Source organism: Anolis carolinensis, unplaced genomic scaffold (genome assembly GCF_035594765.1).
Source record: "Anolis carolinensis isolate JA03-04 unplaced genomic scaffold, rAnoCar3.1.pri scaffold_7, whole genome shotgun sequence".
NCBI lineage: Eukaryota > Metazoa > Chordata > Lepidosauria > Squamata > Dactyloidae > Anolis > Anolis carolinensis.
The window spans coordinates 37,920,893-38,065,071 of NW_026943818.1; the positions used below are offsets into that span (position 1 = coordinate 37,920,893).

General features: G+C 43.0%; 4 protein-coding genes across 5 annotated transcripts in view; 3 read left to right on the top strand and 1 right to left on the bottom strand.

Moving 5' to 3' along the window:
• Positions 1-40,836: 40,836 nt before the first annotated feature.
• LOC134293155 (uncharacterized) lies at positions 40,837-48,485 on the top strand. The gene is made up of 2 exons (XM_062959839.1): positions 40,837-42,804; positions 47,947-48,485. Exon 1 carries the CDS (start codon positions 41,448-41,450, stop codon positions 42,579-42,581), a length of 1,134 nt encoding a protein of 377 aa, XP_062815909.1. The 5' UTR covers positions 40,837-41,447; the 3' UTR covers positions 42,582-42,804; positions 47,947-48,485.
• A 15,609-nt stretch (positions 48,486-64,094) lies between these two features.
• On the top strand, positions 64,095-83,572 carry dus3l (dihydrouridine synthase 3 like). The gene is made up of 13 exons (XM_062959086.1): positions 64,095-64,251; positions 66,170-66,461; positions 70,269-70,793; positions 72,676-72,717; positions 72,823-72,975; positions 74,863-74,979; positions 75,067-75,132; positions 78,793-78,903; positions 79,553-79,649; positions 79,735-79,810; positions 81,321-81,509; positions 81,701-81,829; positions 83,435-83,572. Exons 1-13 carry the CDS (start codon positions 64,211-64,213, stop codon positions 83,505-83,507), a joined length of 1,911 nt encoding a protein of 636 aa, XP_062815156.1. The 5' UTR covers positions 64,095-64,210; the 3' UTR covers positions 83,508-83,572.
• Positions 83,573-93,140: 9,568 nt separating this feature from the next.
• Positions 93,141-105,285, top strand: LOC100560557 (alpha/beta hydrolase domain-containing protein 17A). 2 transcript variants are annotated; one of them, XM_016999146.2, is made up of 5 exons: positions 93,141-93,231; positions 97,958-98,450; positions 100,147-100,341; positions 101,115-101,294; positions 102,027-105,285. In XM_016999146.2, the coding sequence occupies exons 2-5, from the start codon at positions 98,125-98,127 to the stop codon at positions 102,250-102,252; spliced, it is 927 nt and encodes a 308-aa protein (XP_016854635.1). In that variant the 5' UTR covers positions 93,141-93,231; positions 97,958-98,124; the 3' UTR covers positions 102,253-105,285. The 2 variants fall into 2 exon arrangements, with proteins under 2 accessions (XP_016854635.1, XP_003230303.1); XM_003230255.4 differs by lacking the exon at positions 93,141-93,231 and adding an exon at positions 93,330-93,468.
• Positions 105,286-139,108: 33,823 nt separating this feature from the next.
• Positions 139,109-144,179, bottom strand: part of borcs8 (BLOC-1 related complex subunit 8) — an 11,445-nt gene continuing 6,374 nt past the window's right edge. Inside the window, exons 3-4 of the mRNA XM_062959298.1 lie at positions 142,774-142,838; positions 139,109-140,252 (exon numbers count right to left, since the gene is read on the bottom strand). Coding sequence (XP_062815368.1) covers positions 140,147-140,252; positions 142,774-142,838 — 171 coding nt within the window. The 3' untranslated portion in view covers positions 139,109-140,146. The remainder of the gene's footprint in view (positions 140,253-142,773; positions 142,839-144,179) is intronic.

Sequence of the window (144,179 nt, forward strand, 5' to 3'; positions counted from 1 at the left end):
TCAATGCGACTGTCACCTGGGATGGCGACATCAATGATCCAAACCTTTTTCTTTTCCACAACTGTGATGTCTGGTGTGTTGTGTTCCAAAACTTTGTCAGTCTGGATTCGGAAGTCCCACAGTATCTTTGCGTGCTCATTTCCTAATACTTTTGCAGGTTTGTGATCCCACCAGTTCTTTGCTGCTGGGAGGTGGTACTTGAGGCATAAGTTCCAGTGAATCATTTGGGCCACATAGTTGTGCCTCTGTTTGTAGTCTGTCTGTGCGATTTTCTTACAGCACCTGAGAATATGATCCATGGTTTCGTCAGGTTCCTTGCACAGTCTGCATTTGGGTCATCAGCTGATTTTTCGATCTTGGCCTGAATGGCCTTTGTCCTGATGTCTTGCTCCTGGGCTGCAAGGATCAGGCCTTCTGTCTCCTTCTTCAGGGTCCCATTTGTGAGCCAGAGCCAGGTCTTCTCCTTATCAGCTTTTCCTTCAATTTTGTCAAGGAACTTTCCATGCAATGTTTTGTTGTGCCAGCTCTAGTTTGTAGTGCGGTTTTCTTGTACTGACTCTGCTCTAGTTTGTAGTGTGGTTTTCTTGTACTGACTCTGCTCTAGTTTGTAGTGCGGTTTTCTTGTACTGACTCTGCTCTAGTTTGTAGTGTGGTTTTCTTGTACTGACTCTGCTCTAGTTTGTAGTGCGGTTTTCTTGTACTGACTCTGCTCTAGTTTGTAGTGCGGTTTTCTTGTACTGGTTTTTTGTCTGCTGTGCTTTGAGGAGTTTCTGATTTTTGACTTCAATCAAAGCAGGTTCTTCACTTTGCTTTCCATCTTCTGCCAGGGCATGTTCTTCTTCTTTGACTGCTTGTTTTACTTGTAAGAGTCCTCTGCCCCCTCATCATCTTCTAGGCAGATTATTATTATTATTATTATTATTATTATTATTATTATTATTATTTATACCCCACCTGAATGGGCTCTCTTCTCTACCCACGGCCCTAAACCCGGCTCCCGAATTGCATGCGGCTTCCAACCCATCGCAGCCATTCTGTGCACTTACTTAGCTCAGTGAAGTAAGTAATGACATTAGCTGCAGTGAGCTCATTTGACTCGTGCGGGCGGGCGCACTGGCGCATCTCCTCTCTTCTTACGGCTGCCATTAATTACCACCCGGGGGACGGCCGTGAACTTTGATGCCCTTTTTAATGCTGCCCGGGATGCTTTCCCTGTCTGGAACGCTCAGGCGTCCTCACTGGTTGGACTGTCCCATCGATGTGCCAGCTGCGCATGAAGAAGACGGGCAGCGCAATGGCAGGGAGGAGGCAGGGGAGGGGGGGTCTGATGGGTGAAACCCACACCTTCCCCCCATTTAATGACTTTAGAATTGTATTCATGGAACCGTAGAATTATAGAGACCCCAAAGGCCGGTCTAAGGCTATTTTTAGGGAGGCATAATGCGATCCCTCCCGACAGATGGCCATCCTGCATCATAGACTTTAGCAGCGTCGTATAGAATTAGGGCTATAGTCTCATGAAATCCTAGAGTGGGAAGGGATTCCCAAAGGCCATCCAGTCCAACCCTTTTCTGCCATGAAGACACCATCTGATTTCTCCCAACAGATGGCCATCAAGCCATAGATTAGATAGATAGATCAATAGATAGATAGATAGATCAATAGATAGATAGATAGATCAATAGATAGATAGATAGATAGATCAATAGATAGATAGATCAATAGATAGATAGATAGATAGATCAATAGATAGATAGATAGATCAATAGATAGATAGATAGATCGATATATCAATAGATAGATAGATAGATAGATCAATAGATAGATAGATAGATCGATATATCAATAGATAGATAGATAGATCAATAGATCAATAGATAGATAGATAGATCAATAGATAGATAGATAGATAGATCAATAGATAGATAGACAGATAGATAGATCAATAGATAGATAGATAGATCAATAGATAGATAGATAGATCAATAGATAGATAGATAGATAGATAGATCAATAGATAGATAGATAGATAGATAGATAGATAGATAGGTCAATAGATAGATAGATAGATAGATAGATCAATAGATAGATAGATCGAGATATATATATATATATATATATATATATATATATATATATATATGCATGCTAAATAGATATATCATGGAATCACCATCTTGGAAGAGACCCCAAAGGGCCATTCAGTCCAACCCCCATTAACGAAGACACCATCCGATCCCTCCCGACAGATGGCCATCCAGCCATAGATAAGTTAGATAGATAGATATGTAATAAATAGATATATCATAGAATTACCAACTTGGAAGAGACCCTAAGGGCCATCCAGTCCAATCCCCTTCTGCTATTGCGGAAGACACCATCCGATCTCTCCCGACAGATGGCCATCCAGCCTCATAGGCTTTAGCAGGGTCGTACAGAAGTAGGGCTATAGTCTCATGTAATACTAGAGTTGGAAGGGATTCTCAAAGGCCATCCAGTCCAACCCTTTTCTGCCATGAAGACACCATCCGATCTCTCCCGACAGATGGCCATCCAGCCATAGATTAGATAGATAGATCAATAGATCAATAGATGATAGATAGAGATGTGATAAATAGATATATCATGGAATCACCATCTTGGAAGAGACTCCCATGGGCCATCCAGTCCAACTCGCTTTCTGCCATGAAAGAAGACACCATTCGATCCCTCCTGACAGATGGCCATCCAGCCATAGATAAGATGGATAGATCGATCAATAGATATGTACTAAATAGAAATATTACAGATTTACCAATTTGGAAGAGCCATCCAGTCCAACCCGCTTCTGACATTCAGGGAGACAACATCTGATCCCTCCCGACAGATGGCCAGCCATAAATAAGATGGATAGATCGATCAATAGATATGTTCTAAATAGAAATATTATAGAATTACCAATTTGGAAGGGCCATCCAGTCCAACCCGCTTCTGACATTCAGGAAGACACCATCCGATCCCTCCCGACAGATGGCCATCCAGCCATAGATAAGATAGAAAGATAGATATGTGCTAAATAGATATATCATAGAATCACAAGTTTGGAAGAGACCCCAAAGGGCCATTCAGTCCGAACCCTTATGCCATTAAGGAAGACATTAAGGAAGACATTCTGATATTCAGGAAGACACCATCCGATCCCTCCCGACAGATGGCCATCTCGCCATAGTTAAGATAGAGATGTAATAAATAGATATATCATAGAATTACCAATTTGGAAGAGACCCTAAGAGAAAGAATCCACTCCTCTCTTTAGGAGCTCTCCAAGGTGCTGAACCAAGGGAGGAGCTCTCCGGGGTGCTGAAAAGCATTTCGAGGAGACGGTTCTCAACCTTGGATGGAAAGCCGGAAGCGACTCAAGACCTTAGTGACACGGGCGATACACAAAAGCCGCCCATCGTTGTAACTCCACCTAGGTTCCTTCACTCACTTCATTAGGAAGGTTCATTAGGGTGCCGAAAAAAGCTTCCGGCGCTCCGAGAGTTCATTAAAGGAAATGGGCCGTTAATGGAGGAGGAAGCAATTTTGGGAGAGGGAGAGAAAGCTCCGTAATGGAGGGGAGGGAGAGATGCGAAAAGAAGTATTGTCAAGCAGAAGGACTAGAAGAAGGGTATGGAATAGTTCAGGGAGTAGACGGAACCACGTGAAGATGGAAGCAAAGCATGACCATCTATCGATCTATTCATCTAACCATGTATCCATGTAATCACACATCCATCTAACCATGTAGATTATCCATCTGGACATCTAAACATATATCCATCTAACCATGTATCCATGGATCTATTTAATCACGCATCCATATAACCACCCAGATTCCCCATCTAGACATCCAACCAGACGTCTAAACATATATCCATCTAATCATATATCCATGTACCTATCTAAACACACATCCATCTAACCACCTAGATTATCCACCTAGACATCCAACTAGCCATCTAAACACACATCCATCTAACCACCTCGATTCCCCATCTAGACATCCAACCAGACGTCTAAACATATATCCATCTAACCATGTATCCATGTATCTATCTAAACACGCATCCATCTAACCTCCCAGATTCCACATCCAGACATCCAACCTGCCATCTAAACATATACCCATCTAACCATGTATCCATGGATCTATTTAATCACACATCCATCTAACCACCTCGATTCCCCATCTAGACATCCAACCAGACGTCTAAACATATATCCATCTTACCATGTATCCATGTATCTATCTAAACACACATCCATCTAACCTCCCAGATTCCCCATCCAGACATCCAACCTGCCATCTAAACATATATCCATTTGACCATGTATCCATGGATCTATTGAATCACACATCCATATAACCACCTAGATTCCCCATCTAGACATCCAACCAGACGTCTAAACATATATCCATCTAATCATATATCCATGTACCTATCTAAACACACATCCATCTAACCACCTAGATTATCCATCTGGACATCCAAACAGGCATCTAAACATGTATCCATCTATGTATCCACAGATCTATCAAATGACGCATCCATCTAACCACCTAGATTTTCCATCTGGACATTATCCATCTAACCATGTATCCATGTATCCATCTAACACATCTATCTAACCGCCTAGATGCGGCCCTCCAAGGTCATTCACCTGGCCCCTGCCCTCAGTTTTATAATATAATATTTTTATATCAGTTTTAATAATATAATATATTGTATATACATATAATATTGATAATAATCTTATGTTATACAATATAATACTAATAGTAATACAATATAATAATATTAATTATATGTTATATATTACATATTATATAATAGTATAGTGGTATAGTTCAATATAGTAATATATAATGCTAATATTGTGTTATGCTAATAATATAATATATTGTATGTACATACAGCTGCTCTGAGTCCCCTTCGGGGTGAGAAGGGTGGGATATAAATGTAGTAAATAAATGCAGTAAATAAATAATTAATTTTAGACTTAGGCTCGGCCAAATTCTGACATGACTTGAAGGCACACAACAACAACAACAACAACAACAACAAGCCTAATTAACTTGACTATCTCATTGGCCGGTAGCAGGCCCACACTTTCCATTGAAATCCTAATAGGTTTATGTTGGTTAAAATTGTTTTCATTTTTAAATATTGTATTGTTATTTCATTGTTGTTGTTGTTGCACTACAAATAAGACCTGTGCAGTGTGCATAGGAATTTGTTTGTATTTTTTTTTCAAATGATAATTTGGCCCCTCAACAGTCTGAAGGACTGTGGACCGGCCCTTGGCTTTAAAAGTTTGGGGACCCCTGGCCTAGATTATCCATCTAGACATCCAACCAGATGTCTACATATATATCCATCTAACCATGTATCCATGGATCTATTTAATCACGCATCCATATAACCACCTAGATTCCCCATCTAGACATCCGCAGGGAGCTGGACAGGGGGAGTGTGTCCCTACTGGTTCTCTTCGACATCTCAGCGGCTTTCGATACCATCGACCATGGTATCCTTCTGGGGAGGCTCTCTGGGATGGGCCTTGGGGGTACTGCACTCCAGTGGCTCCAGTCCTTCCTGGAGGGTCGTTCCCAGTTGGTGAAGCTGGGGGACACCTGCTCGGACCCCTGGCCATTGACCTGTGGGGTCCCGCAAGGTTCTATTTTATCCCCCATGCTTTTTAACATCTACATGAAACCGCTGGGAGAGGTCATCCGGAGTTTTGGAGTACGGTGCCATCTCTACGCGGATGACACCCAACTCTACTACTCTTTTCCACCAAAATCCAAGGAAGCCCCTCGGATTCTGGACCAGTGCCTGGCCGCTGTGTTGGCCTGGATGAGGGTGAACAAACTGAGACTTGGGGGACGATGCCTGGCTTGACAGCAGTGTGTGTGAAAAAGACCTTGGAGTCCTTGTGGACAACAAGTTAAACATGAGCCAACAATGTGATGCGGCAGCTAAAAAAGCCAATGGGATTCTGTCCTGCATCAAGAGGGGAATAGCGTCTAGATCCAGGGAACTCCTGCTCCCCCTCTTTCTATTCTGCCTTGGTCAGACCACTTTACCTGGAATCACACTGTGTCCAATTCTGGGCACCACAGTTGAAGGGAGATGTTGACAAGCTGGAAAGCGTCCAGAGGAGGGCGACTAAAATGATTAAGGGTCTGAAGAACAAGCCCTATGAGGAGCGGCTTAAAGAGCTGGGCATGTTTAGCCTGCAGAAGAGAAGGCTGAGAGGAGACATGATGAGAGCCATGTACAAATACGTGAAGGGAAGTCAAAGGGAGGAGGGAGGGAGCTTGTTTTCTGCTGCCCTGCAGACTAGGACACAAGGGAACAAGGGCTTCAAACGACAGGAAAGGAAGGAGATTCCACCTGAACATCAGGAAGAACTTCCTCACTGTGAGAAGGGCTGTTCACCAGTGGAACTCTCTCCCCGGGGCCGTGGTGGAGGCTCCTTCCTTGGAGGCTTTTAAGCAGAGGCTGGATGGCCATCTGTCGGGGGTGCTTTGAATGCGATTTCCTGCTTCTTGGCAGAATGGGGTTGGACTGGATGGCCCATGTGGTCTCTTCCAACTCTACTATTCTATGATTCTATGATTCTATGATTCTATGACTTAATCCCGACAAGGCAGAGGTCCTCCAGGTCAGTCGAAAGTCCGATTGGGGTATTGGGTGGCCACCTGTGCTTGACGGGGTCGCACTCCCCCTGAAGGCGCAGGTCCGCAGCTTGGGGGTCCTCCTGGATTCGGGGCTGACACTTGAGGCTCAGGTGTCGGCCGTGGCCGGGAGGGCCTTTGCACAACTAAAACTTGTGCGCCAGCTGCGACCATACCTCGAGAAGTCTGATCTGACCAGGGTGGTCCATGCCTTAGTTACCTCTAGACTGGACTATTGCAATGCGCTCTACGTGGGGCTGCCTTTGAAGACGGCCCGGAAATTACAACTAGTACAGCGTTCGGCAGCCAGGCTTCTAACAGGAGCGAATTACAGGGCGCGTTCAACGCCTCTGTTTAAGGAGCTCCATTGGCTGCCATTTACTTTCCGGGCCCAATTCAAGGTGCAGGTTATCACCTACAAAGCCCTAAACGGTTTGGGACCCGCCTACCTTAGAGACCGCATCTCCCTCTATGAACCTGCACGATCTCTTTGCTCGTCGGGGGAGGCCCTCCTCTCGCTCCCACCACCCTCACAGTCGCGGTTGGTGGGGACGAGAGAGAGAGAGGGCCTTCTCCGTCGTGGCCCCCATCCCGGCTTTGGAGCTCACTCCCTAGAGAGATCAGGCAGGCCCCCACCCTCCTCTCCTTCCAGAAGAGCTTAAAAACCTGGCTCTTCCAAAAGGCCTTCGATGTTTAGTTGTTGCTGGATTGATCTATCTGTCCATTCCATAATAGTCCCATTGTTGTTGTCTTGCCATTTTATACCGCACTTTATTGTCCAACTGTGAAATTTCCTTTTCCCATTTCGTATCACTCTGCACTTTGCCTGGGATCTACAAATTAGTCTCCTGTTTTTAACACTGTATCCTGCTTGTTGATTTTAATGATTGTTTTTATTGATGTTGATGTTTTTTACTGGGATAATTGTTTTATTGCTTTGCTACTGCTTTGTTTGTTTTATCGGGCCTGGCCCCATGTAAGCTGCCCCGAGTCCCTTCGGGGAGATGGGGCGGGGTATAAAAATAAAGTTATTATTATTATTATTATTATTATTATTATTATTATTATTATTATTATTATTATTATCCAAACAGACGTCTAAACATATATCCATCTAATATATCCATCTAACCATGTATCCATATATCTATCTAAACACACATCCATCTAACCACCCCAATTCTCCATCTAGACATCCAACCAGACGTCTAAACATATATCCATCTAACCATGTATCCATGTATCTATCTAAACACACATCCATCTAACCTCCCAGATTCTCCATCCAGACATCCAACCTGCCATCTAAACATATACCCATCTAACCATGTATCCATGGATCTATTTAATCACGCATCAATCTAACCACCCAGATTCCCCATCTAGACATCCAACCAGATGTCTAAACATATATCCATCTAACCATGTATCCATGTACCTATCTAAACACACTTCCATCTAACCACCTAGATTATCCATCTGGACATCCAACCAGGCATCTAAACATATATCCATCCATAGATCTATCAAATCACGCATCCATCTAACCACCTAGATATCCATCTGGACATATATCCATCTAACCATGTATCCATGTATCCATCTCATCACACATCCATCTAACCACCTAGATTCTCCATCCAGACATCCAACCAGGCATCTAAACATATATCCATCTAACCATGTATCTATCTACACATCCATCCAACCGCCTAGATTATCCATCTAGACATCCAACCAGATGTCTAAACATATATCCATCTAACCATGTATCCATGGATCTATTTAATCACGCATCCATATAACCACCTAATTCCCCATCTAGACATCCAACCAGACGTCTAAACATATATGAATCTAATATATCCATCTAACCATGTATCCATGTATCTATCTACACATCCATATAACCACCATATAACTCCCCATTTCCAGAAAAAATATTACTCAGCAATCCCTGGGCGGAGTTACGAGCTCTGAGGCAGGGCTGAGCTTCTATCCCTGTCCTGCGGTGCCTGCCAGCCAGGATACAGGGGGCGGGGCTAGAGGAGGGGGCGGGGCCTCTTCCCAAGTGCCTGACAGGGATACCCCACCCCCATGTTCTAACAAGCACCCCAGGGGAGATAAACAGAGGCTCAGCCCTGTCTTGCGCTCTTGGAAGGAGGCCCCGCCCCCTTACCTAGCCCCACCCTCTAGTCCTAAAAGGCCTCTCAGGAGAGGTATAGAGGCTCAGCCCTGTCTCGGGCTCTTGGAAGGACGAGGGAAGCCGATGGCTATGGAACAGCACATGGCGCAGAAATATGTTCCTGATACACAAAGCCCTGCTTCTTCCTTTTTTCTCTCCCTTGTAGGCTTGCCGCAAAGTTGTTGGCGACGGTGAAATTCGTCTTTCCTTTCTCTCTCCCCTCCCCAAACACAGCAGCTGTTGGAAAATTTACAACGCACACTTCATAAAACCTAAGTGTTTCGCAGACAGCTGTTGGTAAACATTGCAAATTATTCTGTCTCATCCTTGGAACAAGAGCGCACACTTGTGCTGTCCGAGCACCACGAGACTCCCTCTCCTAGAGGAAGCAATAATCTCTCTGCAGGACTTCAACAATATGATGCAAGCATGGGAGTTGTGGTTTTCCAAGGTCTACCCATCTAACCATCCATCTAACCATCTAGCTATCCATCTATCTATCATCTAACTCAGTGGTTCTCAACCCCGGGGTCTTCCTAGATTTCTGGAAGTTGTAGTCCAAAAACATCTGGGTTGAGAACTACTGTATGGACATTCATTTCTCTATCTATCTATCTATCTATCTATCTATCTATCCAAACATCTAACCATCTACCCATCTAACCATCTACTTACCTACCTACAATCTATCCATCTAACCTCCCATCACTCACCATATCTATACATCCATCTAGCCATCTAGAATTCTATCCATCTAATCATGTAAGTATCTAAGCATCTATCTAACCATCCATCCCAGCATCTAACCATGGATCCTATATACCCACCTAGCCATATATCAATTATCTATCATCTAACCACACATTCATCTCTCCATCTATCTATCCATCCAACCATCCATCCATCTATCCGATCATCTAACCATGTATCTATCTATCTATCATCTAACTATCTATCATCTAACCATCTAACCACACATTCATCTCTCCATCTATCTATCCATCCATCCATCCATCCATCCATCCTCCAACCATCTAACCATGTATCTATCTATCTATCCATCTAACTATCTATCATCTAATTGTCTAACCACACATTCATCTCTCCATCTATCTATCCATCCATCCAACCATCCATCCATCCATCTATCCAACCATCTAACCATGTATCTATCTATCCATCTACCTATCTATCATCTAACCATCTAACCACACATTCATCTCTCCATCTATCTATCCATCCATCCATCTATCCAACCATCTAACAATGTATCTATCTAGCCATCTACTTATCTAACTATCTAACCACACATTCATCTCTCCATCTATCTATCCATCCATCCATCTATCCAACCATCTAACAATGTATCTATCTAGCCATCTACTTATCTAACTATCTAACCACACATTCATCTCTCCATCTATCTATCCATCCATCCATCCATCTATCCAACCATCTAACCATGTATCTATCCGTCTACCGATCTATCATCTAATCATACATTCATCTCTCCATCTATATGTCAATCTATCAATCTAGCATTCTCTCTCTCTCCATCCATCCATCCATCCATCCATCCATCCATGCAAGCATCAAACCATTCATCCATCTATCCATCCAACCAACCAACCGTCTATCAATTATCTACCCATCTAACCATACATTCATCTCTCCATTGATATATCCATTATCCATCTAGCATTGTATCCATCCATTCATCCATCCATCCATCTAATCAACCATCCATCCATCCTTCCATCTAACCATCTATCTACCTACCTACCTACCTATAATCTATTCATCTAACCATCTATATATCCACCCATCCATCCACCCATCCATCTAACCATATAAGCATCGAAGCATCTATCTAACCATTCATCCAAGCATCTAAGCATTCATCTAGCTATATAACCATCTAACTATCATCTATCCATCCATCTATCCATTCATGTAAGCATGTAAGCACCTAAACATCTATATAACCACCCATCCAAGCATCTAACCATTCATCCATCTATCTATCCAACCATCTAACTATCTATCCATCTATCTATTTATCATCTATCCATCTAACCATTCATCTCTCGTCATATTCCCATCCCTCCTCCCATTCCTCTAACCATGTAAGCACCTAAGCATCTATCTAACCACTCATCCAACCATCTAACCATGCATCCATCTATCCATCCTACTATCTATCCATCCATCCATCCATTCATCCATCCATCCATCCATCCATCCATCCTTCTCATTATTTATATATCCATCTAGCCATCTGGAATTCTCTCTGTCTATCCATCCATCCATGTAAGCATCTAAGCATCTATCTAACCATTCATCTATCTATCCATCCAATCATCTAACCATGTATCCATCCAACCATCTATCTATCTATCTATCTATCCATCACTTTCCTTCTATAACCATCTGGAATTCTATCTATCTGTCTGTCCATCCATCCAACTATCCAACCAAGCAGTTAACAATTCAGCTCTCTATCACCCAACCATCTAACCATGCATCCATCTATCCTTCCTACTATCCATTCATCCATCTTCTTATTTATATATCCATCTATCCATCTGAAGTTCTCTGTCTATCCATCCAACCATCTATCCATCCATCCATCCATCCATCCATCCAAGCAAGCATGTAAGCATCTAAGCATCTATCTAACCACTCATCCAAGTATCTAACCATCCATCTATCCATCCAACCATCTAACCATGTATCCACCCAACCATCTATCTATCCATCCATCACTCACCATCTATACATTCATCTAGCGATCTGGAATTCTTTCTGTCTGTCCATCCAACTATCTAAGCATCTATCTAATCACCCATCCAAGCATCTAACCATCCATCTATCTATCCAAGTATCCATCCAACCATCTATCTATCTATCCATCCCTCATCTAGCCATCTGGAATTCTATCAATCTGTCTGACTATCCATCCAACCAACTATCTAAACATCTAAGCATCTATCTATCCACCCATCCATCTATCCATCCATCCATCTGTCTATCCATCCATCCATCCATCAATCTATCTATCCATCCAACCAATCATCTAATCATGTATCCATCCAACCATCTATCTATCCATCCATCATTCAACATCTATACATTCATCTAACCATCTGGAATTCTATCTGTCTGTGCATCCATCCATCCATCCAACTAAGCATCTACGCATCTATCTATCCACCCATCCATCTATCCATCCATCCATCCATCCATCCATGAAAGCATCTAAGCATCTATCTAACCACCCATCCAAGCATCTAACCACCCATCTATCTATCCATCCAACCAACCATCTAACCATCTATCTATCCACCCATCCATCTATCCATCCATCCATCCATCCATCCATCCATCCATCCATCCATCCATGAAAGCATCTAAGCATCTATCTAACCACCCATCCAAGCATCTAACCACCCATCTATCTATCCATCCAACCAACCATCTAACCATGTATCCATCCAACCATCTATCTATCCATCAATCAATCAATCACTCACTCACCTTCTATACATTCATCTAGCCATCTGGAATTCTATCTGTCTGTCCATCCTTCCAACTAAGCATCTAAGCATCTGTCTAACCACCCATCCAACCATCCATCTATCTATCCATCCAACCAATCATCTAATCATGTATCCATCCAACCATCTATCTATCCATCCATCATTCAACATCTATACATTCATCTAACTATCTGGAATTCTATCTATCTGTCCATCCATCCATCCAACCAACTATCTAAACATCTAAGCATCTATCTACCCATACATCTATCCAACCATCCATCCAAGCATCTAACCACCCATCCATCTATCCATCCATCCATCCATCCATCCATCCATCAATCCATCCATCCATCCATGTAAGCACCTAAGCATCTATCTAACCACCCATCCAAGCATCTAACCACCCATCTATCTATCCATCCAACCATCTTACCATGTATCCATCCAACCATCCATCTATCTATCTATCTATCTATCTATCTATCTATCTATCTATCTATCCATCAATCACTCACCTTCTATACATTCATCTAGCCATCTGGAATTCTATCTGTCTGTCCATCCATCCAACCAACTATCTAAACATCTAAGCATCTAACCACCCATCCATCTATCCAACCACCCATCCAAGCATCTAACCACCCATCTATCTATCCATCCAACCATCTATCTATCTATCCATCAATCACTCACCTTCTATACATTCATCTAGCCATCTGGAATTCTATCTATCTGTCTGTCCCTCCAACCATCTATCCAAGCATCTAACCATTCATCTCTCTATCTTTCTTCCGCAGTCCACCTTCCATGTTTTCTGGTTCCACTTTTGTAGAGGCCTAGAAAACTCAACATTACATAACCTATTGGAGATGAAACAACATGAACGTGGGGCGGGTGAGGGGGGGAGAGAACGGAGATCTCCTTTTGCTGTGCTTGAAAACCTGTGAAGAACAATCAGCGCAACCAAAATATATCTGGAGGTGCTTGGCTCCATCTGCTCTGGCAACTGGTGCGGTCACGTTGACCTGAAGCACCAAAGACTCAAGATGGAGTGTGAAGATTTCGCGGTCGAAAACACACTTCCCGAGATGAAAACACTTGCAGGAATCTCAAATCAAGAAAAAGAAACAACCCAACAAATCATAGGATCCTAGAGTTGGGAGAGACTCCAAAGGCCATCCAGTCCAGCCCCCCCCTTTGCCAGGAAGGAAAACACAGTCAAAACCCTCCCGACAGATGGCCACACAACCTCATAGACATTAGCAGGGGAGAAATAGAGCTTTAGGATCATAGAATGATAAAGTTGGAAGGGATCCCCAAAGGCCATATAGATAATATAACATAAAAAATATAATATAATATAATAATATATAATAACATATCCATAATATAATACATTATTGTATTATTAATATATTATTATATATTATTGTAATATATAGTATGTTATACAACACATTATTGTATTATTATTATATATTATATTATTATACAATATTTATTCTATTATTAATATGTTATTATATATATATATATAATATAATATAATATAATATAATATAATATAATATAATATAATATGATATAATTATTTTATTATGACACAGTAAACAAGATAGCTATGCCGGATTTCGTTTCACAAAATCACAAGTCGAACACTTCGGAAGATGCGTGGAGATCCCAGTAGGGTGGCCTTTTGCAGTTGACAGATCGTGATTTTGCCAATGTGTATTGTTTCCAAATGCTGGCTGAGATCTTTTGGCACGGCAACCAGTGTGCCCATCACCACCGGGACCACCTGCACTGGTTTCTGCCAGAGTCTTTGAAGTTCAATCATTTTCCAATACTTTTGCAGGTTTGTGATCCCACCAGTTCTTTGCTGCTGGGAGGTGGTACTTGAGGCATAAGTTCCGATGAATCATTTGGGCCACGTAGTTGTGCCTCTGTTTGTAGTCTGTCTGTGAGATTTTCTTACAGCAACTGAGGAGATGATCCATGGTTTCGTCAGTTTCCTTGCACAGTCTGCATTTTGGGTCATCAGCTGATTTTTCGATCTTGGCCTGAATTGCCTTTGTCCTGATGTCTTGCTCCTGGGCTGCAAGGATCAGGCCTTCTGTCTCCTTCTTCAGGGTCCCATTCGTGAGCCAGAGCCAGGTCTTCTCCTTATCAGCTTTTCCTTCAATTTTGTCAAGGAACTTTCCATGCAATATTTTGTTGTGCCAGCGGTCAGCTCTAGTTTGTAGTGCGGTTTTCTTGTACTGATTCTGCTCTAGTTTGTAGTGCGGTTTTCTTGTACTGGTTTTGTATCTGCTGTGCTTTGAGGAGTTTCTGATGTTTGACTTCAATCAAAGCAGGTTCTTCACTTTGCTTGACATCTTCTGCCAGGGCATGTTCTTCTTCTTTGACTGCTTGTTTGACTTGTAAGAGTCCTCTGCCCCCTGATCTTCTAGGCAGATATAGCCGGTCAACATCACTGCGAGGGTGCAGTTAGTGATGAATGGTCATGAGTTTTCTTGTTTTTCTGTCCAAATTGTCCAGTTCCGCCTGTGTCCAGTTTATGATGCCAGCAGTATATCTTATGACAGGTATGGCCCAGGTGTTTATGGCCTTGATAGTGTTGCCTCCATTGAGCTTGCTTTTGAAAATTTTCTGACCCTTTGTGTGTATTCTTTGTTGACCACAGTCTTCACATGTTCATGCTTGATGTTGTCCAGCTGTAATATGCCCAGATATTTATAGGCCTCTGGCTGGTGACACTTTATTGTTTGGTCATTGGGCATATTTATGCCCTCACTTTCAATGATTTTTCCCTTCTTCAATGCCACTGTCAAGCATTTGTCCAAGCCAAACTCCATGCTGATATCAGTGCTAAAAATTGGGACAGTGTTAGTCAGAGACTGGATTTCAGTTTCTGTTTTCCCATACAGCTTCAGGTCATCCATCTACATCAGATGCGAAATTTTGTAAGATTTCTTAGATGTTTGATAGCCGAGATTTGTTTTTTGTAAGATTGTTGACAGAGGGATCATGGCAATAATGAAAAGCAGAGGGGACAATGAGCCTCCCTGGAAAATTCCTCTTCTGATGTAGACAAGTCCATAGCTTTCATTTCCAACAAACAGTTCAGTTTTCCAGTGCTCCATCATGTTTTCAATGAAGGTGCCAACGTTTTAACTAATCCCGATGGCGTCCAGGCACTTGATGATCCAGCTGTGTGGGAGTGAGTCAAAGGCCATTTTGTAGTCAATCCACGTCATGTGAAGATTAGCTTTTCGGCTCTTACAGTTCTCCAGAATCTTTTTGTCAATCAATAACTGGTCTTTTGTGCCCCTGCTTTTCCATTTGTTGCCTTTCTGTTCATCTGGCAAGATGTTTTTTTCTTCAAGATAGTCTTGAATTCTGTCAGCTATGATGCCAGTCAGTAGTTTAAACATAGTGGGCAGACACGTTATTGGCCTGTAGTTTCCTGCTGCTGCTTCTTTTGCTGGATCGTTTTGTATCAGGTATGTTTTTCCATTTGTTAGCCATTCACTGATCCTTTCTGCATCATCATCATCATTATTATTATTACTAGCTGTGCCCTGCCACGCGTTGCTGTGGCCAATTGGGATTGCACTGAATAGCCTAGCTGTTTCATCCAAGAGTACTGAAGGAACTAGCGGAAGTTATTTCAGAACCACTGGCAATCATATTTGAGAGTTCTTGGAGAACGGGAGAAGTCCCGGAAGATTGGAGGAGGGCGAATGTGGTCCCTATTTATCTTCAAGAAGGGGAAGAAGAACGACCCAAACAATTACCGTCCGGTCAGCCTCACATCAATACCAGGCAAGATTCTGGAAAAGATCATTAAGGAAGTGGTCTGCGAACACTTAGAAACAAATGCAGTCATTGCTAATAGTCAACACGGATTTACCAAAAACAAGTCATGCCAGACTCATCTGATCTCTTTTTTCGATAGAGTTACGAGTTGGGTCGATACAGGGAATGCTGTGGATGTCGCGTACCTGGATTTCAGTAAGGCCTTCGACAAAGTCCCCCACGACCTTCTGGCAAGGAAACTAGTCAAATGTGGGCTAGACAAAACTACGGTGAGGTGGATCTGGAATTGGCTAAGCGAACGAACCCAAAGGGTGCTCACCGATGCGTTGTCTTCATCATGGAAAGAAGTGACAAGTGGAGTGCCACAAGCAGGGCTCCGTCCTGGGCCCGGTTCTGTTCAACATCTTTATGAACGACTTAGACGAAGGGTTAGAAGGCACGATCATCAAGTTTGCAGACGACACAAAACTGGGAGGGAGAGCCAACACTCCAGAAGACAGGAGCAGAATTCAAAAGGATCTTGACAGACTAGAGAGATGATTGGCCGAAACTCACAAAATGAAGTTCAACAGGGACAAATGCAAGAGACTTCACTTCGGCAGAAAAAATGGAAATCAAAGAGACAGAATGGGGGACGAGGCCTGGCTTGACAGCAGTGTGTGCGAAAAAGACCTTGGAGTCCTCGTGGGGAGGAAGATGAACATGAGCCAGGAATGTGATGCGGCAGCTAAAAAAGCCAACGGGATTCTGTCCTGCATCAAGAGGGGAATAGCGTCTAGATCCAGGGAAGTCCTGCTCCCCCTCTTTCTATTCTGCCTTGGTCAGACCACGTTACCTGGAATCACACTGTGTCCAATTCTGGGCACCACAGTTGAAGGGAGATGTTGACAAGCTGGAAAGCGTCCAGAGGAGGGCGACTAAAATGATTAAGGGTCTGGAGAACAAGCCCTATGAGGAGCGGCTTAAAGAGCTGGGCATGTTTAGCCTGCAGAAGAGAAGGCTGAGAGGAGACATGATGGGAGCCATGTACAAATACGTGAAGGGAAGTCCTAGGGAGGAGGGAGGGAGCTTGTTTTCTGCTGCCCTGCAGACTAGGACACAAGGGAACAAGGGCTTCAAAGGACAGGAAAGGAAGGAGATTCCGCCTGAACATCAGGAAGAACTTCCTCACTGTGAGAAGGGCTGTTCACCAGTGGAACTCTCTCCCCAGGGCCGTGGTAGAGGCTCCTTCTTTGGAGGCTTTTAAACAGAGGCTGGATAGCGATCTGTCGGGGGTGCTTTGAATGCGATTTCCTGCTTCTTGGAGGGGGTTGGAATGGATGGCCCATGAGGTCTCTTCCAACTCTACTAGTCTATGATTCTATGATTCTAAAGTCTGGCCGCTTTGTATATAGGGGCCTCCTTCCTTGGGCTGGTTGAATGGGACGGAATGGCCTGTTGGCTTCAAAATATGAGGGTTTTCCATGTAGGGGGAATCTTGGTTGGCCAGGTTGAACAGGACTGAATAGCCTTGCTGGTTTCAAGTGTGGACACTTTCTACCTTGTGGAATTCTTGGTTGGCCAGGTCGAATAGCAATGAATAGTCTCAGTGCAGCAAGTATGAATGTTGCAATTAGTTACCTTGATTAGCATTGAATGGCCTTGCAGCTTCTTTGGGTTTTTTTTAGGCCCCATGGAGGTTGGGGATGTCTAGTTTGTTTGTTAGAGGGGTTGTGTTGTCAATTTTCTCGGTTGGGGGGCCTTTAGTTTTGTTGTTTTGCCCGGTGGAGTGATGCCATTCTCCTTTTATATATATAGACTAGCTTTGCCCGGCCACGTGTTGCTGTGGCTTATTGGGAATTATTTGTTGGCCAGGTGGAATAGGAGTAAATAGCCTTGCAGCATGAAAGTTTGGCCGTTTTGTGGAATGGTTGGAGTCGTAGCATTAATCAAAGAGGCGCTTTGAAGTGTGGGTATTTCCTTAGTAGGGGAATTCTTGTTTGGCCAGATTGAATGGTATTGAATAGGTTTGTAGGTGAAAAGCCTGGTCGGTTTGCACATAAGGTATTGTTGCTAGGCGAGGTTGAATGGGACAGAGTAGTGTTGTGGTTTCAAAGTTTGGGGCTTTTGTATGTAGGGGAAATGTTGGTTGGCCTGGTTGAAAAGTATTGAATAGCCTTGATGGTTGTAAGCCTGGTCGGTTTTTACCTTGCGGAATCCTTGGTTGGTCAGTGAATAGGAATTGATAGCGTCGGTGTGGGAGGTTTGAATGGTGGAATTAACCACCTTGATTAGTTTTTAATGGCCTTGCAGGTTGAAAGGGTTTTTGTTTACTGTCTGGAGGAATGTTTTGTTGGGAAGTGTTAGCTGGCCCTGATTGTTTCGTTTGTAGAATTCCCAATTTCCCCGCTTTCCGAGTGTTGGTCTTTATTTCGTCTCCTGGTTTTAGAGATCATATTGTTTTCTATTATTATACCATAGTAAGTCTTATATATTATATTTATAATGTTCTATTAGGTGGTTAGAATTGGATTATATGAGGTCAGTTGTACATAGTTGTATAAAATGTAGACTGAACTGGATTAGATGGCAGTGTAGAGTGAAGGCGATGTCCTAGAGGAATATTATTTAGAATGCCAAGGCAGATAATCCAGTTTAAAGGAGATATTGGCAGATGTGCCTTGGTATTCTGGGTAATATTGTTGTGTGGCAGGGGTTGGAGTGTAGACTGCCACATCATGGAGTTGAAATCAGACAATCTGTATTTTCTAGGGACAGTAGTCTGGATGAGGTCTAAATGCAGTTTGTCTGTGCCCTGGGATGCAGGCGTGGGCCAACTTGGGCCTTTGCTGCAGGTGGTTTGGACTTCAACTCCCAGCATTCGTAACAGCCTGAGTCCCTTTTGTTTTTTCTCTCAGAAGCTTAAGGTGTTGGGAATGGTGAGAGTTGAAGTCGAAAACAGCTGGGTGAAAAGTACCTGGTCACCTGTTGTGGTTGTTGCTGTTGTGATTGTGTTTTTAGTGCAATTGTGTTGTATCTTACTTGAGGTGGGGATGATTGATTGTGTTGGCAATTTTTGAGTTTGGGGGGTTTGGGGTTTTGTTGTTTTGTGAGTCGCCGTGATGCCAAAAGCCTTTCATATATATAGATTATTATTAGGATGATGGGCCTAAACCATCTTCCCAATGAATGCTCAATGGGATTGAAGAGCCCGAAGACTACAAAGCCCACGATCCAGCGCAACCATGGAAAGCACGTGGAAATGTACATATTAGTTGTGTGCATAATGTACCTTTCTATAGAGTTTGGAATAAAACGAGAGTTTTATTCCCATAGCCTGGGCCCTAATTGGAACGACAGGCCGGGAAATCAGTCTGAACGAATGAGGTCACCTGCGGTATAAATAATTCATCCAAGGCACGCCTGGACACCCACCCACCCACCACCCTTGAGTCAAAGGAAGAGAGGAAAGAAAAAGAGAGAGAGAGAGAGAGAGAGAGAGAGAGAAAGGAATAAGGAAGGAAGATAGGAATGGAGGGAAGGAGGGAAGAAAAAGGATGGGAGGTATGGACCATATGCATTTCTTTATCATATCAAAAGCGAAATACAGTTATAAATATATTAAACACTGCTGTGCTCGGCCACGCATTGCTGTGGCTTATGGGAATCCTGAATAGCACTGAATAGCCTTGCTGCTTGCAAGCCTGGGCGCTTTCTCCCTTGCGGAATCCTTGGTCGACCAGGTTGAATAGCAATTCATAGTCTCAGTGCGGCAGGTATGCATGTTGCAATTAGCCACCTTGAATAGCATCGAATGGCCTTGCAGCTTCAAAGCCTGGCTACTTCCTGCCTGGGGGAATCCTTTGTTGGGAGGTGTTAGCTGGCCCTGATAGTTTCCTGTCTGGAATTCCCAATTTCCCTGCTTTCAGAGTGTGGCTCTTTATTTACTGTCCTGGTTTGAGAGATTATCTTGTTCTGTATTATTATACCACAGTAACTGCAGTAGAGTCTCACTTATCCAACATAAACGGGCCGACAGAACGTCGGATAAGCGAATATGTTGGATACTAAGGAGGGATTAAGGAAAAGACTATCACACATTAAATTAGGTTATGGTTTTACAAATTAAGCACCAAAACATCATGTTACACAACAAATTTGACAGAAAAAGTAGTTCAATACTCAGTAATGCTATGTAGTAATTACTGTATTTATGCATTTAGCACCAAAATATCACGATTAATTGAAAACATTACTACAAAAATGTGTTGAATAATCCAGAACGTTGGATAAGCGAGTGTTGGATAAGTGAGACTACTGTATTTCATATTACAGTAGAGTCTCACTTATCCAACATTCGCTTATCCAACGTTCTGGATGATTCAACGCAGTCAGCCTTTTAGTAGTCAATGTTTTTGTAGTCAATGTTTTCAATACATTGTGATGTTTTGGTGTTAAATACGTAAATAAAGTAATTGCTACATAGCATTACTGCGCATTAAACTACTTTGTCAAATTTGTTGTATAACAATGTTTTGGTGCTTAATTTGTAAAATCATAACCTAATTTGACGTTTAATAGACTTTTCCTTAGTTCCTTCCACACAGCTATATAACCCATTTAGGATCTTATATTAACTGCTTTGAACTGGATTCTCTTGAGTCCACACTGCCATATAATCCATTTCAGTGTGGATTTTATACAGCTGTGTAGAAGGAGCCTCATATATTTCTAAGCAGAAAATATAAGATTATAAATATAATATGCAATAATTACTGTGGTATAATAATAAAGAACAATATACTGTAGAGTCTCACTTATCCAACATAAACGGGCCGGCAGAACATTGGATAAGCAAATATGTTGGATAATAAGGAGGGATTAAGGAAAAACCTATTAAACATTAAATTAGGTTGTGATTTTACAAATTAAGCACCAAAACATCATGTTATACAACAAACTTGACAGAAAAAGTAGTTCAATACGCAGTAATGTTATGTAGTAATTACTGTATTTACTAATTTAGCACCAAAATACCACGATTATTTATTTATTAGCGACATTTATATCCCGCCCTTCTCACCCCGAAGGGAACTCAGGGTGGTTTACAAGAATATATATACATACAAAATATTATACGACTTTATTGCAATATTATTAGTAATAATATTGTATTGAAAATATTGACTACAAAGATGTGTTGGATAATCCAGAACGTTGGATAAGTGAGTCTTGGATAAGTGAGACTCTACTGTAGTCTCTAAAACCAGGACAGTCAATAAAGAGCAACACTTGGAAAGCAGGGAAATTGGGAATTCCAGAAAGGAAACAACCAGGGCCAGCTAACACCTCCCAACAAAGGATTCCCCCAGGCAGGAAGCAGACAGGCTTTGAAGCTGCAAGGTCATCCAATGCTAACCAAGATGGCTAATTGCAGCATTGGTACCTGCTGCACTGAGACTATTCAAACTGGCCAACCAAGGATTCCGCAAGGTAGGAAGCGGCCAGGCTTGCAAGCAGCAAGGCTATTCAGTGCTATTCAACCTGGCCAACCAAGATTTCCCCGAGATAGAAAACCCTCAGGTTTGTAAGCCATGAGGCTACTCCGTCCCATTCAACCTGGCCTAGCAAGGATGCCCTGTGTAGAAAGCGGCCAGGCTTTGAAGCTGCAAATCTATTCAGTGCCATTCAACAATGATTCCCCGACAAAGGAAGGAGCCAGACTTTACAGCAGCTCTTGGATTGAGGGTGCGACTCCAGCAACTCCAGTCTTTGAAGCTGCAAGGCTATTCACTGCTATTCCACCTGGCCAACAAAGGATTCCCATAAGCCACAGCAACGCGTGTTGTTGTTATATCCCAGCCACCTTTGGGTTCTGAACCTGATTCAGAAATGAACTTGAAATGACCAGGATGAAGCTTATTCTGACTTTTCACCCAGTTCTCCTCTGAGTTTCTTCCAATTACGGACCCCAGCTGTGGACAGCTCCGAGGCTTCCTTAATTGGGAGAGATACTGATAACATGACTCCCGTGGAAGAACCAGATGTCCCGAGTTCCCCAGGGAATGTATCCTTTAACAGAAGGGAGTTTTTGCAGCAACAGAGATCTCAGACACAGCAGTTTCGAAGGAGTCAACGTTTGGCATCTAGAGGGGATACTGGATAGCAGATTGCCTTGGGAACCTTTGGGGAGTTGGTTTCCCTTCGCTGTTATTAGATCTAACTTCTATAAAAGTGTCTTGCATTGTGAACAAGTTGTGGTGTCAACGTTTCCGGTTCCCTGATTTCACCAAGCCGAGTCTCTTGTTCCAGGCGGCCAAGCCGAGCCGCGACTCCCGTTGTTAATCCGGAGTGAATTCACGTTCTTGCCTTGTTCCTGAATCCAGATTGCTTTCAGCTTTGTCTTCTGCCTGCCTTGAAAACCAAGACTTCCTAGTGACTTTGGACCTTGTTATTCACTCCTGCTTTCTTGTTGTTTCCCCGCTCAAGAACTTCTCAACAGTTTTGAGTGTGTTTCGGTTTCTGGACTTTGGACAATAATATTGGACATATCTCTTATTTATTTATTTATTTATTTACAGTATTTATATTCTGCCCTTCTCACCCCGAAAGGGACTCAGGGTGGATTACAATGAACACATATATGGCAAACATTCAATGCCACCAGACAAACAACATTCAGTTTTAGACAGACACAGAGGCATTTTTTTAACATCTTTCCAGCTTCACGATTCCGGCCACAGGGGGAGCTGTTGCTTCACCGTCCATTGGTGGCTGTTCTTCATTCTTTTCCTCGTGAGCAGTTTTATGGTGTTGTAGATTAGTTAAATTAGCCTCCTGCATAAAGCGTACCTAAATTTTCCCTACTTGACAGATGTAACTGTCTTTCGAGGCTGCTAGGTCAACAGTAAGCCAGGGCTATTTTTTTTTAAATGGTCAGAGGCTTAACCCGACCCGGGCTTTGAACTCATGACCTCTCGGTCAGTAGTGATTTATAGCAGCTGGTTACTAGCCAGCTGCGCCACAGCTCTTCAACTCTTTGGACTAATTCATCCCATTCCTTAAAGGACTATTGCTCACTCATCCTTTCCACTTATTATTTCCTGAATTTATTATTGTTTTAATAAAGATATTATATGATTATTGGACTCTGTTTGGTTTCCAGTAGGCATGTCCGATCGATGAAAAAAATGTTTCCATTCTCGTTTCTAAAGTAGGGGGCACTGGCGCTTCGATATAGAAAGTATTTACGATTTTTTCACCCAAAAATTTCGGATATTTCCGAAAATTCGTAATGATTCTAAATGTTTCTAATGGCACACGTGCATGCGCAATCTCCAAAAAAAAGGAACCCGGGGGGGGGGGGACTTTTACAGGGCTCTCCCGCCCTCATTTCTTGAGCTATCCTCATCAAATTTGCAATGTCCTTGCAAGTTGTGCAAAGATACTTTGAAAACTAGAAATTCCCTTGCTATATTTGTAAGCAAGAAGGACACTGGAAATCAAATTTTGGGGGGGGGGGGGGGGGGAATTAACGAAACCTTAAGAGACAATTAGAGAATGGTCCAACAATGGTTCGAATCACATTGCTGGTTGCGCTGTGAGACAATGTCTCGGAATGCGTATCAAAAAGCGAGAACAATCCAATATAAATCCGATATACGATTCAAAACGGGTTTTTGGACATGTCTAGTTTCCAGTGCTCAAGCTGCCTTGGGGTGCAACAGTTGTGTTATATTGTGCCACTGACTACGTGGAAAGCATAGCAAACCATGGGTATCTTTGCAAAGACCTTTTGCCGGCCAGGGAACTGTCATTGCAGCAATGCGGATGTTGCATTTATGTGCGCATTCCGATGCTGGACTTCATGCGCTGCAAAAATGAGCAGAATTTGGGAAGCAACCGGGTCAGAAAGGTCAGGTTTTCTGCAAGTCGGCAGGCGGCAGATGCCGATCCGGTTCTGCCACCGAGACATCTGGATTGGCCAGACTACGGTCCCGGCGGGTGTTGTTAAGAGCTTCATTACCACGCCGAGCAGCTGGATGCCGAAGCGGCCGCCTCGTGCCTCCGTCCCGCTTCCCAGAAATAACAGGTTGCTCCTTGATCCCCTTCCGATTGCTTCCAAAACACGTACACTTGGGTCTGGTACACAGTTATAGTAGTTTAACTGTCGTGGAACCCTGGGATTTATAGTTCACTAACAAACGAGGCCTGCATTGGCACTAAAACTAAACATACGCCGGTGTGCTGTGGATTCAGACTCATTGGAAAAGATGGTAAAATGAATTGAGAAGTTGAAATTGGACCCAAAGATCATCCAGTCCAACTTCTTTTGCTATCCAGGAAGGCACAATCTAACCCTTCCCGACAGATGGCCATCCAGACTCTTGGAAAAAATTGCCACCCCAAGTCCTTCAGGAGATGGAACGGAGTATAAATAAAGTATTATCATTATTATTATTATCATTATTATAATATTATTATTATTATTATTCTTGGAATCAATTGCCACCCCGAGTCCTTCGGAAGATGGAGCCAGGTATAAATAACTTATTATTATTATTATTATTATTATTATTATTATCATTATTATTATTATTACTCTTAGAGTTGGTAGGGACCCCAAAGACAATCCAGTCCAACCACCTGTGCCTTCCAGGAAAGTACAATCTAACCCTTCCCAACAGATGGCCATCCAGACTCTTGGAAACAATTGCCACCCCGAGTCCTTCGGGAGATGGAGCCAGGTATAAATAACGTATTATTATTATTATTATTATTATTATTATTATTATTATTATTATTATTATTAGAGTTGGTAGGGACCGCAAAGACCATCCAGTCCAACCACCTGTGCCTTCCAGGAAAGTACAATCTAACCCTTCCCGACAGATGGCCATACAGATTCTTGGAATCAACTGCCACCCTGAGTCCTTCGGGAAATGGAGCGGGGTATAAATAGTGTACTATTATTATTATTATTATTATTATTATTATTATTACTCTTAGAGTTGGTAGGGACCCCAAAGGCATCCAGTCCAACCTCGTTTGCCATCCAGGAAGGCACAGTCTAACCCTTCCCGACAGATGGCCACCCAGACTCTTGAAACCAACTGCCCTTAGTATCATAGAGTTGGTAGAGAACCCAAAGGCCATCCAATCCAAAACCCTCCAAATAGATAGATAGATAGATAGATAGTTGGATGGATACATGGTTAGATGGTTGGGTGGAGAGATGATGAATGGTTAGATGCTTGGATGGTGGTTAGGATGGATGGACAGAGAGACAGGCAGATAGAATTCCAGATGGCTAGATGGATATATAGATGGTGAGACTGATGGATGGATGGATGGATGGTTATCTAGATGGATGGATTGATGGATGGATGGATGGATAGGTATCTAGATAGATGGATGGATGGATGGATGGATGGATGGATGGATGGATGGACAGAGAGACAGGCAGATAGAATTCCAGATGGCTAGATGGATATATAGATGGTGAGACTGATGGATGGATGGATGGTTATCTAGATAGATGGATGGATTGATGGATGGATGGATGGATGGATGGATGGATGGATGGATGGATAGCTATCTAGATGGATGGATGGATGGTTATCTAGATAGATGGATGGATTGATGGATGGATGGATGGATGGATGGATGGATGGATGGATAGCTATCTACATGGATGGATGGATGGATGGATGGATAGGTATCTAGATAGATGGATGGATGGATGGATGGGTAGCTATCTGGATGGATGGATGGATGGATGGATGGATGGATGGATGGATGGATGGATAGCTATCTAGATAGATGGATGGATGGATGGATGGATAGCTATCTTGATGGATGGATGGATGGATGGATGGATAGGTATCTAGATAGATGGATGGATGGATGGATGGATGGATGGATAGCTATCTTGATGGATGGATGGATGGATGGATGGATGGATGGATGGATACCTATCTAGATGGATGGATGGATGGATGGATGGATAGCTATCTAGATAGATGGATGGATGGATGGATAGCTATCTAGATGGATGGATGGATGGATGGATGGATGGATGGATGGATGGATGGATGGATGGATGGCTATCTAGATAGATGGATGGATGGATGGATGGATGGATGGATGGATAGCTATCTAGATAGATGGATGGTTGGATGGATGGATGGATGGATGGATGGATGCGTGGTTAGATGCTTGGATGGGTGGTTAGGTAGTTGCTTAGATGCGTATATGCTTGCATGGTTAGATGGATGGATGGATGGATGGATGGATGGATGGATGGATGGATAGGCAGACAGACAGACATAGATGGTTAGATGGATAGATGAGTATAGATAGATGAATGGTTAGATGCTTGGATGGATGGTTAGACAGATGCTTAGGTGCTTACATGGTTAGATGGATGGGTGGGATGGATGAATATATAGATAGTGAGTGATGGATAGCTAGATGGATAGATTATAGATGATAGATTGATTGAGGGGTACATGGATAGATGGTTGCATGGATGGATGGATGGATGGATGGATGGATGGATGGATATATAGATGAATGTATGGCTAGATGGTTAGATGATAGATAGATAGATAGATAGATAGATAGATAGATAGATAGATAGATAGTAAGATGGTTGGATGGGTGGTCAGATAGATGCTTATATGCTTACATTGTTAGATGGATGGATAGATAGATAGATAGATAGATAGATAGATAGATAGATAGATAGATAGATAGATAGATAGATAGATGGTTGGATGGGTGGTCAGATAGATGCTTATATGCTTACATGGTTAGATGGATGGATAGATGGATAGATAGATAGATAAATAGATAGATAGATAGATAGATAGATAGATAGATAGATAGATAGATAGATAGATAGATCGATGGATGGATGGATGGATGGATGGATGGATGGATGGATGGATGGATGGATGTTTGGATGGATGGATGGATAGATGGATGGATGGATGGATGGTTAGGTAGATGGATAGATGGACAGATGGTTAGATGGGTAGATAGATAGAGGATAGATAGATAGATGGATAGATGCTTGGATGGATGGATGGTTAGATAGGTGCTTAGGTGCTTACATGGATAGATAGATAGATAGATAGATAGATAGATAGATAGATAGATAGATAGATAGATGGATGGATGGATGGATGGATGGATGGATGGATGGATGGATGGATGGATAGATAGATAGATGGATGGATGGTTAGGTAGAGATGGATAGATGGGTAGATGGGTAGATATAGATAGATAGATAGATAGATAGATAGATAGATAGATAGATAGATAGATAGATAGATAGATAGATGCTTAGGTGCTTACATGGTTAGATGGATGGATGGTTGGATGGATATAGAGATGGAGAGATGAATGTATGGATCCAACCATCCATCCATCTAACCATGTAAACACCTAAGCATCTATCTAACCATCTATCTATCTATCTATCTATCTATCTATCTACCCATCTAACCATCTATCCATCTACCTAACCATTCATCCATCTATCCATCCATCCATCCAAACATCAATCCATCTATCTATCTATCTATCTATCTATCTATCTATCTATCTATCTATCCATCTATCTATTAGGGTTGTCCATATTGTCGTAAAAATTCCCCTACCGTAATTATTTCGTATTGTTCCCGTTTTTTGACACGAGTATTGAAACGTTTTCCCTGGGTGCTACTGGCAATGTAATACGATCCATCGTTGGCCCGTTCTGTAATTGTGAAGCAGAGAGGGCAAAGTGACTGGGGGTAGAGGGTTGCTGCAGTGCTTAGATATTGTGTTGGGGGGAAATTGGCTTGGGGCAGAGTCCTTGCTGTGGATGTTGGGAATTTTTTTTTCCAAAGGAGTCTGCGTCCCTCCCTGCTAGTGCTGAGCTTTGGGTTGGTTCCTTCTCCTGAGGTAGACCTTTTGCCTTTCTATTTTTCCTTTTTTGGAATAAAGCAATCACCCCATAAGCTTTTCTTTCTAAGCCTTAAAAGGAGGGAGCTTGAAAATTATATATTATTATATATTAGCATTGCTTCCCTCACGCTCCATTTCTATTCCCAAGCCTTGGGCTGAGTTTTATTTCTGCAATCACAAAGTCAGACATTGATTTGACTCAATGGAGGGTCCACAGCAATTTATAGTTTCCAAAGGACGTTGCCAATCCTGTCAAGGCATTGCTTGGCGTGTGCTGCATTTCTAATCCAAAGTCTACACAAGTAGAAGAGGGACTTTTACAGTGATAAGAACCCAATTGAACAGGAAATAAGACTTTCAAACCAGGAACAGATTTCTTCAAATATTGAAAAATAGTGTATTATAAAAAGTTATGAAAATTCGCCAAAAACCATAGGAGACAGGAAACATTCTGCAATTTGTTGAGCAAAGAGTGTGGAATGTGTTCTCCCACTGTACCAAATTTGATGAGAATAGCTCAAGAAATGAGGGCGGGAGATCCCCAGAAAAGTCCCCCCCCCCCGGTTTCCTGTTTTTTGGCGATTGCGCAAATTTAGAAACATTTTAGAAACATTACGAATTTTCGGAAATATCCAAAAATTTTGGGTGAAACATTTAGAAATAATTTCTACATCGAAGAGCCGGCACCCCCTACTTTAGAAACGAGAATTGAAACATTTTTTCCATCGATCGGACAAGCCTACTATCTATCTATCTATCTATCTATCTATCTATCTATCTATCTATCTATCTATCTATTTATCCATGTAAGCACCTAAGCATCTATCTAACCATCCATCCATCCATCCATCCATCCATCCATCCATCTATTTAGATAGATAGATAGATAGATAGATAGATAGATAGATAGATAGATAGATAGATAGAGATAGATCCTGACCTTCTAATTGGTTTGGACGCTTAATGTTCAGACTAAAATCCAGAGCAGGTTGGCCATCCCATTAAACATATTCCAACCCTCTGCCCTGAACAGGTGGAAAGCTGCCTCAGTTTCGACTCATTTCTTCCTCCCGTTTTCCTGCTTCTCCCCGTTTGTTTTTGACATCGACCGCAGGAGCCCCGAGGCACAGCATAATCTTGACAGCCGTCCGTCTCGGCCTCCTCCGATAATGGCCACCTCCCGAGATAAACCCCAGTAATAAGGCTGCGAAGGGGGGAAAATAAAGATAAATAGATAACACGCCAGAGGGAACGTGGGGAGGAACATCGCCAAAGAGACACCTCGCCATCCGCTCCAGTTTAGACAAAATTTATTATTATTATATTTATTTATTTACAGTATTTATATATTCCGCCCTCCTTTCTCACTCCAGGCTGATCACAATGCACATAGACATGGCAAACATTCAATGCCGTTATTAGACATACGACACATATAGACAGACACAGAGGCAATTTAACATTTTCATGAAGGAATGCTCGATTCCGGCCATACCGTTTCACTGACCACTTGTGACACCGAGTCCTTAATGGAGTACTTCCTCATTTTTCTGATGTTTTTATGGTGTTGTAAATTAGTTAAATTAGCCTCCCCGCATAAAGCGGTACCTAAATTTCCTGCAATTGTGCCAAATAGGGTTGGACCGGATGGCCTTTTGGGGTCTCAAGGCCTCGGTTATGTGCTGGTGATCATAAAAATGGTAATCGGGCTCCTCATTAGCTGGAGCCTGGACGAATCGAACGGTGCGCATCTCTGCTTGGTTGCTAGGCTAGAACCGCGCCACGGGAGCATGTCCTGCCTCCTGATCTGCCCTCCGGGTGGGAAATAAAAGGGAACTCATCTCCATGGCCTCCCCGGCCGGCGCGTGCCAGCAGACACAAATTAACTCTCCGCTGCCACCGGCTGCCTGTCATGCGCCGCCCGCCTCTGTGCAAACATTGATCCGCTGCTACACAAATGCTACACAAATGCGAGAAGGAGGTGGACCCAAACTATACTCCCATCATCCCACCCCAGTGAGACACTACAGTTGGAACGGCGTCAAACGGCATCCATTCGACGGTCGTATAGATCAGAGCTTCCCAAACATTTCATGTTCGGGACATGCTCTCTGTGTATGTGTGAAATGTAATGTGATGTTTTACTACGGAGTAAACAACAAAACCACTGAACCCAATCACACCAAATTTGGTCACAAAAGACACAGTCATCCAAAATATGTCTTTCAATTAAAAAAACCCTAGAAAAATTGTCCAAATTACAGAGGACAAGGAAGAGCCGTTCTCCCCTGGCTGCCAGTCAGAAGGGTTCACTTTAATGTAATGTGATTACGAAAGACATAGTCATCCAAAATATATTTTCAATTAAAAAAAACCTAGAAAAATTGTCCAAATTACAGAGGACAAGGAAGAGCCGATCTCCCCCTGGCTGCCAGTCAGAAGGATTCACTTTAATGTAATGTGATGTTTTACTATGGAGAAAACAACAAAACCACTGAACCCAATCACACCAAATTTGGTCACAAAAGACACAGTCATCCAAAATATGTCTTTCAATTTAAAAAAAAAACTAGAAAAATTGTCCAAATTACAGAGAAGAGCCGTTCTCCCCCTGGATGCCAGTCAGGAGGGTTCGCTTTAGGCCCCGCCCTCTTCATGTCATAGCAACCAACTCAGCCGGAGGAACGGGCAGGGTTCACTTAGGCCTCTTCCAAACTGCTTATAAAATACAGATTATCTGATTTGAACTGGATTATATGGCAGTGTAGACTCAACGCCTGAGATTCCTCTTTAGTGCTGAAAAAGGAGGTGCTCTCACCCTGAGATTCTTCCTTGATATTGGGTTCCATAATTCGCACTTTAACAACACAACCGTTCATTGCTAAGGCTTCCCCATCTGCGCAGGGTTCCGTACTTCGCACTTTAACAACACAACCGTTCAATGCTAAGGCTTCCCCGTCTGCGCAGGGTTCCATACTTCGCCCTTTAATAACACAACCGTTCAATGCCAAGGCTTCCCCGTCTGCGCAGGGTTCCATACTTCGCCCTTTAATAACACAACCGTTCAATGCTAAGGCTTCCCCGTCTGCGCAGGGTTCCGTACTTCGCACTTTAACAACACAACCGTTCAATGCTAAGGCTTCCCCGTCTGCGCAGGTTTCCTTACTTGGCACTTTAACAACACAACCGTTCAATGCTAAGGCTTCCCCGTCTGCGCAGGGTTCCATACTTGGCACTTTAACAACACAACCGTTCAATGCTAAGGCTTCCCCATCTGCGCAGGGTTCCATACTTGGCACTTTAACAACACAACCGTTCAATGCTAAGGCTTCCCCGTCTACGCAGGGTTCCATACTTCGCCCTTTAATAACACAACCGTTCAATGCCAAGGCTTCCCCGTCTGCGCAGGGTTCCATACTTCGCCCTTTAATAACACAACCGTTCAATGCCAAGGCTTCCCCGTCTACGCAGGGTTCCGTACTTCGCACTTTAACAACACAACCGTTCAATGCTAAGGCTTCCCCGTCTGCGCAGGTTTCCATACTTGGCACTTTAACAACACAACCGTTCAATGCTAAGGCTTCCCCGTCTGCGCAGGGTTCCATACTTGGCACTTTAACAACACAACCGTTCAATGCTAAGGCTTCCCCATCTGCGCAGGGTTCCATACTTGGCACTTTAACAACACAACCGTTCAATGCTAAGGCTTCCCCGTCTACGCAGGGTTCCATACTTCGCCCTTTAATAACACAACCGTTCAATGCTAAGGCTTCCCCATCTGCGCAGGTTCCATACTTCGCACTTTAACAACACAACCGTTCAATGCTAAGGCTTCCCCGTCTGCGCAGGGTTCCATACTTGGCACTTTAACAACACAACCGTTCAATGCTAAGGCTTCCCCGTCTGCGCAGGGTTCCATACTTCGCACTTTAACAACACAACCGTTCAATGCTAAGGCTTCACCGTCTGCGCAGGGTTCCATACTTCGCACTTTAACAACACAACCGTTCAATGCTAAGGCTTCACCGTCTGCGCAGGGTTCCATACTTGGCACTTTAACAACACAACCGTCCAATGCTAAGGCTTCCCCATCTGCGCAGGTTCCATACTTCGCACTTTAACAACACAACCGTTCAATGCTAAGGCTTCTCCGTCTGCGCAGGGTTCCATACTTCGCACTTTAACAACACAACCGTTCAATGCTAAGGCTTCACCGTCTGCGCAGGGTTGCATACTTCGCCCTTTAACAACACAACCGTCCAATGCTAAGGCTTCTCCGTCTGCGCAGGGTTCCATACTTCGCCCTTTAACAACACAACCGTCCAATGCTAAGGCTTCTCCGTCTGCACAGGGTTCCATACTTCGCCCTTTAACAACACAACCGTCCAATGCTAAGGCTTCTCCGTCTGCACAGGGTTCCATACTTCGCCCTTTAACAACACAACCGTCCAATGCTAAGGCTTCACCGTCTGCGCAGGGTTCCATACTTCGCACTTTAACAACACAACCGTCCAATGCTAAGGCTTCCCCATCTGCGCAGGGTTGCATACTTCGCACTTTAACAACACAACCGTCCAATGCTAAGGCTTCCCCATCTGCGCAGGTTCCATACTTCGCACTTTAACAACACAACCGTCCAATGCTAAGGCTTCACCGTCTGCGCAGGGTTGCATACTTCGCACTTTAACAACACAACCGTCCAATGCTAAGGCTTCCCCATCTGCGCAGGTTCCATACTTCGCACTTTAACAACACAACCGTTCAATGCTAAGGCTTCACCGTTTGCGCAGGGTTCCATACTTCGCACTTTAACAACACAACCGTTCAATGCTAAGGCTTCCCCATCTGCGCAGGTTCCATACTTCGCACTTTAACAACACAACCGTTCAATGCTAAGGCTTCCCCGTCTGCGCAGGGTTCCATACTTCGCACTTTAACAACACAACCGTTCAATGCTAAGGCTTCACCGTCTGCGCAGGGTTGCATACTTCGCCCTTTAACAACACAACCGTCCAATGCTAAGGCTTCTCCGTCTGCACAGGGTTCCATACTTCGCCCTTTAACAACACAACCGTCCAATGCTAAGGCTTCTCCGTCTGCGCAGGTTCCATACTTCGCCCTTTAACAACACAACCGTCCAATGCTAAGGCTTCCCCATCTGCGCAGGTTCCATACTTCGCACTTTAACAACACAACCGTTCAATGCTAAGGCTTCACCGTCTGCGCAGGGTTGCATACTTCGCCCTTTAACAACACAACCGTCCAATGCTAAGGCTTCTCCGTCTGCGCAGGGTTCCATACTTCGCTCTTTATCAACACAACCGTTCAATGCTAAGGCTTCACCGTCTGCGCAGGGTTGCATACTTCGCCCTTTAACAACACAACCGTCCAATGCTAAGGCTTCTCCGTCTGCGCAGGGTTCCATACTTCGCTCTTTATCAACACAACCGTTCAATGCTAAGGCTTCACCGTCTGCGCAGGGTTGCATACTTCGCCCTTTAACAACACAACCGTCCAATGCTAAGGCTTCTCCGTCTGCACAGGGTTCCATACTTCGCCCTTTAACAACACAACCGTCCAATGCTAAGGCTTCTCCGTCTGCGCAGGTTCCATACTTCGCCCTTTAACAACACAACCGTCCAATGCTAAGGCTTCCCCATCTGCGCAGGTTCCATACTTCGCACTTTAACAACACAACCGTTCAATGCTAAGGCTTCACCGTCTGCGCAGGGTTGCATACTTCGCCCTTTAACAACACAACCGTCCAATGCTAAGGCTTCTCCGTCTGCGCAGGGTTCCATACTTCGCTCTTTATCAACACAACCGTTCAATGCTAAGGCTTCACCGTCTGCGCAGGGTTGCATACTTCGCCCTTTAACAACACAACCGTCCAATGCTAAGGCTTCACCGTCTGCGCAGGGTTCCATACTTCGCCCTTTAACAACACAACCGTTCAATGCTAAGGCTTCTCCGTCTGCGCAGGGTTCCATACTTCGCCCTTTAACAACACAACCGTCCAATGCTAAGGCTTCACCGTCTGCGCAGGGTTCCATACTTCGCCCTTTAACAACACAACCGTCCAATGCTAAGTCTTCACCGTCTGCGCAGGGTTGCATACTTCGCACTTTAACAACACAACCGTTCAATGCTAAGGCTTCACCGTCTGCGCAGGGTTCCATACTTTGCACTTTAACAACACAACCCTGAGATTCCTCTTTGGTCCTGAAGCCTCTGTAAGAGGATCCAGGCTCTGAAATACGAAATTCCGTATGTGGCACAATTCTCCGGAGACCGTGGTGCAGGTTTGGCAGGTGGCTGTTCCTCCCGCCGGCACATCGGCTGCCATTCCCAGTCTTGTCACCTGTCTCATCCTTGTTGCCGTTGTTGTTAACTCGAACCATGACAAGGTTTGATTCCCTTGATCTTGACGGGCGCGCGGGGAGTCGGAGGGAACGTCTCCGGGGAGAAGCGACGGCAGCGGGGGCTTTAATGAGGCGCGCGCGATTCCTTCTGACAAGGGTGACACGAACCCAGGTCGACGCCGGAAAAAATTGCGGCGGGGAACGAGATGGATGGAATTGCTCTCTTCGGGAGCGATGGAAAGGAAGGGAAAAGGCTGGGATGATGGGGAGCGACAGGAGATTCAAGACAAAACTCCTCCATCAAGGATCTCTCCAAGGTCCCCAAACTATTTGGAGATGGGTTTCATTCCATCCTTTCAACGATCTCTCCAACATTCCCAAATTATTTGGAGACAGATTTTATTCCATCCTTTCAATTATCTCTCCAATGTCCCCAAACTATTTGGAAATAGACTTTATTCCATCCTTTTGGCAATCTCTCCTATGTCCCAAAACTATTTGGAAATAAGACTTTATTCCATCCTTTTGGCAATCTCTCCTATGTCCCAAACTATTTGGAAATAGACTTTATTCAGTCCTGTCAACGATCTCTCCAATGTCCCAAAACTATTTGGAAATAAGACTTTATTCCATCCTTTCAACGATCTCTCCAATGTCCCAAAACTATTTGGAAATCTTTCCAATGATCTCTCCAACATCCCCAAACTATTTGGAAATAGACTTTAGTCAGTCCTGTCAACGATCTCTCCAACATCCCCAAACTATTTGGAAATAGACTTTATTCAGTCCTGTCAACAATCGTTCCCAAATTATTTGGAGACAGAATTTATTCCATCCTTTCAACGATCTCTCCAACATTCCCAAATTATTTGGGGATAGATTTTATTCTATCCTTTCAACGATCTCTCCAACATCCCAAAACAATTTGGGGATATGTTTTATTCCAGTGATTCAAGGAGCTCTCTAATGTCCCACAGCTATTTGGGGATCTTTCCAATGATCTGTCCAACGTCCCAAATTATTTGGAGATACTTTATTCAATCCTGTCAACGATCTCTCCAGTGTTCCAAAACTATTTAGAGATCTTTCCAATGATCTCTCCAACATCTCCAAACTATTTGGAGATAGGTTTTATTCCGTCCTTTCAATGATCTCTCCAACATTCCCAAATTATTTGGAGACAGATTTTATTCCATCCTTTCGATGATCTCGCCAATGTCCCCAAACTTTTTGGAGATAAGTTTTATTCCATCCTTTCGGTGATCTCTCTAATGTCCCAAAATCTTTCCAATGATCTCTCCAATATCTCCAAACTATTTGGGGATAGGTTTTATTCCATCCTTTCAATGATCTTGCCATTCCCAAATTATCTGGAAGCAGATTTTATTCCATCCTTTCAATGATCTCTCCAATGTCCCAAACTATTTGGGGATCTTTCCAATGATCTCTCTAACATCCCCAAACTATTTTTGGATAGATTTTATTCCATCCTTCCAATGATCTCTCCAAAATTCCCAAATTATTTGTGGATAGATTTTATTCTATCCTTCGAATGATCTCTCCAAAGTTCCCAAATTATTGGCCTTTAGGTTTTATTCCATCCTTTCAATGATCTCTCCAACATTCCCATATTATTTGTGGATAGATTTTATTCTATCCTTCGAATGATCTCTCCAAAGTTCCCAAATTATTGGCCTTTAGGTTTTATTCCATCCTTTCAATGATCTCTCCAACATTCCCATATTATTTGTGGATAGATTTTATTCTATCCTTCCAATGATCTCTCCAACGTTCCCAAATTATTTGGGGACAGATTTTATTCCATCCTTTCAACAACCCCTCCAACATTCCCAAACTATTTGCATTTAGGTTTTATTCCATCCTTTCAATTATCTCTCCAATGTCCCCAAACTATTTGGAAATAGACTTTATTCCATCTTTTTGGCAATCTCTCCTATGTCCCAAACTATTTGGGGATAGGTTTCATTCCATCATTTCAATGATCTCTCCAACGTTCCCAGATTATTTGGAGACAGAATTTATTCCATCCTTTCAATGATCTCTCCAATGTCCCCAAACTATTTGGGAATCTTTCCAACGATCTCTCCAACATCCTCAAACTATTTGGGGATAGGTTTTATTCCAATGATCTCTCCAACTTCTCCAAACTATTTGGAGACAGATTTTATTCCAATCATTCAAGGAGCTCTCCAATGTCCCCAAACTATTTGGGGATAGGTTTCAGTCCATCTTTTCAATGATCTTCCCAACAACACAAACTATTTTAAGATAAGACTTTATTCCATCCTTTCAACGATATCTCCAACATCCCAAAACTATTTGGGGATCTTTCCAATGATCTGTCCAACATCCCAAACTATTTGGAGATAGACCTTATTCCATCCTTTCAACAATATTTCCAACGTCCCAAACTATTTGGAGATAGGTTTTATTCCAGCCATTCAACAATCTCTCCAGCATCCCAAAACTATTTAGGAATAGATTTTATTCTGTCCTGTCAATGATTTCTCCAACATCCCAAAATGATTTGGAAATCTTTCCAATGATCTCTCCAATGCCCCAAAACTATTTGGAGATAGGTTTCATTCCATCTTTTCAAAGATCTCTCCAAAGTTACCAAATTATTTGGAGATAGGTTTCATTCCATTATTTTGACGATTTTTCCAACATCCCAAAACTATTTGGAGATTTTATTCTATCCCAAAACATGGTTCACCATGGTTTTTCTTTCCTATCGTCCAAACCGTGAGAAAGAGAACTTTCTTTCATTTGGAGATCCGTGGAAGAGTTCCTCCTTGAAAGAAGAGGGTGAAAAATTTAGAAATTGAGCCTTTTTTTTCGGGAACGATTTAAGGAGCCGGTTATGTTTAGCTTGGAGGAGATGGACAGGTGACAGGACGGCGATCTTTAAATATCCAAAGGGATATTTAAAGTGGGAACGGTGAGCCGGCTTGTTCCCTGCTGCTCCAGAAAGTAGGGCACGGATTCGAGAAAATAAAGTTTAGGAGGAACTTTGTGATTGTGAGAGCGACTGCGCCAAGAAAAGATTTTGCTGGGATTTATAGTTCACTTACAATCAAAGAGCATTCTGAACTCCACCAACAATGGAATTGAACTAATCTTGGCAGAACTCCCACGACTAACAAAAAATACTAGACGGGTCTGGTGAGCATTGATCTTGAGTTTGGGATTTATAGTTCACCTACATCCAGATTCCAAACAATGATGGCTCTGGACCAAACTCGGCACGGATACTCAATATTCCCAAACGTGAACACTGGTGGAGTTTGGGGAAATTAGACCTTGACATTTGGGAGTTGTAGTTGCTGGGATTTATAGTTCACCTACAATTAGAGCATTCTGAACTCCACCAACAATGCAATTGAACTAATCTTGGCACACAGAATTCCCATAACCAAGAGAAAATACTAGAAGAGTCTGATGGGCATTGAGCTTGGATTTTGGGAGTTGTAGTTCACCTACATCCAGACTCCAAACAATGATGGATCTGGACCAAACTCAGCACGGATACTCAATATGCCCAAATTTGAACATTTATTATATTTATTATAATTATTATAATCTTTATTATTGTTCTATTTATTATTATTATTATTATTATTATTATTATTATTGACACAACAACATTGTATGACACAGCAAACAAGATAGATATGCTGGATTTTGTATCACAAAATCACAAGTCGAACAATTCCCAAGTTATTACGATTATCATCATCACCAGTGTGTGATTATTATTATTATTATTATTATTATTGACACAAAGACACAGTATAACACAGCAAAAGAGATCTATATGCTGGATTTTGTATCACAAAATCACAAGTTGAACACTTCCCAAGTGATTACTATTATTATTATTATTATTATTGACACAAAGACACAGTATAACACAGCAAAAGAGATCTATATGCTGGATTTCATATCACAAAATCACAAGTCGAACAATTCCCAAGTGATTTATTATTATTATTATTATTATTATTATTATTATTATTATTATTATTATTATTATTGACCCAAAGACACAGTATAACACAGCAAAAGAGATCTATATGCTGGATTTCGTATCACAAAATCACAAGTCGAACAATTCCCAAGTGATTACTATTATTATTATTATTATCATCATCATCATCATCATTAGTGTGTGATTATTATTATTATTATTATTATTGACCCAAAGACACAGTATAACACAGCAAACGAGATCTATATGCTGGATTTCGTATCACAAAATCACAAGTCGAACAATTCCCAAGTGATTACTATTATTATTATTATTATCATCATCATCATCATCATCATTAGTGTGTGATTATTATTATTATTATTATTATTATTATTATTATTATTATTATTGACCCAAAGACACAGTATAACACAGCAAACGAGATCTATATGCTGGATTTCGTATCACAAAATCACAAGTCGAACACTTCCCAAGTGTTTAGGACTGTGATTATTATTATTATTATTAATATTACAGTAGAGTCTCACTTATCCAACATAAACGGGCCGGCAGAATGTTGGATAAGCGAATATGTTGGATAATAAGGAGGCATTAAGGAAAAGCCTATTAAACATCAAATTAGGTTATGATTTTACAAATTCAGCACCAAAACATCATGTTAGACAACAAATTTGGCAGAAAAAGTAGTTCAATATGCAGTAATGCTATGTAGTAATTACTGTATTTATGAATTTAGCACCAAAATATCACAATATATTGAAAACATTGACTACAAAAATGCGTTGGATAATCCAGAACGTTGGATAAGCGAGTGTTGGATAAGTGAGACTCTACTGTATTATTATTCAAGACTCTCTTGAAGGCCCTGAACTCAGTGTTTACTCACATTACACGCATATATAACTTGTCACACTGATGGATCCATCTGTCAATAACCCCCTTTTCTCCCCCAAATCTAGTTATACAGTAGAGTCTCACTTATTCAACATTCTGGATTATCCAACGTATTTTTGGAGTCAATGTTTTCAATACATCGTGATATTTTGGTGCTAAATTCATAAATACAGTAATTACTACATAGCATTACTGGGTATTGAACTACTTTTCCTGCAAAATTTGTTGTCTAACATGATGTTTTGGTGCTTCATTTGTAAAATCATAACCTAATTTGATGTTTAGTAGGCTTTTCCTTAATCCCTCCTTATTATCCAACATATTCGCTTATCCAACATTCTGCCGGCCTGTTTATGTTGGATAAGCGAGACTCTACTGTATATATAAAATGTTCGTTTTTACTATGGAGTGAACAACAAAACCACTGAACCCAATCACACCAAATTTGGCCACAAAAGACATTGTCGTCCAAAATATGTCTTTCAATTTAAAAAAAACTAGAAAAATAGTCCAAATTTCAGAGGACAAGGAAGAGCCTTTCTACCCCAACTGCCAGTTAGAAAGGTAGGCCAAACAAGCCAGACTCCAAAGTGGCTCTTTGATTGAGAAGAAAATGGCCAGGCTTTGAGGCTGCAAGGCTATTCACTGCTATTCCACGTGGCCAACCAAGGCTTCCCATAAGCCACAGCAACGCGTGGCCGGGCACAGCTAGTGGCCCTATAGATTCCATAGATCCTGCATCCAGGAACCCCCGATCCTATCGTTTCAATCCGCTGGACGAGGCCGACGTTGACGTCTGGTTGAATTGGACTTGACATCTGTCATTGCGGAGTTTTTTCCCCCGGACAGCGATCATGACAGGAAGGAGATAGAAGGCCTCTGCCAAGTGCAGCCGGGGATGAGCGGGATTAAATGGAGCTGGCGCTTTCCCTCCGCTAATTAACAGAGCGGTTTAATTAAGGGTTTTCGGGTCGCACACAGCAGCGGCCACCTCCTGCACCAAATAGGGGGCTGCTCCTATTATTATTATTATTATTATTATTATTATTATTATTATTATTATTATTATTAGCCTTGAGCCTTGGCTGTTAAAGTGAGGGCATGCCATTATTATTATTATTATTATTATTATTATTATTATTATTATTAGCCTTGAGCCTTGGCTGTTAAAGTGGGGGCATGCCATTATTATTATTATTATTATTATTATTATATTATTATTATTATTATTATTAATATTATTATTATTATTCTTGAGCTTTGGCTGTTAAAGTGGGGGCATGCCATTATTATTATTATTATTATTATTATTATTATTATTATTATTATTATTATTATTATTAGCCTTGAGCCTTGGCTGTTAAAGTGAGGGCATGCCATTATTATTATTATTATTATTATTATTATTATTATTATTATTATTATTATTATTATTATTCTTGAGCCTTGGCTGTTAAAGTGGGGGCATGCCATTATTATTATTATTATTATTATTATTATTATTATTATTATTATTATTATTATTATTATTATTTCCCATGCAAATCACTTCCTTTTTGTGCTCTTTGTGCCCTTCCCATATGCATTGCGCCCTTCTCATGCGCCTTGCGCCCTTCTTAAGTGCCTTGCACACTTCTCATGCATATTGCGCCCTTCGTGTGCCGTCCACCCTTCTCATGCGCTTTGCACCCTTCTTGTGTGCCTTGCACGCTTCTCATGCACATTGCGCCCTTCTCATGCTTCTTGCGCCCATCTCATGCGCCTTGAGCCCTTCCAGTGTGCCATCCACCCTTCCCATATGCACTGCACCCTTCTCATGCGCCTTATTCCTTTCCCATGCACATTGGGCCCTTCTTAAATGCCTTCTTAAATTCCATGTGCATTGCACACTTCCCATGCTCCTTGCCCCCTTTTGGTGTGCCTTGCACCCTTCCCATACATTGGGCCCTTCTTAAGTGCCTTGCGCCCTTTCCATGTACATTGCACCCTTCTCATGCTCCTTGTGCCCTTCTCATGCACACTGTACCCTTCTCATGCTCCTTGCACCTTTCTTAAGTGCCTTGCACCCTTCCCATATGCATTGCACCCTTCTCATGCACATTGCACCCTTCTCATGTACATTGTACCCTTCTCATGTGTCTTGCACCTTTCTCATGCATATTGTTCCCTTCTCATGCACATTGTACCCCTCTCATGCTCCTTGTGCCCTTCTCATATGCACTGCACCCTTCTCATGCACATTGCACTCTTCTCATGTGCTTTGCACCCTTCTTGTGTGCCTTTCACCCTTCCCATATGCATTGCACCCTTCCCATACACATTGCGCCCTTCTCATGCACATTGCACACTTCTCATGCTCCTTGTTCCCTTTTCATATGCACTGGACCCTTCTCATGCACATTGCACTCTTCTCATGCACATTGCACTCTTCTCATGCGCTTTGCACACTTCTTGGGTGCCTTGCACACTTCTCATGCGCCTTGTGCCCTTGTCATATGCACTGGACCCTTCTCATGCACGTTGCACCCTTCCCATATGCCTTGCACCCTTTTCATGCACACTGCACTCTTCTCATGCACATTGCACTCTTCTCATGCACATTGCACTCTTCTCATGCTCCTTGCGCCCTTGTCATATGCACTGGACCCTTCTCATGCACGTTGCACTCTTCTCATGTGCCTTGCACCCTTCCCATATGCCTTGCACCCTTTTCATGCACACTGCACTCTTCTCATGCACATTGCACTCTTCTCATGCACATTGCACTCTTCTCATGCACATTGCACTCTTCTCATGCTCCTTGTTCCCTTGTCATATGCACTGGACCCTTCTCATGCACGTTGCACTCTTCTCATGCGCTTTGCACACTTCTCATGCACATTGCACTCTTCTCATGCTCCTTGCGCCCTTGTCATATGCACTAGTCCCTTCTCATGTGCCTTGCGCTCTTCTCATGCGCTTTGCACTCTTCCCATGCGCTTTGCACTCTTCTCATGCTCCTTGCGCCCTTGTCATATGCACTGGACCCTTCCCATGCGCCTTGCACTCTTCTCATGTGTTTTGCACCCTTCTCATGCACATTGCGCCCTTCTCATGCGCCTATTTCTCTGTTTCCTTCCTTCCTTAAGCGAAGGCCACCCAGGGCGCCTTCTCTCCTCCGCAAAGCAACCGTCCTCTCATCTCTGGAAGGAAAGTGATGGGAAAGAGAGAGAGAGAGAGAAAAGCCGATCGCAGTCGCCATGGAAACAGAACGAGGACCGGCAGCCGGCTTGTTTGCAAAACAGTGGCCCTTCCTCCCTCCCTTCCAGGAGTGCTTTCCTCTCTGCATCCAAAAAGGAACCCCCTTCGGAGTAATATTATTATTATTATTATTAATTATTATTAGTGTTAAAAAACCAAAGTATGGATCATCGATGTTGCAATCGAGGAGAAGCAAGTGGAAAAGCCGACATGATACGAGGATGTAAAGATCGGACTGCAAAGACTCTGGCACGAGCCAGGGAAGGTGATGCCGGTGGTGATCGGCATGTGCATTGAGTATTATTATTTTATTATGACACTCGGCTATCAAACATCTAAGAAATCTCACAAAATTTCACGTCTGATGTACATGGATGACTTGAAGCTGTATGGGAAAACTGAAACTGAAATCCAGTCTCTGACGAACACTGTCCGAATTATTATTAATATCATTATTACTATTACTACTACTACTACTATCGTGAGCCTTCTAGCCTTTCCCATGCAAATCAATGTGAATGTATTATTATTATTTTATTATGACACAGCAAACAAGACAGACATGCTGGATTTCGTATCACAAAATCACGAGTCGGACACTTCCCAAGTGTCTAGGACTGTGTTGTTGTTGTTGTTATTATTATTATTATTATTATTATTATTATTATTGTTGTTATTGTTATTATTATTATTATTTTATTGTATAACACAGCAAACAAGATAGACATGCTGGATTTCGTATCACAAAATCCCAAGTGTCTCGGACTGTGTGATGTATTTTCGGATGCTGCTGCAGATCCCAGTAGGGTGGCCTTTTGCAGTTGGCAGATCGTGATTTTGTCCATGTCTATTGTTTCCAAATGCCGGCTGAGATCTTTTGGCACGGCACCCAATGTGCCCATCACCACCGGGACCACCTGCACTGGTTTCTGCCAGAGTCTTTGAAGTTCAATCTTGAGGTCCTGAGAGCGGCTGAGTTTTTCCTGTTGTTTTTCTTCAATGCGACTGTCACCTGGGATGGCAACATCAATTATCCAAACCTTTTTCTTTTCCACCACTGCGATGTCTGGTGTGTTGTGTTCCAGAACTTTGTCAGTCTGGATTCGGAAGTCCCACAGTATCTTTGCGTGCTCATTTTCCAAGACTTTTGCAGGTTTGTGATCCCACCAGTTCTTTGCTGCTGGGAGGTGGTACTTGAGGCATAAGTTTCAATGAATCATTTGGGCCACATAGTTGTGCCTCTGTTTGTAGTCTGTCTGTGCAATTTTCTTACAGCAGCTGAGGATATGATCAGTGGTTTCATCAGTTTCCTTGCACAGTCTGCATTTTGGGTCATCAGCTGATTTTTCGATCTTGGCCTGAATGGCCTTTGTCCTGATGTCTTGCTCCTGGGCTGCAAGGATCAGGCCTTCTGTCTCCTTCTTCAGGGTCCCATTCGTGAGCCAGAGCCAGGTCTTCTCCTTATCAGCTTTTCCTTCAATTTTGTCAAGGAACTTTCCATGCAGTGTTTTGTTGTGCCAGCTGTCAGCTCTAGTTTGTAGTGCGGTTTTCTTGTACTGATTCTGCTCTAGTTTGTAGTTCGGTTTTCTTGTACTGATTTTTTGTCTGCTGTGCTTTGAGGACTTTCTGATTTTTGACTTCAATCAAAGCAGGTTCTTCACTTTGCTTTCCATCTTCTGCCAGGGCATGTTCTTCTTCTTTGACGGCTTGTTTTACTTGCAAGAGTCCTCTGCCCCCTGATCTTCTAGGCAGATATAGCCGGTCAACATCACTGCGAGGGTGCAGTGAGTGATGAATGGTCATGAGTTTTCTTGTTTTTCTGTCCAAATTGTCCAGTTCCGCCTGTGTCCAGTTTATGATGCCAGCAGTATCTCTTATGACAAGTATGGCCCAGGTGTTTATGGCCTTGATGGTGTTGCCTCCATTGAGCTTGCTTTTGAGAATTTTTCTGACCCTTTGTGTGTATTCTTTGCTGACCACAGTTTTCACATGTTCAGCTGTAATATGCCCAGATATTTATAGGCCTTTGGCTGGTGACACTATTATTATTATTATTATTATTATTATTATTATTATTATTATTACCTACTCACACGGCTTCCCCGGCACCACCATAAACCTCCAGACAAAGGGGCTTTCGTGCCAGGCGGAGAAAAGCGGCATTCGGAAACTGGCAGGGCTGGCAGCTGCCGGCTCCATTTGTCTCATTCCGAAGGTGGACGCGTCTTCTTCTTTTTTCCCCCCACCTCCTCCGGCTCCAGATTCTTGAACTCCGTCCAAAACGGAGAGAAGAGAGAGAAAGGCTGCGGAAGAGAGGGCCCCGGGGGCGGCACAGAACAATTAATGAGCTCCAATTCCCATTTCATTAGCGATATCTATGCCGCCCCAGGGACGCCGGCCGGAAAAGTCTCGCGGTGGATCCGCGCCGGGTTCTCTTCCAGGCTTTGAAGGGCGCAGAACCGAACGGGAGACCTGCTTTTGTGGTGTTTTGAGGTGTTCAAGGTGCTGAAAAGATCCCCAAAACCAGTTGGAGAGGTCCTTCAAAACTTGGAATGAAGCCCAGAGATGACTCAACGCAACCTTGACTTGGAAGCAACTCTCTACAGATGGAAGCACCTTGGAGATGGACCTACCAGCTTCCACTTGAAGACCTCCAAAGGAGACTCAACATCCAATGCAGTCTATTTCATAGTCGAAGATCTCTTATCATCTGGAGGCTGTTCTTCCAAGAGATGGGCTTCCAGCTTCTGTTGAAGGTCTCCAAAGGGAACTCCATCCCAATCCAAGGAAGGATATGGTGGTTTCAAGCATCTTATCATCTGAAGGTTGTTCTTCCAAGAGTTGGACCTCCAGCTTCTCTTTAAAGGTCTCCAATGAAGACCCTGTCAGAATCCACAGCAGGATATTCCAGAGTTGAACATCTCTTATCATCTGGAGGTTGTTCTTCTAACAGATAGACCTTTAAAGGTCTCCAAAGGAGACTCCGTCCCAATCCATGGCAGGATATTCCAAGGTTGAGCATCTAGAGGTCCATCTCTTAGAAGAATATTCTTCAGAGGATAATTCTGAAGGATGTTCTTCTAAGAGATCGACCTCCAGCTTCTGTTGAAGGTCTCCAAAGGAGACTCCGTTCCAATCCATGGCAGGATATTCCAAGGTTGAGCATCTAGAGGTCCATCTCTTAGAAGAATATTCTTCAGAGGATAATTCTGAAGGATGTTCTTCTAAGAGATGGACCTCCAGCATCTGTTGAAGGTCTCCAAAGGGAACTCCATTCCAATCCAAGGCTGGATATTCCAGAGTCAAGTATCTCTTACCATCTGAAGTTTGTTCTTCCAAGAGATGGACTTCTGGTTCCTGTTGAATGTCTCCAAAGGAGACTCCATCCCAATCCAAGGCAGAATATTCCAGGGTCCAGCATCTCTCATCTTCTGAAGTATGTTCTTCTAAGAGATGGACCTCCAGCTTCTGTTGAAGGTCTCCAAAGGAGACTCTGTTCCAATCCATGGCAGGATATTCCGAAGTTGAGCATCTGGAGGTCCATCTCTTAGAAGAATATTCTTCAGAGGATAATTCTGAAGGATGTTCTTCTAAGAGATGGACCTCCAGCTTCTGTTGAAGGTCTCCAAAGGAGACTCAGTCACAATCCAAGGCAGAATATTCCAGGGTCCAGCATCTCTCACCTTCTGAAGGATGTTCGTCTAAGAGATGGACCTCCAGCTTGTCTTTAAAGGTCTCCAAAGGAGACTCCGTCCCAATCCATGGCAGGATATTCCAAGGTTGAGCACCTCTTATCCTCTGGAGATTGTTCTTCCAAGAGGTGGACCTCCAGTTTCTCTTTAAAGGCCTCCAATGACGGAGAGCCAACATCTCCCATCCTAACCATCATCTTCCATCCTGTTGATGTCCTTCTCAGACTGTGAACATAGTTTGATGTCGATTGGTTTCCCACGGTTGGTGGACAACGGGTCATATCATGGTGTCAGTAGGCACCCATGTCCCCATTTTGTTGGATGATGGGACATATCCTCATGTCCCAAAGCTGCCGGATCATGGAACACGCTGAAGGGGCTTGGAAGGGACCCCAAAGGCCATCCAGTTGTAATACAAGCAAAACTCCCAATAATAATGATAATATTTCAGTATAAAAATACAAATAAAAATCTAAATAATATTTAAATAATAAATAACACAAGTAGTACACACACACATATATAAATGTAACTAGCTGGGTTGGTGCTCATCTCCATTTCTAAGCCGAAGAGCCGGCGTTGTCCGTAGACTCCTCCAAGGTCATGTGGGATGACTGCATGGAGCGGCGTTACCTTCCCGCCGGAGCAGTACCTATTGATGCACTCACATTTGCATGTTTTCAAACTTCTGGGTTGGCAGAAGCTGGGGCTAACAGTGGGGGCTCTCTCCGCTCCCCCAATTCAAACCTGCGGCCTTTCGGTCCAGAAGTTCAGCAGCTCAGCGCTTTAACACGCTGCGCCATCAGGGGATATTATTTCCTAAAGGTGGTGAATATACAATATTTCTGATTGGTTTTTTTTTTGTCTGTTGGAGGCAAGTATGAATGCTGCAATTATGGAAAATGATTAGCATGTAATGGCCTTGCGACTTTAAAGCCTGGCTGTTTCCTCCCTGAGTGAATTTTTTGTTGGGAGGTGTTAGCTGGCCCTGATTGTTTCCTGTCTGGAATTCCCTTGTTTTCAGGGTGGTGTTGTTTGCGATATTTTATGTGCTTCTACCGTCTGTGGCCCTGAGAAAACAGGATTTGCCAGACTTTGATGATGGGAATACTTTGTTGGGAGGTGTTAGCTGGCCATGATTGTTTCCTGTGTGGAATTCCCCTGTTTTCAGAGTGTTGTTCTTTATTTAGATTATAAATGGGTAATATAGCTGTGTGGAAGGGCCTTGAGTCTACACTGCCATATAATCCAGTGCAAATTAGATAATCTGTGGAAGAGGCCTAAATCTGCCTGTCCCCTAACTGAACCCTGGCTGTCCCTTGGCTGAGTTGGTTGCTAGGAGACCAAGTGGGCAGAGATTAGCCCTCTAAACTGGCAGCAATTGGATAAAAACAATTATTCCTTTTCCTCTAATTAGGACTTTATTTTTCTTTTCTTTTTGTTGTATCAACCTAGAGGCGTGGATGATGGCTTGCATTGTCAAATTTCGAGGTTGGGGGGGGCCTGTAGTTTTGTTGTTTTGTCCACTGCCCTGATTCCATCACTCTTTTATATATATAGATGTACATAATTGGGACCGAGTTAACAACAAAACCACTGGGCCAGATCACACCAGATTTGGCCACAATACTCATCACTTTCCAAGGAGTGACCTTGCAGCTTCAAAGCCTGGCTGCTTCCTACCTAGGGGACTCCATTGTTGGCCAGCTTGAATACCATTGAATAGCCTTGCAGCTTCAAAGCCTGGGGAATCCTTGGCGGATGAGGAATCCTTGGATTTTCAAGAAGCGAATCATCGCAAGGATGGACTCGTCTTAGCCAACGCACGTAGAATCGCGCCCGCCTTTGCCATTCTGCTATAAACAAAAATAAATACGAACAGCAGGCCCGGTCTGTTTATTTAAGGATATTTGCTCTATATTTTGACTTGCCGGAGCTGACAGTTTACGTCTCCGGCACTTACCAAACCCGCGACGCCCGTGCCTTCTCTCTGTCATTAAATAATTGTTGTCTCTTTTTTCGTTCGGGGGAAAAATGTAAATATTTCTCTCTTTTTTGTTGTAAGAAGAAAAAACAAGAACTGATTAAAGACTGTAATTTCCCCCAAAATGTTAATGTTTAAATGGATGAGAAGAGGAAAGAGAGGGAGGGAGGGGAAGAGAGAACAAAGGAGGGAAATGAACGAAAAGAAGGACTTAAAATTGCCCACGGATCTCGTCGAGCAAGCGAACCGTTTTCTCCTTGGAGAGAAAGAGAAGGGAAAGGAAATCGGGTCCCACAGAGAGGTGGGAATGGCCATCTGTCGGGAGGGGTTGGATTGTGTCTTCCCACATGGCAGAATAGCCTTGGTTTGGATGACCTTTGAGGGTCCCTTCCAACTCTAGAATTTGATGAAGTTCGGCATAGAATCCAAGCCATTGAATCCATCAACAGAGGCTGCATGGCCATCTGTTGGGAGGGTTCAAATTGTGTCTTCCTGCATGGCAGAATAGCATTGGTTTGGATGACCTTTGAGGGTCATTAATAATAATAATAATAATGTTAATATTCCAACACCAATGGATGCAATGGTACTAGTTGATATAAACAATGGGTGCTACAAGTGTTGGCCGTCTCAATGGGTGTCACAAGGTCGGGCTGATTTGGGGTTTGTACAAATAATAATAATAATAATAATAATAATAATAATAATAATAATAATAATAATAATAATAATGTCTTAATATTCCAACACCAATGGATGCAATGGTGCTAGTTGATATAATCAATGGGTGCCTTTAGTGATGGCCGTCTCAATGGGTGTCACAAGGCTGGGTCTGATTTGGGGTTTGTACAATTAATAATAATAATAATAATAATAATAATAATAATAATAATAATGTATTAATATTCCAACACCAGTGGATGCAATGGTACTAGTTGATATAAACAATGGGTGCTTTTAGTGATGGCCGTCTCAATGGGTGTCACAAGGCTGGGTCTGATTTGGGGTTTGTACAATTAATAATAATAATAATAATAATAATAATAATAATAATAATAATGTCTTAATATTCCAACACCAGTGGATGCAATGGTACTAGTTGATATAAACAATGGGTGCTACAAGTGTTGGCTGTCCCAAAGGGTGTCACAAGGTCAGGCTGATTTGGGGTTTGTACAATTAATAATAATAATAATAATAATAATAAGTCTTAATATTCCAACACCAATGGATGTAATGGTGCTAGTTAATATAAACAATGGGTGCTACAAGTGTTGGCTGTCCCAACGGGTGTCACAAGGATAGAGCTGATTTGAGGTTTGTACAATTAATAATAATAATAATAGGACTTGGGTGGCTAAAGGACTCGGGAAGGTTTTAATAGGCTTGGTTTGGATGACCTTTGGGGGTCCCTTCCAACTCTAGCATTTAGTGAAGTTCGGCATAGAATCCAAGCCATTGATTCCATCAACAGAAGCTGGATGTCCATCTGTCAGGAGGGTTCAAATTGTGTCTCTGAACTCTGAACCAGATACCCAAACTAATATTAATAATAATAATAATAATAATAATAATAAGTCTTAATATTCCAACACCAATGGATGCAATGGTGCTAGCTGATATAAACAATGGGTGTTTCAAGTGATGGCCGTCTCAATGGGTGTCACAAGGTCGGGCTGATTTGAGGTTTGTACAATTAATAATAATAATAATAATAAGTCTTAATATTCCAACACCAATGGATGCAATGGTGCTAGTTTATATAAACAATGGGTGCTACAAGTGTTGGCTGTCCCAATGGGTGTCACAAAGCTGGGTCTGATTTGGGGTTTGTACAATTAATAATAATAATAATAATGTCTTAATAGTCCAGCACCAATGCATGCAATGGTACTAGTGGATATAAACAATGGGTGTTTCAAGTGTTGCTCATCTCAATGGGTGTCACAAGGTCGGGCTGATTTGAGGTTTGTACAATTATTATTAATAATAATAATAATAATAATAATAATAATAATAATAATAATAATAATGTCTTAATATTCCAACACCAATGGATGCAATGGTGCTAGTTTCCAGATGTTTAGCTATAGCTCTCATGTCCTTCAAGTTCAACCTCTTGGCGGTCCTGCAGACCCTCCTGAGATGTTTGGGGTCATCGTAGGATTGAAGGTGATTCGCCTGGAGAGAAGAACGAAGGCTTGGACAGATTTAGCCGGAGATCATATCCGGAGGTTGACCCAGATACATGGAGATGAGGCCGAGGAGGAGAGAAGGGAAGTGGGGAAAGAGTGAGAGGGAAGAAGGAAGGAGGGAGGGAAGAAAAAAGGAAGGAGGGAGGAAGGAAGAAGGGAGTGGGAAGAAAGGAAGGAAGGAAGGAAGGAAGAAGGGAGTGGGGAGGAAGGAAGGAAGGAAGGAAGGAAGGAAGAAGGGAGTGGGAAGGAAGGAAGAAGGGAGTGGGGAGGAAGGAAGGAAGGAAGGAAGGAAGGAAGAAGGGAGTGGGAAGAAAGGAAGGAAGGAAGGAAGGAAGAAGGGAGTGGGAAGGAAGGAAGGAAGGAAGGAAGGAAGGAAGGAAGGAAGGAAGGAAGGAAGGAAGGAAGGAAGAAGGGAGTGGGAAGAAAGGAAGGAAGGAAGGAAGGAAGGAAGGAAGAAGGGAGTGGGAAGAAAGGAAGGAAGGAAGGAAGGAAGGAAGGAAGGAAGGAAGGAAGGAAGGAAGAAGGGAGTGGGAAGGAAGGAAAGAAGGAAGGAAGGAGGGAGTGGGAAGGAAGGAAGGAAGGAAGAAGGGAGTGGGAAGAAAGGAAGGAAGGAAGGAAGGAAGGAAGGAAGGAAGGAAGGAAGGAAGGAAGAAGGGAGTGGGAAGAAAGGAAGGAAGGAAGGAAGGAAGGAAGGAAGGAAGGAGGGAGTGGGAAGGAAGGAAGGAAGGAAGGAAGGAAGGAAGGAAGGAAGGAAGGAAGGAAGGAGTGGGAAGGAAGGAAGGAAGGAAGGAAGGAAGGAAGGAAGGAAGGAAGGAAGGAAGGAAGGAAGAAGGGAGTGGGAAGAAAGGAAGGAAGGAAGGAAGGAAGGAAGGAAGGAAGAAGGGAGTGGGAAGAAAGGAAGGAAGGAAGGAAGGAAGGAAGGAAGGAAGGAAGGAAGAAGGGAGTGGGGAGGGAGGGAGGGAGGGAGGGAGGGAGGGAGGAAGGAAGAAGGGAGAAGGAAGGAAGGAAGGAAGGAAGGAAGAAGGGAGTGGGGAGGAAGGAAGGAAGGAAGGAAGAAGGGAGTGGGGAGGGAGGGAGGGAGGAAGGAAGAAGGGAGAAGGAAGGAAGGAAGGAAGGAAGGAAGGAAGGAAGGAAGGAAGGAAGGAAGGAAGGAAGAAGGAAGTGGGAGGGAAGGAAGGAGGAAGGAAGCAAGGAAGAAAGGGAAGAAGGAAGGGAGGGAGGAAGGAAGAAGGAAGGAAGGAAGGAAGGAAGGAAGAAGGGAGTGGGAAGGAAGGAAGGAAGGAAGGAAGGAAGGAAGGAAGGAAGGAAGGAAGGAAGAAGGCAGTGGGGAGGAAGGAAGGAAGGAAGGAAGGAAGGAAGGAAGGAAGGAAGGAAGGAAGGAAGGAAGGAAGAAGGGAGTGGGAAGGAAGGAAGGAAGGAAGGAAGGAAGGAAGGAAGGAAGGAAGGAAGGAAGAAGGGAGTTGGAAGAAAGGAAGGAAGGAAGGAAGGAAGAAGGGTGTGGGAAGGAAGGAAGGAAGGAAGGAAGCAAGGAAGGAAGAAGGGTGTGGGAAGGAAGGAAGGAAGGAAGGAAGGAAGGAAGAAGGGTGTGGGAAGGAAGGAAGGAAGGAAGGAAGGAAGGAAGGAAGGAGGGAGTGGGAAGGAAGGAAGGAAGGAAGGAAGGAAGGAAGGAAGGAGGGAGTGGGAAGGAAGGAAGGAAGGAAGGAAGGAAGGAAGGAAGGAAGGAAGGAGGGAGTGGGAAGGAAGGAAGGAAGGAAGGAAGGAAGGAGAAGGGTGGAAGGAAGGTGGAAGGAAGGAAGGAAGGAAGGAAGGAGAAGGGTGTGGGAAGGAAGGAAGGAAGGAAGGAAGGAAGGAAGGAAGGAAGGAAGGAAGGAGTGGGACGGAACGAAGGAAGGAAGGAGGGAGTGGGAAGGAAGGAAGGAAGGAAGGAAGGAAGGAAGGAAGGAAGGAAGGAAGAAGGGTGTGGGAAGGAAGGAAGGAAGGAAGGAAGGAAGGAAGGAAGGAAGGAAGGAAGGAAGGAGTGGGAAGGAAGGAAGGAAGGAAGGAAGGAAGGAAGGAAGGAAGGAAGGAAGGAAGAAGGGCGTGGGAAGGAAGGAAGGAAGGAAGGAAGAAGGGAGTGGGGAGGGAGGGAGGGAGGGAGGGAGGAAGGAAGAAGGGAGAAGGAAGGAAGGAAGGAAGGAAGAAGGAAGTGGGAGGGAAGGAAGGAGGAAGGAAGCAAGGAAGAAAGGGAAGAAGGAAGGGAGGGAGGAAGGAAGAAGGAAGGATGGAGGGAAGGAGGGAGGGAGGGAGAAAGGAGAGACAAGGAAGGAAGAAGGCAGTGGAAAGGAAGGAAGGAAAGAAGGAAAAAGAGAGGGAGTAAGGTGACAGAAGAAAATAAGGTTGTGACAAGGAAGGAGGGAAGGGAGCAACAAAGAAAGGGAAGAAGGGTGGAAGGAAGGAAGGAAGGAAGGAAGGAAGGAAGGAAGGAAGGAAGGAAGGAAGGAAGAAGAAAAGGTAGAAAGAAGGAAGGAGGAAGTGGGAAGGAAGGAAGGAGTAAGGGAGCAAGGAAGAAATGAAAGAAGGGAAGGGAGGGAGGGAGGGAGGACGGAAGGAAGGAGAGAAGTTAGAAGGAAGGAGGGAAGGAAGGTGGAAGGAAGAGAGTGGGAAGGAAGGAAAGAAGATAGGAACAAGGAAGAAAGGAGTGAGAAGTGGGAAGGAAGGAAGGAAGGAAGGAAGGAAGGAAGGAAGGAAGGAAGGAAGGAAGGAAGGAAGGAAGGGTAGAGGAAAGGTAGATGGGAGTGGGAAGGAAGGAAGGAAGGAGCATCAGATTGGGAAAGAAGGAAGAAAGGAAGGAAGGAAGGAGAAAGGGAACAAGGAAGAATGGAAAGAAGGAAGGAAAAGGGGAGTAGGAAGGAGAGATCATGGAATCATAGAACCCTAGAGTTGGAAGAGACCCCCAGGAGCCACCCAGTTCATCCCTCTTCTGCCGTAAAGGAAGACACCATGCAAGCCCTCCGGACAGATGGCCATCCAGAGGGGTTCAGAGGGGTCGCCAAAGACCATCAGAAAACATATATTTCTGATGGCTTTCGGAACCCAAATCCCTCCAGTATTTTCTGTTGGTGATGGGGGTTCTGTGTGGGAAGTTTGGGTGGAGTTCAGAGTCTTCTTTGATTGTAGGTGGACTATACATCCCAGCAGCTACAACTCCCCAATGTCAAGGTCTGTTCTCCCCAAACTCCACCAGTGTTTGGGAATATTGAGTATCCGTGCCCGGTTTGGTCCAGAGCCATCATTGTTTGGAGTCTGGATGTAGGTGAACTATAAATCCCAAACTCAAGATCAATGCTCACCAGACCCGTCTAGTATTTTATGTTGGTCGTGGGAGTTCTGTGTGCCAAGATTAGTTCAGTTCCATTGTTGGTGGAGTTCAGAATGCTCTTTGATTGTAAGTGAACTATAAATCTCACCATTGCAAAGTTCCTCCTAAACTTTATTTTATCGAATCCGCGCCCTACTTTCTGGAGCACCAGAGGAAGAATCCCCGCTAGGCTCCGGGTCTCCCCTCGCCTTGGCGGTGGGTTTATTTTTAGTCTGCGCATTGGGTCCCATGTGGCGCCTGCGCACCTGCCAGAACAGGTGGGCCTCTCTCTCTCTCTCTCTCTCTCTGTCTTTCTCTCTCCGTCCTTCCTGGCTCTCCTGAACGATACGGACACATTTCCCAATGTAAAGTGATCTCCAAAGAGACAAGGCGGCAGGTGGGAGGCCGGGTGGACGTGGTAAGGATGTGGGAGGAAGATGTACCGGTGCTCCCGCCCACACTCACAGCCTTGGCAATGCAACCCAAGCAAGAGCAGCCTGCCCTCTAGTGCGCACTTCTTCTTCTTCTTCTTCTTCTTCTTCTTCTTCTTCTTCTTCTTATTATTATTATTATTATTATTATTTTATTGTATGACACAGCAAACAAGATAGACATGCCGGATTTCGTATCACAAAATCACAAGTCGAACACTTCCCAAGTGTCTAGGACTGAACTATTATTATTATTATTATTATTATTATTATTATTATTATTATTATTATTATTATTATGACACAGCAAACAAAATAGACATGCCGGATTTCGTATCACAAAATCACAAGTCGAACACTTCCCAAGTGTCGAGGACTGTGTGATGTATTTTCGGATGATGCGCACAGATCCCACTCGGGTGGCCTTTTGCAGTTGGCAGATCGTGATTTTGTCAATCTCTGTTGTTTCCAAATGCCGGCTGAGATCTTTTGATGTGCCCATCACCACCGGGACCACCTGCACTGGTTTCTGCCAGAGTCTTTGCAGTTCAATCTTGAGGTCCTGAGAGCGGCTGAATTTTTCCTCGTTGTTTTTCACCTGGGATGGTGACATCAATGATCCAAACCTTTTTCTTTTCCACAACTGTGATGTCTGGTGTGTTGTGTTCCAGAACTTTGTCAGTCTGGATTCGGAAGTCCCACAGTATCTTTGCGTGCTCATTTTCCAAGACTTTTGCAGGTTTGTGATCCCACCAGTTCTTTGCTGTTGGGAGGTGGGACTTGAGGCATAAGTTCCAATGAATCATTTGGACCACATAGTTGTGCCTCTGTTTGTAGTCTGTCTGTACAATTTTCTTACAGCAGCTGAGGATATGATCAATGGTTTCGTCGGTTTCCTTGCACAGTCTGCATTTTGGGTCATCAGCTGATTTTTCGATCTTGGCCTGAATGGCCTTTGTCCTGATGTCTTGCTCCTGGGCTGCAAGGATCAGGCCTTCTGTCTCCTTCTTCAGGGTCCCATTCGTGAGCCAGAGCCAGGTCTTCTCCTTATCAGCTTTTCCTTCCATTTTGTCAAGGAACTTTCCATGCAATGTTTTGTTGTGCCAGCTGTCAGCTCTAGTTTGTAGTGCGGTTTTCTTGTATTGGTTTTTTTGTCTGCTGTGCTTTGAGGGGTTTCTGGTTTTTTACTTCAATCAAAGCAGGTTCTTCACTTTCCTTTATTGTTATTATTATTATTATTATTAGTAGTAGTAGTAGTAGTATTAGTATTATTTTTATTAGCTGTTCCCGGCCACGCGTTGCTGTGGCGTCGTCCTAAGTGGGTTTTTATTTGTGGAGACAAGTATGAATATTGTTATTATTCACTGTGATTAGCACTGAATGGCCTTGGTTGTTTCCTCCCTGGGGGAATCATTTGTTGGGAGGTGTTAGCTGACCCTGGTTGTTTCCTATCTGGAATACCCTATTTCCAGAGTGTTGTTCTTTATTTCCTGTCCAGATTGTAGAATTTTTTTGATGCTGGCTCCCAGGTTAGGTTCATTTTGATGGTTCCCAGGATCCTAATAATAATGATGATGATGATGATGACTCCTTTGTTGTGAGGTGTTAGCTGGCTCTGGTTTTTTTCGTATCTGAAATATGTCTAGCTGTACTCAGCCACACATTGGTGTGACGTAGTCTGTTGTTATGGAAAATAATGTAATGGGAAGCAGCCTGTGTTTGAAGCTGCAAAGCTGTTCAGTGCTATTCGAGGTGGGCAACCGAAGATTCCCGTAGGTAGGAAGAAAGGGACTCTGCGCATGTGTGGTTAGTAACTTTTGGTTTTGGGGGTTTTCTGTAATTTGCACCTAATATTATAGGGGTTTTTTGATGGAAAGACTTAGATTGGGTGACTATGTCTTTTGTGGCCAAATTTGGTGTGATTTGGTCCAATGGTTTTGTTGTTTACTCAATCCTACAAACGTACATTACATTTTTATATATAGAGATTATTATTAATATTACGCTTCCCGGTCTTCGTTTTACCTGCTATTTCATATTTAATGTGTTGTCGAAGGCTTTCATGGCCGGAATCACTGGGTGGCTGTGAGTTTTCAGGGCTGAATGACCACATTCCGGAAGCATTCTCTCCTGACATTTCGCCCACATCTAGGGCAGGCCTCCTCAAAGGTTGTGAGGTGTGTTGGAAACTGGGCAAGGACCGCAACAGCCCAAAAAAGCTATAGACCAATCTCCTTGTTGCGCCAGATTTACAACGTCCTGTTGGGACTTATTTTGCATACGCTGATGATCGTGCCATCACCGCCCAAGCAGAGAGCTTTGAAAGGGTCGAACAGAATCTTTCTGAAGCTTTAGGTGCTCTTACTGCCTATTACAGAGAAAACCCTTCATACCATTCATACATTGACTGGAAAACCATTCAAGCCCCATTCATACAATTCCATCATATTTCATGACACCACCCATGTTTCCTGCAGGTTTCTAATATCGCTTCGGATGCACGAATTTAACAAATTTGATACGAGATACGTTGAGAAGAGTCACGTTGTCCGTAGACACCTCTAAGGTCATGTATGTGGCCATGGCCATGACTTACCTTCCCGCCGGAGTGGTGCCTATTTATCTACTCACATTGGCATGTTTTCGAACTGCGAGGATGGCAGGTGCTGGGGCTAATGGTGGGAGCTCACCCTGCTCCCCGGACTCGAAACTGGCATCCTTCCAGTCAGCAAGTTTGGCAGCCTAGCCTCGTCTCTTGTCTCCACCAATCGTGCCTGCGAAAAAGGTGGAATCGAGATGATCTTCGACTCTGATGTGGTTTTTATTATGTATATAGATAGACTAGCTGTGCCTGGCCACGTGTTGCTGTGGCGAAGTCTGGTGGTCTGGGAAATAAAGTATTGAGGAATTGGTGGTAGTTAAGGTAAAGGGTAAAGGTTTTCTCCTGACATTAAGTCCAGTTGTGTCCGACTGCACACTGAAGTGGATTATATGGCAGTGTGGAGTCAAGATAATCCAGTTCAAACAGATAATATCTATATATATAAAAGAGTGATGGCATCAGGGCAGCGGACAAAGCAACAAAACTACAGCCCCCCCAACCTTGAAATTTGACAACACAACCCATCACACATGCCTCAGGGTTGATACAACAAAAAGAAAAGAAAAATAAAGTCCTAATTAGAGGGAGAGCAATAATTGTTTTTATCCAATTGCTGCCAGTTTAGAGGGCTAATCTCTGCCCACTTCGTTGCCTAGCAACCAAGGGACAGCCAGGTTTCAGTTAGGGGACAGGAAAATTTAGGCCTCACTGAGGCTTCTTCCACAGATTATCTAATTTGCACTGGATTATATGGCAGTGTAGACTCAAGGCCCTTCCACACAGCTATATAACCCACTTATAATCTTATATTATCTGCTTTGCACTGGATTATCTTAACTCCACACTACCATATAATTCACGTCAGTGTGCATTTTATACAGCTGTGAAGAAGGAGCCTCATATAATCCAATTCTAAGCAGATAATATAAGATTATCAATATACAGTAGAGTCTCACTTATCCAACATAAACAGGCCAGCAGGATAAGTAAATATATTGGATAATAAGGGATTCAGGAAAAGCTGATTAAACATCAAATTAGGTAATCATTATACAAATTAAGCACCAAAACATCATATTATACAACAAATTTGACAGAAAAGGTAGTTCCACGCGCAGTAATGCTATGTAGTAATTACAGTAGAGTCTCACTTATCCAACACTCACTTATCCAACATTCTGGATTATCCAACGCATTTTTGTAGTCAATGTTTTCAATATATCGTGATATTTTGGTGCTAAATTAATAAATACAGTAATTACTACATAGCATTACTGCGTATTGAACTACTTTTTCTGCCAAATTTGTTGTCTAACATGATGTTTTGGTGTTTCATTTGTAAAATCATAACCTAATTTGATATTTAATAGGCTTTTCCTTAACATCTCCTTATTTTCCAACATATTTGCTTATCCAACATTTTGCCAGCCCACTTATGTTGGATAAGTAAGACTTTACTGTACTGTATTTACAAATTTACCAGTAAAATATCACAATGAATTTAAAACACTGACTACAAAAACATTGATTATGAAAAGGCAGACTGCGCTGGATAATCCAGAACATTGTATAAGCGAATGTTGGATAAGTGAGATTTTACTTTGATATGAAATAATTTCTTGGATAGAATAATGCAGAACAATATAATCTCTAAACCAGGACAGTAATAAAGAAATAAAGAAAGTAAATAAAGCAAGGAAATTGGAAAATCCACAAAGGAAACAATCAGGGCCAGCTAACACCTCCCAAGAAAGGATTCTTCCAGAAAGGAAGCTGAGAAGGCAGTGAAGCACTATGTATTACCAAAGTCATTATTATTACTATCATTACTATCATTACTACTACTATTATTATTATTATTATTATTATTATTATTATTATTATTATTGTGTTGCGGTCAACCGTGAAAATGAATACAATCTGGCTCCAAGTATTCAAAAACACTAAAATCAGAATATATAAAAATTAATGTGGTATAATAAAACAGAACAATACAATCTCTAAAATCAGAACACTAAATAAAGAACAACACTCTGAAAATAGGGGAATTCCACACAGAAAACAATCAGGGCCAGCTAACACCTCCCAACAAAGTATTCCCATCATCAAAGTCTGGCCAATCCTCTGTTTTCTCAGGGCCACAGACAGTAGAAGCACATAAAATATCGCAAACAACACCACTCTGAAAACAAGGCAATTCCAGACAGGAAAGAATCAGGGCCAGCTAACACCTCCCAACCAAAAAATCACTCAGGGAGGAAACAGCTAGGCTTTAAATCTGCAAGGCCATTACATCCTAATCATTTTTCCTAATTGCAGCATTCATACTTGCTTCCAACAGACAAAAAACAAAACAAAAAACAATCAGAAATATTGTATATTCACAACCTTTAGGAAATAATATCCCCTGATGGCACAGCATGTTAAAGCGCTGAGCTGCTGAACTTCTGGACCGAAAGGCCGCAGGTTTGAATTGGGGGAGCGGAGAGAGCCCCCACTGTTAGCCCCAGCTTCTGCCAACCCAGAAGTTCAAAAACATGTAAATGTGAGTGCATCAATAGGTACTGCTCCGGCGGGAAGGTAACGCCGCTCCATGCAGTCATCCCACATGACCTTGGAGGAGTCTACAGACAACGCCGGCTCTTCGGCTTAGAAATGGAGATGAGCACCAACCCTCAGAATCAGACATGACTGGACTTAACGTCAGGGGAAAACGTTTACCCTTTACCTTAACTACCACCAATTCCTCAATACTTTATTTCCCATACCACCATTCTCCGCCACAGCAACGTGTGGCCGGGCACAGCTAGTAAGATTATAAATGGGTTATATAGCTGTGTGGAAGGGCCTTGAGTCTACACTGCCAAATAATCCAGTGCAAATTAAGATAATCTGTGGAAGAGGCCTAAGTGAGGCCTAACTCTGCCTGTCCCCTAGGCTGAGTGGGTTGCTAGGAGACCAAGTGGGCAGAGCTTAGCCTTCTAACTGGCAGCGATTGGATAAAAACAATTATTCCTCTCCCTCTAATTAGGACTTTATTTTTCTTTTCTTTTTGTTGTATGAACGTAGAGGCATGGATGAGGGGTTGTACTGTCAAGTTTAGTGTTTCTGGGATGTGTAGTTTTGTTGTTTTGTCCTAGGCCGAAATTTCATTACCCTTTTATATATATACTGTATAAGATAGAGAGATAAATAGATAGATAGATAGATAGATAGATACTGCCCCCTTGTGGCTGCATCTGAGCACTGAAATCATACAGATCTAAAAGCTATTCATTTCTATCCATAGACTGCCCCCTTGTGGCTGTACCTGAGCACTGCATACATACATAGCTATATAGCTCATCCTTTCTATTTATATACTGCGTGCTTGTATCTGCGTCTGTGTGTACACATACATACACACACACACATATACATATGCCCATGGTGTGTATGTATGTATATATACATAGATACATACACACACATATACACACCCTGTATATATACATAGATACATATACATATACACACTGTGTGTATGTTTGTGTGTGTGTGTATATATATATATACATACATACATATAGATATATATACAGATACACACCATATATGCATATATACATACATAGATACATACAGACACACATATGCATATACACATAGTGTGTATATGTTTGTATATTGTACATAGATACACACATGCATACACACCGTGTATATATGCATATAAATACATACATATACACATACACACCATGTATGTATATATACATACATATACATATACATACTGTGTGCATATGTGTTTATATACATAGATACATACATATACATATATACACACACACCATATACATAACATGTGTGTATGTATGCATATATACATACCATGTGAATGTACGCATATATACATACATAGATACATACAGACACACATATGCATGTATGTATACAGTGTGTGTATATGTTTGTATACTGTATATAGATAGATACACACATGCATACACACTGTGTGTGTATATATGCATATAAATACATACATACACACACATATATACATATACACACCATGTGTGTATGTATGTATATATACAAAGATACATATACATATACACACTGTGTGTGTATATGTGTGTGTGTATATATATATATAAACACATAGATACAAACACATATACATATACATACACAGACATAACATGTGTATATATAAGCGTATATATACATAGATACATATGCATATACGCATATATATACACACATATATATTGTGTGTGTATGTATATATACATAGATAAACACATACAGATACAGAAACACACCATGTATGTATGTATATACAGATACATACCCATACATACATATATATACTGTGTGTATATATATCTATATATATAAAAGAGTGATGGCATCACGGCAATTCACAAAACAACAAAAGTACAGGCCCCCCAACCTCAAAATTTGACAACACAACCCATCATCCACGCCTCAAGGTTGATACAACAAAAAGAAAAGAAAAATAAAGTCCTAATTAGAGGGAGAGCAATACTTTTTTTTATCCAATTGCTGCCAGTTTAGAGGGCTAATCTCTGCCCACTTGGTTGCCTAGCAACCAAGGGACAGCCAGGTTTCAGGGGACAGGCAGATTTAGGCCTCATTTAGGCCTCTTCCACAGATTATCTAATTTGCACTGGATTATATGGCAGTGTAGACTCAAGGCCCTTCCACACAGCTATATAACCCATTTATAATCTTATATTATCTGCTTTGCACTGGATTATCTTGACTCCACACTGCCATATAATCCACTTCAGTGTGCATTTTATACAGCTGTGAAGAAGGGGCCTCATATAATCCAGTTCTGAGCAGATAATATAAGATTAGAAATATACAGTAGAGTCTCACTTATCCAACGTAAACAGGCCGGCAGGATAAGTGAATATGTTGGATAATAAGAAGGGATTCAGGAAAAGCCAATTAAACATCAAATTAGGTAATCGTTATACAAATTAAGCACCAAAACATCATATTATACAACAAATTTGACAGAAAAAGTAGTTCCATGCGCAGTAATGCTATGTAGTATTTACAGTCCTACTTATCCAAGCCTCGCTTATCCAACGTTCTGGATTATCCAACGCATTTTTGTAGTCAATGCTTTCAATATATTGTGATATTTTGGTGCTAAATTCATAAATACAGTAATTACTATATAGCATTACTGTGTACTGAACTACTTTTCTGACAAATTTGTTGTCTAACATGATGTTTTGGTGCTTAATTTGTAAAATCATAACTTAATTTGATGTTTAATAGGGTTATCCTTAATTCCTCATTATCCAACATATTCGCTTATCCAACGTTCTGCCGGCCCGTTTATGTTGGATAAGTGAGACTCTACTGTACTGTATTTACAAATTTACCACTAAAATATCAGAATGAATTTAAAACACTGACTACAAAAACATTGATTATGAAAAGGCAGACTGCGTTGGATAATCCAGAACATTGTATAAGCGAATGTTGGATAAGTGAGATTCTTCTTTAATATGAAATAATTACTGGGATAGAATAATGCAGAACAATATAATCTCTAAAACCAGGACAGTAAATAAACAGGGGAATTCCACACAGGAAACAATAAACAGGGGAATTCCACACAGGAAACAATCAGGGCCAGCTAACATGTCCCAACAAAGTATTCCCATCATCAAAGTCTGGCAAATCCTGTTTTCTCAGGGCCACAGACAGTAGAAACACATAAAATATCGCAAACAACACCACTCTGAAAACAAGGGAATTCCAGACAGGAGACAATCAGGGCCAGCTAACACCTCCCAACAAAAAATTCACTCAGGGAGGAAACAGCCAGGCTTTAAAGCTGCAAGGCCATTACATCCTAATCATTTTTCCTAATTGCAGCATTCATACTTGCCTCCAACAAACAAAAAAAACCAATCAGAAATATTGTATATTCACAACCTTTAGGAAATAATATCCCCTGATGGCGCAGCGTGTTAAAGCGCTGAGCTGCTGAACTTCTGGACCGAAAGGCCACAGGTTTGAATTGGGGGAGCGGAGAGAGCCCCCACTGTTAGCCCCAGCTTCTGCCAACCCAGAAGTTCGAAAACATGCAAATGTGAGTGCATCAATAGGTACTGCTCCGGCGGGAAGGTAACGCCGCTCCATGTAGTCATCCCACATGACCTTGGAGGAGTCTACGGACAACGCCGGCTCTTCGGCTTAGAAATGGAGATGAGCACCAACCCCCAGAGTCAGACACGACTGGACTTAATGTCTGGGGAAAACCTTTACCCTTGACCTTAACTACCACCAATTCCTCAAGACTTTATTTCCCAGAACAACAGACTTCGCCACAGCAACGCGTGGCCAGGCACAGCTAGTAGATATATATATATATACACATACATACATACATACACACATATTCAAATACATATAAACACCATGTGTGTATGTATGCATGTATATATACATAGATACATACCGTATGTATATGTATATATATATATATATATACACATATATACATTTTTAAACACATCATGTGTGTATGTATGCATATATACATACATACCCACACACATATTCATATACACACCATAGATACATACCGTGTGTGTATGTGTGTGTATATATATATATAGATATAGATATAGATACATACACACACATGTTCATATACACACCATGTGTGTATGTATGCATATATATATAGATAGCGTGTATGTATATATATATGTATACATAGATACATACATATACATACACAAAAATACACCATGTGTGTTTTATGCATATTTACATACGTACATACACACACATATTCATATACACACCATGTATGTATGCATATATACATAGATAAATAAACAATAATAAATAATAAAAATAATAAAATAATAATAAAAAATAATAAGAAATAATAATAAATATTAATAACATAGATACATACATACACACACACACACACGTGTGTGTAATACACACATACATATACACACCTTACCCATGTATCTGCCCTATATGTGACTATTGATATATATTAATTGTGTGTTTATATCAGCTTACTTAGAACAGGGAGCTTTCCAAGCCACGCCCCTTCCTGTAGCCACGCCCATTGCTTGTGGCCACGCCCCCTCCGGAAGCTTCGCCTCTATGGTCAGAGGCGCTCTAGGCTCCGCTGGAGGAACACGGAAGTAAACCGGAAGTGGAGGGGAAAAGAAGGCCTTGGCCTCCCACGTGGTTTCTGTAGGGTGTCCGGAAGCCATGGAAGCCGGTGGGGGTGGAGTGGCCCCGCTCAAAGCTCAGTGAGTAGGATCAGACTGGAAGATTAATATTCACATGATGTTATTTGTATGGCTTGCTTTGTGGTGATTTAGATACAATTGATATATGTATTATTTGTATGGCTTGCTCTGTGGTGATTTAAATACTGTCATTTAGATTTTTATTTCCCTCAATATATAGAAATATTATTTAGATTTTTATTTCCCTCAACATAGAGAAATATTACTTAGATTTTAAATTGTGTCAATACATAGAAATATTATTTTGATTTTTAATTGTGCCAATACATAGAAATACTATTTAGATTTTTATTTCCCTCAACATAGACAAATATTACTTAGAATTTTAATTGTGTCAATACATAGAAATACTATTTAGATTTTTATTTCCCTCAACATAGACAAATATTACTTAGAATTTTAATTGTGTCAATACATAGAAATATTATTTAGATTTTTATTTCCCTCAACATAGAGAAATATTACTTAGATTTTTAATTGTGTCAATACATAGAAATATTATTTAGATTTTTATTTCCCTCAACATAGAGAAATATTACTTATATTTTTAATTGTGTTGATGCATAGAAATATTAGATTTTTATTTGTGTCAATACATAGAAATATTATTTAGATTTTTAATTGTGTCAATACATAGAAATACTATTTAGATTTTTATTTCCCTCAACATAGAGAAATATTACTTAGATTTTTAATTGTGTCAATACATAGAAATATTATTTTGATTTTTAATTGTGTCAATGCATAGAAAATTATTTAGATTTTTAATTGTGTCAATGCATAGAAAAATTATTTAGATTTTTATTTCCCTCAATATATAGAAATATTATTTAGATTTTTATTTCCCTCAATATATAGAAATATTATTTAGATTTTTATTTCCCTCAATATATAGAAATATTATTTAGATTTTTATTTCCCTCAATATATAGAAATATTGTTTAGATTTTTATTTCCCTCAATATATAGAAATATTATTTAGATTTTTATTTCCCTCAATACATAGAAATATTGTTTAGGTTTTTATTTCCCTCAATATATAGAAATATTATTTAGGTTTTTATTTCCCTCAATATATAGAAATATTATTTAGGTTTTTATTTCCCTCAATATATAGAAATATTATTTAGGTTTGTATTTCCCTTAATGTATAGAAATATTATTTAGATTTTTATTTCCCACAATATATATAGAAATATTGTTTAGGTTTTTATTTCCCTCAATATATAGAAATATTATTTAGATTTTTATTTCCCTCAATATATATAGAAATATTGTTTAGATTTTTATTTCCCTCAAAGTATAGAAATATTTAGATTTTTATTTCCCTCAAAGTATAGAAATATTTAGATGTTTATTTCCCTCAAAGTATAGAAATATAATTTAGATCTTTATTTGTGTCGATACACAGAAATATTTAGATTTTTATTTGATGCTGCAAGGCGGTTCAGTGGTATTCAAGTTGCCCAACAATGGAGTCCCCTAGGAATGAAGCAGCCAGGCATTGAAGCTGCAAGGCTATTCAGTGGTATTCAAGTTTGGTAGCAATGGAGCCCCCTAGGTATGAAGCATCCAGGCTTTGAATCTGCAAGGTCACTCCTTGGAAAGTGATGAGTATTGTGGCCAAATCTGATGTGATCTGGCCCAGTGGTTTTGTTGTTAACTTGGTCCTAATTATGCACATTACATTTATATATAGAGAGATATTATTATTTAGATTTTCATACATACTATTGGTATCTTTTATGTGTATTACTTGTGTTATTATTATTTAAATATTATTTAGATTTTTATTTGTATTATTATACCGAGATATTATCATTATTATTGGGAGTTTTATTTGTATTATAACTGGATGGCCTTTGAGGTCCCTTCCAGGATTGTATGAATCTTCTTTTCTCCATTGTCCCCCGGCTAGATATCTATCGACAAAAGAAGCGGTCCGCTCTCTCCTCGACCGGGAAGGAGAGTCCGAAAGGAACAAAGAGGCGGAGGAGGAGGAGGAGGACGTTCCGGAGAAGAACGCGGACCGAAACGATGAAGAGCCTCGTCCCAAAATTCAAAAAGTGGACGACGATGGGAACCAAAAGGCAGGGGATGAGGATCAAAGCAAGCCGAGGCGAAAGCGGGCGAGAGGGCAGAACAAGAGCCGGCCCTGCATGAAGCCCAACCACTTCGAGAAGGTCCGCCTGTGTCCCTCAGTGGTCCAGGTAAGGCACGAGGGGGTCTTTGTGAGGGTCCGATGTTAGTGTGCTATGGGGCTGTGCAAAGCTTCGGAGGTCCGTGGGTTGCTGTGAGCTTTGTCGGTGTGAGGGTTAAATTGAGACACATTTAGCTCTTCGTCTCAATATCCCCTCCGTCAGCAATCTAGCAATCTTCTAGACATATCTGTCTGCCGAACCCGGATGAACATGTGTATGAGTTTCTCTGGAGCACATGTACAGCAGTAACATCTCAGGCAGCATCTCTGGTCTCTATAGTCCAGGGTCATCTCACCCGCTGAAGCACTCGCACTCCTTGCTGCAGCTAATCATCACCAAATTAGCTTTATCTTCACTGTACAGCAGAAGCGTGCTGGGCCCATAACCCTTGTCAATGTGAGGGTTAAATTGAGACACATTCAGCTCTCAGTCTCAATCTCTCCTCCATCGGCAATCTAGCAATCTGCTTAGATGCACGAACACACATACACACATAGCTGTCTGCCGAGCCTGGACGAACATGTGTATGAGCTTCTCTGGAGCACATGTACGGCAGTCACATCTCATGCATCATCTCTGGTCTCTGTAGTCCAGGGTCATCTCACCATCTGTGCTGGGCCCATAACCCTTGTCGGCGTGAGGGTTAAATTGAGACACATTCAGCTCTCCGTCTCAATCTCCCCTCCGTTGGCAATCTAGCAATCTGCTTAGACACGAAGACACATGCACACATAGCTGTCTGCCTAATCCAGACAAACATGTGTATGTGCTTCTCTGGAGCACATGTACGGCAGTCACATCTCAGGCAGCATCTCTCGTCTCTATAGTCCAGAGTCATCTCACCCGCTGAAGCACTCGCACTCCTTGCCCCAAATTAGCTTTATCTTCACTCCGCAGCGGAAGCGTGTTGGGCCCATAACCCTTGTCAGTGTGAGGGTTAAATTGAGACACATTCAGCTCTCAGTCTCAAGTTTTTCAGGCTGTGTGGCCATGTTCCAGTATCATTCTTGACGATTCGCCTGCATCTGTGGCAGGCTTTCTCAGAAGTTTGTTCAGAAGTCTGTTGGAAATGAAGCAAGTGAAGTGCATATAAATATATATCCCTTCAACCTCAGTGTTGTCGAAGGCTTTCATGACCAGAATCCCTGTGTTGCTGTGAGTTTTTCAGGCTGTATGTCCATGTTCCAGTATCATTCTCTCTTGACGTTTCACCTGCATCTGTGGCAGGCTTTCTCAGAAGTGTGTGTGTGTGTGTGTATATATATCCCTCCTGACAGATGTTGTCAGTCTTGTCGAAGGCTTTCATGACCAGAATCTCTGTGTTGCTGTGAGTTTTTCGGGCTGTATGGCTATGTTCCAGTAGCTTTCTCTTCTGATGTTTCACCTGCATCTGTGGCTGGCATCTTCAGAGATTTGTTGGAAGCGAGGCAAGTGGAGTGTATATATATCTGTGGAATAGTGTCCAGGGTGGGAGAAAGACCCCTTGCCTGTCAGTAAAATGTATTGGCGTAGTGTGAAATTGTGCTTGGAGTTTAAAGCTGTGTATAATCTAGAAGTGAAGAGGTTAAATGCATAGAGTGGGAATGAAATGCTAGAGGGTAATTTTGGGAAGTTTCCAGTTAAGGATGGAATGTTCACTCCTAACTGTGTGTTCGAAGAAGTCGGACTGAGTCTGGTAATTGTCCGATCTGTCTTGTACATAGTTGTAAATACTAAATACAGTTTGTTTTTGAGATAAGAATGGAATGTTCACTCCTAACTGCGTGTTCGAAGAAGTCGGACGGAGTCTGATAATTGTCCAAACTGTCTTGTACATAGTTGTAAATAGTAAATAAAGTTGGAGCTGCTTTGATAAGCTGAGAAGGAGTCGTGAAGGAAATTAATTCCGTTCGTTTTGAGCAGACAGCCCGTATCATTGGAGGAAGAATTGAGACAGGGAAGGTGATTTGTCTCAAATCATCCAACTGCCAATGTATTGATGTAGTGTGAAATTGTGCTTGGAGTTTAAAGCTGTGTGTAATCTAGAAGTGAAGAGGTTAAATGCATAGGGTGGGAATGAAATGCTGGAGGGTAATTTTGGGAAGTTTCCGGTTAAGGATGGAATGTTCACTCCTAACTGCGTGTTTGAAGAAGTCGGATGGAGTCTGATAATTGTCCAAACTGTCTAGTTGTAAATACTAAATAAAGTTGGAGCCGCTTTGATAATCTGAGGAGTCGTGAAGCAAATTAATTCTGTGCGTTTTGAGCAGACAGCCAGTATTGTTGGAGGAAGAATTGAGACAGGGAAGGTGATTTGTCTCAATCATCCAACTGTCAATTTCTACCCCGCTCACCCCACGGGGGATTCAGAGCAACTTGCAAATTTTGGCAAAAATTCAATGCCAGTGTTGGGCAATAAACACAAAACTCAATAACATGTAAATTACAATTTAAAAATTATTCCAGCCATAGGTTTTAGCAAAGCTGTAAACGACCAGCAGTAATAAGATCTACCAACCGAAAGGTGGCCAGTTCGAAGCCCGGGTCGGAGTGAGCACTTGACCGTCAAGCCCAGCTCACTTTTTATTTTATTTTTATTCCTAATAAAAATGGAGTGGGGTTTTTTGGGAGAGGAAAGGAAGTTTTAAAAAGCCTTTTCTGGCTACTTTTAGAGTTTGAAAAAGGGAGAAAGAAAAGAGGTGGGAAAGGGGAGGAGAAAAGAGGCCAAAGTTGTTTTTAGGAGGGCTCTGCTTGCATTTCTTCCTTGGGCAAATGCATGCCCCAAAGCTTGTAAATAATATATAGATTTTCCCCTACAAATACATTAATTTAATATATGAATTTCCTCCTCATAGGTTTGCAAGTCTCTGCAAGTCCTATAAAGATATAATTATATATAGAGCAATGTCTAGGTAGATAGATATTAATATAGATATAGGCCTTTTAAATATGCACACACACACAGAGATGTCTAGATAGATGTAAACATAGATAAATGGGACTCGCAAATATTGCAGGAGGGAAATGCACAGAGGATTTGCAAACTTTTCAGGGGGGAAATGCAAATGTGAAATTAGTGTCTATAATTATAGATCTATATCTAGCTCTGCATTGTTTATATAAGAATTGAATGTTTGCCTGTATCTATGTTGGAAGCCGGCCTGAGTCCCCATGAGGAGATAGATAGAGCAAGGATACAAAGGAAGTTGTTGTTGTTATTGTCGTTGATGATGATGATGATTATCATCATATTTATATTTATATGGTGCACCTTACCCAGTCTACTTTTACAACCTCTCCATTTTAATCCATGTTTTTATTAGCTTTTGACATTTGTTTTTACTGGCTAATGTTTAAATTTGTATAATTGTGCATGTTTTTTGTCTATTGTTGTGTTTTATATTGCTATTGTTTTTATTCAGGCTTGGCCCCATGTAAGCCGCCCTGAGTCCCCTTTAGGGAAATAGAGGCGGGGTATAAAAATAAAGTTGTTATTATTATTATTATTATAGTTATTGTTGATACCATATTGTTTTTGTTGACCCTACTTATGCACTTACAGAGTTAGCTTACTGTTTTTCTTTGAAATACGGTAAATATTCAAAAAACATTTACCCCACTTATGCCTCAGTTAATGTAATTTTATTGGTATCTACAACATACAACAACCCTATTTTTATTTTGAAATTTACCAGTAGCTGCTGCATTTCCCACCCTCAGCTTATACTTGAGTCAATACGTTTCCCCAGTTTTTGGTGGTAAAATTAGGTGCCTCGGCTTATATTCGGGTCGGCTTATACTCGAGTATATACAGTATAATGCCTTTTCTCTTCGAAGGAGCGCACTGAGAAGTGTTTCTTCGGCCCGCGGTGCCGCTTCCTCCACGACGTAGAGGAATACCTGGCGACGAAGCCCCCGGACCTGGGCGACCGCTGCGTGATCTTCCAAACGTTCGGCAAATGCACCTACGGGGCCACGTGCCGCTTCGCTGGCGCCCATTTTGGGCCGGACCGGAAGAACGCCGTGGACGCCGAGCGGGTGAAAGAGTGGGAAGGGAAAGTGGCCGTCCGGAACGGCCTGAGCAAGGAGCTCCAGCAGAAGCTGCGCAAGAGGAAGTTCCCCTTCGAGAAGGCGCAGGAATACCTCCGCCGCCTTGGCAAGGGCAACGCCGGGGCTAAAGACGCGTTGGACTGCAAAACGATCGACAGCAAAGCGCCAGATGCAGAACAGATGCCGAATGAAGACACCGTCTCGCCAATCGGACCGGATTCGGAGCCTCCAGTAGATGCAACACTCCCCAAAACCTTGGGCACCGTGACAGATGAAGACGTCGTGAAGTTGAGACCCTGCGAGAAGCGAAAGGTACTACTGATGAGCATATTCCCACCTGTTATGTTTACTATTTCTAATACCAGTAGAGGGTGCTGTTTCCTAGCCATGGAATGCATCAGGAACATAATACATGGATGTAATACCTGGGAGTGACCACTAGGGGGTCCTATTTTCTAATCAGGAATATAATACATGGATGTAATACCTGGGAGTGACCACTAGGGGGTCCTATTTTCTAATCAGGAATATAATGCATAGTTGTAATACCTGGGAGTGACCACTAGGGGGTCCTATTTTCTAATCAGGAATATAATACATAAATGTAATACCTGGGAGTGACCACTAGGGGGTCCTATTTTCTAATCAGGAATATAATGCATAGTTGTAATACCTGGGAGTGACCACTAGGGGGTCCTATTTTCTAATCAGGAATATAATACATAAATGTAATAACTGGGAGTGACCACTAGGGGGTCCTATTTTCTAATCAGGAATATAATACATAAATGTAATACCTGAGAGTGACCACTAGGGGGTCCTATTTTCTAATCAGGAATATAATACATAAATGTAATACCTGAGAGTGACCACTAGGGGGTCCTATTTTCTAATCAGGAATATAATATGTAAAAATCAGATGTAATACCTGGGAGTGGCCACTAGAGGTGCTGTTTCCTAACCATGGAATGCATCAGGAATATAATATACAGATTTTATTATATTAATATATAGATGTAATACCTGGGATATATTATATAGGAATATAATATATACATGTAATACCTGAGGCTGACCACTAGAGGGTATTATATTTTAACCATGGAATGCATCAGGAATATAATATATTGATGTAATACCTGGGAGTGGCCACTAGAGGTGCTGTTTTGTAACCATGGAATGCATCAGGAATATAATATACAGATTTTATTATATTAATATATACATGTAATACCTGGGATATATTATATAGGAATATAATATATACATGTAATACATGGGAGTGGCCACCAGAGGCGCTGTTTCCTAACCATGGAATGCATCAGGAATATAATATACAGATTTTATTATATTAATATATACATGTAATACCTGGGATATATTATATAGGAATATAATATATACATGTAATACATGGGAGTGGCCACCAGAGGCGCTGTTTCCTAACCATGGAATGCATCAGGAATATAATATACAGATTTTATTATATTAATATATAGATGTAATACCTTGGATATATTATATAGGAATATAATATATACTTGTAATACCAGGGATTGACCACTAGAGGTGCTGTTTCCTAACCATGGAATGCATTAGGAATATAATATATTTTCTTTTTATCTTTTTATAATATATAGCTGTAATACCTGGGAGTGACCACTAGGGAGTACTGTTTTCTAATCAGGAATATAATACATAGATGTAATACCTGGGAGTGACCACTAGAGGTGCTGTTTCTCAACCATGGAATGCATTAGGAATATAATATACACATTTAGTATTTTATCTTAATATATATAGATGTAATACCTGGGATATATTATATAGGACTATAATATATGCATTAGTCATGTCATGCATCAGGAATATAATATATTGATGTAATACCTGGGAGTGACCACTAGAAGTGCTGTTTCCTAACCATGGAATGCATCAGGAATATAATATATAGATTTTATTATATTTATAAATAGATGTAATACATGGGATATATTATATAGGAATATAATATATACATGTCATACCTGTGACCACTAGAGGTGCTGTTTCCTAGTCATATAACGCATCAGGAATATAATATATAGATGTCATTCCTGGGAGCGACCACTCGAGGTGCTGTTTTCTAATAACGTAATGTATATAAATTAATATCTTCTTATTTCATCCTTACCCGTCTCTTTTTCTCCTCCAGCTGGATCTCAATGGCAAGCTGTATTTGGCTCCTTTAACCACGGTAAGGAGATGACGAGTGAACCCTAACCACCGAGAAAGTATGAGTCACACTTTCTCAGCCTCAGGAAGGCAGAGATAGCACACACAGCCCTTGTTTTCCTCGCAGTGCGGCAACCTGCCTTTCCGGAGGATCTGCAAGCGCTACGGAGCGGACGTCACCTGCGGGGAGATGGCCGTGTGCACCAACCTGCTGCAAGGGCAGTCGTCCGAATGGGCCTTGCTCAAGAGGCACCACACCGAGGACCTCTTTGGCGTCCAGGTGACAGCTATGAGCTGGGTGGCCATCTGTCGGGAGGGATCAGATTGTGTCTCCCTGCCTTTGGGGTCCCTTCCAACTCAATGTCTATGAGGCTGGGTGGCCATCTGTCGGGAGGGATCGGATTGTGTCTCCCTGCCTTTGGGATCCCTTCCGACTCAGTGTCTATGAGGCTGGGTGGCCATCTGTCGGGAGGGATCGGATTGTGTCTCCCTGCCTTTGGGGTCCCTTCCGACTCGGTGTCTACGAGGCTGGGTGGCCATCTGTCGGGAGGGCAAACTACGGTTAGGTGGATCTGTAATTGGCTAAGCGAACGAACCCAAAGGGTGATTCTCACCAATGCGTCGTCTTCATCATGGAAAGAAGTGACAAGTGGAGTGCCACAAGCAGGGCTCCGTCCTGGGCCCGGTTCTGTTCAGGATCTTTATTAACGACTTAGACGAAGGGTTAGAAGGCACGATCATCAAGTTTGCAGACGACACAAAACTGGGAGGGAGAGCCAACACTCCAGAAGACAGGAGCAGAATTCAAAACGATCTTGACAGACGAGAGAGATGATTGGCCGAAACTCACAAAATGAAGTTCAACAGGGACAAATGCAAGATACTTCACTTCGGCAGAAAAAATGGAAATCAAAGATACAGAATGGGGGACGATGCCTGGGTTGACAGCAGTGTGTGCGAAAAAGACCTTGGAGTCCTCGTGGACAACAAGTTAAACATGAGCCAACAATGTGATGCGGCTGCTAAAAAAGCCAATGGGATTCTGGCCTGCATCAATAGGGGAAGAGCGTCTAGATCCAGGGAAGTTATGCTCCCCCTTATTCTATTCTGCCTTGGTCAGACCACACCTGGAATCACACTGTGTCCAATTTTGGGCACCACAGTTGAAGGGAGATGTTGACAAGCTGGAAAGCGTCCAGAGGAGGGCGACTAAAATGATTAAGGGTCTGGAGAACAAGCCCTATGAGGAGCGGCTTAAAGAGCTGGGCATGTTTAGCCTGCAGAAGAGAAGGCTGAGAGGAGACATGATAGCCATGTACAAATATGTGAAGGGAAGTCATAGGGAAGAGGGAGCAGGCTTGTTTTCTGCTGCCCTGCAGACTAGGACACAAGGGAACAAGGGCTTCAAACTACAGGAAAGGAGATTCCACCTGAACATCAGGAAGAACTTCCTCACTGTGAGAAGGGCTGTTCGACAGTGGAACTCTCTCCCCCGGGCTGTGGTGGAGGCTCCTTCCTTGGAGGCTTTTAAGCAGAGGCTGGATGGCCATCTGTCGGGGGTGCTTTGAATGCGATTTCCTGCTTCTTAGCAGGGGGTTGGACTAGATGGCCCATGTGGTCTCTTCCAACTCTACTATTCTATGATTCTATGATTCTATGAGGGATCGGATTGTGTCTCCCTGTCTTTGGGGTCCCTTCCAACTCAATGTCTATGAGGCTGGGTGGCCATCTGTCGGGAGGGATCGGATTGTGTCTCCCTGTCTTTGGGGTCCCTTCCAACTCAATGTCTATGAGGCTGGGTGGCCATCTGTCGGGAGGGATCGGATTGTGTCTCCCTGCCTTTGGGATCCCTTCCGACTCGGTGTCTATGCGGCTGGGTGGCCATCTGTCGGGAGGGATCAGATTGTGTCTCCCTGCCTTTGGGGTCCCTGCCAACTCAATGTCTATGAGGCTGGGTGGCCATCTGTCGGGAGGGATCGGATTATGTCTCCCTGCCTTTGGGGTCCCTTCAAACACGTCCGTCAATGCGTCTTGATGTCCCCATGTTGAACGTTCCCCACAAGGCCCACCTTGGTCCATTGTGCAGGAAAAGCACAATCAAAACCCTCCCAGCAGATGTCCATCTGGATCACACTATAGAAAATGTAAATAACTTCTTTCTTTACAGCTGGAAGGCGCCTTTCCAGACACAATGACCAAGTGCGCCGAACTCCTCAGCCGCACCATCGAGGCTGACTTCGTCGACATCAACGTGGGCTGCCCCATTGACCTCATCTACAACAAGGTCGCTGTCCTTTCCGCCCCATTGATCCCTATCTAATATATTATAGTTTTCTCCTAATGTAATCGAGAGCAATTTTCCTCTTCCCAGGGCGGAGGATGCGCCTTGATGGCCCGCACCAACAAGTTCGAGCAGATCGTTCGCGGCATGGACTACGTAAGTGTTGGGAGTCTATTGAGTGGTTGGACTCAAATAATAATAATAATAATAATAATAATAATAATAATAATAATAATACTTTTCATTATTGCCATGATCCCTCTGTCAACAATCTTACAAAAAACAAATCTCGGCATCAAACATCTAAGAAATCTCACAAAATTTCACATCTGATGTACATGGATGACCTGAAGCTGTATGGGAAAACAGAAACTGAAATCCAGTCTCTGACCAACACTGTCCGAATTTTTAGCACTGATATCAACATGGAGTTTGGTTTGGACAAATTTTCGACAGTGGCATTGAAGAAGGGAAAAATCAGTGAAAGTGAGGGCATAAATATGCCTAATGGCCAAACAATAAAGTGTCACCAGCCAGAGGCCTATAAATACCTGGGCATATTACAGCTGGACAACATCAAGCATGAACATGTGAAGACTGTGGTCAGCAAAAAATACACACAAAGGGTCAGAAAAATTCTCAAAAGCAAGCTCAATGGAGGCAACACCATCAAGGCCATAAACACCTGGGCCATACCTGTCATAAGATATACTGCTGGCATTATAAACTGGACACTGGTGGAACTGGACAATTTGGACAGAAAAACAAGAAAACTCATGACCCTTCATCATTCACTGCACCCTCGCAGTGATGTTGACCGGCTGTATCTGCCTAGAAGATCAGGGGGCAGAGGACTCTTGCAAGTCAAACAAGCAGTCAAAGAAGAAGAACATGCCCTGGCAGAAGATGTAAAGCAAAGTGAAGAACTTGCTTTGACTGAAGTCAAAAATCATAAACTCCTCAAAGCACAGCAGACAAAGAATCAGTACAAGAAAACTGCACTACAAACTAGAGCTGACAGCTGGCACAACAAAACATTGGGAAGTGTTCGACTTGTTATTTTGTGAAACGAAATCCAGCATGTCTATCTTGTTTGCTGTGTCATAATAAAATAATAATAATAATAACAACCCTATCTTCGGATGATTCCACCAAAAATATAGAGAAAAAAATATGGGTGCAGCTACGTCTTGCCTGGAGAACGGTAAGATGTAGCTGCAGGAGGAAACGAAAGGTGGAGAAGAAAGAAAAATGGGAGAGGAGATAGGAGGAGAGACAGAAAGGCCCTTCTAGGAAGGCATGCATACGAATAGGTTGTATATACTAGCTGTGCCCGGCCACGCGTTGCTGTGGCTAGGACTTAATTTTTCTTTTCTTTTTGTTGTATGAACGTAAAGGCGTGGATGAGAGGTTGTGCTGTCAATTTTCGAGGTTGTGGGGCATTTAGTTTAGTTGTTTTGTCCAGTGCCGTGATTCCATTACCCTTTTATATATATAGACTAGCTGTGCCCGGCCACGCGTTGCTGTGGCGAAGTCTGGTGGTCTGGGAAATAAAGTATTGAGGAATTGGTGGTAGTTAAGGTCAAGGGTAAAGGTTTTCCCCAGACATTAAGTCCAGTCGTGTCTTACTCTGGAGGTTGGTGCTCATCTCCATTTCTAAGCCGAAGAGCCGGTGTTGTCCGTAGACTCCTCCAAGGTCATGTGGGATGACTACATGGAGCAGCGTTACCTTCCCACCGGAGCAGTACCTATTGATGCACTCACATTTGCATGTTTTCGAACTTCTGGGTTGGCAGAAGCTGGGGCTAACAGTGGGGGCTCTCTCCGCTCCCCCAATTCAAACCTGTGGCCTTTCGGTCCAGAAGTTCAGCAGCTCAGCGCTTTAACACGCTGCGCCATCAGGGGATATTATTTCCTAAAGGTTGTGAATATACAATATTTCTGATTGGTTTTTTGTTTGTTTGTTGGAGGCAAGTATGAATGCTCCAATTAGGAAAAATGATTAGGATGTAATGGCCTTGCAGCTTTAAAGCATGGCTGTTTCCTCCGTGAGTGAATTTTTTGTTGGGAGGTGTTAGCTGGCCCTGATTGTTTCCTGTCTGGAATTCCCTTGTTTTCAGGGTGGTGTTGTTTGCGATATTTTATGTGCTTCTACTGTCTGTGGCCCTGAGAAAACAGGATTTGCCAGACTTTGATGATGGGAATACTTTGTTGGGAGGTGTTAGCTGGCCCTGATTGTTTCCTGTCTGGAATTCCCTTGTTTTCAGAGTGGTGTTGTTTGCGATATTTTATGTGCTTCTACTGTCTGTGGCCCTGAGAAAACAGGATTTGCCAGACTTTGATGATGGGAATACTTTGTTGGGAGGTGTTAGCTGGCCCTGATTGTTTCCTGTCTGGAATTCCCTTGTTTTCAGAGTGGTGTTGTTTGCGATATTTTATGTGCTTCTACTGTCTGTGGCCCTGAGAAAACAGGATTTGCCAGACTTTGATGATGGGAATACTTTGTTGGGAGGTGTTAGCTGGCCCTGATTGTTTCCTGTGTGGAATTCCCCTGTTTATTTACTGTCCTGGTTTTAGAGATTATATTGTTCTGCATTATTCTATCCCAGTAATTATTTCATATTAAAGAAGAATCTCACTTATCCAACATTCGCTTATACAATGTTCTGGATTATCCAACGCAGTCTGCCTTTTCATAATCAATGTTTTTGTAGTCAGTGTTTTAAATTCATTGTGATATTTTAGTGGTAAATTTGTAAATACAGTAGAGTCTCACTTATCCAACATAAACGGGCCGGCAGAACGTTGGATAAGCAAATATGTTGGATAATGAGGAATTAAGGATAACCCTATTAAACATCAAATTAAGTTATGATTTTACAAATTAAGCACCAAAACATCATGTTAGACAACAAATTTGTCAGAAAAAGTAGTTCAGTACACAGTAATGCTATATAGTAATTACTGTATTTATGAATTTAGCACCAAAATATCACAATATATTGAAAGCATTGACTACAAAAATGCGTTGGATAATCCAGAACGTTGGATAAGCGAGTGTTGGAAAAGTGAGACTCTACTGTAATTACTACATAGCATTACTGCGCATGGAACTACTTTTTCTGTCAAATTTGTTGTATAATATGATGTTTTGGTGCTTAATTTGTATAACGATTACCTAATTTGATGTTTAATTGGCTTTTCCTTAATCCCTTCTTATTGTCCAACATATTCACTTATCCTGCCGGCCTGTTTATGTTGGATAAGTGAGACTCTACTGTATATTGATAATCTTAAATTCTCTGCTCAGAACTGGATTATATGAGGCCCCTTCTTCACAGCTGTATAAAATGCACACTGAAGTGGATTATATGGCAGTGTGGAGTCAAGATAATCCAGTGCAAAGCAGATAATATCAGATTATAAATGGGTTCTATAGCTGTGTGGAAGGGCCTTGAGTCTACACTGCCATATAATCCAGTGCAAATTAGATAATCTGTGGAAGAAGCCTAAGTGAGGCCTAAATCTGCCTGTCCCCTAACTGAATCCTGGCTGTCCCTTGGTTGCTAGGCAACCAAGTGGGCAGAGATTAGCCCTCTAAACTGGCAGCAATGGGATTAAAAAAATTATTGCTCTCCCTCTAATTAGGACTTTATTTTTCTTTTCTTTTTGTTGTATCAACCTTGAGGCGTGGATGATGGGTTGTGTTGTCAAATTTTGAGGTTGGGGGGCCTGTAGTTTTGTTGTTTTGTGAATTGCCGTGATGCCATCACTCTTTTATATATATAGATAAAGTCTCGTCTTGTATTTTGGCAGGTGCTGGACGTGCCGCTGACGGTCAAGATCCGGACCGGGGTCCAAGAGAAGGTCCACTTGGCCCACAAGGTTATCCCCAGGCTCCGGGAATGGGGCGCCGCCATGGTCACGGTGAGTGGCTTCCTTTGGGCCACGCTTCTTACATCTATATATATAAAAGAGTGATGGCATCAGGGCAGCGGACAAAACAACAAAACTACAGGCCCCCCAACCTCGAAATTTGACAACACAACCCATCATTCACGGCTCTAGGTTGATACAACAAAAAGAAAAGAAAAATAAAGTCCTAATTAGAGGGAGAGGAATAATTGCTTTTATCCAATTGCTGCCAGTTTGAAGGCTAAGCTCCGCCCACTTGGTCTCCTAGCAACCCATGCAGCCCAGGGACAGGCAGAGTTAGACCTCACTTAGGCCTATAAAATACAGATTATCTGATTTGAACTGGATTATATGGCAGTGTAGACTCAAGGCCCTTCCACACAGCTATATAACCCATTTATAATCTTATATTATCTGCTTTACACTGGATTATCTTGACTCCACACTACCATATAATCCACTTCAGTGTGCAGTCGGACACAACTGGACTTAATGTCAGGAGAAAACCTTTACCCTTTACCTTAACTACCACCAATTCCTCAATACTTTATTTCCCATCCCACCATACTTCGCCACAGCAACGCGTGGCCGGGCACAGCTAGTCAATAATAATAATAATAATAATTAAAAAATATAATAAATATTTTTCTGACCCCGGTAGCTTCACGGCCGCTCAAGGGAGCAGAGGTACACCAAAGTGGCCGACTGGGAATACATTGCGGAGTGTGCCAAAATCGCCAGCCCAATGCCTCTCTTCGGTACGTCCGCTTCTTTTCCTCTCCTGCTTTCCTCTTCTTTGGCTTCCTTTCTGAATCACTCTTTTTCCTTTCTCCTTCGTCCCAGGAAACGGGGATATCTTCTCCTTCGAAGATGCCGACCGAGGGATGGAGACGGGCGTTTCAGGGCTCATGATCGGCAGGCAAGCGATTATATCTATTATTATTATTATTATTATTATGACACAGCAAACAAGACAGACATGCTGGATTTCGTATCACAAAATCACAAGTCGAACACTTCCCAAGTGTCTAGGACTGTGTGATGTATTTTTGGATGATGCTGCAGATCCCAATAGGGCGGCCCTTTGCAGTTGGCAGATCGTAATTTTGTCAATGTCTATTGTTTCCAAATGCCGGCTGAGATCTTTTGATGTGCCGATCACCACCGGGACCACCTGCACTGGTTTCTGCCAGAGTCTTTGCAGTTCAATCTTGAGGTCCTGAGTTTTTCCTGTTGTTTTTCGTCAATGCGACTGTCACCTGGGATGGTGACATCCATGATCCAAACCTTTTTCTTTTCCACAACTGTGAGGTCCGGTGTGTTGTGTTCCAGAACTTTGTCAGTCTGGATTCGGAAGTCCCACAGTATCTTTGCGTGCTCGTTTTCCAAGACTTTTGCAGGTTTGTGATCCCACCAGTTCTTTCCTGCTGGGAGGTGGGACTTGAGGCATAAGTTCCAATGGATCATTTGGGCCACATAGTTGTGCCTCTGTTTGTAGTCTGTCTATGCAATTTTCTTACAGCAGCTGAGGATATGATCCATGGTTTTGTGGGTTTCCTTGCAGAGTCTGCATTTTGGGTCATCAGCTGATTTTTCCATCTTGGCCTGAATTGCCTTTGTCCTGATGTCTTGCTCCTGGGCTGCAAGGATCAGGCCTTCTGTCTCCTTCTTCAGGGTCCTATTTTTTGAGCCAGAGCCAGGTCTTCTCCTTGTCAGCTCTTCCTTCAATTTTGTCAAGGAACTTTCCATGCAATGTTTTGTTGTGCCAGCTGTCAGCTCTAGTTTGTAGTGCAGTTTTCTTGTACTGATTCTGCTCTAGTTTGTAGTGCGGTTTTTTTCTACTGATTCTGCTCTAGTTTGTAGTGCGGTTTTCTTGTACTGATTCTGCTCTAGTATGTAGTGCGGTTTTCTTGTACTGATTCTGCTCTAGTTTGTAGTGCGGTTTTCTTGTACTGATTCTGCTCTAGTTTGTAGTGCGGTTTTCTTGTACTGATTCTGCTCTAGTATGTAGTGCGGTTTTCTTGTATTGATTCTGCTCTAGTTTGTAGTGCGGTTTTCTTGTACTGATTCTGCTCTAGTTTGTAGTGCGGTTTTCTTGTACTGATTCTGCTCTAGTATGTAGTGCGGTTTTCTTGTACTGATTCTGCTCTAGTTTGTAGTGCGGTTTTCTTGTACTGATTCTGCTCCAGTTTTTAGTGCGGTTTTCTTGTACTGATTCTGCTCTAGTTTGTAGTGTGGTTTTCTTGTACTGATTCTGCTCTGGTTTGTAGTGTGGTTTTCTTGTACTGGTTTTTTGTCTGCTGTGCTTTGAGGAGTTTCTGATTTTTTACTTCAATCAAAGCAGGTTCTTCACTTTGCTTTACATATTCTGCCAGGTCTATTATTATTATTTTTATTATTATTACTACTATTACTATTATTATTCTTAGGGGCGCCCTAATCAAGCCCTGGGTCTTCACGGAGATCAAGGAGCGGCGCCACTGGGACATCTCCTCCTCTGAGCGGCTGGAGATCCTCAAGGACTACACGCAACACGGCTTGGAGCACTGGGGCTCCGACACGCAAGGCGTGGAGAAGACACGCAAGTTCCTCCTGGAGTGGCTCTCCTTCCTCTGCCGGTAGGGGAGCCCTTTCCCATCAATGGCACCATGCAATCCCTCCCAACAGATGGCCATCCAGCCTCTGCTTAAAAACCTCCAAAGAAGGAGGCTCTGTATCTCACTGTCAGAGAGCTCTGAGGGTCAAGGAGTTGTCCAGAATGTTTAGGTTGAATCCATGGCTCCATTTGGTTTGTTTTTTTTCCTCCCAGGTACATCCCGGCCGGTTTACTGGAGCGTTTGCCGCAGCGGATCAATGAGAGGCCCCCGTATTACATGGGCCGGGACTACATGGAGACCCTCATGGCCAGCCAGAACGTGGGCGACTGGGTCAAGATCAGGTATTTTTATTGTATTACTACTATAGATAATATAGTAATATATTGTTTTTATATTATTATTGACACAACGACGTTGTATGACACAGCAAACAAGATAGACATGCTGGATTTCGTTTCACAAAACCACAATTATTATTATTATGTTTATCATTATATCACATATTATGTAGTATTTTTATATTATTATATAATATAGTATTATTATATTGTTATTGTATTATATTATTATTATTATTATTATTATTGTGTTTATCATTATATCATATATTATCATTATATAATATTTTATTATAGTGTTATTTTATTATATAATATTTTTATTTTGTTATATTATTATATTATATTATATTTTTATATTGTTATTGTATTATTATGATGTTTATCATATCACATATTATCATTATGTAATATTTTTATATTATTATATAATATAGTATTATTATATTGTTATTGTATTATATTATTATTATTATTGTGTTTATCATTATATCATATATTATCATTATATAATACTTTATTATAGTGTTATTTTATTATAATATTTTTATTTTGTTATATTATTATACAATATTATATTATTATATTGTTATTGTATTATATTATTATTATGATGTTTATCATTATATCATATATTATCATTATATAATTTATTATAGTGTTATTTTATTATATATTTTTATTTTGTTATATTATTATATATGTTATAATATTATATTATTATTGTATTATATTATTATTATTATTATTATTGTGTTTATCATTATATCATATATTGTCATCTAATATTATCATTATCTAATTTATCTTATATAGTATTATATTGTTCTTGTATTATATTATTATTGTGTTTATCATTATATCATATATTATTATATATAATATTTTATATTGTTAAATTATTATATGATATAGTATTATTATATTGTTATTGCATTATATTATTATTATTATGTTTATCATTATATCATATGTCATTATATAATATTTTATTATTGTTATTGTATTATATCCTTGTGTTTATCATTATATCATATATTATCATTATATATTTTATTATATTATTATATAATGTATTATATTGTTATTATATTATATTATTATATAATATAGTATTACTATATTGTTATTGTATTATATAATATAGTATTATTATATTGTATTGTATTATGTTATTGTGTTTGTCATATCAGATATTATTCTATAATATTTTTATTATAGTGTTATATTATTTTATAATATTTTTATTATATTGTTATATTATTATATAATATAGTATTACTATATTGTTATTGTATTATATTATTATTATGTTTATCATTATATCATATATTGTCATTATATAATAATTTTATATTATTATTATTATTTATTGCCCACCTCTCCTTATGGCTCGAGACAGGGTGCAACATACCTCGAATACATCATCATAAGAAAATAGAGAAAACATATTTCTATAACAAAAACGCAACCAACGCTTAGGACAATCCACTCCTTAGGATAAAAGTGCAAAGACTGACCCTCCCACTATTGTCAATGCTGGGATTTGTAGTTCAGTGATGTTTGGAAATCTAATTCTTCTTGTTCTCTCCCTTTTTCTCATCGCAGCGAGATGCTTCTGGGTCCCGTCCCGTCCGGCTTCGTTTTCCTTCCGAAGCACAAGGCCAATTCGTACAAATAGCGTCGCCACTGCCGGCGTTCGAAGTGTCTTAATGGAAACGATAAATAAAAGATTGTGTTTTTTAACCTTTGTGTTGCCGCAAAGCCTTGACGCTCCTCCGCATGCTTCTCACTTGCTGTCCGTCATATTGTGTTTTTTTTTTATCACTTGTTAGAACTGGGTCTATTCATTAACATGCGGTGTCCAGTTAACTTCCAGGGACTACATTTCCCAGAATCCCCTGGTTGGGAGGACCTGATGTCCAAGTGAGGCCGTAACTTAGAAAGAGAGAAAAAAGAACCGAAGGAAATCTTTTCATTCTGAGTTCTTTAAGATTCCCAGGGCCAGGTCAACTCCATCCAAGAACACTGAAGGAGTGAGGAGAAGTCATTTTGGAATAATAATAATAATAATAAGAGGCCTATAAATATCTGGGCATATTACAGCTGGACAACATCAAGCATGAACATGTGAAGACTGTGGTCAGCAAAGAATACACACAAACGGTCAGAAAAATTCTCAAAAGCAAGCTCAATGGAGGCAACACCATCAAGGCCATAAACACCTGGGCCATACCTGTCATAAGATATACTGCTGGCATCATAAACTGGACACAGATGGAACTGGACAATTTGGACAGAAAAACAAGAAAACTCATGATCCTTCATCATTCCCTGCACCCTCGCAGTGATGTTGACCGGCTATATCTGCCTAGAAGATCAGGGGGCAGAGGACTCTTGCAAATAAAACAAGCAGTCAAAAAAGAAGAACATGCCCTGGCAGAATATGTAAAGCAAAGTGAAGAACCTGCTTTGATTGAAGTCAAAAATCAGAAACTCCTCAAAGCACAGCAGACAAAAAACCAGTACAAGAAAACCGCACTACAAACTAGAGCAGAATCAGTACAAGAAAACCGCACTACAAACTAGAGCAGAATCAGTACAAGAAAACCGCACTACAAACTAGAGCAGAATCAGTACAAGAAAACCGCACTACAAACTAGAGCAGAATCAGTACAAGAAAACCGCACTACAAACTAGAGCAGAATCAGTACAAGAAAACCGCACTACAAACTAGAGCAGAATCAGTACAAGAAAACCGCACTACAAACTAGAGCTGACAGCTGACACAACAAAACACTGCATTAAAAGTTCCTTGACAAAATTGAAGGAAAAGCTGATAAGGAGAAGACCTGACTATGGCTCACGAATGGGACCCTGAAGAAGGAGACAGAAGGCCTGATCCTTGCAGCCCAGGAGCAAGACATCAGGACAAAGGCAATTCAGGCCAAGATCGAAAAATCAGCTGAAGACCCAAAATGCAGACTGTGCAAGGAAGTTGACGAAACCATGATTCATATCCTCAGCTGCTGTAAGAAAATTGCACAGACAGACTACAAACAGAGGCACAACTCTGTGGTCCAAATGATTCATTGGAACTTATGCCTCAAGTACCACCTTCCAGCAGCAAAGAACTGGTGGGATCACAAACCTGCAAAAGTATTGGGAAATGAGCACGCAAAGATACTGTGGGACTTCCGAATCCAGACTGACAAAGTTCTGGAACACAACACACCAGACATCACAGTTGTGGAAAAGAAAAAGGTTTGGATCATTGATGTCGCCATCCCAGGTGACAGTCGCATTGACGAAAAACAACAGGAAAAACTCAGTCGCTATCAGGACCTCAAGAGTGAACTGCAAAGACTCTGGCAGAAACCAGTGCAGGTGGTCCCGGTGGTGATGGGCACACTGGGTGCCGTGCCAAAAGATCTCAGCTGGCATTTGGAAACCATAGACATTGACAAAATTACGATCTGCCAACTGCAAAAGGCCACCCGACTGGGATCTGCAGCATCATCCGAAAATACATCACACACTTGGGAAGTGTTTGACTTGTGATTTTGTGATATGAATTCCAGCATATCTATCTTGTTGGCTGTGTCATACAATGTCGTTGTATCAATAATAATAAGAAGAAATTGTAATACTAATAATGGACACATAGGGACTTTCTACAGATATATAAACCTTTCTTTGCTTAATTTCTCCATACCTCACAACCTCTGAGGATGCCTGCCATAGCTGTGGGCGAAACGTCAGGAAAGAATGCTGCTTCTGGAACATGGCCAGACAGCCCGGAAAACATACAACAACCCCATAGCCTTTCGGTCAGCAGCTCAGCGGTTTAACCCGCTTTGCCGCCAGAGGCTTGCAATATTAAAGTTAAAAAGGGAACATCAAAACAAACAAGACTTTGGGAAATTTATTGAATATACAGTAGAGTCTCACTTAACCAAGCCTCGCTTATCCAAGCCATTTTTGTAGTCCATGTTTTCAATACATTGTGATATTTTGGTGCTAAATTCGTAAATACAGTAATTACTACTTAGCATTACTGCGTATTGAACTACTTTTTCTGTCAAATTTGTTGTAAAACATGATGTTTTGGTATTTAATTTGTAAAATCATAACCTAATTTGATGTTTAATAGACTTTTCCTTGATCCCTCCTTGTTATCCAAGATATTTGCTTATCCAAGCTTCTGCCGGCCTGTTTAGCTTGGATAAGTGAGACTCTACTGTACTCTATGAGTGGTTTCCATTTTGTTGTGTTAGCTGGTGTTCTGTCCTGAGCCATTTTTTGTGTAAGTAAGTCCATGTTCATTACAGTAGAGTCTCGTTTATCCAACGTAAATGGGCCGGCAGAACATTGGATAAGCGAATATGTTGGATAATAAGGAGATTAAGGAAAAGCCTATTAAACATCAAATTAGGTTATGATTTTACAAATTAAGCACCAAAACATCATGTTAGACAACAAATTTGACAGAAAACGTAGTTCAATACGCAGTAATGTTATGTTGTAATTACTGTATTTACGAATTTAGCACCAAAATATCATGATGTATTGAAAACATTGACTACAAAAATGCGTTGGATAATCCAGAACGTTGGATAAGCGAGTGTTGGATAAGTGAGACTCTACTGTATATCCAACACTTTACTGAGCCATTTTTCCATTTCTGCGCCAGTACTATTCTTGCTGCAGTAGTCAGGTAAAATAATATCTTATCAGTGTTTGTGTCAAGGTGGGGGTCAGTAAGTCCTCATTAAAAACACATTCTGGCTTAAATTCAAACTGTTTTTGCAAGATCTTTGTTATTTTTTATGCACCTCATGCCAAATTTTTTTTAATCCTTTTACACTCCCAACACATATGGATGATTTGCCACTATTCTTCCCACACTTCCAACACTTATTAGTTATTTTTCCTTTGTTGTATTTTTGCCAATTTATTCAAAGTCAGATACCACGTATAGAACATTTTATACCAATTTTCCTTTATTCCCGTTGCGTATAGTAAAGGTCAAGGTTTTCCCCTGACGATAAGTCCAGTCGTGTCCGACTCTGGGGGTTGGTGCTGATCTCCATTTCTAAGCCCAAGAGCCGGCGTTGTCAGTAGACACCTCCAAGGTCATGTGGCCAGAGGCATGACTGCATGGAGTGCCGTTACTTTCCTGCCGGAGCGGTATCTATTCATCTACTCACATTTTTTTAAATGAATTTTTATTGCAAGCATTTATAATAATGTGGTTTACAATGACAAGACAAAGGTTCAACAAAAGAGAAAAAAACAAAACAAAGTGAATACATTCCCCCAGAAAACCGCATTGGCCAATCTCACAAGAAAGGTAGAAGAAGAAAAAAACAAGAGAAAAATAGACAAAAATACAATAATTTACATAACCAAAACACACATCTGTTAAAATCGACTTCCATCTATTATATGGTGTTCTTTATATTGTTTCTTTGGTGCTACTAATACCATTCTATCTCCTATCCTGATTCTGCGTCTTTTCTTCATCCTTTATTCTGAGACAGTATTGTTGCCCCTCATACTCATCTAAAAATTCTTTGTATTATTAAAGATTACGACACATTTATTAAATTATAACTTTACATTTTTCATTTCTTAAATAATTTTTTATCGGTTCCCAATCTGTCTGGTTTTTTTTTTGTTTACCCTGGGTGTTTGATAATAGATACGTTAATTTATCCATGTTCATAATTTCCAGGATTTTATTAAACCAACAATTTATATCTGGTCTGTTTTTTGTCCTCCATTCTTTTGCGTAGGTTATTCTCGCGGCTGTTGTTAAATAATTAAATAAAATTTCTTTGTTCCTTTCTTTTATGGACAGCTTCCCTAATAAGAAGAACTTCGGGTCTAGGCTGATCTTAATTGATAAAATCTTTTGTTTTCTTTGATGTATGAGTGAGTAGCTTGGCCCCATGTAAGCCGCCCTGAGTCCCCTTTGGGGAGCTAGAGGCAGGGTATAAAAATAAAAGTATTATTATTATTATTGACACAACGATGTTGTATGACACAGCAAACAAGACAGACATGCTGGATTTCGTTTCACAAAACCACAAGTCGAACACTTCCCAAGTGTCTAGGACTGTGTGATGTATTTTCGGATGATGCGCGCAGATCCCAGTCGGGTGGCCTTTTGCAGTTGGCAGATCGTAATTTTGTCAATGTCTATTGTTTCCAAATGCCGGCTGAGATCTTTTGGCACGGCACCCAGTGTGCCCATCACCACCGGGACCACCTGTACTGGTTTCTGCCAGAGTCTTTGAAGTTCAGTCTTGAGGTCCTGAGAGCGGCTGAGTTTTTCCTGTTGTTTTTCGTCAATGCGACTGTCACCTGGGATGGCAACATCAATGATCCAAACCTTTTTCTTTTCCACCACTGTGATGTCTGGTGTGTTGTGTTCCAGAACTTTGTCAGTCTGGATTCGGAAGTCCCACAGTATCTTTGCGTGTTCATTTTCCACGACCTTTGCTGGTTTGTGATCCCACCAGTTCTTTGCTGCTGGCAGGTGGGACTTGATGCATAAGTTCCAATGGATCATTTGGGCCACACAGTTGTGCCTCTGTTTGTAGTCTGTCTGTGCAATTTTCTTACAGCAGCTGAGGATATGATCAATGGTTTCGTCAGCTTCCTTGCACAGTCTGCATTTGGGGTCATCAGCTGATTTTTCGATCTTGGCCTTAATTGCCTTTGTCCTGATGTCTTGCTCCTGGGCTGCAAGGATCAGGCCTTCTGTCTCCTTCAGGGTCCCATTCGTGAGCCAGAGCCAGGTCTTCTCCTTGTCAGCTTTTCCTTCAATTTTGTCAAGGAACTTTCCATGCAATGTTTTGTTGTGCCAGCTGTCAGCTCTAGTTTGTAGTGTGGCTTTCTTGTTATTGTTATTATTATTATTATTATTATATATTTGCATGTTTTCAAACTTCAGGATTGGCAGGAGCTGGGGCTAACAGTGGGCGCTCACTCGCTCCTGGGATTTGAACCTGGGACCTTTCGGTCTGCAAGTTCAGCAACTCAGCGCTTTAACACACTTCGCCACCAGTGTATTAATACCTGTGCCATGCGTATCTTAATTTCTTTAGAAGAACTCTTGTCAGTTGGAGGCCAGTGTGAATGTTGTCGTTAATCACCTAAATAGGATTCTCTGTTCAGCGGTGGGACTTGGAGTCTGGCGAAAGCTCCATCCTTGGAAACTTGGAGGCTGGATGGCCATCTGTCGGGGACACTTGGATTGTGCCTTTTCCTGCATGGCAGGGGGTTGGTTGGCCATCTAGTCCATCTAGTAGGCATGTCCGATCGATGAAAAAAATGTTTCCATTCTCGTTTCTAAAGTAGGGGGCGCTGGCGCTTCGATATAGAAAGTATTTACGATTTTTTCACCCAAAAATTTCGGAAATTTCCAAAAATTCGTAATGATTCTAAATGTTTCTAAAATGGAAGACGCGCATGCGCAATAGCCCCCCAAAAAAGGAACGGGGGGGGCTTTTACAGGGCTCTCCCGCCCTCATTTCTTGAGCTATCCTCATCAAATTTGCAATGCCCTTGCAACTTGTGCAAAGATACAGTAGAGTCTCACTTATCCAAGCTAAACGGGCCGGCAGAAGCTTGGATAAGCGAATATCTTGGATAATAAGGAGGGATTAAGGAAAAGCCTATTAAACATCAAATTAGGTTATGATTTTACAAATTAAGCACCAAAACTTCATGTTATACAACAAATTTGACAGAAAAGGTAGTTCAATACACAGAATTATTATGTTGTAATTACTGTATTTACGAATTTAGCACCAAAATATCATGATATATTGAAAACATTGACTACAAAAATCGCTTGGATTATCCAGAGGCTTGGATAAGCGAGGCTTGGATAAGTGAGACTCTACTGTACTTTGAAAACTAGAAATTCCCTTGCTATATTTGTAAGCAAGAAGGACACTGGAAATCAAATTTGGGGGGGGGGGGGGGGATTAACAAAACATTAAGAGTCAATTAGAGAATGGGCCAACAATGGTTCGAATTACATTGCTGGTTGCGCTGTGAGACAATGTCTCGGAATGCGTATCAAAAAGCGAGAACAATCCGAAATAAATCCGATATACGATTCAAAACGATTTTTGGACATGCCTAATAGATAGATAGATAAGATAAGATAGTAAACACATGAATCAACCGGTAAGATAGCTAGAAATACATCTGATAGATCAAGATGAAAGAGGGAAGCTGATAGATAGATAGATAGATAGATAGATAGATAGATAGATAGATAGATAGATAGATAGATAGAGATAGATAGATAGAGAAGAGAGGGAAGGAGATGGTAGATTGATTGATTGATTGATTGATTGAAAGAGATGAGAAAGGGAAGAGATGATATAGATAGATATGATAGATAGGAATGATAGATACACAGATTGCTAGCTAGCCTAGCAATCTAGATGGATAGATTGATAGGTAGATTGGTAGATTGATTGATAGATATGATAGATCGATAGATATGATGGATAGATGTGATAGATAAATATCATAGATAAATAATCATAGTTAGATATGACTAATAGATAGATAGCTACATATGATTGATATATAGATAGATAATTATTGATAGATATAGATAGATAACTATTGATTGATAGAGATGACTGATAAATAGATTGATAGGATAGATATAGATAAATAATTATTGATCGATAGATAGATATTATTGATTGATAGATAGATATGACTGATAGATAGGATTGATAGATATAGATAGATAATTACTGATTGATAGATATGACTGATAGATAGATATGATAGATAGATATAGATACATAGATAGATAGATAGATAGATAGATAGATAGATAGATAGATAGATATGACTGATAGATAGATAGATATGATAGATAGATATGGCTGATAGATAGATATGATAGATAGATATAGATACATAGATAGATAGATAGATAGATAGATAGATAGATAGATATGACTGATAGATAGATAGATATGATAGATAGATATGGCTGATAGATAGATATGATAGATAGATATAGATACATAGATAGATAGATAGATAGATGATAGATAGATAGATAGATAGATAGATAGATATGACTGATAGATAGATAGATATGATAGATAGATATGACTGATAGATAGATATGATAGATAGATATAGATACATAGATAGATAGATAGATAGATAGATAGATAGATATGACTGATAGATAGATAGATATGATAGATAGATATGGCTGATAGATAGATATTACAGTAGAGTCTCACTTATCCAAGCCTCGCTTATCCAAGTCTCTGGATAATCCAAGCCATTTTTGTAGTCAATGTTTTCAATATATCGTGATATTTTGGTGCTAAATTCGGAAAAACAGTAATTACAACATAACATTACTGTGTATTGAACTACTTTTTCTGTCAAATTTGTTTTATAACATGAAGTTTTGGTGCTTAATTTGTAAAATCATAACTTAATTTGATGTTTAATAGGCTTTTCCTTAATCCCTCCTTATTATCCAAGTTATTCGCTTATCCAAGCTTCTGCTGGCCCATTTAGCTTGGATAAGTGAGACTCTACTGTACTGATAGATATATATGATACATAGATATGATATAGATAGATATGTAGATATCATAGATTGATAGATGATAGATATGATATGATACATATATGATAGATTGATAGTTATGATAGATATAATATGATACATAGATATGTTATATAGATACCCTGTTTCCCCTAAAATAAGACATCCCCAAAAAATAAGACCTAGTAGAGGTTTTGCTGAATTGCTAAATATAAGGCCTCCCCTGAAAGTAAGACCTAGCAAAGTTTTCGTTTGGAAGCATGCCCGGCGCCCACCAAACAAAACACCATAGCATGTAGGATTGGTAAATGTACATACCAGTTGTATATGGAAATAATTGTAGTAACAAGAAATTCTTGACAGAAGTCACAGTTTGTCTGGTTTGGTTATGTTGGTTTGTGATGACAACTACTGTACAGTATAGAATAAATGTTCATTTTTTTGTTCAACAATAAATGTGAATTCTTCTTCATGGAAAAATAAGACATCCCCTGAAAATAAGACCTAGTGCATCTTTGGGAGTAAAAAATAATATAAGACACTGTCTTATTTTCGGGGAAACACGGTAGAACCAACAATGACATGGTTAAACTACTGGCAAATAAAAGAAAGTTTTAAAGAGGGTCAAAAGATAGGATTTGAAAACAAAGACACATGCTGGGACAGAATATTAAAATCAGATAAGAAAGTGATAAAAAAATACTATACCAGCAACTATTGGTCTGGGATATGGAAGAAGTGCAAGTCAAAGAGGTGATGGCAAAATGGGCCATAACGATAAACATGTCAGAGTGGGAAAAGATTTGGAGGATGGATCTTAAATTTACGTATGCGGTAGAACTAAAGGAGAATTGGTATAAGATCTTTTACTGGTGGTACCTCAAACCGGATAAACTCGCTAAATTCAGTAAAGGAAAAGGTGATGGGAAATGCTGGAAATGTGGGAAGCATATACCCTGTTTCCCTGAAAATAAGACATCCCCAGAAAATAAGACCTAGTAGATGTTTTGCTGAATTGCTAAATATAAGGCCTCCCCCGAAAGTAAGACCTAGCAAAGTTTTTGTTTGGAAGCATGCAGGATCGGTAAATGTACATACCATAGATCGTTGTACAGGGAAATAAAGGTAGTAACAAGAAATAATAATAATATAATAATAACTTTATTCTTGTATTCCATCTCCATCTCCCAGAAGGGACTCAGGGCAGCTTACACTGGGATAAGCCCAACAACATAAATGTACATACGAACAGAAATTTAAAACAGTAATTTAAAAACAGTATAGTAATAAAATATAATATAGAAATTCTTGAAAGGATTCACAGTTTGGTAATGTTGGTTTGTCTGTACAGTAGATAATAAATTTTCGTTTTTTTTAAAAAAAATCCAACCATAAATGTGAATTTTTCTTTGTGGAAAAATAAAACATCCCCTGAAAATAAGACCTAGTGCATCTTTGGGAGCAAAAATTAATATAAGACACAGTCTTATTTTCGGGGAAACAGGGTAGTTATCCTATTCCAGGAGGGAGCCAGAACCAGAATCCATGCGCCCACCCGGGAGGAGTTGCTTTGCCAAAGGTTTCCCGAAGCAGCTTTTGCGCAGACGCGTGTCCGCCCGCAGCTGTCTCGTGGGAACGCGTGTCGGGGGGAGGAGAGCGGGGAGGGGGTTCTAAGGCTCCTCCCGCGTCCGTCGTCACTTCCAGTGCGGATGTCGCTGCGGTCACATCCGCCTCCTCGAGAGGAGGAGACACAGACCGAGACCCGAAGCTGCTTCTCTTGCCCAAGCTGGTGCGTAATGGAGGGCGCACGGAGAGGCGGCGGCGGGGGCTGTTTTGGGGGGGCTCTGGGGCGGAAGGTCGGGCTCGGAGAGGCCCAAGGGGGCTGAAGGCCTCTTGGGGGGACCCTTGCCTTCCGACTGAGCCCTTTTGGGGGGAGAAAGACGGAGCCGGAGGGGCGCCACAGCCACGGGAAAGAAGACCACACCGAGCGTGCGCGCCTTCCTTTTCGCCATCCCTGTGCGCCCAGGTGAGCCTTTTGGAGAGGTTTGGGGGGACCCACTTCCCGCCTCGCTGGGGGGGCCCAGGAACGGGGTATCGCCCCCCAATTGGGGGGAAAGGGAAGGGGACAGAAGCCCCTTTGGGGGGCCTGGCTTTTAGGCTGCGCCCTTAAGGAGTTTCGTGTCTAGACTCAAAGGAAATCATACTCTGTTTTCTGCTTTGGTCACTTTGGAACGCTTCTTACTGTGTGTCCAGTTCTGAACATGAGCCAAAAGTGTGATGCTGCAGCTCAAGAAGCCAATACGATTCTGAGCTGCCTCTATAGGAATCTACATGGAGTCTGGCTCTAGTCCAGTTCTGAACACGAGCCAACAGTGTGGTGCAGCAGCTCAAGAAGCCAATGCGATTCAGGGCTGTCTGTATATGGAGTCTGGCTCTAGTCTACTTGGGTCAGATCTCCCCTGAAATAATCCAGTTATCATTCCTTATAGTTTAGGAAACTGCTTTTTGCTTTGGTCACCTGGAACGCTACTGTGTCAAGTTCTGAACATGAGCCAACAGTGTGATGCTGCAGCTCAAGAAGCCAATACGATTCAGGGCTGCCTCATTATCATTCCTGTCTACTTATCATTCCTTATACTGTAGTTTAGGAAACTGCTTTCTGGTTTGGTCACCTGGAACGCTACTGTGCCCAGTTCTGAACATGAGCCAACAGTGTGATGCTGCAGCTCAAGAAGCCAATACGATTCTGGGCTGCCTCTATAGGACTCTACATGGAGTCACGAGCCAACAGTGTGGTGCAGCAGCTCAAGAAGCCAATGCGATTCAGGGCTGTCTGTATATGGAGTCTGACTACTCTGCTTGGGTCAGATCTCCCCTGAAATAATCCAGTTTTCATTCCTTATAGTTTAGGAAACTGCTTTCTGGTTTGGTCACCTGGAACGCTACTGTGCCCAGTTCTGAACATGAGCCAACAGTGTGATGCTGCAGCTCAAGAAGCCAATACGATTCTGGGCTGCCTCTATAGGACTCTACATGGAGTCACGAGCCAACAGTGTGGTGCAGCAGCTCAAGAAGCCAATGCGATTCAGGGCTGTCTGTATATGGAGTCTGACTACTCTGCTTGGGTCAGATCTCCCCTGAAATAATCCAGTTTTCATTCCTTATAGTTTAGGAAACTGCTTTTTGCTTTGGTCACCTGGAACGCTACTGTGCCCAGTTCTGAACATGAGCCAACAGTGTGATGCTGCAGCTCAAGAAGCCAATACGATTCTGGGCTGCCTCTATAGGAATCTCCATGGAGTCACGAGCCAACAGTGTGATGCTGCAGCTCAAGAAGCCAATACGATTCTGGGCTGCCTCTATAGGAATCTACATGGAGTCACGAGCCAACAGTGTGATGCTGCAGCTCAAGAAGCCAATACGATTCTGGGCTGCATCTATAGGAATCTACATGGAGTCTGGCTTTGAAGTCTCCTAATAGAAATAATATATTATGTTATGATCATTATTATACATATTAATAATATATAATACTCATATTAAGGTAAATCTAAAGGTTTCCCCTGACATTAAGTCCAGTCATGTCTGACTCTGGGGGTTGGTGCCCATCTCCATTTCTAAGACAAAGAGCCGGCGTTGTCCGTAGACACCTCCAAGGTCATGTGGCCGGCATGACTGCAGCTTCCCGCCAGACTGCACCTATTGATCTACTCACATTTGGCATGTTTTCGAACTGCTAGGTTAGCAGGGGCTTAGTATTATTATTTGATACACAACAAGATTATTACACAGCAAACAAAATCACGATGCCGGCAATGCGCCCAGTGTACCCACCACCACTGAGACCACCTTTGACTGTATTGTGCCATAGTCTTTGCAATTCGATCTTTAAATACTCATGTTGTGTATTATTATTATTATTATTGCAATTTTTTAATATCGCAAAGGCTGTCACAGTGGTTCGCTGCGAGTTTTCTGGGCTGTCTGGCCATGTTCCAGAAGCATTCTCTCCTGATGTTTTGCCTACATCTTTGGCAGGCATGAGGTCTGTTGGAAACTAGGCAAGTGGGGTTGGTATATATATATATATATATATATATATATATATATATATATATACAGTAGAGTCTCACTTATCCAACATAAACAGGCCAGCAGAATGTTGGATAAGCGAATATGTTGGATAATAAGGAGAGATTAAGGAGAAGCCTGTTAAACATCAAATTAGGTTATGATTTTACAAATCAAGCACCAAAACATCATGTTTAACAACAAATTTGACAGAAAAAGTAGTTCAATACGCAGTAATGCTACGTAATAATTACTGTATTTACGAATTTAGCACCAAAATATCACAATGTATTGAAAACATTGACTACAAAAATGCGTTGGATAATCCAGAACGTTGGATAAGCGAGTGTTGGATAAGTGAGACTCTACTGTATTATTATTATTATTATTGCAATTTTTTAATATTGCAAAGGCTGTCACATTGGTTTGCTGCGAGTTTTCCAGGCTGTCTGGCCATATTCCAGAAGCATTCTCTCCTGACGTTTCGCCCGCATCTTTGGCAGGCATGAGGTCTGTTGGAAACTAGGCAAGTGGGGTTGGTGTGTGTGTGTGTGTGTGTGTGTGTGTGTATATATATATATATATACACACACATATACATATACATATACATACGTGTAATGATGTCCTGGGGTGAGAGAAAGAAAGAACTCTTGCCTGTGAATGTTGCCATTGGCCACCTTGATTAGCATTGAGTGGCCTTGCAGCTTCAAAGCCTGGCTGCTCCCTGCCTGGGGGGAATCCTTTGTTGGTAGGTGTTAGCTAGCCTTGGTTGTTTCGTCTAGGGATGAATACGAGTGGTCCAAAACATATCTGTTGCTTAAGGAAATCCTATCAAATCAACTCCGCCAGCGGATAGGTTGTCGGGTGTTGTCCGGCTCTCCGCTCTCTGTTTACTCCGAATTGTAATTCCCAGGGAATTAATTCCCTCGTTCTTTCCGAGCTGCATCTGGCGGAGCATCGGGTGCCATAGATTGACCCGTGTTTCTCTTGAGTGACAAAACGCCTTTTCCTTTTCCCTCTGGCCAGGAAATCACCCTCTTCCTCCGTTTTATGTTTTCCATTTCCCTTCCAACACATCCAGTACGTTGAGTAAGTCATGGGGGTTCGGTGTGCCAAGTTTGGTCCAGGTCCCTCATTGGTTGTGTTCTGAGTGTTCTTAGATTGCAGGTGAACTATGCATCCCAGGACCTACATGGTGAATTCTCCCCAAACCTCTCCAGTGTGTTGAGTTGCTGATCCATTCCTCTGTTTGCTGTGTATATAGTGTGTGCCTTTTCAGAAGGGAAAGGCTAAAGACTATATGGTAATGTTTACGTCCTGGGAGAATTGGATTTAAAGGTAAATTTTGGTCTCGGAGAAGGGAAGTGTGTCTCAAAAGGAAGCCTCTTTGAGGGAATATAGTTAGAACCTTTGAGAAGGGAAAGGCTAAAGACTATATGGTAATGTTTAAGTTCTGGGAGAATTGGATTTAAAGGTAAATTTTGGTCTTGGGGAAGGGAAGTGTGTCTTAAAAGGAAGCCTCTGAGGAATATAGTTAGAGCCTTTGAGAAGGGAAAGGTTAAAGACTATATGGTAATGTTTACGTCCTGGGAGAATTGGATTTAAAGGTAAATTTTGGTCTTGGAGAATTAATAATAATAATAATAATACTTTATTTTTGTATCCCACCACCATCTCCCCGAAGGGACTCGGGGTGGCTAACATGGGGCCAAGCCCAAAAAGAAGGGAAGTGTGTCTTAAAAGGAAGCCTCTTTGAGGAATATAGTTGGAGCCTTTGAGAAGGGAAAATTTTGGTCTCGGAGAAGGGAAGTGTGTAAATTAAATTTTGGTTAATTTACCTTTAATTCCAATTCTCCCAGGACGTAAACATTACCATATAGTCTTTAGCCTTTCCCTTCTCAAAGGTTCTAACTATATTCCCTCAAAGAGGCTTCCTTTTAAGACACACTTCCCTTCTTTTTGGGCTTGGCCCCATGTTAGCCACTCCAAGCCCCTTCGGGGAGATGGTGGTGGGATACAAAAATAAAGTATTATTATTATTATTATTATTATTATTATTATTATTATTAATTCTCCAAGACCAAAATTTACCTTTAAATCCAATTCTCCCAGGACGTAAACATTACCATATAGTCTTTACCCTTTCCCTTCTCAAAGGCTCTAACTATATTCCCTCAAAGAGGCTTCCTTTTAAGACACACTTCCCTTCTCCGAGACCAAAATTTACCTTTAAATCCAATTCTCCCAGGATTTAAACGTTACCATATAGTCTTTACCCTTTCCCTTCTCAAAGGCTCCAACTATATTCCTCAAAGAGGCTTCCTTTTAAGACACACTTCCCTTCTTTTTGGGCTTGGCCCTGTGTCAGCAGCTCAGTGCTTTAACACACTTTGCCACCGGGGCTCACTTTCTGGATAACCCTCGTATTATTCCTTTCGTAGGGCCTTCCTTGGAACATTTCCGGGATTCTCAGCCCTGGCGCCGGAATGTGGGAGCCGCACGTTCCGGCCGGAGATGTCATAAAGACGCTGTTCTTCTTCTCACCGGCGGGCTCCTCTGCTTTGTTTTTGGTTCTCCGATAACGGGAGAGAAAGACTATTTTCCGGCCATGAACGGCCTCTCCGTGAGCGAACTCTGCTGCCTCTTCTGCTGCCCGCCGTGCCCCGGGCGCATCGCCGCCAAGCTGGCCTTCTTGCCGCCGGAGCCGACGTATGCCATCGTCCCCGAACCGGAGCCGGCGGGGTCGTCGTCGTCCGGCGGTGGCGGTTCGTCCCCTCGGAGCGGGGCCCTGTCCCGCTGGAAGCTCCACCTGGCCGACCGGGCCGACTTCCAGTACTCCCAGCGCGAGCTCGACACCATGGAGGTCTTCCTGACCAAGAGCAGCCGCGGGAACCGGGTGGGATGCATGTACGTCCGCTGCGCACCGGGCGCCAGGTGAGCGCAAGGGAATCCCCCACTAAACTTAATTCAAGAGTGTGGCACTGCAGCGAAAAAGGCCAATGCGATTGTCGGCTGCATCCATAGATCAAGGGAAGTCAAAGTCCATATGAAAGGGATCTAGATGTCTTGGTGCACTCACACTGAACCTAAGTCGAGAGTGTGACGCTGCAGCGAAAAAGGCCAATGCGATTCTTGGCAGCATCCACAGATCAAGGGAAGTCAAAGTCCATATTAGGTTCAGATCAAGGGAAGTCACGGTCCATATGAAAGGGATCTAGATGTCTTGGCGCACTCACACTGAACTTAAGTCGAGAGTGTGACGCTGCAGCAAAAAAGGCCAATGTGATTCTCGACTTGCATCCACAGATCAAGGGAAGTCATGGTTCATATGAAAGGGATCTAGATGTCTTGGCGCACTCACACTGAATTTAAGTTGAGAGTGTGGCGCTGCAGCAAAAAAGGCCAATGCGATTCTCAACTTACATCCACAGATCAAGGGAAATCAAAGTCCATATGAAAGGGATCTAGGGGTCTTGGTGCACTCACGCTGAACTTAAGTCGAGAGTGTGGTGCTGCAACGAAAAAGGCCAATGCGTTCCTAGGTATTTAGAAGCATGGCAGTCATAGTTGATGTTTAAGGGATCTAAGGGTCTTAGTACGTCACGAGCTAAACTTAAGTCAAGAGTGTGATGCTGCAGCAAAAAAAGGCCAATGCGATTCTCGACTTGCATCCACAGATCAAAGCAAGTCAAAGTCCATATTAAGTTCAGATCAAGGGAAGTCACGGTCCATATGAAAGGGATCTAGGGGTCTTGGTGCACTCACGCTGAACATAAGTCGAGAGTGTGGCGTTGCAGCGAAAAAGGCCAATGCGATTGTCGACTTGCATCCACAGATCAAAGCAAGTCAAAGTCCATATTAAGTTCAGATCAAGGGAAGTCACGGTCCATATGAAAGGGATCTAGGGGTCTTGGTGCACTCACGCTGAACATAAGTCGAGAGTGTGGCGCTGCAGCGAAAAAGGCCAATGCGATTGTTGACTTGCATCCACAGATCAAAGCAAGTCGAAGTCCATATTAAGTTCAGATCAAGGGAAGTCACGGTCCATATGAAAGGGATCTAGGGGTCTTGGTGCACTCACGCTGAACATAAGTCGAGAGTGTGGCGCTGCAGCGAAAAAGGCCAATGCGATTCTCGACTTGCATCCACAGATCAAAGCAAGTCACAGTCCATATTAAGTTCAGATCAAGGGAAGTCACGGTCCATATGAATGGGATCTAGGGGTCTTGTTGCACTCACGCTGAACATAAGTCGAGAGTGTGGCGTTGCAGCGAAAAAGGCCAATGCGATTGTCGACTTGCATCCACAGATCAAAGCAAGTCACAGTCCATATTAAGTTCAGATCAAGGGAAGTCACGGTCCATATGAAAGGGATCTAGGGGTCTTCATGTATCCACACTGAATCTAAGTTGAGAGTGTGACGCTGCTGCGAAAACGGCCAATGCAATAATAATAATAATAATAATAATAATAATAATAATAATAATAATAATAATAAATGTTATTTAAGTTTGGAGAAGTGGAATAGCAAGTAGAGGAAAACCCCTCCTGTTTCCAATCTTGCCTTCAGGACCTCAGCGCGCCCCTCTTACGTATCCACGTAACCTCCTTGCTTGTGTCTCCGCGCCAGGTTCACGGTGCTGTTTTCTCACGGGAACGCGGTGGACCTGGGCCAGATGTGCAGCTTCTACATCAGCCTGGGCACCCGCATCAACTGCAACATCTTCTCGTACGACTACTCGGGCTACGGGGTCAGCAGCGGGAAGCCCTCCGAGAAGAACCTCTACGCCGACGTGGACGCCGCCTGGCAGGCCCTGCGCACCCGGTGAGGTGGTCACAGGGGGACAGACTAGGTGACCTCCGGGGAGCCCCTTGTCGATATTGGGGACAGACTAGATGTCATGATCTCTGATCTTTGACATCTCCGGACACAGAGCAGGCGCTGACAAAAAACAGATGCCAGCCATAAAACCTCAATTATCCTCTGGTATGTGAGAGCCCCTATATAAATGGGCTACAGAGAAGATTCTGGTGTTCTGTATGAATTGTAAGGTTCTCTTCTCCCAGTTGTGCTGTGGGTAAGTCTTCCAACAGAAGAAAGCACCAAAACACACGCTGGTAGATTCCAGCAGGTTTTATTGTGCAGAATACCAGAATCTTCTCTGTAGCCCATTTATATAGGGGCTCTCACATACCAGAGGGTAATTGAGGTTTTATGGCTGGCATCTGTTCTTTGTCAGCGCTTGCTCTGTGTCTGGAAATGTCAAAGATCATGACACTAGATGACCTCTAGAGATCCCCTTCCAACAGTAAGAGGTTCAGGTGGGCACCTGGTCAATGGGGGGTAGTCTAGATGACCTCTAGAGACCCCCTATATATTTCTCCTGAAAGGCCTTTTAGGACTAAAGGGCGGGGCTAGGGGTGGGGGCGGGGCCTCTTCCCAAGAGCCAGAGACAGGGCTGAGCCTCTATATTTCTACCGAGAGGCCTTTTAGGGCTAAAGGGTGGGGCTAGGGGTGGGGGCGTGGCCTCTTCCCAAGAGCATGAGACAGGGCTGAGCCTCTATACCAACTCTTATGTTCCGTTTCTTTGAGCCCAGGTACGGGATCAGCCCCGAGAACATTATCCTGTACGGACAGAGCATCGGGACGGTGCCCACGGTGGACTTGGCCTCCCGCTACGAATGCGCCGCCGTGGTCTTGCACTCGCCACTCACCTCGGGCATGCGGGTGGCCTTTCCCGAAACCAAGAAGACCTACTGCTTCGACGCGTTCCCCAAGTGAGTATCGAGAACCAGGGAATTACGAAGGCGGGTGGCCATCTGTCGGGAGGGTTTTGATCAGCGTTTCTCAACCCCAGAGGGGTCTCCATTAGACCGTTATTGTTTGTATTTTTGTGAACTATAAATCCCAGCAACTACAACTCCGAAATGGCAAAAATCTATGGCAAACAATACACAAAAATATAAACAATAATGGTCTAATACGTTTGTAGTCCACTATAATATACACAAATGTATTAGACCATTATTGTTTATATTTTTGTGAACTATAAATCCCAGCAACTACAACTCCCAAATGACAAACTCTATGGCAAACAATACACAAAAATATAAACAATAATGGTCTAATACGTTTGTAGTCCACTATAATATACACAAACGTATTAGACCATTATTGTTTATATTTTTGTGAACTATAAATCCCAGCAACTACAACTCCCAAATGACAAACTCTATGGCAAACAATACACAAAAATATAAACAATAATGGTCTAATACGTTTGTAGTCCACTATAATATACACAAACGTATTGGATCATTATTGTTTATATTTTTGTGAACTATAAATCCCATCAACTACAACTCCCAAATGGCAAAATCAATATTCGAATATCAGTATTCAGATTTGGGCATAAGGTCCAGATCCATCGTTGTTTATGTCCACAGTGCTCTCTGGAGATAGGTGAATTACATCTCCCCTAAATTTATTTCCTTCCCGTCTTTCTGCAGCATTGACAAAGTGTCCCGGATCACCTCCCCGGTGCTTTTCATCCATGGCACGGAGGACGAGGTGATCGACTTCTCCCACGGCCTGGCCCTCTACGAGCGCTGCCCCAAGGCCGTCGAGCCGCTCTGGGTCGAGGGCGCCGGGCACAACGACATCGAGCTCTACAGCCAGTACCTGGAGCGGCTACGCAAGTTCATCGCGCAAGACCTGGCCGGGCAGCACAACTGAGCATCCCTCCCTCTTCTGGAAGCGCAAGCGAAGGACATCGGATCCTCGTCGGAAAGCTGCGCATCGGAGATGGTTGTTATTGTAGCATCAGGACTGCGCAGAACGACACCATCCGAGGACAGGACTGAGCAAAAGACTCGTCGGAAAGCTGCGCATTGTCAAAAGGCCCTTGTCGGAAAGCTGCGCATTGTAAAAGACCCTCTTTGGAAAGCTGCGCATTGTCAAAAGACTCTCGTCAGAAAGCTGCGCATTGGAGATGGTTGTTTCTGTAGCATTGGGTCTGCACAGAATGACACCATCCAAGGGCAGGACTGAGCAAAAGACTTTTGTCGGAAAGCTGTGCATTGTCAAAAGACTCTCGTTGGAAAGCTGCGCATTGTCAAAAGACCCTCGTTGGAAAGTTGCGCATTGTCAAAAGACCCTCTTCGGAAAGCTGCGCATTGTCAAAAGACCCTCTTCGGAAAGCTGCGCATTGTCAAAAGACCCTCTTCGGAAAGCTGCGCATCAGAGATGGTTGTTTGTGTAGCATTGGGACTGCGCAGAACGACACCATCCAAGGGCAGGACTGAGCCAAAGACTCTCATCGGAAAGCTGTGCATTGTCAAAAGACCCTCGTCGGAAAGCTGTGCATCAGAGATGGTTGTTTGTGTATCATTGGGACTGGGACAAGGGCAGGACTGAGCCAAAGACTACCATCGGAAAGCTGTGCATTGTCAAAAGGCCCTCGTCAGAAAGCTGCGCATTGTCAAAAGACCCTCGTTGGAAAGCTGTGCATTGGAGATGGTTGTTTGTGTAGCATCGGGACTGCGCAGTTTTGCCTTTTCGGACTCCAACCTGTCTCCAGTTTTGAAGGTAACAGCCATAGACATCATCCAAGGGCCGGAGTGAGCAAAAGAACCTCGTCAGAAAGCTGCGCATCAGAGATGGTTGTGTTTGTAGCATCGGGACTGCGCAGAACGACACCATCCAAGGGCAGGACCGAGCAAAAGACTCTCGTCAGAAAGCTGCGCATTGTCAAAAGACCCTCGTCGAAAAGCTGCGCATCAGAGATGGTTGTTTGTGTAGCATCGGGACTGGGCTGTTTTGCCTTTTCGGACTCTGAACTGTTTCCATTTTTGAAGGTAACAGCCATAGACATCTTGAACGACATCATCCAAGGTCAGAACTGAGCAAAAGACCCTTTTCGGAAAGCTGTGCATTGTCAAAAGACCCTCATCGGAAAGCTGCGCATCGGAGATAGTTGTTTTTGTAGCATCGGGTCTGCGCAGTTTCGCCCTTTCGGACTCCGACCTGTCTCCATTTTTAAAGGTAACAGACATAGACATCGTGAACGACATCATTCAAGGGCCGGAGTGAGCAAAAGTCCCTCATCGGAAAGCTGCGCATTGTCAAAAGACCCTCATCATAAAGCTGCGGGTCAGAGATGGTTGTTTGTGTAGCATCAGGACTGGGCTGTTTTGCCTTTTCGGACTCTGACCTGTTTCCATTTTTGAAGGTAACAGCCATAGACATCTTGAACGACATCATCCAAGGGCAGTACTGAGCAAAAGACCCTTTTCAGAAAGCTGTGCATTGTCAAAAGACCCTCATCGGAAAGCTGCGCATCGGAGATAGTTGTTTTTGTAGCATCGGGACTGTGCAGTTTTGCCTTTTCGGACGCCGACCTCGCTCCATTTTAGGGCTCCATATCTTGAAGATAAGTAATGTCATGAACAATATCATTCAAGGTCAGGACTGATCAAAAGACCCTTGTTGGAACGCTGCGCATCGGATATAGTTGTTTGTGTAGCATCGGGACTGCGCAGCTTCTCCATTTCGGACGCCGACCTGTCTCCAGTTTTGAAGGTAGCAGCCATGGACATCTTGAACGACATCATCCAAGAGCCAGAATGAGCATAAGACCCTCGTCAGAAAGCTGCACATTGTCAAAAGACCCTCGTTGGAAAGCTGCGCATCGGAGATGGTTGTTTGTGTAGCATCAGGACTGCGCAGTTTAGCCTTTTTGGGCTCCGACCTGTCTCCACTTTGGAAGGTAACAGCCATAGACATCTTGAACTACATCATCCAAGGGCCAGAATGAGGAAAACACCCTTGTCAGAAAGCTGCGCATTGCAGATGGTTATTTTTGCAGCATTGGGACTGTGCAGTTTTGCCTTTTCGGATTCCGACCTCGCTCCATTTTAGGGCTCCATGTCTTGAAGATAAGTGACGGCATGAACAATATCATTCAAGGACAGGACTGAACCAAAGACCCTCGTCGGAAAGCTGTGCATCAGAGATGGTTGTTTGTGTAGCATCGGGACTGCGCAGAACGACACCATCCAAGGGCAGGACTGATCAAAAGACTCTCATTGGAAAGCTACGCATTGTCAAAAGACCCTAGTTGGAAAGCTGCGCATTGCAGATGGTTGTTTTTGTAGCATCGGGACTGCGCAGTTTCGCCTTTTTGGGGTGTGCCCCATCCTTCTTTCCCCATTTTAGGGCCTTCAACCTCTTGAACAACATCACCCAAAGGCAGAACTATTCAACTGACCCTCGTTGGAAAATTTACTCATTGCAGATTATTATTATTTTTGTAGCACCGAGAGTGCGCAGTTTGGCGCTTTCGGATCCCTGTGAAAGCAATAAGCAGGCGGAAGGGAGGGAAGCAAAACATTAACTCCGTGGGAAAATGGGAACGGCTTGCAAAAGAAGCTGGGATGTAACACAACGGGAGAAGGGAGTGTGTGTCCGGTTCACTCCGTCCACAACCTCTTCGACTCTCCCGGTTATTTTTAGACAATGCCCAGAGGAGGAGCATCGAATCCGCTCTGTGTTTTAGTCCGAAATTTAAGACCCAAACCCAAAGGGGACAGGACTTCTATGCTTTTAAATTTCGGGGTGAAACAGGTCCACCCTACATTTCTGACTCCATATTACTTAATTCCAAGGGTAGGGGAAATTAGAGGGGTGAATCCCCATTATGTTCCTTCTTTCTTTCATTTCTTTCGTTCATTCTTTTCTTTTTTTGCTGGAATAAAAGTTTGAATCACCGGCGTTGCTGGATTCCTTTCCGAGAAAGATTCGGAGAGCGTCTCTGAGTTCCGCTTGACATTAAGTCTAGTCAAATCCGACTCCGGGGGTTGGTGCTCATCTCCATTTCTAAGCCAAAGAGCCAGCATTAATAATAATATTTATTTATTTATTTATTTACAGCATTTATATTCCGCCCTTCTTTCTCACCCCGAAGGGGACTCAGGGCGGATCACATTACACATATAGGCAAACATTCAATGCCTTTTAACATAGAACAAAGACAAACAAACATAGGCTCCGAGCCGGGCCTCAAACTCATGACCTCCTGGCCAGAGTGATTCATTGCAGTGATTCATTGCAGCTGCTCTCCAGCCTGCGCCACAGCCCATTTTAGGGCTCCATGTCTTGAAGATAATAATAATCTGGTGGCAGAGGACTCGTACAAGTAAAATAAGCAGTCAAAGCAGAAGAACATGCACTGGCAGAATATGGAAAGGAAAGTGAAGAACCCGCCTGGGTTGAAGTAAAAAATCAGAAACTCCTCGAAGCAAAGCAGACAAAAAACAAGTACAAGAAAACTGCACTACAAACTAGCGCTGACAGCTGGCACAACAAAGCCTTGCATGGACAGTTCCTTGACAAAATTGAAGGAAAAGCTGATGAGGAGAAGATTTGGCTATGGCTCACAAATGGGACACTGATATTATTATTATTATTATTATTATTATTATTATTATTATTATTATTATTATTATTAATTATTATTACTACTACTACTAATACAGTAGAGTCTCACTTATCCAAGACTGGCTTATCCAATGTTCTGGATTATCCAATGCATTTTTGTAGTCAATGTTTTCAATACATCGTGATATTTTGGTGCTAAATCCGTAAATACAGTAATTACTACATAGCATTACTGTGTATTGAACTACTTTTTCTGTCAAATTTGTTGTGTAACATGATGTTTTGGTGCTTAATTTGCAAAATCATAACCTAATTTAATGTTTAATAGGCTTTTCCTTAATATTTTATTTATTTATTTATTTATTTATTTTTCAAACTTATATGCCGCCACTCCCCTAGGGCTCGGAGCAGCTTACAAGAACCGGCTAAAATCAACAATTTAAAAAACATTTTAAAAACATCTTTAAAAAAATCTTAAAAACATCCTAAAAGCACCTTTCTCCTTATTTAACTCCTTTCTCCTAAATATCTCCTTATTATCCAACATATTCGCTTATCCAACGTTCTGCCGGCCCGTTTACGTTGGATAAGTGAGACTCTACTGTACTACTACTACTCTACTACTATTATTATTGATACAAAAATAAAGGAAAATGATCAGGCTTGATCCATCCAAATCAATGTTCAATTCTGCTGTCTTTTATGAAGGTTATAAATTGAAATTAAACAATAGGGTAGCGATTTTATAATTTGTACTTCATCTTTGATAGTAAAGCTTTATGAAATTCTTATTACTAAACTTGCAATTATGAGAAAAATAATCTGGCTTTGGTTTCTATTACAAACCTGGCACTCAGCCTGTCAGCTCTAGTTTGTAGTGTGGTTTTCTTGTACTGATTCTTTGCTGTGCTGTGAGGAGTTTCTGATTTTATTATTATTATTATTATTATTATTATTATTATTATTATTATTATTATTATTATTATTATTATTATTACAGTAGAGTCTCACTTATCCAAGCTAAACGGGCCAGCAGAAGCTTGAATAAACGAATATCTTGGATAATAAGGAGGGATTAAGGAAAAGCCTATTAAACATCAAATTAGGTGATGATTTTACAAATTAAGCACCAAAACTTCATGTTATACAACAAATTTGACAGAAAAAGTAGTTCAATATGCAGTAATGTTATTGTAGTAATTACTGTATTTACGAATTTAGCACCAAAATATCACTATATATTGAAAACATTGACTACAAAAATGGCTTGGATTATCCAGAGACTTGGATAAGCGAGGCTTGGATTAGTGAGACTCTACTGTATTATTATTATTATTATTATTATTATTATTATTATTATTATTATTATTATTATTGGTACAAAACAGAGTATGATACAGCAAACGAGATATATATGCTGGATTTCGTATCACAGAATCACAAGTCGAGCACTTGTTATTATTATTAATAATTATTATTACTATTATTATTATTATTCATTGTGCATCGCTTTCATCTCGCTGCCTTACCTCCTGCATGATGGTTTACTTGCAGGTATTTATTTTTATTTATTTTTACTTATTACAATGTTTATATCCCGCACTTCTCACCCATAGGGGACTCAGGGCGGCTTACAACAAAACGCAATATAAAAATATTACAACAATTCAATCAGTTAAAATTAAATACATTAAACATTTATAAAAAAATATACGTATTTGCCATCTTCTAGAGCCCTTTGGCAAACCCCATCTCTGCAGAGGAAAAGGGGTCAGCTTTTCCTTCAATTTTGTCCAGGAACTTTCCGTGCAATGTTTTGTTGTGCCAGCTGTCAGCGCTAGTTTGTAGTGCGGTTTTCTTGTACTGATTCTTTGTCTGCTGTGCTTTGAGGAGTTTCTGACTTTTGACTTCAATCAAAGCAGGTTCTTCACTTTACTTCACAAATGGGCGGCCACGACTGGAATGGGCGGAATTACGAACTCTGAGGTAGGGCTGAGCTTCTATCCCTGTCCTGCGGTGCCTGCCAGGACATGGGGGTGGGGCTAGAGGAGGGGGCGGGGCCTCTTCCCAAATGCCTGATGGGGCTGGACCTCTATACCCCGCCCCCGTGTTCTAACAAGCACCTCAAGAGAGGTATACAGAGGCTCAGCCCTGTCCCGCGCTCTTAGGAAGAGGCCCCGCCCCTAGCACTGCCCTTTAGTCCTAAAAGGCCTCTCGGGAGAGGTATAGAGGCTCAGCCCTATCTCAGGCTCTTCTGAAGAGGCCCCGCCCCCTAGCCCCGCCCCATAGTCCTAAAAGGCCTCTCAGGAGAGATATAGAGGCTCAGCTCTGTCTCAGGCTCTTCTGAAGAGGCCCCGCCCCCTAGCCCCGCCCTTTAGTCCTAAAAGGCCTCTCAGGAGAGATATAGAGGCTCAGCCCTGTCTCAGGCTCTTCTGAAGAGGCCCCGCCCCCTAGCCCCGCCCCTTAGTCCTAAAAGGCCTCTCAGGAGAGATATAGAGGCTCAGCCCTGTCTCAGGCTCTTGGGAAGAGGCCCCGCCCCCATCCCTAGCCCCGCCCTTCAGTCCTAAAAGGCCTCTCAGGAGAGATATAGAGGCTCAGCCCTGTCTCAGGCTCTTGGGAAAAGGCCCCACCCCCCACCCCTAGCCCCGCCCTTCAGTCCTAAAAGGCCTCTCAGGAGAGATATAGAGGCTCAGCCCTGTCTCAGGCTCTTGGGAAGAGGCCCCGCCCCCACCCCTAGCCCCGCCCTTCAGTCCTAAAAGGCCTCTCAGGAGAGATATAGAGGCTCAGCCCTGTCTCAGGCTCTTGGGAAGAGGCCCCGCCCCCACCCCTAGCCCCGCCCTTCAATCCTAAAAGGCCTCTCAGGAGAGATATAGAGGCTCAGCCCTGTCTCAGGCTCTTGGGAAGAGGCCCCGCCCCCCACCCCTAGCCCCGCCCTTCAGTCCTAAAAGGCCTCTCAGGAGAGATATAGAGGCTCAGCCCTGTCTCAGGCTCTGGGGAAGAGGCCCCGCCCCCCACCCCTAGCCCCGCCCTTCAGTCCTAAAAGGCCTCTCAGGAGAGGTATAGAGGCTCAGCCCTGTCTCAGGCTCTGGGGAAGAGGCCCCGCCCCCCACCCCTAGCCCCGCCCTTCAGTCCTAAAAGGCCTCTCAGGAGAGGTATAGAGGCTCAGCCCTGTCTCAGGCTCTGGGGAAGAGGCCCCGCCCCCCACCCCTAGCCCTGCCCTTCAGTCCTAAAAGGCCTCTCAGGAGAGATATAGAGGCTCAGCCCTGTCTCAGGCTCTTCGGAAGAGGCCCCGCCCCCTACCCCTAGCCCCGCCCCTTAGTCCTAAAAGGCCTCTCAGGTGAGATATAGAGGCTCAGCCCTGTCTCAGGCTCTTAGGAAGAGGCCCCGCCCCCTACCCCTAGCCCCACCCTTCAGTTCTAAAAGGCCTCTCAGGAGAAATATAGAGGCTCAGCCCTGTCTCAGGCTCTTGGGAAGAGGCCCCGCCCCCTACCCCTAGCCCTGCCCTTCAGTCCTAAAAGGCCTCTCAGGAGAGGTATAGAGGCTCAGCCCTGTCTCAGGTTCTGGGGAAGAGGCCCCGCCCCCCACCCCTAGCCCCGCCCTTCAGTCCTAAAAGGCCTCTCAGGAGAGATATAGAGGCTCAGCCCTGTCTCAGGCTCTTCGGAAGAGGCCCCGCCCCCTACCCCTAGCCCTGCCCCTTAGTCCTAAAAGGCCTCTCAGGAGAGATATAGAGGCTCAGCCCTGTCTCAGGCTCTTGGGAAGAGGCCCCGCCCCCTACCCCTAGCCCCGCCCTTCAGTCCTAAAAGGCCTCTCAGGAGAGGTATAGAGGCTCAGCCCTGTCTCAGGCTCTGGGGAAGAGGCCCCGCCCCCCACCCCTAGCCCCGCCCTTCAGTCCTAAAAGGCCTCTCAGGAGAGATATAGAGGCTCAGCCCTGTCTCAGGCTCTTGGGAAGAGGCCCCGCCCCCTACCCCTAGCCCCACCCTTCAGTCCTAAAAGGCCTCTCAGGAGAAATATAGAGGCTCAGCCCTGTCTCAGGCTCTGGGGAAGAGGCCCCGCCCCCTACCCCTAGCCCCGCCCTTCAGTCCTAAAAGGCCTCTCAGGAGAGGTATAGAGGCTCAGCCCTGTCTCAGGCTCTGGGGAAGAGGCCCCGCCCCCCACCCCTAGCCCCGCCCTTCAGTCCTAAAAGGCCTCTCAGGAGAGATATAGAGGCTCAGCCCTGTCTCAGGCTCTTGGGAAGAGGCCCTGCCCCCACCCCTAGCCCCGCCCCTTAGTCCTAAAAGGCCTCTCAGGAGAGATATAGAGGCTCAGCCCTGTCTCAGGCTCTTGGGAAGAGGCCCCGCCCCCACCCCTAGCCCCGCCCCTTAGTCCTAAAAGGCCTCTCAGGAGAGATATAGAGGCTCAGCCCTGTCTCAGGCTCTTGGGAAGAGGCCCCGCCCCCCACCCCTAGCCCCGCCCTTCAGTCCTAAAAGGCCTCTCAGGAGAGGTATAGAGGCTCAGCCCTGTCTCAGGCTCTTGGGAAGAGGCCCCGCCCCCTACCCCTAGCCCCGCCCTTCAGTCCTAAAAGGCCTCTCAGGAGAGGTATAGAGGCTCAGCCCTGTCTCAGGCTCTGGGGAGGAGGCCCCGCCCCCTACCCCTAGCCCCGCCCTTCAGTCCTAAAAGGCCTCTCAGGAGAAATATAGAGGCTCAGCCCTGTCTCAGGCTCTTGGGAAGAGGCCCCGCCCCCTACCCCTAGCCCCGCCCTTCAGTCCTAAAAGGCCTCTCAGAAGAGGTATAGAGGCTCAGCCCTGTCTCAGGCTCTGGGGAAGAGGCCCCGCCCCCACCGCTAGCCCGGCCCTTTAGTCCTAAAAGGCCTCTCAGGAGAGATATAGAGGCTCAGCCCTGTCTCAGGCTCTTGGGAAGAGGCCCCGCCCCCTACCCCTAGCCCCGCCCTTCAGTCCTAAAAGGCCTCTCAGGAGAGGTATAGAGGCTCAGCCCTGTCTCAGGCTCTGGGGAAGAGGCCCCGCCCCCACCGCTAGCCCGGCCCTTTAGTCCTAAAAGGCCTCTCAGGAGAGATATAGAGGCTCAGCCCTGTCTCAGGCTCTTGGGAAGGGGCCCCGCCCCCTACCCCTAGCCCCGCCCTTCAGTCCTAAAAGGCCTCTCAGGAGAGGTATAGAGGCTCAGCCCTGTCTCAGGCTCTGGGGAGGAGGCCCCGCCCCCTACCCCTAGCCCCGCCCTTCAGTCCTAAAAGGCCTCTCAGGAGAAATATAGAGGCTCAGCCCTGTCTCAGGCTCTTGGGAAGAGGCCCCGCCCCCTACCCCTAGCCCCGCCCTTCAGTCCTAAAAGGCCTCTCAGGAGAGGTATAGAGGCTCAGCCCTTTCTCAGGCTCTTGGGAAGAGGCCCCGCCCCCTACCCCTAGCCCCGCCCTTCAGTCCTAAAAGGCCTCTCAGGAGAGGTATAGAGGCTCAGCCCTGTCTCAGGCTCTGGGGAAGAGGCCCCGCCCCCACCGCTAGCCCGGCCCTTTAGTCCTAAAAGGCCTCTCAGGAGAGATATAGAGGCTCAGCCCTGTCTCAGGCTCTTGGGAAGAGGCCCCGCCCCCTACCCCTAGCCCCGCCCTTCAGTCCTAAAAGGCCTCTCAGGAGAGGTATAGAAGCTCAGCCCTGTCTCAGGCTCTGGGGAGGAGGCCCCGCCCCCCACCCCTAGCCCCGCCCTTCAGTCCTAAAAGGCCTCTCAGGAGAGGTATAGAGGCTCAGCCCTGTCTCAGGCTCTGGGGAAGAGGCCCCGCCCCCCACCGCTAGCCCCGCCCTTTAGTCCTAAAAGGCCTCTCAGGAGAGATATAGAGGCTCAGCCCTGTCTCAGGCTCTTGGGAAGAGGCCCCGCCCCCAACCGTAGCCCCGCCCTTTAGTCCTAAAAGGCCTCTCAGGAGAGGTATAGAAGCTCAGCCCTGTCTCAGGCTCTGGGGAGGAGGCCCCGCCCCCCACCCCTAGCCCCGCCCTTCAGTCCTAAAAGGCCTCTCAGGAGAGGTATAGAGGCTCAGCCCTGTCTCAGGCTCTGGGGAAGAGGCCCCGCCCCCCACCGCTAGCCCCGCCCTTTAGTCCTAAAAGGCCTCTCAGGAGAGATATAGAGGCTCAGCCCTGTCTCAGGCTCTTGGGAAGAGGCCCCGCCCCCACCCCTAGCCCCGCCCCTTAGTCCTAAAAGGCCTCTCAGGAGAGATATAGAGGCTCAGCCCTGTCTCAGGCTCTGGGGAAGAGGCCCCGCCCCCTACCCCTAGCCACGCCCTTCAGTCCTAAAAGGCCTCTCAGGAGAGATATAGAGGCTCAGCCCTGTCTCAGGCTCTTGGGAAGAGGCCCCGCCCCCCACCTCTAGCCCCGCCCCTTAGTCCTAAAAGGCCTCTCAGGAGAGATATAGAGGCTCAGCCCTGTCTCAGGCTCTTGGGAAGAGGCCCCGCCCCCCACCTCTAGCCCCGCCCCTTAGTCCTAAAAGGCCTCTCAGGAGAGATATAGAGGCTCAGCCCTGTCTCAGGCTCTTGGGAAGAGGCCCCGCCCCCCACCCCTAGCCCCGCCCCTTAGTCCTAAAAGGCATCTCAGGAGAGATATAGAGGCTCAGCCCTGTCTCATGCTCTTGGGAAGAGGCCCCGCCCCCCACCCCTAGCCCCGCCCCTTAGTCCTAAAAGGCCTCTCAGGAGAGGTATAGAGGCTCAGCCCTGTCTCGGACTCTTGAAAGGAGGCCCCGCCCCCTTCCCTAGCTCCACCCTCTGTGTCCTAGTGGGCGCCGTGCCAAAAGATCTCAGCCGGCATTTGGAAACAATAAACATTGACAAAATTTTATTATTAGTTAACTATTGATTATTATATAATATTAAGTTATTTTTATAACTGTTAAATTTAATATTTGATAATACGTGGGTAAAGGTTTTCACCTGACGTTTTCTGAATCTGCGCAGACTACGTTATCATCGGCATATTGGAGTTCTATCAGTAAAATCAGTAAATAAAGAACTACACTAAAAAAACAGGGGGATTCCAGACAGGAAACAATCAGGGCCAGCTAACACAATCAGGGCCAGCTAACACTTCCCAACAAAGGATTCCCCCTCTGTTTAGGTTCACCTTAGAGGAGGTGGGCTTCGTGGATTCCCCCCCCCCCCAGGCAGGAAGCAGCCAGGCTTTGAAGCTGCAAGGCTATTCCATGCTCGTGTGTTATATAATAATATAATAATATTCCATTCTTATCCTGGAGCAGATTGGAGGAGGATTGGACCAAGGATGATGGGATCTGCAGTACATTCGCTCACTTCCAGAGACCACAACAACTGCCAACAATGACAGAACTGAACCAAACTCGGCACACATATCCCAAATGGCACACTTTACACGCTGCGGCGGTTTGGGGGAGGATGGACCAAGGATGATGGGATTTGCAGTACCTTCATCCAATTCACCTGCCACAGACCACTGTGATGCCCATGAATGAGGAAACTGTACCAAACTTGACACACAGGGGCTATGTGGCCTACTTTACATCCTGGTGTGGTTTGAGGGAACAACGGACCAGGGATGATGGGATTTATAGTACCTTCACACACATCCTCAGACAACTACAACCCACACCAATGACTGATCAAGACCAAACTTGGCACACATATTCCTCATCACTGACTTTACATTCTGGCGCAGTATGAAAGACAACAGACTATGGATGATGGGACTTACAGTACCTTCACTCACTTCCTGAGACCACTGCAACCCACACCAATGACTGATCAAGACTAAACTTGGCACACAAACCACCCATGGCCTACTCTACATCCTGGTGCTACTTGGAGCGGGATGGACCATGGATGATGGGATTTACAGTACCTTCACTTACTTCCTGAGACCACTGCAACCCACACCAATGACTGATCAAGACTAAACTTGGCACACAGACCACCCATGGCCTACTCTACATCCTGGTGCTACTTGGAGTGGGATGGACCATGGATGATGGGATTTACAGTACCTTCACTCACTTCCTGAGACCACTGCAACCCACACCAATGACTGATCAAGACCAAACTTGGCACACAGACCACCCATGGCCTACTCTACATCCTGGTTCTCTTTGGAGTGGGATGGACCATGGATGATGGGACTTCCATATGGGAGTTGTAGTTCACCCTCACCCACTGAACCCAGCTGACATTAAATCTAGAGTACACTTGGAACACAGGCAAAGGATGCTTTCTCAAATGGCCCCAAGCTAGTAAGTAATAAAAGGCAGGAGTCCACCAGGCAGGAAGCAATCAGGCTATTCAATACTCCTTTGTTACATAATAATATCATCATATACAAAAATATTTTTAAAAAATAACAATATAAAAATATTAAATACTAAATATATAATAATAGTAATATAAGGAAGAATTCCCCCCAGGGAGGAAGCAGCCAGGCTTTGACCCTGCAAGGCTATTCTATGCTCGTGTGTTATCTAATAATATAATCATATTCAATTTAACAATAATCTATCTATCTATCTATCTATATATATAAAAGAGTGATGGCATCATGGCAATTCACAAAACAACAAAAGTACAGGCCCCCCAACCTCAAAATTTGACAAATTTGAAGGGATTCAGGAAAAGCCAATTAAACATCAAATTAGGTAATCGTTATACAAATTAAGCACCAAAACATCATATTATACAACAAATTTGACAGAAAAAGTAGTTCCATGCGCAGTAATGCTATGTAGTATTTACAGTAGAGTCTCACTTATCCAACACTCGCTTATCCAATGTTCTGGATTATCCAACGCATTTTTGTAGTCAATGCTTTCAATATATCGTGATATTTTGGTGCTAAATTCATAAATACAGTAATTAATATATAGCATTACTGTGTACTGAACTACTTTTTCTGACAAATTTGTTGTCTAACATGATGTTTTGGTGCTTAATTTGTAAAATCATAACTTAATTTGATGTTTAATAGGGTTATCCTTAATTCCTCATTATCCAACATATTCGCTTATCCAACGTTCTGCCGGCCCGTTTATGTTGGATAAGTGAGACTCTACTGTACTGTATTTACAAATTTACCACTAAAATATCTCAATGAATTTAAAACACTGACTACAAAAACATTGATTATGAAAAGGCAGACTGCGTTGGATAATCCAGAACATTGTATAAGCGAATGTTGGATAAGTGAGATTCTTCTTTAATATGAAATAATTACTGGGATAGAATAATGCAGAACAATATAATCTCTAAAACCAGGACAGTAAATAAACAGGGGAATTCCACACAGGAAACAATCAGGGCCAGCTAACACCTCCCAACAAAATATTCCCATCATCAAAGTCTGGAAAATCCTCTGTTTTCTCAGGGCCACAGACAGTAGAAGCACATAAAATATCGCAAACAACACCACTCTGAAAACAAGGGAATTCCAGACAGGAAACAATCAGGGCCAGTTAACACCTCCCAACAAAAAATTCACTCAGGGAGGAAACAGCCAGGCTTTAAAGCTGCAAGGCCATTACATCCTAATCATTTTTCCTAATTGCAGCATTCATACTTGCCTCCAACAAACAAAAAAAACCAATCAGAAATATTGTATATTCACAACCTTTAGGAAATAATATCCCCTGATGGCGCAGCGTGTTAAAGCGCTGAGCTGCTGAACTTCTGGACCGAAAGGCCACAGGTTTGAATTGGGGGAGCGGAGAGAGCCCCCACTGTTAGCCCCAGCTTCTGCCAACCCAGAAGTTCAAAAACATGCAAATGTGAGTGCATCAATAGGTACTGCTCCGGCGGGAAGGTAACGCCGCTCCATGTAGTCATCCCACATGACCTTGGAGGAGTCTACGGACAACGCCGGCTCTTCGTCTTAGAAATGGAGATGAGCACCAACCCCCAGAGTCAGACACGACTGGACTTAATGTCTGGGGAAAACCTTTACCCTTTACCTTAACTACCACCAATTCCTCAATACTTTATTTCCCAGAACACCAGACTTCGCCACAGCAACGCGTGGCCGGGCACAGCTAGTCTATATATATAAATGTTCTGACCATTTCTGCCTTAAAGTATACAGCGAAACTAAACACCCAAAACCCACGAAACTTGGCCACAAAAGACATGGTCATCCCCGCTGTGTTTAGACATCAAAAAAGCAAGAAAAATAAAGTCCTAATTAGAGGGAGAGGAATATGTTTTTTTCCCATTGCTGCCAGTTAGAAGGCTAAGCTCCGCCCACTTTGTTTCCTAGCAACACACTCAGCCATTTAATGGCGCCCAGGGCCTCTTCCACACTGCCTATAAAATACAGATTATCTGATTTGAACTGGATTATATGGCAGTGTAGACTCAAGGCCCTTCCACACAGCTATATAACCCATTTATAATCTTACATTATCTGCTTTGAACTGGTTTATCTTGAGTCCACACTGCCATATAATCCACTTCAGTGTGCATTTTATACAGCTGTGAAGAAGGGGCCTCATATAATCCAGTTCTAAGCAGATAATATTAGATTATAAACAAACAGTAGAGTCTCACTTATCCAACATAAACACCCCGGCAGAACGTTGGATAAGCGAATATTTTGGATAATAAGGAGGGATTAAGGAAAAGCCTATTAAACGTCAAATTACATTATGATTTTACAAATTAATCACCAAAACATCATGTTATTCAACAAATTTGACAGAAAAAGTAGTTCAATATGCAGTGATGTTATGTTGTAATTACTGTATTTATGAATTTAGCACCAAAACATCGCAATGTATTGAAAGCATTGACTACTAAAAGGCCGACTCCATTGGATAATCCAGAACATTGGATAAGCGAATGTTGGATAAGTGAGACTCTACTGTAATATGAAATAATGACTTTGGTAGAATAATACAGAACAAGATAATCTCTCAAACCAGGACGGTCAATAAAGAGCAACACTCTCAAAGCAGGGAAATTGGGGAATTCCAGAAAGGAAACCATCAGGGCCAGCTAACACTTCCCAGCAAAGGATTTCCCCCAGGCAGGAAGCAGCCAGGCTTTGAAGCTGCAAGGCTATTTCATGCTCATATATAACAATATAATAATAATAATATTAAATTCAGTGATCATGTGTTATATAATAATATAAAAAATAACAATGAAATAGCAATGAAATAATATTAAAATAGTAAATACTAAAGATACAATAGTAAAAAAAAGAGGCAGGGAAATTTGGCAACGAAACGTGGATTCGGAAAGGGAATGAAGGAGGCGAAGGTCACCCAAGCCTAAAATAAAAAATATTTTATTTTATTTTATTTTAATCCCGTTGTCCCCAAAGGCTTGCGATTAGCAAAGCGGCTGGAACAGCCTGGAGCAGCCTTAATCCTGGGAGAAAAATCTGTATTTTTTTATCCTCTTAGGCACAATCCACTTCCTTTTGGAAAAGCTGAAAACATTCCCCAGGAAGCGGGAAAAAGATCAGAAAACATTCGATTTGTGGGAGGAAACGGAAAGATCCTCGTTCCCCAAACACCAAGACATAATAATAATAATAATAATAATAATAATAATAATAATAATAATAATAATAATAATAATAATAATAATAATTTTATTTTTATAAGAAAGGATATTATAGTTTAACCACAGAACAATGTACATCCTGTCGGGAGGGATCGGATGGTGTCTTCCTGCATAGGCTTCATTCTAGAATGCAGGAAGACACCATCAAAGCCTTCCCGACAGATGGACGTCCAGTCCAGCTTCATTCTAGTAAGACACAATCCAATCCCTCCCAATGGATGGCCATCCAGTCTGGCTTCATTCTAGTAAGACACCATCAAAACTTTCCTGACAAATGGCCATACAGCCCGGCTTCATTCAACTATGCAGGAAGACACTATCAAAGCCCTCCCAACAGAGGGCCATCCAGTCTGGCTTCATTCTAGTAAGACACCATCCAATCACTCCCGACGGATAACCATCCAGTCCAACTTCATTCTGCCATGCAGGAAGACACCGTCTGATTCTCCCATATAGAGAAACACCCTCAAAGCCTTCCCGGCAGATGGCCATACAGCCCAGCTTCATTCTCAAATACAGGAAGGCACCATCAAAGCCGTCCCGACAGATGGCCGTCCAGTCCAGCTTCATTCTACTACAGGGAGACATCATCCAAGCCCTCCCGACAGATGGCCATCCAGTCCAGCTTCATTCTACTATGCAGAAAGACACCATCAAAGCCTTCCAGACAGATGGCCATCCAGTCCGGCTTCATTCTACTATGCAGAAAGACACCATCAAAGCCATCCAGTCCAGCTTCAATCTACTATGCAGAAAGACACCATCAAAGCCTTCCGGACAGATGGCCATCCAGTCCAGCTTCATTCTACTACAGGGAGACATCATCCAAGCCCTCCCGACAGATGGCCATCCAGTCCAGCTTCATTCTACTATGCAGAAAGACACCATCAAAGCCATCCAGTCCAGCTTCATTCTACTATGCAGAAAGACACCATCAAAGCCTTCCGGACAGATGGCCATCCAGTCCAGCTTCATTCTACTACAGGGAGACATCATCCAAGCCCTCCCGACAGATGGCCATCCAGTCCGGCTTCATTCTACTATGCAGAAAGACACCATCAAAGCCATCCAGTCCGGCTTCATTCTACTATGCAGAAAGACACCATCAAAGCCTTCCGGACAGATGGCCATCCAGTCCGGCTTCATTCTACTATGCAGAAAGACACCATCAAAGCCATCCAGTCCGGCTTCATTCTACTATGCAGAAAGACACCATCAAAGCCTTCCGGACAGATGGCCATCCAGTCCAGCTTCATTCTACTATGCAGAAAGACACCATCAAAGCCTTCCGGACAGATGGCCATCCAGTCCGGATTCATTCTACTATGCAGAAAGACACCATCAAAGCCTTCCGGACAGATGGCCATCCAGTCCAGCTTCATTCTACTATGCAGAAAGACACCATCAAAGCCTTCCGGACAGATGGCCATACAGCCCGGATTCATTCTACTATGCAGAAAGACACCATCAAAGCCTTCCGGACAGATGGCCATCCAGTCCAGCTTCATTCTACTATGCAGAAAGACACCATCAAAGCCTTCCGGACAGATGGCCATACAGCCCGGATTCATTCTACTATGCAGAAAGACACCATCAAAGCCTTCCGGACAGATGGCCATCCAGTCCGGCTTCATTCTACTATGCAGAAAGACACCATCAAAGCCTTCCGGACAGATGGCCATACAGCCCGGATTCATTCTACTATGCAGAAAGACACCATCAAAGCCTTCCGGACAGATGGCCATCCAGTCCGGCTTCATTCTACTATGCAGAAAGACACCATCAAAGCCTTCCGGACAGATGGCCATACAGCCCGGATTCATTCTACTATGCAGAAAGACACCATCAAAGCCTTCCGGACAGATGGCCATACAGCCCGGATTCATTCTACTATGCAGAAAGACACCATCAAAGCCTTCCGGACAGATGGCCATCCAGTCCGGCTTCATTCTACTATGCAGAAAGACACCATCAAAGCCATCCAGTCCGGCTTCATTCTACTATGCAGAAAGACACCATCAAAGCCTTCCGGACAGATGGCCATACAGCCCGGATTCATTCTACTATGCAGAAAGACACCATCAAAGCCTTCCGGACAGATGGCCATCCAGTCCGGCTTCATTCTACTATGCAGAAAGACACCATCAAAGCCTTCCGGACAGATGGCCATCCAGTCCGGCTTCATTCTACTATGCAGAAAGACACCATCAAAGCCTTCCGGACAGATGGCCATCCAGTCCAGCTTCATTCTACTATGCAGAAAGACACCATCAAAGCCATCCAGTCCGGCTTCATTCTACTATGCAGAAAGACACCATCAAAGCCTTCCGGACAGATGGCCATACAGCCCGGATTCATTCTACTATGCAGAAAGACACCATCAAAGCCATCCAGTCCGGCTTCATTCTACTATGCAGAAAGACACCATCAAAGCCTTCCGGACAGATGGCCATCCAGTCCAGCTTCATTCTACTATGCAGAAAGACACCATCAAAGCCATCCAGTCCGGCTTCATTCTACTATGCAGAAAGACACCATCAAAGCCTTCCGGACAGATGGCCATCCAGTCCGGCTTCATTCTACTATGCAGAAAGACACCATCAAAGCCATCCAGTCCGGCTTCATTCTACTATGCAGAAAGACACCATCAAAGCCTTCCGGACAGATGGCCATCCAGTCCGGCTTCATTCTACTATGCAGAAAGACACCATCAAAGCCATCCAGTCCGGCTTCATTCTACTATGCAGAAAGACACCATCAAAGCCTTCCGGACAGATGGCCATCCAGTCCGGCTTCATTCTACTATGCAGAAAGACACCATCAAAGCCATCCAGTCCGGCTTCATTCTACTATGCAGAAAGACACCATCAAAGCCTTCCGGACAGATGGCCATCCAGTCCAGCTTCATTCTACTATGCAGAAAGACACCATCAAAGCCTTCCGGACAGATGGCCATCCAGTCCGGATTCATTCTACTATGCAGAAAGACACCATCAAAGCCTTCCGGACAGATGGCCATCCAGTCCAGCTTCATTCTACTATGCAGAAAGACACCATCAAAGCCTTCCGGACAGATGGCCATACAGCCCGGATTCATTCTACTATGCAGAAAGACACCATCAAAGCCTTCCGGACAGATGGCCATCCAGTCCAGCTTCATTCTACTATGCAGAAAGACACCATCAAAGCCTTCCGGACAGATGGCCATACAGCCCGGATTCATTCTACTATGCAGAAAGACACCATCAAAGCCTTCCGGACAGATGGCCATCCAGTCCGGCTTCATTCTACTATGCAGAAAGACACCATCAAAGCCTTCCGGACAGATGGCCATACAGCCCGGATTCATTCTACTATGCAGAAAGACACCATCAAAGCCTTCCGGACAGATGGCCATCCAGTCCGGCTTCATTCTACTATGCAGAAAGACACCATCAAAGCCTTCCGGACAGATGGCCATACAGCCCGGATTCATTCTACTATGCAGAAAGACACCATCAAAGCCTTCCGGACAGATGGCCATCCAGTCCGGCTTCATTCTACTATGCAGAAAGACACCATCAAAGCCTTCCTGACAGATGGCCATCCAGTCCGGCTTCATTCTACTATGCAGAAAGACACCATCAAAGCCTTCCGGACAGATGGCCATCCAGTCCGGCTTCATTCTACTATGCAGAAAGACACCATCAAAGCCTTCCGGACAGATGGCCATCCAGTCCGGCTTCATTCTACTATGCAGAAAGACACCATCAAAGCCTTCCGGACAGATGGCCATCCAGTCCAGCTTCATTCTACTATGCAGAAAGACACCATCAAAGCCATCCAGTCCGGCTTCATTCTACTATGCAGAAAGACACCATCAAAGCCTTCCGGACAGATGGCCATCCAGTCCGGCTTCATTCTACTATGCAGAAAGACACCATCAAAGCCATCCAGTCCGGCTTCATTCTACTATGCAGAAAGACACCATCAAAGCCTTCCGGACAGATGGCCATACAGCCCGGATTCATTCTACTATGCAGAAAGACACCATCAAAGCCTTCCGGACAGATGGCCATCCAGTCCGGCTTCATTCTACTATGCAGAAAGACACCATCAAAGCCTTCCGGACAGATGGCCATACAGCCCGGATTCATTCTACTATGCAGAAAGACACCATCAAAGCCTTCCGGACAGATGGCCATACAGCCCGGATTCATTCTACTATGCAGAAAGACACCATCAAAGCCTTCCGGACAGATGGCCATCCAGTCCAGCTTCATTCTACTATGCAGAAAGACACCATCAAAGCCATCCAGTCCGGCTTCATTCTACTATGCAGAAAGACACCATCAAAGCCTTCCGGACAGATGGCCATACAGCCCGGATTCATTCTACTATGCAGAAAGACACCATCAAAGCCATCCAGTCCGGCTTCATTCTACTATGCAGAAAGACACCATCAAAGCCTTCCGGACAGATGGCCATACAGCCCGGATTCATTCTACTATGCAGAAAGACACCATCAAAGCCTTCCGGACAGATGGCCATCCAGTCCGGCTTCATTCTACTATGCAGAAAGACACCATCAAAGCCATCCAGTCCGGCTTCATTCTACTATGCAGAAAGACACCATCAAAGCCTTCCGGACAGATGGCCATCCAGTCCAGCTTCATTCTACTATGCAGAAAGACACCATCAAAGCCATCCAGTCCGGCTTCATTCTACTATGCAGAAAGACACCATCAAAGCCTTCCGGACAGATGGCCATACAGCCCGGATTCATTCTACTATGCAGAAAGACACCATCAAAGCCTTCCGGACAGATGGCCATCCAGTCCGGCTTCATTCTACTATGCAGAAAGACACCATCAAAGCCATCCAGTCCGGCTTCATTCTACTATGCAGAAAGACACCATCAAAGCCTTCCGGACAGATGGCCAATCAGTCCAGCTTCATTCTACTATGCAGAAAGACACCATCAAAGCCATCCAGTCCGGCTTCATTCTACTATGCAGAAAGACACCATCAAAGCCTTCCGGACAGATGGCCATCCAGTCCGGCTTCATTCTACTATGCAGAAAGACACCATCAAAGCCATCCAGTCCGGCTTCATTCTACTATGCAGAAAGACACCATCAAAGCCTTCCGGACAGATGGCCATACAGCCCGGATTCATTCTACTATGCAGAAAGACACCATCAAAGCCTTCCGGACAGATGGCCATACAGCCCGGATTCATTCTACTATGCAGAAAGACACCATCAAAGCCATCCAGTCCGGCTTCATTCTACTATGCAGAAAGACACCATCAAAGCCTTCCTGACAGATGGCCATCCAGTCCGGCTTCATTCTACTATGCAGAAAGACACCATCAAAGCCTTCCGGACAGATGGCCATCCAGTCCGGCTTCATTCTACTATGCAGAAAGACACCATCAAAGCCTTCCGGACAGATGGCCATACAGCCCGGATTCATTCTACTATGCAGAAAGACACCATCAAAGCCATCCAGTCCGGCTTCATTCTACTATGCAGAAAGACACCATCAAAGCCATCCAGTCCGGCTTCATTCTACTATGCAGAAAGACACCATCAAAGCCATCCAGTCCGGCTTCATTCTACTATGCAGAAAGACACCATCAAAGCCATCCAGTCCGGCTTCATTCTACTATGCAGAAAGACACCATCAAAGCCATCCAGTCCGGCTTCATTCTACTATGCAGAAAGACACCATCAAAGCCATCCAGTCCGGCTTCATTCTACTATGCAGAAAGACACCATCAAAGCCATCCAGTCCGGCTTCATTCTACTATGCAGAAAGACACCATCAAAGCCATCCAGTCCGGCTTCATTCTACTATGCAGAAAGACACCATCAAAGCCATCCAGTCCGGCTTCATTCTACTATGCAGAAAGACACCATCAAAGCCATCCAGTCCGGCTTCATTCTACTATGCAGAAAGACACCATCAAAGCCTTCCTGACAGATGGCCATCCAGTCCGGCTTCATTCTACTATGCAGAAAGACACCATCAAAGCCTTCCGGACAGATGGCCATCCAGTCCGGCTTCATTCTACTATGCAGAAAGACACCATCAAAGCCTTCCGGACAGATGGCCATACAGCCCGGATTCATTCTACTATGCAGAAAGACACCATCAAAGCCATCCAGTCCGGCTTCATTCTACTATGCAGAAAGACACCATCAAAGCCTTCCGGACAGATGGCCATACAGCCCGGATTCATTCTACTATGCAGAAAGACACCATCAAAGCCATCCAGTCCGGCTTCATTCTACTATGCAGAAAGACACCATCAAAGCCTTCCGGACAGATGGCCATCCAGTCCGGCTTCATTCTACTATGCAGAAAGACACCATCAAAGCCATCCAGTCCGGCTTCATTCTACTATGCAGAAAGACACCATCAAAGCCTTCCGGACAGATGGCCATCCAGTCCAGCTTCATTCTACTATGCAGAAAGACACCATCAAAGCCTTCCGGACAGATGGCCATACAGCCCGGATTCATTCTACTATGCAGAAAGACACCATCAAAGCCATCCAGTCCGGCTTCATTCTACTATGCAGAAAGACACCATCAAAGCCTTCCGGACAGATGGCCATCCAGTCCGGCTTCATTCTACTATGCAGAAAGACACCATCAAAGCCATCCAGTCCGGCTTCATTCTACTATGCAGAAAGACACCATCAAAGCCTTCCGGACAGATGGCCATCCAGTCCAGCTTCATTCTACTATGCAGAAAGACACCATCAAAGCCTTCCGGACAGATGGCCATCCAGTCCGGCTTCATTCTACTATGCAGAAAGACACCATCAAAGCCTTCCGGACAGATGGCCATACAGCCCGGATTCATTCTACTATGCAGAAAGACACCATCAAAGCCTTCCGGACAGATGGCCATCCAGTCCGGCTTCATTCTACTATGCAGAAAGACACCATCAAAGCCTTCCGGACAGATGGCCATACAGCCCGGATTCATTCTACTATGCAGAAAGACACCATCAAAGCCTTCCGGACAGATGGCCATCCAGTCCAGCTTCATTCTACTATGCAGAAAGACACCATCAAAGCCTTCCGGACAGATGGCCATACAGCCCGGATTCATTCTACTATGCAGAAAGACACCATCAAAGCCATCCAGTCCGGCTTCATTCTACTATGCAGAAAGACACCATCAAAGCCTTCCGGACAGATGGCCATACAGCCCGGATTCATTCTACTATGCAGAAAGACACCATCAAAGCCTTCCGGACAGATGGCCATCCAGTCCGGATTCATTCTACTATGCAGAAAGACACCATCAAAGCCATCCAGTCCGGCTTCATTCTACTATGCAGAAAGACACCATCAAAGCCTTCCGGACAGATGGCCATACAGCCCGGATTCATTCTACTATGCAGAAAGACACCATCAAAGCCTTCCGGACAGATGGCCATCCAGTCCGGCTTCATTCTACTATGCAGAAAGACACCATCAAAGCCATCCAGTCCGGCTTCATTCTACTATGCAGAAAGACACCATCAAAGCCTTCCGGACAGATGGCCAATCAGTCCAGCTTCATTCTACTATGCAGAAAGACACCATCAAAGCCTTCCGGACAGATGGCCATCCAGTCCGGCTTCATTCTACTATGCAGAAAGACACCATCAAAGCCATCCAGTCCGGCTTCATTCTACTATGCAGAAAGACACCATCAAAGCCTTCCGGACAGATGGCCATACAGCCCGGATTCATTCTACTATGCAGAAAGACACCATCAAAGCCTTCCGGACAGATGGCCATCCAGTCCGGCTTCATTCTACTATGCAGAAAGACACCATCAAAGCCTTCCGGACAGATGGCCATTCAGTCCGGCTTCATTCTACTATGCAGAAAGACACCATCAAAGCCTTCCGGACAGATGGCCATACAGCCCGGATTCATTCTACTATGCAGAAAGACACCATCAAAGCCATCCAGTCCGGCTTCATTCTACTATGCAGAAAGACACCATCAAAGCCTTCCGGACAGATGGCCATCCAGTCCAGCTTCATTCTACTATGCAGAAAGACACCATCAAAGCCTTCCGGACAGATGGCCATACAGCCCGGATTCATTCTACTATGCAGAAAGACACCATCAAAGCCATCCAGTCCGGCTTCATTCTACTATGCAGAAAGACACCATCAAAGCCATCCAGTCCGGCTTCATTCTACTATGCAGAAAGACACCATCAAAGCCTTCCGGACAGATGGCCAATCAGTCCAGCTTCATTCTACTATGCAGAAAGACACCATCAAAGCCTTCCGGACAGATGGCCATCCAGTCCGGCTTCATTCTACTATGCAGAAAGACACCATCAAAGCCATCCAGTCCGGCTTCATTCTACTATGCAGAAAGACACCATCAAAGCCTTCCGGACAGATGGCCATACAGCCCGGATTCATTCTACTATGCAGAAAGACACCATCAAAGCCTTCCGGACAGATGGCCATCCAGTCCGGCTTCATTCTACTATGCAGAAAGACACCATCAAAGCCTTCCGGACAGATGGCCATCCAGTCCGGCTTCATTCTACTATGCAGAAAGACACCATCAAAGCCTTCCGGACAGATGGCCATACAGCCCGGATTCATTCTACTATGCAGAAAGACACCATCAAAGCCATCCAGTCCGGCTTCATTCTACTATGCAGAAAGACACCATCAAAGCCTTCCGGACAGATGGCCATCCAGTCCGGCTTCATTCTACTATGCAGAAAGACACCATCAAAGCCATCCAGTCCGGCTTCATTCTACTATGCAGAAAGACACCATCAAAGCCTTCCGGACAGATGGCCATCCAGTCCAGCTTCATTCTACTATGCAGAAAGACACCATCAAAGCCTTCCGGACAGATGGCCATACAGCCCGGATTCATTCTACTATGCAGAAAGACACCATCAAAGCCATCCAGTCCGGCTTCATTCTACTATGCAGAAAGACACCATCAAAGCCTTCCGGACAGATGGCCATCCAGTCCGGCTTCATTCTACTATGCAGAAAGACACCATCAAAGCCATCCAGTCCGGCTTCATTCTACTATGCAGAAAGACACCATCAAAGCCTTCCGGACAGATGGCCATCCAGTCCGGCTTCATTCTACTATGCAGAAAGACACCATCAAAGCCTTCCGGACAGATGGCCATCCAGTCCGGCTTCATTCTACTATGCAGAAAGACACCATCAAAGCCTTCCGGACAGATGGCCATCCAGTCCAGCTTCATTCTACTATGCAGAAAGACACCATCAAAGCCTTCCGGACAGATGGCCATACAGCCCGGATTCATTCTACTATGCAGAAAGACACCATCAAAGCCATCCAGTCCGGCTTCATTCTACTATGCAGAAAGACACCATCAAAGCCTTCCGGACAGATGGCCATCCAGTCCAGCTTCATTCTACTATGCAGAAAGACACCATCAAAGCCTTCCGGACAGATGGCCATACAGCCCGGATTCATTCTACTATGCAGAAAGACACCATCAAAGCCTTCCGGACAGATGGCCATACAGCCCGGATTCATTCTACTATGCAGAAAGACACCATCAAAGCCTTCCGGACAGATGGCCATCCAGTCCGGCTTCATTCTACTATGCAGAAAGACACCATCAAAGCCTTCCGGACAGATGGCCATACAGCCCGGATTCATTCTACTATGCAGAAAGACACCATCAAAGCCATCCAGTCCGGCTTCATTCTACTATGCAGAAAGACACCATCAAAGCCTTCCGGACAGATGGCCATCCAGTCCAGCTTCATTCTACTATGCAGAAAGACACCATCAAAGCCATCCAGTCCGGCTTCATTCTACTATGCAGAAAGACACCATCAAAGCCTTCCGGACAGATGGCCATACAGCCCGGATTCATTCTACTATGCAGAAAGACACCATCAAAGCCTTCCGGACAGATGGCCATCCAGTCCGGCTTCATTCTACTATGCAGAAAGACACCATCAAAGCCTTCCTGACAGATGGCCATCCAGTCCGGCTTCATTCTACTATGCAGAAAGACACCATCAAAGCCTTCCGGACAGATGGCCATCCAGTCCAGCTTCATTCTACTATGCAGAAAGACACCATCAAAGCCTTCCGGACAGATGGCCATCCAGTCCGGCTTCATTCTACTATGCAGAAAGACACCATCAAAGCCTTCCGGACAGATGGCCATCCAGTCCGGCTTCATTCTACTATGCAGAAAGACACCATCAAAGCCTTCCTGACAGATGGCCATACAGCCCGGATTCATTCTACTATGCAGAAAGACACCATCAAAGCCTTCCTGACAGATGGCCATCCAGTCCGGCTTCATTCTACTATGCAGAAAGACACCATCAAAGCCTTCCTGACAGATGGCCATACAGCCCGGATTCATTCTACTATGCAGAAAGACACCATCAAAGCCTTCCGGACAGATGGCCATCCAGTCCGGCTTCATTCTACTATGCAGAAAGACACCATCAAAGCCATCCAGTCCGGCTTCATTCTACTATGCAGAAAGACACCATCAAAGCCTTCCGGACAGATGGCCATACAGCCCGGATTCATTCTACTATGCAGAAAGACACCATCAAAGCCTTCCGGACAGATGGCCATCCAGTCCGGCTTCATTCTACTATGCAGAAAGACACCATCAAAGCCTTCCGGACAGATGGCCATCCAGTCCGGCTTCATTCTACTATGCAGAAAGACACCATCAAAGCCTTCCGGACAGATGGCCATCCAGTCCAGCTTCATTCTACTATGCAGAAAGACACCATCAAAGCCATCCAGTCCGGCTTCATTCTACTATGCAGAAAGACACCATCAAAGCCTTCCGGACAGATGGCCATCCAGTCCAGCTTCATTCTACTATGCAGAAAGACACCATCAAAGCCATCCAGTCCGGCTTCATTCTACTATGCAGAAAGACACCATCAAAGCCTTCCGGACAGATGGCCATCCAATCCAGCTTCATTCTACTATGCAGAAAGACACCATCAAAGCCATCCAGTCCGGCTTCATTCTACTATGCAGAAAGACACCATCAAAGCCTTCCGGACAGATGGCCATACAGCCCGGATTCATTCTACTATGCAGAAAGACACCATCAAAGCCTTCCGGACAGATGGCCATCCAGTCCGGCTTCATTCTACTATGCAGAAAGACACCATCAAAGCCTTCCTGACAGATGGCCATCCAGTCCGGCTTCATTCTACTATGCAGAAAGACACCATCAAAGCCTTCCGGACAGATGGCCATCCAGTCCAGCTTCATTCTACTATGCAGAAAGACACCATCAAAGCCATCCAGTCCGGCTTCATTCTACTATGCAGAAAGACACCATCAAAGCCTTCCGGACAGATGGCCATCCAGTCCGGCTTCATTCTACTATGCAGAAAGACACCATCAAAGCCTTCCTGACAGATGGCCATACAGCCCGGATTCATTCTACTATGCAGAAAGACACCATCAAAGCCTTCCTGACAGATGGCCATCCAGTCCGGCTTCATTCTACTATGCAGAAAGACACCATCAAAGCCTTCCGGACAGATGGCCATCCAGTCCGGCTTCATTCTACTATGCAGAAAGACACCATCAAAGCCTTCCGGACAGATGGCCATCCAGTCCGGCTTCATTCTACTATGCAGAAAGACACCATCAAAGCCTTCCGGACAGATGGCCATCCAGTCCGGCTTCATTCTACTATGCAGAAAGACACCATCAAAGCCTTCCGGACAGATGGCCATACAGCCCGGCTTCATTCTACTATGCAGAAAGACACCATCAAAGCCTTCCGGACAGATGGCCATCCAGTCCGGCTTCATTCTACTATGCAGAAAGACACCATCAAAGCCTTCCTGACAGATGGCCATACAGCCCGGATTCATTCTACTATGCAGAAAGACACCATCAAAGCCTTCCGGACAGATGGCCATACAGCCCGGATTCATTCTACTATGCAGAAAGACACCATCAAAGCCTTCCGGACAGATGGCCATACAGCCCGGATTCATTCTACTATGCAGAAAGACACCATCAAAGCCTTCCGGACAGATGGCCATACAGCCCGGCTTCATTCTACTATGCAGAAAGACACCATCAAAGCCTTCCGGACAGATGGCCATCCAGTCCGGCTTCATTCTACTATGCAGAAAGACACCATCAAAGCCTTCCTGACAGATGGCCATACAGCCCGGATTCATTCTACTATGCAGAAAGACACCATCAAAGCCTTCCGGACAGATGGCCATACAGCCCGGATTCATTCTACTATGCAGAAAGACACCATCAAAGCCTTCCTGACAGATGGCCATACAGCCCAGATTCATTCTACTATGCAGAAAGACACCATCAAAGCCTTCCGGACAGATGGCCATCCAGTCCAGCTTCATTCTACTATGCAGAAAGACACCATCAAAGCCTTCCGGACAGATGGCCATCCAGTCCAGCTTCATTCTACTACAGGGAGACATCATCCAAGCCCTCCCGACAGATGGCCATCCAGTCCGGCTTCATTCTACTATGCAGAAAGACACCATCAAAGCCTTCCTGACAGATGGCTCTACAGCCCGGATTCATTCTACTATGCAGAAAGACACCATCAAAGCCTTCCGGACAGATGGCCATCCAGTCCGGCTTCATTCTACTATGCAGAAAGACACCATCAAAGCCTTCCGGACAGATGGCCATCCAGTCCAGCTTCATTCTACTATGCAGAAAGACACCATCAAAGCCTTCCTGACAGATGGCCATACAGCCCGGATTCATTCTACTATGCAGAAAGACACCATCAAAGCCTTCCGGACAGATGGCCATCCAGTCCAGCTTCATTCTACTATGCAGAAAGACACCATCCAATCCCTCCCGACAGATGGCCATACAGCCCGGCTTCATTCTACTATGCAGGAAGACACCATCAAAGCCTTTCCAACAGATGTCCATCCAGTCCAGCGTCATTCTAATAAAACACCATGAAAGCCTTCCCGACAGAAGGCCGTCCACTCTGGCTTCATTCTACCATGCAGGAAGACAGCATCTGATTCTCCCATGTAGGGAAACATAATCGAAAACCTTCTTGACAGATGGCCATCCAATCCAACTTCATTCTAGTATGTAGGAAGACACCATCTGATCCCTCCCGACAGATGGCCATCCAGTCCGGCTTCATTCTAGTAAGACATGGCCATCCAGTCCAGCTTCATCCTACTATGCAGAAAGACACCATCAAAGCCTTCCGGACAGATGGCCATACAGTCCAGCTTCATTCACATATACAGGAAGACACCATCAAAGCCTTCTGGTCAGATGGCCATCCAGTCTGGCTTCATTCTAGTAAGACACCATCCAATCCCTCCCAACAGATGGCCATCCAGTCTGGCTTCATTCTACCATGCAGGAAGACACCATCTGGTTCTCCCATATAGGGAAACACTATCAAAGCCTTCTGGACAGATGGTCATACAGTCCGGCTTCATTCTACCATGCAGGAAGACACCATCCAAGCCCTCCCAACAGATGGCCATCCAGATGGCCATTTCTCTATATGGGAGAATCAGACGGTGTCTTCCTGCATGGTAGAATGAAGCCGGCTTCATTCTACCATGCAGGAAGACACCGTCTGATTCTCCCATATAGATAAACACCCACAAAGCCTTCCCGACAGATGGCCATCCACTCCAGCTTCATTCTACTATGCAAGAAGACACTATGCAATCCTTCCTGACAGATGGCCATCCAGTCCGGCTTCAATCTAACATGCAGGAAGACACCATCTGATTCTCCCATGTAGGGAAACACCATCAAAGCCTTCCGGACAGATGGCCATCCAGTCCAGCTTCATTCTAGTAAGACACCATGAAAGCCTTCCCGACAGATGGCCATCCAGTCCGGCTTCATTCTACTATGCAGGGAGACACCATCTGATTTTCCCATATAGGGAAACACCATCAAAGCCGTCCTGACAGATGGCCATCCAGTCCGGCTTCATTCTTATATACAGGAAGACACCATCAAAGCCGTCCTGACAGATGGCCATCCAGTCTGGCTTCATTCTACCATGCAGGAAGACAGCATCTGATTCTCCCATGTAGGGAAACACCATCAAAACCTTCCCGACAGATGGCCATCCAGTCCAGCTTCATTCTACTATGCAGGAAGACACCATGAAAGCCGTCCTGACAGATGGCCATCCAGTCTGGCTTCATTCTACCATGCAGGAAGACAGCATCTGATTCTCCCATGTAGGGAAACACCATCAAAGCCGTCCTGACAGATGGCCATCCAGTCCAGCTTTATTCGACGGACAAAACGTGGGGTTCGCTTTGGGTTTGGGGCGCACCAGGGTGGGTGAGCTTGGCTGGGCGGAGGATCGGAGGTCACGGCCGAGAAGAAAAGGCCCTTTGAGTGCGCCGGCCTTGGTCATGGGACCCTTTCAGGGCGGTCATGGGACGCGGGGAGCGGGGCACACGCACCCTCCCGGATCCCAATTAAGTCCTTAAATCGGGTTTCGCATTCCTGGGCCTCCCCCACCCTCTCCCGTCCCCGCTCTTGGGATCTGCACGTGGTGGTCATATGAACGGGGAGGGAATAAAAGCCCCGGCAAAGGGCCCGTCCCATGATCGGGAGGATTCGGACCCCAAGGAGGAGGTTTGGGGACAGTGAGAGGGTCCCAAAGGAAGAACGTAAGAGTCCGAGGGCTGCAATGACTTATTACGGGGTTTGTAGGGCAGCAAATGGGTTCTAATGGTGTTTACATGGCTGCAAATGGGTTCCAAAGGGGTTTATATGGATGTAAATAGGTGCCAATGGGGTTTACGTGGCTGAAAATGAGTTCCAAAGGGGTTTGTATGGATGTAAATGGGTTACAATGGGGTTTGTATGGATGTAAATGGGTTACAATGGGGTTTATATGGATGTAAATGGGTTACAATGGGGTTTATATGGATGTTTATATCGATGTAAATGGGTGCCAATGGTGTTAACGTGGCTGCAAATGGGTTCCAATGGGCTTTATAGGGCTGCAAATGGGTTCTAATGGTGTTTACATGGCTGCAAATGGGTCCCAATGGGGTTTATACAGCTGTAAATGGGTTCCAATGGGCTTTATAGGGCTGTAAATGGGTTACAATGGTGTTTACATGACTGCAAATGGGTTCCAAAGGGGTTTATATGGATGTAAATAGGTGCCAATGGGGTTTACGTGGCTGAAAATGAGTTCCAAAGGGGTTTGTATGGATGTAAATGGGTTACAATGGGGTTTGTATGGATGTAAATGGGTTACAATGGGGTTTATATGGATGTAAATGGGTTACAATGGGGTTTATATGGATGTTTATATCGATGTAAATAGGTGCCAATGGTGTTAACGTGGCTGCAAATGGGTTCCAATGGGCTTTATAGGGCTGCAAATGGGTTCTAATGGTGTTTACATGGCTGCAAATGGGTCCCAATGGGGTTTATACAGCTGTAAATGGGTTCCAATGGGCTTTATAGGGCTGTAAATGGGTTACAATGGTGTTTACATGACTGCAAATGGGTTCCAAAGGGGTTTATATGGATGTAAATAGGTGCCAATGGGGTTTACGTGGCTGAAAATGAGTTCCAAAGGGGTTTGTATGGATGTAAATGGGTTACAACGGGGTTTGTATGGATGTAAATGGGTTACAATGGGGTTTGTATGGATGTAAATGGGTTACAATGGGGTTTATATGGATGTTTATATCGATGTAAATAGGTGCCAATGGTGTTAACGTGGCTGCAAATGGGTTCCAATGGGCTTTATAGGGCTGCAAATGGGTTCTAATGGTGTTTACATGGCTGCAAATGGGTTCCAATGGGGTTTATAGGGCTGCAAATGGGTTCCAAAGAAATATTTTGGGGTTTATACAGCTGTAAATGGGTTCCAATGGGCTTTATAGGGTTACAATGGTGTTGATACGGCTGTAAATGGGTTCCGATGGGTTGATACGGCTGTAAATGGGTGCCAATTGGGTTTATATAGATGTAAATGATTCCAATGGGGTTTATATATATGTAAAAGGGTTACAATGGAGTTTATAGGGCTGTAAATGGGTTCCAATGGTGTTTACATGGCTGCAAATGGGTTCCAATGGTGTTGATACGGCTGTAAATGCGTTCCAAATGGGCTTAAATGACTGTAAATGGGTTCCAATGTGGTTGATATGGCTGTTAATAGATCCCAATGGGCTTTATATAGCTGTAAATGGGTTCCAAATGGGGTTAAATGACTGTAAATGGGTTCCAATGGGGTTTACATGGCTGCAAATGAGTTTCAATGGGGTTTATATGGCTGCGAATGGGTTCCAATGAGATATTTTGGAGGTTATAGGGCAGTAAATAGGTCGCAATGAAAGATTTTGGGGTTTATATGGCTGTAAATGGGTTCCGATGAGGTTTACATGGCTGCAAATCGGTTCCAAATGGGGTTTAGTTGGATGTAAATGGGTTACAATGAGATATTTTGTGGGTTATAGAGCAGTAAATAGGTCGCAATGTAAGATTTTGGGGTTTATACGGCTGTAAATGGGTTCCGATGGGGTTGATATGGCTGTAAATGGGTCCCAATGGGCTTTATATAGCTGTAAATGGGTTCCAAAGGAGTTTACACAGCTGCAAATGGGTTCCAACAGGGTTAATAGGGCTGTAAATGGGTCCCAATGGGGTTTACATGGCTGTAAATGGGTTCCAAAGGTGTTTATAGGGCTGTAAATGGGTTCCAATGGGGTTTATATGGCTGCAAATGGGTTCCAATGAGATATTTTGGGAGTTATATGGCAGTAAATAGGTCCTGATGGAAGATCCTGGGGGTTATATGACTGTGAGTTCTATTGAAACATTTATTATTATTATTATTATTATTATTATTATTATTATTATTATTATTATTATTATGGTTATTATTATATCATGATTATTATCATCATTATTATTATCATATTATTATCATTATTATATCATTATTATTATCATTATCATCATTATCATCATCATCATCATCATCATCATTATTATTATTATTATATCATTATTAATTATTTTTATTACGTATTGATATTATTATTATTATTATTAATAATAATAATAATAATATACTTTATTAATATTCCGCTCTATCTCCCCAGATGGATTACAGAACACATATACGGCAAACACTCAATGCCATTATACAATTAACAAGGACAGACAATACGTAAACAAAGGCTTATAATAATAATAATAATAATGCCAAGTGACTAGTCCTCATTAATCCCAGTTTTGTCTCTTTTTCCGCAGGAGGAAAAGGATCTCCGCCGGCTTCTCCTTCTTTTCGTTCTCCCTTTTCTTCCCATTGTGGATCCAATGTCTGGCGAAACACCGGGCCCGGAAGGAAACTACGTCTCCCGCTTTGGCCCCGTGGCTTTCCCTTTGTCATCCTATGCCTGGGCGAATCCTCGGAGGCTGGGACGATAAAAGGAAGCCCACGGGTCCTCCACCCGCCGGCCCCGCGAGGGTCCACATCCAGGAAACATCCCTTTGCGTCTCAAGACTCGTCCGCTTCCCTGTAAGATCTTGGCACCTTGATGAGGACTAGCAGCTTGACTCGGTTCACCGGCAGCCGTGTATAAATGCATCCTCCAGTTGCTTGAGAGTTGCTCGTAAAATAGGATTGATACCATACCCTATACCAGGGGTCCCCAAACTAAGGCCCGGGGGCCGGATGCGGCCCTCCGAGGTCATTTACCTGGCCCCCGCCCTCAGTTTTATAATATAATATATTGTATATACATATAATATTGATAATAATATTATAATGTAATACAATATAACACTAATAATAATACCATATCATAATAATATTAATTATATATTCTATATTACATATAATATTACTAATAATATTACAGTATAGTGGTATAGTTCAATAATGTAATATATAATGGTAATATTGTGCTATGCTAATAATATAATATATTGTATGTACATATAATTTGTAAGCCACTCTGAGTCCCCTTTGGGGTGAGAAGGGTGTGATACAAATGTAGTAAATAAATGCAGTAAATAAATAAATATTAAATAAATAAATTTTAGACTTAGGCTCGCCCAAAGTCTGAAAGGCACACAACAACAACAACAACAACAACAACAACCCTAATTAACTTGACTATCTCATTGGCCAGAAGCAGGACCACACTTCCCATTGAAATCCTAATAAATTTATGTTGGTTAAAATTGTTTTTATTTTTAAATATTGTATTGTTCTTTCATTGTTGTTGTTGTTGTTGTTGTTTTTGCACTACAAATAAGACAAATGCAGTGTGCATCAGAATTTGTTTGCATTTTTTTCAAATGATAATCCGGCCCCTCAACAGTCTGAAGGATTGTGGACTGGCCCTCAGCTTAAAAAGTTTGAGGACCCCTGCCCTATACTATATATAATTTAGTATAGTATATAGTATTATAACGTACATTACATATAGTATATTGTGCATATTATAATTAAATATACTATTACATATATAATATTATGTATAGTATAATTAAATATACTATATATACGACCGGTATATATAGTATTTACATACATATATCTACACATACACTATATATAATAAACTATATCTAATACTATACTATATACAAAACTATACCATACTATATAGTATTGTATCATACTATACTATATACAAAACTATTCCATACCATATAGTATTGTATCATACTATACTACTATACTATATACTAAACTACACCATACCATATAGTCTTGTATCATACAATATTATAACATATACAAAACTATACCATATCATATAGTATTTTATCATACTGTACTATATACAAAATGTACACCATACCATATATCATATACTATACTATGCTATGTATAATACTATACCATACCATACTATTATATCATATATTAGGTATAGTATAATATACTATATATATATATATATATATATATATATATATATATATATACACATACACTATATATAGAGTATTTTTATATATATATGCACACATACATACACTATGCTATATACAAAAGTATATCATATCATATAGTATTTTTCACACTATACTAGACTATGCATCATACTACACCATAGTATTATATAGTATATTATTTATAGTATATTTAAATATACTATATATATATTATATATATACACTATACATATAATACAATACTATAAACAAAACTATATCATACAATATAGTATTTTTCACACTATACTATACTATGCATCATGTTACACCATAGTATTATATAGTATATTATATATAGTATATTTAAATATACTATATATATATACACACAAAATTATACCATATAGTATTGTATCGCACTATAATATACTATGTACAATACTATGTATATCATACCATAGTATTATAGTGTATATTATATATAGTATATTTAAATATGCTATATACATACACACACTATACATAATATACTCTATATAATACTATGCTATATACAAAATTATAACATAACATATAGTATGGCATCACACTATGCTATACCATAGGATTGTATCATACTATACCTTTTAGAACTAAAGGGCGGGGCTGGGGTGGGGGCGGGGCTTCTTCCCAAGACCCTGAGACAGGGCTGAGCCTCTATACCTCTCCTGAGAGGCCTTTTAGGGCTAAGGGGCGGGGCTAGGGCTGGGGGCGGGGCCTCTTCCCAAGAGCCCGAGACAGGGCTGAGCCTCTATACCTCTCCTGAGAGGCCTTTTAGGGCTAAGGGGCGGGGCTAGGGCTGGGGGCGGGGCCTCTTCCCAAGAGCGCGAGACAGGGCTGAGCCTCTATACCTCTCCTGAGAGGCCTTTTAGGACTAAAGGGCGGGGCTAGGGGTGGGGGCGGGGCCTCTTCCCAAGAGCCCGAGACAGGGCTGAGCCTCTATACCTCTCCTGAGAGGCCTTTTAGGACTAAAGGGCGGGGCTAGGGGTGGGGGCGGGGCCTCTTCCCAAGAGCCCGAGACAGGGCTGAGCCTCTATACCTCTCCTGAGAGGCCTTTTAGGGCTAAGGGGTGGGGCTAGGGCTGGGGGCGGGGCCTCTTCCCAAGAGCCCGAGACAGGGCTGAGCCTCTATACTTCCCCTGAGAGGCCTTTTAGGGCTAAGGGGCGGGGCTAGGGCTGGGGGCGGGGCCTCCTTCCAAGAGCCCGAGACAGGGCTGAGCCTCTATACCTCTCCTGAGAGGCCTTTTAGGACTAAGGGGCGGAGCTAGGGCTGGGGGCGGGGCTTCTTCCCAAGAGCCTGAGACAGGGCTGAGCCTCTATACCTCTCCTGAGAGGCCTTTTTGGACTAAGGGGCGGGGCTAGGGGTGGAGGCGTGGCCTCTTCCCAAGAGCCTGAGACAGGGCTGAGCCTCTATAACTCTCCTGAGAGGCCTTTTAGGACTAAGGGGCGGGGCTAGGGGTGGGGGCGGGGCCTCTTCCCAAGAGCCTGAGACAGGGCTGAGCCTCTATATCTCTCCTGAGAGGCCTTTTAGGGCTAAAGGGCGGGGCTAGGGGTGGGGGGCGGGGCCTCTTCCCAAGAGCCTGAGACAGGGCTGAGCCTCTATAACTATCCTGAGAGGCCTTTTAGGACTAAGGGGCGGGGCTAGGGGTGGGGGCGGGGCCTCTTCCCAAGAGCCTGAGACAGGGCTGAGCCTCTATATCTCTCCTGAGAGGCCTTTTAGGGCTAAAGGGCGGGGCTAGGGGTGGGGGGCGGGGCCTCTTCCCAAGAGCCTGAGACAGGGCTGAGCCTCTATAACTCTCCTGAGAGGCCTTTTAGGACTAAGGGGCGGGGCTAGGGGTGGGGGCGGGGCCTCTTCCCAAGAGCCCGAGACAGGGCTGAGCCTCTATACCTCTCCTGAGAGGCCTTTTAGGGCTAAGGGGCGGGGCTAGGGCTGGGGGCGGGGCCTCTTCCCAAGAGCCTGAGACAGGGCTGAGCCTCTATATCTCTCCTGAGAGGCCTTTTAGGGCTAAAGGGCGGGGCTAGGGGTGGGGGGCGGGGCCTCTTCCCAAGAGCCTGAGACAGGGCTGAGCCTGTATACCTCTCCTGAGAGGCCTTTTAGTCTGTGTCTGTCTATATATGTCATATGTCTAATGGAATTGAATTTTTGCCATGTATATGTGCATTGTGATCCGCCCCGAGTCCCCTTCGGGGTGAGAAAGAAGGGCGGAATATAAATACTGTAAATAATAATAATAATAATAATAATAATAGACTCTCACAGTATTACTCAGTAGGGGTCGGATAGAAGTTGGGGCCGATATATACAGGAAGTCTGAACAGGAAAACTTTAGAACTGTCTCTTTAGGATTGTGGAAAGATGGAATAAACAACTTGCCTCCAGCAATTTATTGTTGTCAGCTTGATTTTAACTCCAAGATCTTCCAGATTCTGAACTTTGCCAGCTATGTTGGTGTCAATAATAATAATAATAATAATAATAATAATAATACTGTAAGTAATAATAATAATAATAACAACAACAACAACAGACTGTCACAGTGATACCCAATAGGATGGAACTTGCGGCCGATATGTACAGGAGGTTTGACCGGGAAAACTTTAGAACTGTCTTTTTAGAACTGTGGAAAGACGGAATAAACAACTTGCCTCCAGCGATTTATTGTCGTGAGCTTGATTTTAACTCCAAGATCTTCCAGAGTCTGAACTTTGCCAGCTATGTTAGTGTCAACAGTAATAATAATAATAATAATAATAATAATAATAATAATAACAACAACAACAACAACAACAACAATAACAACAACAGACTGTCACAGTGATACCAAATAGGATGGAACTTGGGGCCGATATGTATAGGACGTTTGACCGGGAAAATTTTAGAACTGTCTTTTTAGGATTGTGGAAAGATGGAATAAACAACTTGCCTCCAGCGATTTATTGACGTGGGCTTGATTTTAACTCCAAGATCTTCCAGAGCTTTACCATCTATGTTGGTGTCAATAATAATAATAATAAAAGCTAATCTTCACATGACGTGGATTGACTACCAAAAGGCCTTTGACTCACTCCCACACAGCTGGATCATCAAGTGCCTGGACGCCATCGGGATTTGTAAAAACGTTGGCACCTTTATTGAAAACATGATGGAGCACTGGAAAACTGAACTGTTTGTTGGAAATGAAAGCTATGGACTTGTCAACATCAGGAGAGGAATTTTCCAGGGAGACTCGTTGTCCCCTCTGCTTTTCATTATTGCCACGATCCCCCTGTCAACAATCTTACAAAAAACAAATCTCGGCTATCAAACATCTAAGAAATCTCACAAAATTTCGCATTTGATGTACATGGATGACCTGAAGCTGTATGGAAAAGCGGAAACTGAAATCCAGTCTCTGACCAACACTGGGATCTGCAGCATCATCTGAAAATACATCACACAGTCCTAGACACTTGGGAAGTGTTCTACTTGTGATTTTGTGATACGAAATCCAGCATGTCTATCTTGTTTGCTGTGTCATAATAACAATAATAATAATAATACATATTTGCAGAAAATGCATTCCAAGGTTTAATATTATGATATATAACAAGGTGAAGAACTGCATACGTCGATTGCGGGCGTTTCTTGGAAGGCGAGCAATGCAGTCCGGGCGGGGATTCGAACCCGGTTCCGAAGCGCTTTACCTGCGGGCCGAGTTCAAGCGGTCCTTGACGGCGGAGGCGTGTCGGAGCAAGCCCTCGATGCTCTTGAAATAGACGCCGCTGTCCTTCATGTTCTTGATGGCACTGCAAGAGGGATTTGGAGGGATTGATGGGAGTTGAAGTTCACCTACATCCAGAGAGCACTGTGAACCCAAATAATGATGGATCTGGACGAAACTTGGCACACAGAAGCCCCAGAACTCACTCAACCTACTGGACGGATTTGAGGAGACTGACTCACCATAGTGGGAGTTGTAGTTCACCCTATAGCCAGAGAGCACACTCAACCCCACCCATGATGCATCCCGAGCAAACTTGCCCAACATAACAAACTTTAAGTACTGATGGAGTTTCTCGGGGTTCACCTAGCATGATGGGAGTTATAGTTCACCCACAACCTTATGCATTTTGTACTGTTAAAACACTGACTTTTTCAAATAACCCAGGCACCACCAGGTACCCAAGATAGTAAATATCTAAAATCTATATATATAAAAGGCTAATGGAATCGCGGCACCGAGCAAACAACAAAAGTAAAGGCCCCCCAGCCTCCAAATTTGACAACACAACCCATCATCCACGCCTTAAGGTTGAAACAACACAAAATCACGTCACGCACCTCCACATGGAGAGAACCCACAACGAACCATCGGGAGCCATGCCAGGGAGGGAAAGAGAAAGCAGAATGGCCGGCACGGAAAAGGAAAGGCAGGCAATGGGGAAAAGCTGTCCCCTGTGTCCTAGCGCCCACCCATCATCCGAATTATTTACAGTAGAGTCTCACTTATCCAAGCCTCGCTTATCCAAGTTTCAGGATTATCCAAGCCATTTTTGGAGTCAATGTTTTCAATATATCATGATATTTTGGTGCTAAATTCGTAAATACAGTAATTGCAACATAACATTACTGCATATTGAACTACTTTTTCTACCAAATGTGTTGTCTAACATGATGTTTTGGTGCTTATCTCCACAATCTCCACCATAAAAATAATAATAGAATCCTACAGTCACAGAGATAGCAGAGACCCCTAAAGGCCATCCAGTCCAACCCCTTCCTGCCGTGGAGAACACAATCCAAACATTCCCAACAGATGGTCATATAGCCTCTTGATAATAATAATACTAATAACAATATCATGGAATCATGTTTCCAGACAGCCCTAAGAATCATCCAGTACAACCTCCTTCTACCATGCAAGACCACACAATCCAAACACTCCTGACAGATGGCCATCCACCCACTATATAATAATCATGATGATAATAAAGATAATAATCATGATGATAACAGCAACAATAATAATAATAATCATCATAGAACTATACCATCCAATAATTTGGAGACACCCCTAACGGCCATCCACCCCAACCCTTTCTACTATGCACCAAGACACAATCTAACCATTCACAACACTTGGACAACGTATGCATACTATACAATACTACACAGCGACAAAGACCCCCTCTACTCCCACCACTTTCACATTACACAAACAACCAAATACATACTAAACATAAAGACAACCATACAACAGACATTCAATACCACCACTAACTCAAATTTCTCAACAACACCACCAGACAACACCACAGCAACGCGTGGCCGGGCACAGCTGGTCTAATATAAAATGCGTCTATCTAGGGACACTTTTAGGACACCCTCTATACTACCACTATTATTACCACCATTAATAATAATAATAATAATAATAATAATAATAATAATAATAATAATATGGTGGCATGGTTCGAGACCCAGGTTTGGATGCCTGCTTGGCCTTGTATAATAATAATAATAATAATAATAATAATAATAATAATAATAATAATAATAATAATATGGTGGCATGGTTCGAGACCCAGGTTTGGATGCCTGCTTGGCCTTGTATAATAATAATAATAATAATAATAATAATAATAATAATAATAATAATAATAATAATAATATGGTGGCATGGTTTGAGACCCAGGTTTGGATGCCTGCTTGGCCTTGTATAACAATAATAATAATAATAATAATAATAATAATAATAATAATAATAATAATAACATGGTGGCATGGTTCGAGGCCCAGGTTTGGATCCCTGCTTGGTCTTGAATAATAATAATAATAATAATAATAATAATAATAATAATAATAATAATAATAATAATATGGTGGCATGGTTTGAGACCCATGTTTGGATCCCTGCTTGGCCTTGTATAATAATAGTAATAATAGTAATAATAATAATAATAATGATACAAAATCCAGCAAATATATCTTGTTAGCTGTGTCATAATAAAATAATAATAATATGGTGGCATGGTTCGAGACCCAGGTTTGGATCCCTGCTTGGGCTTGTATAATAATAATAATAATAATAATAATAATAATAATAATAATAATAATAATAATAATATGGTGGCATGGTTCGAGACCCAGGTTTGGATGCCTGCTTGGGCTTGTATAATAATAGTAGTAATAATAATAATAATAATAATAATAATAATAATAATAATATGGTGGCATGGTTTGAGACCCAGGTTTGGATGCCTGCTTGGCCTTGTATAATAATAGTAATAATAATAATAACAATAATAATAATAATAATAACAATACCTGCAGGCATACTCCACAGTGTAAATGGCCCCTTGGCTTTGCTCCTCCCAGCTCTGCATGTCGGCCTACGGAAATAGAGTAAAATAGAGTACAATTCATCCAAGTTTAAGGCAGAAAAAGAAAACATTTCTCCCCAAATAATAAAAACATATTAAAATACATTGAAAATGAACATGCGTTTCTTAATGAGCATCTATTCTTTGTATGTAATGTGCCAAAGCCTATAGGATACACGAGACAGTGTTCCAGTGTAAAACCATTTCTATTCATTATAAAAAATAATAAATATAATAATAAATATATATTATATTTATATATATTTAAATATTTAAATTTATTATTATTATTATTATGATTTCTATCCATTGGATAATATTGTTCTGCACCAAACCCCATAGGATACACGAGACAGTGCTCCGGTGTAAAACACTTTCTATTTATTATAAAAATAATAAATATCATAATAAATAAATATATTATTATTATTTCTATTCGGATAATACTGTTCTGCACCAAACTCCATAGGATACACGAGGCAGTGCTCAGGTGTAAAACCATTTCTATTCATTATAAAAATAATAAATATCATAATAAATATATTATTATTATTATTTCTATTCATTGGATAATATTGTTCTGCACTAAACTCCATAGGATACGCGAGGCAGTGCTCAGGCATAAAATCCTTTCTATTCATTGTAAAAATAATAAATATCATAATAAATAAATATATTATTATTATTTCTATTCATTGGAAAATATTGTTCTGCACCAAACTCCATAGGATACACGAGGCAGTGCTCAGGCATAAAATCCTTTCTATTCATTATAAAAATAATAAATATCATAATAAATAAATATATTATTATTATTATTATTTCTATTCATTGGATAATACTGTTCTGCACCAAACTCCATAGGATACACAAGGCAGTGCTCAGGTGTAAAACCATTTCTATTCATTATAAAAATAATAAATATCATAATAAATATATTATTATTATTATTATTTCTATTCATTGGATAATATTGTTCTGCACTAAACTCCATAGGATACACGAGGCAGTGCTCAGGCATAAAACCCTTTCTATTCATTGTAAAAATAATAAATATCATAATAAATAAATATATTATTATTATTTCTATTCACTGGATAATATTGTTCTGCACCAAACTCCATAGGATACACGAGGCAGTGCTCAGGTGTAAAACCATTTCTATTCTAATTTCATTTCTAATAATATAATATAATATTAATTATATATTATATATTAAATGTAATATTACGAATAATATTACCATAAAATTATATAGTACAATATAGTAATTTAATTGCTTATATTGTGCTATGCTAATAATATATTGTATATACATTTGATTTGTAAGCCGCTATTTATGATATTTAT

Excerpts from the sequence above, each read along its gene's own strand:
- LOC134293155 (XM_062959839.1), top strand. The coding sequence starts at position 41,448 with ATGCTCCTTGTGCCCTTCTCATGCACACTGTACCCTTCTCATGCTCCT.
- dus3l (XM_062959086.1), top strand. The coding sequence starts at position 64,211 with ATGGAAGCCGGTGGGGGTGGAGTGGCCCCGCTCAAAGCTCA. Across the intron at positions 79,650-79,734 it reads CAGCCCAATGCCTCTCTTCG|GAAACGGGGATATCTTCTCC; the intron begins GTACGTCCGCTT and ends CCTTCGTCCCAG. Across the intron at positions 81,510-81,700 it reads TGGCTCTCCTTCCTCTGCCG|GTACATCCCGGCCGGTTTAC; the intron begins GTAGGGGAGCCC and ends TTTTCCTCCCAG.
- LOC100560557 (XM_016999146.2), top strand. The coding sequence starts at position 98,125 with ATGAACGGCCTCTCCGTGAGCGAACTCTGCTGCCTCTTCTGCTGCCCG. Across the intron at positions 98,451-100,146 it reads CGCTGCGCACCGGGCGCCAG|GTTCACGGTGCTGTTTTCTC; the intron begins GTGAGCGCAAGG and ends TCTCCGCGCCAG. Across the intron at positions 100,342-101,114 it reads TGGCAGGCCCTGCGCACCCG|GTACGGGATCAGCCCCGAGA; the intron begins GTGAGGTGGTCA and ends CTTTGAGCCCAG.